Source organism: Camelina sativa, chromosome 10 (assembly GCF_030686135.1).
Source record: "Camelina sativa cultivar CO46 ecotype springtype chromosome 10, ASM3068613v1".
Classification (NCBI taxonomy): Eukaryota; Viridiplantae; Streptophyta; class Magnoliopsida; order Brassicales; family Brassicaceae; genus Camelina; species Camelina sativa.
Window position 1 is genome coordinate 10,699,180 of NC_141889.1, and position 109,104 is coordinate 10,808,283.

At 34.8% G+C, this 109,104-nt stretch overlaps 15 protein-coding genes, 4 long non-coding RNA genes, 2 other non-coding genes and 7 pseudogenes across 38 annotated transcripts; 14 read left to right on the plus strand and 14 right to left on the minus strand.

The window, feature by feature from the left end:
- Positions 1-1,474: 1,474 nt before the first annotated feature.
- On the plus strand, positions 1,475-3,467 carry LOC104718526 (NAC domain-containing protein 71-like). The gene is made up of 4 exons (XM_010436291.3): positions 1,475-2,126; positions 2,246-2,532; positions 2,646-2,870; positions 2,980-3,467. The coding sequence occupies exons 1-4, from the start codon at positions 1,964-1,966 to the stop codon at positions 3,172-3,174; spliced, it is 870 nt and encodes a 289-aa protein (XP_010434593.1). The 5' UTR covers positions 1,475-1,963; the 3' UTR covers positions 3,175-3,467.
- Positions 3,468-5,460: 1,993 nt separating this feature from the next.
- LOC147935973 (uncharacterized) lies at positions 5,461-7,169 on the minus strand. Its single transcript, XR_015569193.1, has 2 exons — positions 6,615-7,169; positions 5,461-6,513 (listed from the first exon to the last, which is right to left on the minus strand). It is a non-coding gene; the product is annotated as an uncharacterized LOC147935973 (long non-coding RNA).
- Positions 7,170-9,656: 2,487 nt separating this feature from the next.
- Positions 9,657-9,728, plus strand: TRNAC-GCA (transfer RNA cysteine (anticodon GCA)). Its single transcript has one exon. It is a non-coding gene; the product is annotated as a tRNA-Cys (tRNA).
- Positions 9,729-9,826: 98 nt separating this feature from the next.
- On the minus strand, positions 9,827-12,467 carry LOC104718527 (aluminum-activated malate transporter 12). Its single transcript, XM_010436292.3, has 6 exons — positions 12,027-12,467; positions 11,767-11,907; positions 11,324-11,596; positions 11,093-11,211; positions 10,846-10,989; positions 9,827-10,741 (listed from the first exon to the last, which is right to left on the minus strand). Exons 1-6 carry the CDS (start codon positions 12,304-12,306, stop codon positions 10,007-10,009), a joined length of 1,692 nt encoding a protein of 563 aa, XP_010434594.1. The 5' UTR covers positions 12,307-12,467; the 3' UTR covers positions 9,827-10,006.
- A 2,374-nt stretch (positions 12,468-14,841) lies between these two features.
- On the plus strand, positions 14,842-15,318 carry LOC104720269 (uncharacterized). The gene has a single exon (XM_010438202.1). The coding sequence runs from the start codon at positions 14,842-14,844 to the stop codon at positions 15,316-15,318; it is 477 nt and encodes a 158-aa protein (XP_010436504.1).
- A 247-nt stretch (positions 15,319-15,565) lies between these two features.
- On the minus strand, positions 15,566-18,467 carry LOC147935974 (uncharacterized; annotated as a pseudogene).
- A 1,230-nt stretch (positions 18,468-19,697) lies between these two features.
- LOC104718528 (uncharacterized) lies at positions 19,698-21,105 on the minus strand. Its single transcript, XM_010436294.2, has 2 exons — positions 20,725-21,105; positions 19,698-20,167 (listed from the first exon to the last, which is right to left on the minus strand). The coding sequence occupies exons 1-2, from the start codon at positions 20,956-20,958 to the stop codon at positions 19,922-19,924; spliced, it is 480 nt and encodes a 159-aa protein (XP_010434596.1). The 5' UTR covers positions 20,959-21,105; the 3' UTR covers positions 19,698-19,921.
- A 1,479-nt stretch (positions 21,106-22,584) lies between these two features.
- Positions 22,585-25,085, plus strand: LOC104718529 (AT-hook motif nuclear-localized protein 13). Its single transcript, XM_010436295.3, has 5 exons — positions 22,585-23,702; positions 23,813-23,868; positions 23,965-24,096; positions 24,188-24,349; positions 24,445-25,085. The coding sequence occupies exons 1-5, from the start codon at positions 23,051-23,053 to the stop codon at positions 24,763-24,765; spliced, it is 1,323 nt and encodes a 440-aa protein (XP_010434597.1). The 5' UTR covers positions 22,585-23,050; the 3' UTR covers positions 24,766-25,085.
- A 17-nt stretch (positions 25,086-25,102) lies between these two features.
- On the minus strand, positions 25,103-26,804 carry LOC104718530 (uncharacterized). Its single transcript, XM_010436296.3, has 3 exons — positions 25,790-26,804; positions 25,544-25,716; positions 25,103-25,440 (listed from the first exon to the last, which is right to left on the minus strand). The coding sequence occupies exons 1-3, from the start codon at positions 26,309-26,311 to the stop codon at positions 25,338-25,340; spliced, it is 798 nt and encodes a 265-aa protein (XP_010434598.2). The 5' UTR covers positions 26,312-26,804; the 3' UTR covers positions 25,103-25,337.
- Positions 26,805-28,107: 1,303 nt separating this feature from the next.
- On the plus strand, positions 28,108-29,553 carry LOC104718531 (RING-H2 finger protein ATL29). The gene has a single exon (XM_010436297.3). It carries the CDS (start codon positions 28,464-28,466, stop codon positions 29,337-29,339), a length of 876 nt encoding a protein of 291 aa, XP_010434599.2. The 5' UTR covers positions 28,108-28,463; the 3' UTR covers positions 29,340-29,553.
- Positions 29,554-30,423: 870 nt separating this feature from the next.
- On the minus strand, positions 30,424-32,425 carry LOC104718534 (uncharacterized). 2 transcript variants are annotated; one of them, XR_015569198.1, is made up of 6 exons: positions 32,075-32,425; positions 31,833-31,937; positions 31,265-31,605; positions 31,071-31,187; positions 30,788-30,982; positions 30,424-30,683 (listed from the first exon to the last, which is right to left on the minus strand). It is a non-coding gene; the product is annotated as an uncharacterized LOC104718534 (transcript). The 2 variants fall into 2 exon arrangements; XR_015569199.1 differs by having other exon boundaries at positions 30,424-30,707; positions 32,075-32,339.
- A 1,873-nt stretch (positions 32,426-34,298) lies between these two features.
- LOC109127006 (uncharacterized) lies at positions 34,299-35,356 on the plus strand. Its single transcript, XR_002033703.2, has 2 exons — positions 34,299-34,764; positions 34,986-35,356. It is a non-coding gene; the product is annotated as an uncharacterized LOC109127006 (long non-coding RNA).
- Positions 34,850-37,414, minus strand: LOC104718535 (uncharacterized; annotated as a pseudogene). The gene is made up of 7 exons (XR_015569194.1): positions 36,560-37,414; positions 36,188-36,470; positions 35,900-36,100; positions 35,622-35,795; positions 35,358-35,528; positions 35,162-35,283; positions 34,850-35,080 (listed from the first exon to the last, which is right to left on the minus strand). The product of XR_015569194.1 is annotated as an uncharacterized LOC104718535 (transcript).
- A 6,267-nt stretch (positions 37,415-43,681) lies between these two features.
- Positions 43,682-46,235, minus strand: LOC147935975 (uncharacterized; annotated as a pseudogene). The gene has a single exon (XR_015568234.1). The product of XR_015568234.1 is annotated as an uncharacterized LOC147935975 (transcript).
- A 954-nt stretch (positions 46,236-47,189) lies between these two features.
- On the minus strand, positions 47,190-47,823 carry LOC147935976 (uncharacterized). The gene is made up of 2 exons (XM_087468541.1): positions 47,724-47,823; positions 47,190-47,677 (listed from the first exon to the last, which is right to left on the minus strand). The coding sequence occupies exons 1-2, from the start codon at positions 47,821-47,823 to the stop codon at positions 47,190-47,192; spliced, it is 588 nt and encodes a 195-aa protein (XP_087324667.1).
- Positions 47,824-48,406: 583 nt separating this feature from the next.
- LOC104718536 (uncharacterized) lies at positions 48,407-49,385 on the minus strand. Of its 3 annotated transcripts, none has more exons than XR_015569201.1 (3): positions 49,223-49,385; positions 48,840-48,930; positions 48,407-48,703 (listed from the first exon to the last, which is right to left on the minus strand). It is a non-coding gene; the product is annotated as an uncharacterized LOC104718536 (long non-coding RNA). The 3 variants fall into 3 exon arrangements; XR_015569200.1 differs by having other exon boundaries at positions 49,153-49,351; XR_756394.3 differs by lacking the exon at positions 49,223-49,385 and having other exon boundaries at positions 48,840-48,978.
- Positions 49,386-51,796: 2,411 nt separating this feature from the next.
- Positions 51,797-53,133, minus strand: LOC147935977 (uncharacterized). Its single transcript, XR_015569202.1, has 5 exons — positions 53,010-53,133; positions 52,656-52,777; positions 52,486-52,557; positions 52,261-52,323; positions 51,797-52,155 (listed from the first exon to the last, which is right to left on the minus strand). It is a non-coding gene; the product is annotated as an uncharacterized LOC147935977 (long non-coding RNA).
- Positions 53,134-56,779: 3,646 nt separating this feature from the next.
- LOC104720272 (putative pentatricopeptide repeat-containing protein At4g17915 pseudogene) lies at positions 56,780-58,593 on the plus strand (annotated as a pseudogene). The gene has a single exon (XR_015569195.1). The product of XR_015569195.1 is annotated as a putative pentatricopeptide repeat-containing protein At4g17915 pseudogene (transcript).
- A 52-nt stretch (positions 58,594-58,645) lies between these two features.
- Positions 58,646-61,792, plus strand: LOC104718537 (uncharacterized protein At4g17910). Of its 4 annotated transcripts, none has more exons than XM_087470564.1 (16): positions 58,646-58,891; positions 58,988-59,051; positions 59,130-59,175; positions 59,368-59,504; positions 59,611-59,687; positions 59,798-59,859; positions 59,942-60,031; positions 60,153-60,226; positions 60,331-60,418; positions 60,510-60,636; positions 60,722-60,826; positions 60,906-61,029; positions 61,109-61,160; positions 61,236-61,280; positions 61,367-61,465; positions 61,552-61,792. In XM_087470564.1, the coding sequence occupies exons 7-16, from the start codon at positions 59,942-59,944 to the stop codon at positions 61,702-61,704; spliced, it is 957 nt and encodes a 318-aa protein (XP_087326690.1). In that variant the 5' UTR covers positions 58,646-58,891; positions 58,988-59,051; positions 59,130-59,175; positions 59,368-59,504; positions 59,611-59,687; positions 59,798-59,859; the 3' UTR covers positions 61,705-61,792. The 4 variants fall into 4 exon arrangements, with proteins under 4 accessions (XP_087326690.1, XP_010434602.1, XP_087326689.1 ...); XM_010436300.2 differs by having other exon boundaries at positions 58,739-58,891; positions 59,787-59,859; XM_087470563.1 differs by having other exon boundaries at positions 58,770-58,891; positions 59,611-59,696; positions 59,787-59,859.
- Positions 61,793-62,500: 708 nt separating this feature from the next.
- LOC104718538 (putative RING-H2 finger protein ATL53 pseudogene) lies at positions 62,501-63,877 on the plus strand (annotated as a pseudogene). The gene has a single exon (XR_015569197.1). The product of XR_015569197.1 is annotated as a putative RING-H2 finger protein ATL53 pseudogene (transcript).
- A 662-nt stretch (positions 63,878-64,539) lies between these two features.
- Positions 64,540-67,039, minus strand: LOC104718539 (protein RGF1 INDUCIBLE TRANSCRIPTION FACTOR 1). The gene is made up of 4 exons (XM_010436302.2): positions 66,774-67,039; positions 65,880-66,077; positions 65,571-65,789; positions 64,540-65,134 (listed from the first exon to the last, which is right to left on the minus strand). Exons 1-4 carry the CDS (start codon positions 66,834-66,836, stop codon positions 64,931-64,933), a joined length of 684 nt encoding a protein of 227 aa, XP_010434604.1. The 5' UTR covers positions 66,837-67,039; the 3' UTR covers positions 64,540-64,930.
- A 3,204-nt stretch (positions 67,040-70,243) lies between these two features.
- LOC104718541 (ubiquitin carboxyl-terminal hydrolase 20) lies at positions 70,244-73,278 on the minus strand. 2 transcript variants are annotated; one of them, XM_010436305.3, is made up of 8 exons: positions 72,724-73,278; positions 72,492-72,612; positions 72,310-72,420; positions 72,041-72,213; positions 71,619-71,948; positions 71,388-71,510; positions 70,781-71,291; positions 70,244-70,671 (listed from the first exon to the last, which is right to left on the minus strand). In XM_010436305.3, the coding sequence occupies exons 1-8, from the start codon at positions 73,276-73,278 to the stop codon at positions 70,448-70,450; spliced, it is 2,148 nt and encodes a 715-aa protein (XP_010434607.2). In that variant the 3' UTR covers positions 70,244-70,447. The 2 variants fall into 2 exon arrangements, with proteins under 2 accessions (XP_010434607.2, XP_010434606.2); XM_010436304.3 differs by having other exon boundaries at positions 70,244-70,680.
- On the minus strand, positions 72,880-76,937 carry LOC147935978 (putative ADP-ribosylation factor GTPase-activating protein AGD8). 2 transcript variants are annotated; one of them, XR_015569196.1, is made up of 8 exons: positions 76,452-76,720; positions 76,224-76,342; positions 75,617-76,052; positions 75,237-75,515; positions 75,028-75,153; positions 74,843-74,944; positions 74,591-74,753; positions 72,880-73,472 (listed from the first exon to the last, which is right to left on the minus strand). XR_015569196.1 is itself a non-coding variant. In XM_087470566.1 (7 exons), the coding sequence occupies exons 1-7, from the start codon at positions 76,524-76,526 to the stop codon at positions 74,646-74,648; spliced, it is 1,245 nt and encodes a 414-aa protein (XP_087326692.1). In that variant the 5' UTR covers positions 76,527-76,937; the 3' UTR covers positions 74,224-74,645. The 2 variants fall into 2 exon arrangements, 1 of the variants encoding a protein (XP_087326692.1); XM_087470566.1 differs by lacking the exon at positions 72,880-73,472 and having other exon boundaries at positions 74,224-74,753; positions 76,452-76,937.
- A 3,691-nt stretch (positions 76,938-80,628) lies between these two features.
- Positions 80,629-85,584, plus strand: LOC104720274 (uncharacterized). The gene is made up of 7 exons (XM_010438207.2): positions 80,629-82,129; positions 83,437-83,598; positions 83,887-84,311; positions 84,447-84,656; positions 85,007-85,099; positions 85,219-85,368; positions 85,480-85,584. Exons 1-7 carry the CDS (start codon positions 80,629-80,631, stop codon positions 85,582-85,584), a joined length of 2,646 nt encoding a protein of 881 aa, XP_010436509.2.
- Positions 85,585-85,660: 76 nt separating this feature from the next.
- LOC147935979 (uncharacterized) lies at positions 85,661-86,217 on the plus strand. Its single transcript, XM_087468542.1, has 2 exons — positions 85,661-85,719; positions 85,824-86,217. Exons 1-2 carry the CDS (start codon positions 85,661-85,663, stop codon positions 86,215-86,217), a joined length of 453 nt encoding a protein of 150 aa, XP_087324668.1.
- Positions 86,218-87,076: 859 nt separating this feature from the next.
- Positions 87,077-89,810, plus strand: LOC104718542 (transcription factor MYC4 pseudogene; annotated as a pseudogene). 5 transcript variants are annotated; one of them, XR_015569205.1, is made up of 3 exons: positions 87,077-89,207; positions 89,531-89,607; positions 89,668-89,810. The product of XR_015569205.1 is annotated as a transcription factor MYC4 pseudogene, transcript variant X3 (transcript). The 5 variants fall into 5 exon arrangements; XR_015569204.1 differs by having other exon boundaries at positions 89,682-89,810; XR_015569207.1 differs by having other exon boundaries at positions 87,077-89,201.
- Positions 89,811-98,988: 9,178 nt separating this feature from the next.
- LOC147935980 (defensin-like protein 159) lies at positions 98,989-99,512 on the plus strand. Its single transcript, XM_087470567.1, has 2 exons — positions 98,989-99,134; positions 99,234-99,512. The coding sequence occupies exons 1-2, from the start codon at positions 99,077-99,079 to the stop codon at positions 99,413-99,415; spliced, it is 240 nt and encodes a 79-aa protein (XP_087326693.1). The 5' UTR covers positions 98,989-99,076; the 3' UTR covers positions 99,416-99,512.
- Positions 99,513-105,067: 5,555 nt separating this feature from the next.
- LOC147935981 (uncharacterized) lies at positions 105,068-105,772 on the plus strand (annotated as a pseudogene).
- The last annotated feature ends 3,332 nt before the right edge of the window (positions 105,773-109,104 follow it).

The following is a 109,104-nucleotide window of genomic DNA, read 5'->3' on the forward strand; positions in this document are numbered from 1 at the left end:
TTAAGTTAACATTAAAACCAACCAAAAAAAAAAGATTAACTAAGTTGACAATGATCAACAAATCAACAAATATAGTTTTGCATATAGATGATTTAAAATATATACATATATACTTTTTTCGGATTCGTGGACTAGAAAAATACACTTGTTGGCAAAAATAAAAACACGCTGACCATTATGGTGGGTTGGCGTATTTTGATCATATCTATGATATTTATCTTATTAGTTTCGGTAGCTACATCCATATAGGATTAGAAACAGCAAAATTTTGTATAATGCAAATTTGACTACTGATATGAATTTAACCCCAGACATTAGTAATCAAACATATTCAAATATATATGGTACTTTTTGATATAGATAATATTTGTTCCTACATAGTGACATAGTGTAGTCAACATAGAAGATCCGTTATTCGTATTTCGTAGGCTTACTTTTTTGTTTTTCCTACCATATGACGTAGATATTTTCATGCTTTATCCCTTTTTCTTCATTTTTGTTGCCTTTGTCTTCTTCGTGTTCTCTTTTCTCCATTGTGTTCTCTTTAATATACTGTTAGGGGTCACGGTGACCGTTCCTAAAGTATCGGGGAATATTCTAGCTATCGTATAAATTACATGGTGCACTTTTCTTCGTGTATATAGAACTAACCTTAGATTTCCATCTCGTGAAGTCATCGTTTTTTTCTCCCTCCCAAAATGTTCCTTTTGTGTGTTTTTCTTGAATATTTCAGTTATTGGGTCTTACACAAATGGGAACTTAACTTTAAATTACAACTTTACATCTTAAACAATAACATATTTCCGGTAAAAAGGAAATAATAAACAAAAATTTCTTTACGTCAAAGTTGTGTTATCTCTTCTAATCCTCTATGTCTTATAAAAGTCGAAAGTGTGGTTACACTAATAAAAAGCTATTTTGTCTTACTCATGATGACAAGGACGAACATAATTACTTACAGTACCCCTTCAAAATAATCAAGAAAAAGTTTAGAATATAGAATGAAAAACGAAAAAAAAAAAAAAAGGAATTAGAACCGAGTATTTTTTTTACCTAAAACTAAAATATTTCCCGTTATATCAAAGAAATGAAAATAAAACGAAACAGAATTAAGGTTTATATCATTTCTACGATATACAGTGTACAAGATTGACATGCACATAAGCTTATCGAAAAATAAGCTTTGAATAAATTATACACAAGTTTTGATGTGTGAAGTGTGAACAAGTCAATATTAGCTTTGAGACCAGGTAGGTCCATATTCTTTTGGAATTTTGGGACTTCTTTAGGACAAGCAATGTCTTTATCCGCTTTCGGTGTGTCTCAGTTATTTTTGTCTTCTCAATATTAAACGGCACTATACAAATTATAGTATTATATAGTTTTCCCCTCTAAATATTAAATTGTTTCATGATACTATAACATATTTGACATATTATTAATTAATCTTCCCCACATAGTTTCGCAAACCTTTGTGCTATAAATATCAATCACCTCACAACCATTCAACACTCTACCAACCTTCTCTTCTCTTAAGCACTCTCCTAACTAACTAATTTACTCACTAATCACTTCTTTTTTTGTTTCTTATATAGTTAAATCTCCGGTTCAAAGTCAGAGAACCCTTTTCCTGAGCTTTTGACCCACAACAATTCTGCTTACTCCTCGTTATTTCCAAATTATTACCTTCATTTGGTGTCTATTGTTTTTTTTTAGGGGTTAAACATTTTGTTTTATTTTGCTTCGTTTTGTTATCATACGATCTCTTTCAGACAATGATCTTGTCACAAAAAGGATGCAATCAACGTGAGTTACAGCTTATTCTTGAGAACAAATTGAGTGTCGAAAAAAGTATCTATTTTTGGATTTTCCAAACAGTCGATAGATTTAGCCTCGGTACTTAGTTAATTATTTGCTCTCCCTCGAGACAACTCTCTTGTGTTGCAAGGAACAAGTGTGAATTATGCAAATGGGAAGTTCATCTTTACCTCCGGGATTTAGATTTCATCCAACTGACGAAGAGCTCATAGGCTACTACTTGAGTAGAAAAGTAGAAGGCCTTGAGATTGAGCTCGAAGTCATTCCTGTTATCGAGCTTTACAAATTTGATCCTTGGGAGTTACCAGGTACTTATAATGATTAAAAAACAATGTTTTGATTACCATAACTTAAGTCATATAATTATGTTTTAATGTTTTAATTTTAGATAACTTGTTTAATTTTTTTATCTTTGTTTTATTTTTAGATAAATCATTTCTTCCCAATAGGGATTTGGAATGGTTTTTTTTCTGCCCAAAAGACAAAAAGTATCAAAACGGTTCTCGAACCAATAGAGCTACAAAGGCGGGTTATTGGAAAGCAACCGGTAAAGACCGGAAAATAACTTGTAAATCCTCGCGTGGTATAATTGGATACCGGAAGACCTTAGTTTTCTATGAAGGTCGTGCCCCATTAGGAGACAGAACTAATTGGTTTATGCATGAATATCGTTTATGCGATGATGATCTTTCACAAAAATCACTAAATTGCAAGGTAAGAAATTATAGTTTTTTTTCCTTGTTTATCCAAGTACTTCATAATATTCTCATTTCAATTAATTAATGGAAAGAAACCTGCAAAACCATATATATATGTTTGAATTTCAGGGACCTTTTGTGATATGTCGCGTAACTAAGAAGAATGAACTCAAGACCAATTCAATAAGTTTGAAAAATAAAAGCGAACAAGATATTGGTTCGGGTTACTCTAGCCTAGCAACTTCTCCTTGTCGCGATGAAGCGTCACAGTTTCAATCGTTCAAGCCTTCTGCTACTACAAACGACTCTTCTAGCATTTGGGTTTCTCCTGATTTCATCCTTGATTCGTCTAAGGTACCATCTATTATCTAAACCAAAATAGTTTTGTATACACTAAATACTAGTAATGCACATGCTATAGTGGGCTGATTTGTGTTTTTGGTTTTGTGATCTATAATGATAGGATTATCTTCAGATTCAGGAGGTTGCTTCCGAGTACTTTCCCAACTACAATATTCCGGTCAACATGGCAAACAGCCACGTGGAATTTCCGGCGAGCTCTTCTTATTTTAATGTGGACCAGTACATTGATCAGCAAACATGGATAAATTATGAATATGACCAAACCGCTTCATTTGTTTACTCAAACCATTTTTAGGTACGAAGAAATGTTGGGTCTTTCTTAGGACAAAAACTCCTTTTAACGTCGTTGTCTTGGAAAAAGAACTAGTTGTGAGCGTTTATCACTATTTTATTTTGAAAAATTAATTATCTTAGTTTTTTTTTTTTAATTGTTGTTTGCTAATATAAGGATTCAGTATTATAAATTTCTTATTTGTATTTTTAATAGGATTATGTAACGTTATTGTACAGTCTTAATTGTTTTTTTATGTTCGGATGCCTTTGGTATGAATGTAGTATGATATATGCATATTTCATTATTTCTCTCAATCATTAATTGGACCAAAATATAACTTTTGATCAACTTTTGTGGAAGTGATAACAATCATTTGCATTTAAAATCCCAAAAATTTCTATAAAAGCAATCGTTTTGGGACCAATTCATATTTCAAAAGTTATGTAAATATGTGAGTTTAAAAATCCATAAAGATGTAAAGATGAAAAATTATCGAAAACTATGTATAAAGGGGTAAAAGTGACGCAGCAATTTGTTTAAAGATGTATTAAAGCCCAAAAGCGAAAAGAGTATATTTTCTCATTTGTTAAAGACCTTTAACGATATTCCTTTTTTTCGTGAGCTTACTATATATATCATTCTTCTTAAATTTACAAGAATAATTCATTCATTTAAAAATGATCTACGAAACAGTTTTAACGTTTATATATTTGGCAATTTTTACTAAATTGGTCCATAGCTCAGTGGTAGAGCAATTGAGTGCAGATCAATAGTTCACCAGTTGGAACCATGTTGGGTTCTTTTTTAAAAAAAAAAAGATATTATACTTAATTCCATAGTTCAAATTGTAAGACCAGAAGTATAAACGAAACTGAAAAGAAAAAAAATGGAATAATGGTACTATTGACAAGTTATTTTTTGTTCAAATAAACTAATTTATACTCCATCTCGTTTTTTAGTTGTCATTCTAGAATAAAAGTTTTGTTTTCTAATACTTGTCATTTTAAGTTTCCAATGCATATGTTTGATAAAAATACCAATTTTATTTCAACTATTTTAATGATTTGACCAATAAAAAAATTAGAAAATGTATTAAAGAAAGAGTATAATAAAACATTGATTTATTTTCTTAATTTGTCTATAAATCTCTAGAACAACAAAAAAAAAAAAAACGGAGGGAGTAGTATTTAAGATATACTCCATAAGAAAAGTATCCTCTTACGTTATTTAATGTAATGATTTTAAATAAGAAAAATAAATTTAAAAGCATCAATATAACTTACTTATTTTCGTTAATAGCAATTAACTTAGTTTACATAATAGACTAGGTAACATTCCTTTTATGAGAAAGGGATATGGTCATAAATATAGGTGTTTATGTTCAATGCACGTAATCTTTTCCTTAATTGTAGAATAAAATACTAGAAGGGTTTATATATATATATAAGAGACTAAAGAATTGGTCTACACACAAGAAGTTGCTTTGTTACAAAGGTAGGTTATTTTGTGAGATCTCTTCTTCTTCTTCTTCTGAGTTTGTTCTTCTTGGCATCGACCAAGGATGATGGAGTCTGTCGTCGAATTATTAAAGGAGCGCGGGAATGCTCCCGATGTTAACACCGCCGTAGCATGTTGGATGACTGCCTATGTCTTCATGGTTGTAGGAGGGCCGAGAACTCGGTCCTTCCCTTTCAGGAAATGGCATCTCAGGAATCGTATTGAAGATTGGCAAGCTGATGAATTCAAAGCCGCTGCATCAAATCACAAGTATGTCGTCTTTTTGTTCTTCCTCCTATGTGCAGCAACACATGCGATCAACTTAGTTCTGCCTAAAAACCAAAACGAGCCAAGCATTGTTGTGTTGAGGTTTGTGATCAAATTTTGCTGGTCCGTCGTCTCTAATGTGGTCCTCTACAAGATTCGTGTTATTTTACGTGGCAAACCCCCCCCCCCCCCCCCCCCCCCCCCCCCTTGGAAACGACCGTCAAGAGTAATTATCTTTGACGGACGGATCTTGTAGAATTCATGCTTTATGTTATCTCTTCTCAGTTTTTGATTAATTAAGATATTATTCTATCTAATCACGTACCTTTTGATGGGTCTCATATTCTCTATTTTTTTTTATAATAATAATGGGTTGTGTCATCTTCAGCTTTGTAATAAGGAATTTGAGCTGAAAACAAATGTTCAAACGAATAAAATGGGAAATACATTTATATAAATGGAATTAGACAGCAAAATCATAGAATTGGTACAGAAAATAATAACCAACTTTAGGTAATACTACTAGTTTTCAAGGAAACAATCGATAAAGAAATCTTCCATATATGTATTCCAAATAATATATAACAGCTGTTCGATACGAGATAACTGTAATGAAAAGTTGACCTTTTGTTCCAGTAATTGTCAGAGATTTTACAAGGCGAAAGGACAATAACATAGAGTATTTGTGTAGGAAGAAGGAAGCAGAGCATTTCTACTATCTCTGCATGTAGCTTGTCTTAGGCATCATCAAGCTGAAAAAACGGATGTACAAGTGTGTGATTACAAGAAGAGTCATGGAGTTTCAGGCTCCAATTACTCACCCTAGACTCGCGCAAGGAGCCAACACATAGATACAGTATTTGTGCAGGAAGAAGGAATTTTGAGAAGTCCATAACAACAAATTGGAATTTCTGAAGCAACATTGACAAATAGCAACTAGGTTCTCTACATTGAATCAGCCAACAAGCATGCTTAATATGTTCAAACTTGATTTTTCCTCTGTGAGTGGACTGGTTCTGCTTCATTAGAATCTTCTCTCCTCGTAAAGCCATGTTATTATATTTGAATGTCCAGAACTTAGAACATTTTCTCTGCTGTTGCATTTGCAGCTCATGACTATCACACAAAGTACACTGCTTATGCAAGCCGTCTCTTGTTCCTTTCGCAGCTGCAACTATATCTAGAAACCGTAGTTGTTCTGGTGCTGAATTTTGTGCCTCGAAACTGTTCTTGAACTTGAACATCCATGATTTCAAACCTTTCATCTTCTTTCTCTGTTTCAGCTTGTCTTTATCTAAAGACATTTTTTACAAAACATCTTGTGTGCAGAACAAGTTTTCGTGATGTTTCTCTCTTCCTGCAACCCTCTCAACATCACCATTAACATCAACCATCTTAATGATCTTGTGAATTAACTGTCTGTCTATCCACCTTTTCTCTATCTTCCAATACTGAACTCACTTTCCCCGGTTCAGAGTGTAAAGCATCAGAAACTAGTTCAGGTTGAGACTGATATTGATTCAATGATGCATCTCGATGATCCTCCAAGACTGAATTCCACTGTGTTTAAAGAAACGCTCAACACGAGCAACCCAACTGTACACACCAATTCCATCAAACACTGCCATTTCTACGTTTTTCATCAAGTTCTTAGGCCTAATATTGCTAAGGCAAGGTTCCGAGAGTGAGACATGTACCTGATTGTGACAATCTTGTGATTGCGACGACACAGACTGGCGTAATCCGCCCACTTCACGGACTGATCTCGAACCCTCATATCGTTACTCAAAGACTCAATCTTGCTGCTCTTGATTTTACAAAACCCCAATTCTCCACTCTCGCGTTCATTATATCTTGGGCAAATCGATCTTCCACCATGGCCGCAGATCTTCATAAACTCCTGTGAATCCCATAGAAAAGTGAAACCAACAACACAACACACACACAGAATCTCTAATCCACCGACCCCATCTTTTAGACCATCATCTCCTTGCTCCAAAAAAAAAAAGGTTTCATCTTTAAAATCAGAGAAATGCAGAATTTGGAGCAAACGTTGAGAAAAGAAACCATTCATTTCTTCGGTTTGAAACTAAAATTGACCAAGAAAAATGACGAACCCAACACTGAAACCTGAGTTCCGCCTTGAATCTGTCTGGCCCTTCAATTTCATTTCATACTCTTAAACCCAAGAAGTTTTTTTTTTTTTTTTTGCCGTGGGTCACATATACATATATTTTTTTAGTGTTTATTTTAAGGTCTCATGTTTTTTTTTTTTGTTTTTTAATAGTATCTAGATCGGATTCAAAATAAATGATTAAATTCCTATGTCCTTTGTTTTTTTCTTCTTCTATCTTTTCTTTGGATTTTGAGGATTCAAAAAAAAAATTAAAACATCCACGAACACATGCAACAACAATAACTAATGGCTAGATTTTAACCCGCGAGTACATATAATTTTTATTATTATTTATATTTATATTATATTTTTTTGTTAAATATTTGATGTTTTGCAAATAGAAGAATAACTAAATTTTTCGACCGTTTGTTTAGCTAAATATTTGTATTCATTTTTAACCCGTAATATATTTCATGACTATTTGTTTGTTATATTTAGTTTGTTTTGTTTAGTGTGAGACTTTATTTTGATTTTTAATTTTTTTATAACAAAAAAAAATAAGGGATCTAAATACATAATAAGTTATTTATATGCTATGATTAAGTCACATTATTCCTAATGATTTAATTATTTTACACAATTTTAGTTAAATCAACTTACTTTTATATGTCAAATATTCTAATATTAATATTGTTGACAAATAATAAAATGAGGATTTAACCCGTGTTAACACAAATTTAATGATAGTTAAATAATTCCAACAAGTCGTCTTTATAACCCATCTATTATATAGTATTTTGAACTTTTTTAATTTTACATATTCGTAATATTTTAAAATTTTATTAAGTTTATATATTAATTATAATATTTAAATAAATGTGAATCAAAGTTTTCCTTACGTTAAGAATCAAAACTCACAGGTTTTTTAAAACAAAATAGGAATCAAATTATTATTTTCTTGGTTTGCAAAAGATTCATAGATATAATATTTTCAATACTCAATAGAAGTTGTAGTTAAATATATCATATTTTGTGTTTCCATATTGATTTTGTTGTAATTTTTTAGTTGAAATAGAATGTAAAATATTTAGGAAAGAAAATCTGAAGTAATGTTATTTTTGGAAACTTTTGAAGGGTTAATGTTGTAAATAAAATTTTAAATAAACAAAACTAAAAGGACATAACAAAAATGTACTTTAAAAATGTTAATATAGGTAACCGTTTTTCATTATATATATATTCTTCAAGCCATAGTTACAACAGTACTTGCTGCATCATCATCCTAGAAGATGGTTCATTTTTTTACAAATAAACAAAACACACCCAAAATAAAATTAAAAAAAAAACAAGAAAATAAAATAAAGGAAGGTGAAAGATGATTATATATAGATGAGAGATCATCATTTTTCTATTTACAAATTATAATATTATAATAATATATAAATTATAACCTATGGCTTGGATGGATCACATGCACCTCACATGTATGGACCATAGACGCTGATCAGGAAACAAACCAGCTGTACCAGATTGATAAACCCGTTCATGTATGCAACCATCAGCGCTACGAAAACCACAACAGTTAGAGCTAGTACAACATCTTCAGACTCTCGCATCTACAACCGGGACCCTATCACTCTATACTGTCTAGTTATTCTAATATACTCCTAGATAGTATAAATACACTTTGTATCACAGTTTTTATTCATTAATGAGACTTATACTTTTACACCAAACTTCATACAAAATATAGAGAGGATACTTCTGTTTTACCTTTCTAAGAGTAGATTTTGGTTCTAAAGTAAAAGAGAGAATGGTGAGTTTTTGGTGAAATGAATTTGTTATGTCCGTACAATATTTATACTGAAAAATGAAATCGGCTGATTGGCAAATAGGTTTTTAGGTTTACTAAGAATAAATCTTAATGTAATCTTGCTAGTTAAGTAAAATTTGGTTTGTATATTTAAATATGCTAAACATCCGCATTACTCTTAATCATTTATCACATGATATATTTTAAGAATAAACTCTTAACCATATAAATTTTAACCAAAAAAAAAAAAAAACTCTTAACCATATGTTTATGCGACTTGGTAATATTTTGGGAAAACAAACATTATGTTAAGATCACAAAATATTAACAACTTACCAATTATATTAGAATTAAAAGTATAATTATAACGAATTAAAAGTTGTTTCCTTTGTTTTCCATAAATTGATTTAGAAGAAATATTTTAGAAATAAATTATTTTTGCCATTTTAGAAATATTTTAGTTAATTGTTATTTTGTCCAAACTTGTAGTGAATACTTTTTTAATTAGTTTAACATAAAGAGTAGAAAAATGTACTTCAAAAATGTTAATATAGATTTACAAAAAAAATAGAAGCAGACAAATGACTTTTTAAAGTTAATAGTTTTGTTCTTCATATGCACTCTTTTTTGTTCTGATTATTATTCTTACTAAAATTCAAAAAAAAACATTATTCTTACTAGGTTACGAGCCCTCCAATTAATATTGCGGACAAACTCATTTTTGGAAAATATTTATTACAGTAAATGATTTATGAAACTGTACTTAGTATATATATAAATACACCTAACAGTTTAGGGTAATATCAAATTGGGTCCATAGCTCAGTAGTAGAGCAATTGACTGCAGATCAATAGGTCACCCGTTCGAACCCGGTTGGGCCCTTCAAGTTTTTTTATTACACTTAATTCCATAATAAAAATTGACAGACCAGAATCGGTCTTATGAAGTTAATTTTTTGTCTTAAACAGAGACCTCTCAAGTTCACAAAATTGTTTTATTCAAGAAACTGAAATTAAGAAACAACTTAAAAATAATAATTTTCTTATTAGTAAATTCTGAAAACCGAATCATACCAAACCGGATCAAATCGATCCTTTTATACCGATCGGTTTAATCTAATCTATAAAAAACACTAAATTATATATATCGCCGTCGTTGCTTTATTCCGCGGCGCTGACACTGATCGTTACATTCGCCGGTTTTTCGCATCGGACATCTTCAGCCGTCGGATCTCTCGTGTTATCGTACTCCTTAAAACTTGCGATCCTCCCCAGTTCCTCGACTTCTTCGATCACATTATCAAGCCTCGCCACCATCTCCACCAGCAAGGACGCAAACGCCGCGAACGGCAAAGCCTCCGAGAATTTGAGGCTCTTCAACACCGCGATTTTGCTCAGCTGCGGCCGTAACATCCTCCTCTCTCCCGCCGCCGCCGCCATCTCAGAGCTGTTCTTGAACGATCTCCGGTACTCCATTAAAGCTGATGTGTCAGTTCTAAAGCTAGAGAGTGAAACGGCTCCGTTTTGGCCATGGCGTAAACCCGACTCTGTAACTTTACTACGTGTACCGGTTTCGTTAAAAGAAACGTCACCGTTTCGATCTTTTCCAATGCTGCTGATGTTGCGCTGCGAAACGGTACCGTTTGGGTGTTTGTTATTGGCGTGTTGTTGTTTATTGTTGTGGCGATGAAGGTTAGAGCCGAGGAAGAGTTTAGGCTGAGACTTGATGGCGGAGTTAAGATCCTGAAGTGCCACGTGAAGATGATCGGAGAGAATCTCCGGTGAACAGTGACGGTGGTTGGAGATGCTATCCGCGAGTTCCGTCAAAGCTTTGCATACTTCTCCGGCTAGTCTTACACAAGGATCTTTAAAAAGCGCGCGAACAGATCTTGGAGTCTTGAAAACATAATTAATTTTAACAAATATAGGAAAAATTAGTTTTCACTTATAAGTTCATACCAACAAAAATATTACATTGTTATTAATGTAATTAGCCTTACTTGAATCTCAGTTTGTAAGCAACCGTGAAGAGCAACAACAGTGTAACCAAATTGACGAAGAACAGCTCCAACTTTAACATATTGTCGACATGGGAATCTATGACAACGTAGACTGTGTCTTGGCTCCCAATTTGCGTATAATGCCTGAATTATCATTTTTAGTTTCGTATATTTATATCATTTACAAAAAAACAGATATCTTTGAAATATTTGATAATCATATAGACATATATATATAAATACTTACAAGTGTTTCATCAGTGGATTTAGAATCCAAAACAGCTTGATACCCTTCGTAGATTCTGTCTTTTGAATCTGATGTTTCTTTCTCTGTCTCTTTCTCCTCAAAGTACTCATTCACACATGCTACACACATATAATTATAAAAATATATCAACTATGTATAATTTGACTAGATGAATCTATTAATAATTTGATTGAGAAACACTAAAATGTTATATTTTCGGGAATTACATACCTTCTATAGAGCGAGAGAGGCCTTGGAGTTTACCAACGGTGGTCTTGTGTAGATCTTCACCAGACCAAATCGGAAAAACAAGAAGGCTCATGAAAAGACAGATCCCGCAACCAACGGCTATAGTGTAGAATCTATCATGTGCTATGGTTATCACACTATCTACTCGGTAGCTTGACACCGTTATAAGATTGAACGTCAAGAGAAATATCACAACACCGTAATCGTAGTTCTTCTTTATGTATGGTATAAATCTTATATATGTTGCAACCGCCCCTGAAATATTACAAAGAGAACATAGATTAGTCAGTAAATTTATTTTTATTATATAGATTTTGTATAAAGATGTCTCTATAAATTTAGAGATTATTTTATGGTTAGAGACTCCAATTTGGACAACAAGAAAGGCATTAAATGGGTACATATATTTTGGAAACTTTGTATACCAATGATAAAAACAGCAGTGCCAATGAAGATAGCTCGAAGGACTTTTCCGGAATCATTTGCTACAAACTCAATGAAAAATGCCAAAGATCCCGCGATAAGTGTCCCTAATCCTCTGTTAAGCCCTTTGCACAACGTTGCACCTAATTAAAGACTCAAGAAATTAATCAAAATGTTATTTTTAACAAACTAATTACATTACTATATATGTTTGATTTTAAATTGAATGTGTATATATAATGAAATATTTTGTTAAATTTACCGGCAGAGAACTCGAGGACGACGACAACGGTCATGACGGCCCAAATAGCATTGCTTCCAACGCCTTTGAAGAGAGGTTCCATAAGATATAACAAAGAGACAAGTGTCAAGGAAAGACCTACTTTAAGGGCATGTATCACTCTCCTCGGATCATCTTTTCCGACCCTCCAAAGCCTTTTGGGAATTTTCTTGATCTTCTCAGAAGGTTCTAAAACCATCCATTTCGTCTTGCTCAAACCTTCCTCCATCTCCACGCTCCCTACGTGAACCTTGTTGGACATTTTGATGAGGGAGAGAAAGTGGTTCTCTCTCTCTCACTCTCCTTGTTTTGTAATAAGAGTATACAAGAATAGAATGTGTTGTTAGTGTATTCTCTATATATAGCTCTTTGTGTATATATATATATATATATATGCATATGTATATAGAGTGATGGATCTATGGTTTGCGTATGCGATGCATTAACTATATAGCCGGCCAGAGGAAAACAAGTTAATACGTGTGATAGTGTTGGTTGAACTACGAGAATCTCTTTTAGGTTCGATTGGTAATTAAAAAGAATTACGTGTCGTGTGACTTACAAAATGGCGATTATATTAAGGGTGTAAATTTGATATTTTGTCATTTTTAAGATACATATATGAAAAGACTTTTAAAACTTTTTGAATGGTTTCGCTTAATGATTAATTTTTATATCTCACGTAATGTTATTCTTTCGAAGAGATTTTTATGATTTCACTGTTATATATAATTATTGTATTGGTAGTATAATTTGTAATCAAAATAGTAAATATACAAAACTCGTGATGTTTTATTTTATGTCTATATGTACATTGGCTTTTACATAATTACTTGTACAAAAATAATGTTCTCTTTTGGCCAGTGAGGAAAGATTAAATAAATGGGTTTCACATGACTTGCAATTATTGATGTTAATATTAAATTAAAGAGTACTTTTTTCTCTCGACTTCTCAAGGCCGAACAAAATAAGTCAAAAGTTATTGAAAAAGATATTAAACTAACAAACGTTCCATAATGATATTCGTTATAAACTTATAGATCCAATTAGTATCCTAAGAGATAACCATTCGTATAAATTATATACATGTGTCACCCAATTAGTACTAATATTGTTAAGGACCTATTGTTAAATAGATAGTTCCAACCCCTAGATCTTAGTCGAATACGTTGTACATCCTCGTAGATTATAAAATTCACAAGTGGGTACATACACTTTTAGTTACATCAATCTAACAAAATAAAATAAATAAGTATGAATCTGATTATGTAAGCGAGAATTGAGAATTAGTTATGGACGGACCAAGAATATATGAGGTATTATGTTAGGCTAAAAAGAGATCAGATATGTAAATCCCTTACTCGATTTTCTATTTTCAATAACACAATAAAAAGAGATTATACATATATTTTTCAATTACAATTTAGCGTTAAAACTCACACAAACAAACAAAAACAGCTTAAAGAACATAATATTTGTTTTTCTTGTTTTGTCATAAATGTTTTTGTAGAAATATTGTATAGTTGTGGTCTTGTGGAGAGATACATGTAAGAAAGTCAAAAACAAGTTTTCACTGTCTCAACTCTCAACTAAAGTTGACCTTTTGTATCTTCAAAGTCGTACCAACGTTGACACATAACACATGTATACCTTCTCTTTATTGCACGGGGACAATTTATTTTTATAAACTGTGTTTAAATTCACATTATATATGAATTAAAAGCCACGTTAACCCCTAAATATGAAACCACCATGTAAATTGATGACTTCGAACGACAAAACAAAAATCATTGAATGCTACGATACAATCTTTTTTTTTTCTTTTAATTAAGCAACAGATCTCGAACTGTCAGAAATATATTATAGAGATGATAGATTTTTGCATTGCGAGGATTAATTATTGCCACGTTTACTTGGTAAGATCAGTTTAAGAAACAAAACAGAAAAGATACACTAAATAGTAGTTTTTTCAGCTTTGGTTTGAGGAAATATTTGTTAATAATCGTACGTTCACGAAAAATATAACTCAAACCGTAATCTTCTGCCAAAAGAGAAATAAAAACGTGAACAATATTAATGATGACACGGGTTGAGACCTGAGAGTTGTGGTTTGATATACAGCTCATTTAAATGGACTTGTTGGAAGGGAAATAGTGTAATATTTTTCTTCTTCTATGTGGCTGGTTTAGTTTTAAACCTACGAATAGTTTTTGTAAATTTAAAAATACGATTTTACATAATGGATTTTAACTTCGTTTAACGCCGTAATCTAAGAAAACCAAATAGTATCTTGGGATATGTTATATGTATATAAGAATTAATTATTTATAAAATAATTGATTGTTGACAAAAAAAAAAGATTTATTTACGATTCTGGGTAAAAAATTTCATTCAACATCGAGTTTTGTGTTGGAATAAGATATCAGAAAAATCCAAGAATAGAAATAAAAAGGGAAAAATGCCAAAAAAAACCTCATATTATTTTTATTTGGAAGTTTAATATTCAATGGTTTTGCATTGGAATAAAAATGGCTCGTGTATTTCTTTTATGCTTTTTAAAACATCATGTTATATTGGTTTGTTAAATCAAACATCCGACTTAACAGATGTTAATTTGATTAACGGAATCTCTAAACCGAGTTAATTAAACCAAACACGTGGGTAATTGGGATTAAACGAAAGTCACTAGTGCCCTTAGTTACTTCTCCCAAATTGTTTTAAGATAATAAACCCTAAAAAACTAAATTTCCCAATTTGATTATCTTCTTCATCGCCTTCCTTCTTTATCCAACAACCAATGGATCGAGTGATGAGTCAAAATTCTGGGTCTGATGCAAATTCAGGGAGACATTGTGGGAGTCCTATCTGCCATTGTGGAAAAGCGACTATTGTTGTAAAATCGTGGACAAATGATAATCCAGGAAGAAGATTCTACAGATGTGCTGTTCATGGGTTCTTTGGTTGGGCAAATGAAGAGAAGCCGTATGGTTGGCAGAAGATTAGCTTATTAGAAGCAAGAGATGAGCTTCGTCATCAGAAAGATGAAATCAAACTGCTTAAAGAATCTCTAAAAGCCATGAATGAACATGGTCTGAGTGGTGCGACGACGACGATGCATACTGGATTAGTAAACAAATACGAGCAAGAGAAGAATCACCTTGAAAATGAAGTTATGACAGCTTCTGAGAGAGAGAAAATGCTCCGACAGTTCATCGTGCTGTCTTGGAGAGGGTTCATTGCAGTAATTGGAATGATACTAGGATTGGGAAAGTAGAAGGCTATTTTGGGTTGTAGTTGTTGTTTGTTATTGTTGTTTTCGTTTAGTCTGTTGTATGGTGAATCTCTGTTTGATGTTATTTGCAATGGATATTTCCTAAAAATCAGTACCATTGATCCAAAAGAACCGTTTAGTTTGAGAACATACAAGAATCCCACACCAAAAAAAACAAGGATCCCACCAAAAAACCATCCTAAAGACATCATCGTACCATCCTAATCAATCAGAACCTATAATACATGAGCTAGTTTTTTTTAGGTTGCCAAACATCAAAGACTTTATCAGTCCATGGAGACATAAAGAAAACATGAGGTTTTGGAGCTTCATCTTTGTCTTTGCCACGACCTTTACCACGAGCTCTTAGACGACCTTTGCCTTCACCATTTTTAGTTCCAGGAGGACGTCCACGAGCACGACCTCTACCAGCTGCTGGAGCACTTGAATGCTGAGGTTGTTCTATGGATTGACTTTGAGAAACAGTTGGAGTGGACTGGGTTTGAGCTTGCTGCCACCTCTTTGGTACATTGTGTATGCTCCATGGATCATAATTATCCTATGAAAACGCTAAAATGTCACAACCAGAAAGTTGTAATAAAAGAGAAAGAATCAATAACTATACTTACCAGTCGCTTTCTTGGTCTCCCTCTTTTGCGTGTAGGAGCTAGTTGTACAGCCGGATTTTTGCAAGTGCTTTTATTATGACCTGGTTGCTTGCAATTTGTATAAGTTACGGTTTGTCCTTCCCTTGTAGCCTTAGACGGATTGGTTGATGATTCACCTGGTTCCTTTATCCTAGCATACTTCTTAGGACGCCCACGCTTTTTTCTTTTGTCAAGTACTTCAATAGCTCCTTTATCTGTTCCAAGCCACAATCTTTCTCCATTCACAGGTTGAATGTTGTCTTTGTAGTTCGCTTGCCAAACAGTTGTCAGAAAATGTCTATCGACATAGCTACAGTGTAAAAAGGATGGTCAGTTTTCAGGTTAAACAATGTATGACTAGCTTCTGTGAATATCAAAACTTACTCTTCTGGATCACGATTATGCTCGGTTATGACATACATTGCATGGGGACAAGGTATTCCTATGAGATTCCATTGGTTGCAAGCACAACTCCTATGCAGAAGGTTGACCACAAAGCTACCACTTCCTTCTATCACCTTGTAGACATTCTCACTACTTTTGAGAACTGAACAGAACTTGGCATGTTTGTGATTGGCCTCAACGATTGCCATGATGTGAGGTGGGAACTTAGTTTGGCACTTCCCAGTATTATCACGTCTCTTCAAAATACGCTTCATTGCTTGTCTCCTAACATCCTCAAGCATATTTAAAACTGGCTTCTTCCTAGCATCTTTGATTGTTCTGTCGAAGCTCTCAGATAAATTATTGCAAACATCCTCACAACTAGAATGACCACTAAAGAAGGCTCTGCACCACGTCTTTGGTTCTGTTTTCAGCAAGTCATCATGTGCAGCTTCATCATAAGCTTTCAGAGCTCTCATGTTAAACCGGTAATCTCCTTCTACTGGATTATATGCAATTGCCCAGAAATAACCTTCATGGGAGTAGTCACCATGTGCCTTCTTCCAGTTCGCATATATGTGACGAGCACAATGCCTATGTTTTGCATTAGGAAGCAAGTCAGCAACAACATTAAGTAACCCCTTCTGCTTATCGGAAATCACAATCAACCCACTCCCCAACCCCAAATCTAAATCCTTCTTCAGATTATCAACAAACCACGCCCATGAGTCATTGTCTTCCACTCTAACTACTGCCCAAGCAATAGGATAGATTCTATTATCTGCATCTCTCCCAACAGCCGCTAGGATCTCGCCTTTTAGTTCCCATTTCAAGAATGACCCATCAAGTCCAATGATGGGTCGACAACAAGACTTCCAAGGCATCAAAACAAATGTAGAATTTGTCAAACTGTTGCTTACCATACGCTTGAGGGATGGTGACAATCGATGTTTGTGTATCCGGATTTGACCTCTTCAACTCAGCCTCATAATCCCAGAGTTTCGCAAATTGTTCTTTTTGGGTTTCTATCACCATATCTAATGCTATTCTTCTTGCCTTTTGACATATCCACTTAGCTACTGATAGTGTGTCCCTCATCATTATCTCATCTTTGATATCAGTCCACCTCAATCCTGGTCTTCGTCTTGCTTCATCTCTGAACATCCTCGCAATAACTCCTTGTTTCAACATCTTAGCTTTCCCACTCTGACCATGGTTATGAGTATTGACATAAGTTTGAATTATCGACTTACTTGTGCGCTTACGAGCTGAGCAGTATATCCTCCACTTGCAATTCTCATGGCTACATATAGCGGCCAGCTTTGATGAACCCCATCTACACAGCTTCACATCGTAGTTTGTCTTCAACACATACCGCAGAAGCTGATCCTTGAACTCTTCGCCATTGTGAAATTTCTGCAATAACCACATATAAGGTTCTTTATCCTTGGTGTATTTAGCTCTTGATGTCACCCTTTCCTCTTCATCAAATGCATCCCATTCATCGTCTGTGTCCATCACATGATCTGGACGCTCAGCATCAAAGCATTGCCTCTCAAATTCATCATCATTTCCATCTTCTTCCTCCACATCACATGCTGCTTCATTAACACATGCTGCTTCCACATCACATGCTGCTTCATCCCTACCCGCTGCTTCATCATCTTGTCTCCCATTGTTAATTTCTTCGAAAAAGACTGAAAACCGAGGATCATCATGCCTTCCTTCTTCTACTGGATCTATCCCATCATCTTGCTGAACTTGTTCCTCATTGGTTCTTTGTTCACCATGGTGATTGGGCTCAGCATCATCTTCTACTCCGTCTTACTCAGCTGCAACATCTTCACCAACACCGTCATTTGTAAGAGGGAATGGTTCTGATACAAAAACTCCATTGTCGATGTATATATCGACTTCACCACCAATAACAGCTTCACAACACAACTCCCTAATCCCACCATCTTTGTCTTTGTCAATTGATCTTGCTGAACTTATGTCCTCATGTGGAATCTTATACCAAACATCTTCGACTTCACCATACACTTCATTCTCTACGCAAAACTCGCTGAAGATAGATCATGTCAACAAATCGGGATCCACTAACATGTCTTTCGAATCTCCTCCTATGTAGTCGAATGATTGCTCATTGCTTGATACATCTCCTCTATAATGTATTTTGCACTTCAAACACTCGAAAGCACTACACAGAACATGAAAACATTCATGATTAGTACATACAAGCCCCTAAAAACAGAAATCGAATTGAAATCTATGAACCCTAAATTGATCTCGATTTCACCCACCCAATCAAAAATAATATAATCTATGAACGATTTCACCCACCCAATCGTTAACATCTGAATCTATGAACCCTAAAATCCCTAAGAATTGAAATCACCCCCAAAATTGCAATCGACGATAACCCAAAACCTAAAAACCTGAAATCGACATACCTCATCTCCGCGATACTCTCAGAATTCACGCCCAAAACACTGAACCCAATCAAGAGAAACAAACGCCTTCACTCATCACTCGATCCATAAGTTGTTCGAAGAAGAACCCACACGACGAAGAAGAAAAGAAATTGGGGAATTATGTTTTTAGGGTTTGAGCAAATCGATTTGGGGGAGATAACTAAAGGTATTATTGTCTTTCGATTAACACCAATTAACCACGTGCTTGGTTTAATTAATCCGGTTTAGAGATTCCGTTAATCAAATTAACGTCTGTTAAGTCGGATGCTTGATTCAACAAACTAATATAACATGATGTTTTAAAAAGCATCAAAGAAATATATGAAGCATTTTTATTCCAATACAAAACCATTGAATATTAAACTTCCAAATAAAAATAACATGAGATTTTTTTTGGCATTTTTCTCGAAATAAAAATACCAATCTCGTTGTAGTGAAATTATTTGTAGAGGTAATAGATCTTTCGATGCAACAGAACAGCTGTTCCCGTGTTGTTGGGTTTTTTGAGATTTCAGATTTCTCGTGTGTTATCCACGTGGCTCATGTGAGATCTCCACACGTGGCAGAAAATGGATAGTTGGAAGGGAAATGAAATTAGGCATTAGCAATACAAATATCAAAAAAGATGGGTTCATGATTAAACCAAAAAAACAAAAGGATTTGTTGTTCCATTGGAAGTTAGAACCATAATAAATACATGCGCTGAAAAATGACAATTCCAGGATCTCTCTTTATGCACTGGATTCATATAATTCATATGGAAACAAATGCTACCATTGTTGTTCCTTGTTCGCATGGTCAATGGAACCTTTGGCACTAGGCCTGTTCAAATGTTGTTGTCAAACTCTCGTTTCTCATAGTAGATATGAAGTACTAATTTTCTTATGGAGAGTTCCGATAAAAACAAATCAGATGAATCAAATCAGTTTGTACAGACTCGACAAGCCAACTTGGAATATAGTTCAAAGACACATACAGAGCTAACTGACCATTGCCCTTTTCTCGCCAATACGTCTGTTTTGCTTTCCTCTTTACACATTCAATCCCTAGTTGCTGATGAAACAGAAACCTGTCCTAAACCTCTCTGTGTTTCAGAATCATTCATACTATAAATAACCTCCCTTGATGTTCAATACACTGCTGGAGTTTCCCATCACAAGACACAACTAGTCTTCTTACTTTTGCAGGTTTCGTTTTGCGTTTAATTTGGAGTCTTGGGATATTCTTATTACAGTTATGATCATCATCTTCTGCGTTTGTCGGTTTGTCTCGGCCCTCTTCCAAAAACTCATCTGCAACATCTCCATCTTCATCAACCCTTAGCCGTTTTGTATACCATCTTAGTCCCTAATTCAACACAAGAGAGAGAGCTATAATAATATAAGTGTGTGACAGAAGCATTCATATCCAAGAAGACAATGCAAGCTCTTAACTGAGAAAACTTCACTACCAAGTACTAAATAGAGTGACCAATACAGCTAGAGAATCTGACATTAGAAATCAAGTAACAGCAAACCAGAGTAGTAACAATAAAAACAGAAGCGATACCAAGTCGTTGTCTAATGTCATAGAATAGTGAAATGTGAACGTGTTTAGTTTTGCTTCTATTACAATAGCCAGTGAAGGATAGATACCTATCTCAAAAGTTCAATTGGAGATTTGGGTTCTGAGCGAGCAATAATGCAATAATGCTAAAGCAGAAAGAGAGAATATCGAAATCAGTTTTGTAAACTATGCTAAAGAGAGTCAAGCTGAGAAATATGTAAAAACATGATCCATGTACATGAACATGGAACTTACTAATCAAGTTCAAAGCTACTCTATAGCTATAATTAGAATCCACAGTATAATAAAACAATCAACCACTAATATAGCAAGAGTTCCAGAAGTGAGAATGTTCAAACCTGAATACCACCGTCTCCGGCGGCGCAAGGATGAAGAAGAGGAGGAGCAAGATTGGAACTTTCAACAGAAACTTGAACTGGAACTCCAAATCCTTTCCTTGGTAGTCCAGTTTCACGAAATCTCGGCTGATTAACGTCACCGGAATCATTGATTCCAGTATCATCATCATCGTCATCTTTCAACACTTCCTGGCCAAATCCAAACACACCAGCCAACTTCTTAAAAAAACCCATTCTAATCAAAACTCTTGCACAAATCGGAACAAACTTGCTCTCTTTCTTTAGACCACAACTTCTACTTCTCCTCCATGCTTTTTCCCCAATCAGACCAGACAAAAGGATCCCAACAAATCTTCACACGAAACTGGAAAGAAAAATAAAAATGGGAACTTCACTATTTGGGCTAAATTAGTAAGAATTAAGCCCATTAAGAAAAGTCCACCAGCTTAGACGCTATTCCAAAAATATATAATAATGTTGGTTCTGTTTAGATTTGAGGGATTCAGGTATGATTGTGTTAGCTTAATGAAATAAGATCAACCGTTGGCTGATTTTGAACATGTTACAAATGCAACATTACAAGTTACAGTTGCTGTTGGTTGGCGAAGATAGGGCCTTTGTTTATAAATAATACAATGAGGTATGTTTCTGCTTTCTCAACGTTTTAAAACTTACCTGTGACTTCACCAAACCAATGTGCCTTCTTTGTTCTGTTCTTCTAAGATAATTTAGCAAGTTTCCAAAAACAAACCAAATCTACTCTAAAGTGCAGAAGTCGAATTGATCTCAACAATATAATGGGAGAATATAAATCTTGGAGAAGACCAGTACTGATCCAAAATGGAGTTTCAGGTCACTTGAACCATCCGTTAGTTAAACTCTAAAATCTAAAATACTTTTAAAAGCATTAATTCGTGGTCTCTGTCTCAACCTCTTTCTAGTTTCAGGTACCAATATGTTCACATCATCGGGTTTACGTGTCCGGTTTCTTAAGGTACGCGCATGGCGTAAACTTTTGATAACATGTGCTTTTTTTATTGCTTGTTTGTCTAATAAAGTCGATCACTTTAGTCGATAGCTAGACAACATAAAAAAGTTTTGTGCTTTCTGCTCACTGAATCATTGGTTATCCCCCAAAACCAAATACAGATCATCACATCTTTGAATTGGAGTCTGTATGAGACAAGATTGGATTATATAACACAGTCGAATGGGTTCGCTTTTAGATGCTAAATTGATTTCAGTATGACATTTAAAATTTTAAAATACTTATATTCCTTTAGACACAAAAAGAAGTTGGATATTTACACTTTTGTTAATATCAGTTTTGTATATTCTGTCTTAAAATTTTCGATTTGTGTTTCTATATCAGATAATATAATTTTGCTACATTATATTCCAACTGCAGTGGGTCTTTTTTTTTCTATCTATGTCGCATAGCATTTAAAAATTAGTAAGCTCAATATTTGTCACAATTAATTTGGGAATCTATCACATTTGTGATATTCTGAATTAATAGATTTTTCTTAAAAAGATGAGGCAAGAGAAGGACAAAATGGTCAAAATAAGCTGCTGTCATTTTCAAAGTAGTGATTGTTTTTATTTTAAGATCTGAGGATATACTTATACTTAAGAAAAAAAATCTGACACATCAAAGTACAAACCCCAAGTTGATTTTGATTTCCCAAACACACACTACAGTCAGACCCAAAATCTCTAGTTACATAGTAATTTATTATATATATCCTACATTATTCTCTTATTAATTCATGTGTATTTGTTTTTATTTTAAAATTGAAAAAAAAAACATTTATTAAAACAGAACTGGAGTCAAAAGGAGAACACCAAATCCAAAAGAGTACATTACATTACAACTAGAAAAAAGTATATAACTTATTCTCGATCCTCTTTAAATTCTCTCTATTCACACATTCATTCACATTTTAACAAAACCCTAACTAAATCATATCTTTAGATTTTCTTTTTTTTTGTTTTCCAATTAAATCTCCTGTAAACTGAAAACCCTAAACTAAAGATTTGTTACCTCCTCAATTACTTATATTAATTAATAATTCACTTTTAAAAAAAAAAATAATAATAATTAAATTAGACACTAACTAGATCGTCCCCTCTTCTCTCTCTCTCTCTGATGATGAAGAAAACTCAAGAAGAGATGAGAGAGAGAGTTGTTAGCTAGCTCACACGCTTTCGCTTAAAACTCAAAAACCTGCACTTTCTCGTCTCTTTTCTCGGCATTCGTAAAACAGAAAAAAAAAAATTTGGGTCTCTGAGAAAAACCACAAATCTTGAGTCTTTTCTTTCTCCAATGGATTCCAGAGAAATCCACCACCAACAACAACAGCAACAACACCAACAACAGCAGCAACATCTACAACAACAACAACCACCGCCAGGGATGTTAATGAGTCACCACAATTCCTACAATCGAAACCCTAACGCCGCCGCCGCCGCTGCTTTAATGGGTCACACCTCTACATCTCAAGCTATGCATCAGAGATCACCTTTCGGTGCTATCCCATCGCATCAACCTCATCCTCATCAACAGCATCAACATCAGCATCAGCATCAGCATCATTACCATCATCCTCAGCCACAGCAACAGATGGATCAGAAGACTCTTGATTCTCTTGGATTCGACGGATCGCCTTCCTCTGTTGCCGCTGCTCAACAGCATTCGATGAGATTTGGGATCGAGCAGCAACAACAGGTCAAGAAGAAACGTGGAAGACCTAGGAAGTATGCTGCTGATGGTGGTGGTGGGAATAACATTGCTCTTGGTTTGGCTCCTACTTCGCCTCTTCCTTCAGCTTCTAATTCATATGGTGGTGGTGGAAACGAAGGAGGAGCTGGTGGTGGTGGTGATAGTGGAGGAGCTAATGCTAACTCTTCCGATCCACCTGCTAAACGGAACAGGGGACGTCCTCCTGGCTCCGGTAAGAAGCAGCTCGACGCTTTAGGTATACTCGATCTATCTCTCTCTCTCTCTGTTTTCTCTGTTAAAATCAAAACCACTGTTTACAATTCTACTTAATGGGTTTTGTGTCTGTGTGTGTGTGTCTGTGAGCAGGAGGAACAGGAGGAGTTGGGTTTACACCTCATGTCATTGAAGTTAAAACTGGAGAGGTAATGTGTTGTGTTGTTGTAGTAAATCTTGAATGGATTTTGAGTAATTATGCCTGATTCTTTGGTTAAAGTTATGATCTTTCAAATCTATTCCAGGACATAGCTATGAAGGTATTGGCGTTTACGAACCAAGGGCCACGCGCAATCTGTATTCTCTCAGCTACAGGAGCTGTATCTAATGTGATGCTTCGTCAATCTACCAATCCTAGTGGATGTGTTAAGTTTGAGGTATAACACCTAATGTCCTTTGTGCATTACTTGCCTCTTGGCCTGATTTGAGCATCCAAGGGAGCTGGAATTTAATCTTGTGTTGTTGCAGGGCCGATATGAAATCATTTCTCTGTCAGGTTCTTTCTTGAATTCTGAGAGTAATGGTACTGTGACCAAAAGTGGTAACTTGAGTGTGTCGCTGGCTGGACAAGATGGCAGGATTGTGGGTGGAACTGTTGCTGGAATGCTAGTTGCTGGATCACAAGTCCAGGTTACTCAAATTCTTATCCTTTTATTTACACTCGAGTTAAAAAAATCACAAAAGTGTTTCAAGATACTGACTTTTGATTCGTGTTTTTTATAAAGGTCATTGTCGGAAGCTTTGTACCAGATGGAAAGAAGCAGAAACAAAGCGTAGGGCGTGCTCAGAATACTCCAGAGCCAGCTTCAGCACCAGCCAATATGTTGAGCTTTGGTGGTGGAGGACTGGGAAGCCCTGGATCTCAAGGACAACAACACTCGAGCGAGTCGTCAGAGGAAAACGAAAGCAATTCCCCGTTGCACCGTGGAAGCAACAACAACAACAATAGTCATGGGCTATTTGGAAACTCAACACCTCAATCGCTTCAACAAATGCCTATGACGATGTACCCGCTGTGGCCTGGGCCTGGCCAGAATCATCAATAAATAGATGGTTCCTTGAGTCGGATTGATGACCGGGTTTGCTTCTCTTTGTTCCTTTTGACACACATCTCTCCATCAGAATTATCTCTATAATGTAGATTGAGCTTTTCTTACTCTCTCTCATCTTCTTCTCCTTACCATTTCTCTTAAATTTAGCTTTTGTTTTAGATAAATAGAGAGAGGGACACATGTTAAGTAGGTTTCAAATTCAATCTTGTTTAGTTTGTTTCTCTTAGTAGTTTCTTTTGATTATGATGATCATAAAAAGACTTGCTCTTTTCTTCTATCATCGACGAATTATATCCACTTCAAGTTTTCAAAAATTCTACAAGATTCAAACTTATACAATGCTTTACAAAAGCTCTTTTATTCTTACAATCGGTTTTTCCTTCACATACATATATTTATTACTCTTGAGGTTGTTACAAGATAGTTGTAGTAAGTTAAACCAAAACAAAAGTTAGCAAAAAGACAGCGAAAATACACTAAAGGTTTAGATACTTTGATAACATATAATTTTAAGACTCCATTACTCTTCTTCATCCACTTGTTCGCGTTAGTCTCTGTGTTTCATTCTAAACTGCAGAAACCATAGCTGGTGATGCAGCCATCAGTTCCTCTTCATCATCATCATCCTCTGCCTCCCACATGAAATGTGCATACGATCCCAAAACCATACTGCAAAGTTACAACCATCACAAACCTTTTAGATTCTTAAGTAAGTTAGAGATTCAGTAAAAGTAATCAAAGAATCCAAATGAGTAGTATTATATATATTTACCAATCATCAGGAGAAGCATTAACAGCTTGATCAAAGTAGCATTGAGCTCTCTTCTCATCTCTGCTCGTTTCCCATATCAACTTACCATACATTGACAAAGCCTCACCATCACCTGGATTCGCCAGTATCGCTCTTCCATAATACTCTTGAGCTCTCTCTGCATCTTTCTCCACCTGTGAAAAGATTCAAATCCCAAATTTAAATAACAATCATAAACCTAAATCACCAATTCACAAAATGACTAACCTCGTACAAAAACTTGCCGTAGTTCATCAGAAGAAGCGAATTATTAGGATTCGATTTCAACATCTTTCGATAATAATCACCGATCTTGCTCTTATCTTCATAACCGCCTCCTCCTCCGTTTCCGTAACCGCCGTTAAAACCAGATCCACCACCACCACCGGAGATCAACGATCCCCAACCATCGGAAAACCTAATTTCTTCCTCCTCCGGTTCATCATCCTCCGGGATTTGCGACGGCGAAGGCTTAGATCCAACAGTCTTTAGCATTCTCTCGGATCTAATCACATCACTCTCCGATAACACCCTACGAATCCCAACGTTAGATTTAACCTCGATGGAGATCTTCCTTCCTCCTCCGGCGGCGAATCTCTCGCCGTTGCTGGATAATGACGACTCGACGGAGTTGTTCCTGGAGATGATAGGTGTCGTCGTCGTCGTCATGTTCTTCCGCGACGAGCCACCTGAAACAAACCGGTTATTAAGAACCGGCATCGAACCGGTTCTCATCAGTAGAGATTTCATCACAACTTGGATTTTTTTTTTTTGCTTCCTTTCTTCTTCTCCGATCTCTGAGAGTGATGATAATTAATATTCCAATTAATACTATTTATAACTTCATCTCTACCGTACGATCCTTTGACGTTGATCTCATATCCACCGTTGGATCAATTGACTTTCTTGCGCGCTATATATCTCTGTTTCGTGTGATACACTTAAAGTTGGCATTATCTCAGCCGTCCGATGCGATGACCGTCTAGGTGGGACGAATCAGCTACGAGCTTAGTCAACACATGTGCACGAGAAGAGCGTGATCGAACTGGTCTATGGTTGCCACGTGGTGGAGATGGTGGATTCAGTGAGTCTGTGTACTTGGGGTTGAGTCTAAGATCTATAGAACTACGAAAACACCCTTATCACCCATTGGCTACTTAATGAATACCATTGGCGGTCGCTTCTAGTATTGAAATTGTAATTTTGTACTAAAAAAAAAGGTTACATTACACATGTCAATATTATTAAATTTGTTGTAGAGTTATCACTACTATATTTCACTTTTGCATGTCTAATAAGCTTGGGATGTCTATAGTATCAATATTTTAATAATTGTGGAAGATCAAACACGATCACGCAAAATGACATTTCGTTTTCTTGTCTTTATTTGTGAGATTTGGAAGATTTGGATTCACTACCATTACAACTGGTGATTTTTTTCTGTTTTTGATAAGATAAGATAAGGTTTCTCAATATGTATAATTAAAAATATGTATATTTAGCTTTGTCGTTTTGTTTCACATTGTTAAAGCTTGTAAACTCACTAGCCACTTGACTTAACTAAGGATACTAAAATAACAAAAGGTCAAATTAAAGATTAGTGATTACCGATTTTACAAGAAAAAAAATGTAAACTATATTGGTATCTCCGGAACCTTCAATGGTCACTAAAATAACTTTGTGTGTTTTGTTGTTTAAAGAACCTGATCTGAGTTCCATAGTTGAAGTGGTTTTACAATATTAAATAGGCTTAGTAAGGAATGTTGGAGAATGAATGAGATCGAACACGCAACCATTGAAGGTACTCGATCAAATTAAATCCATAAAGACTACATCATTAAGTTTCAATTTTCTGATGAGGAGATCACCGTTGATGACATCAAGAAATTTATTCAACTGGATGAATTCTAGCTTCAAAGAGGAAGAAATAGGACTGCTACTGGAGAAACATGACTAAGAGAATGGGCTATTGAGTGAAATGGATTGGAATGATCGGTCATCGGTCTATAACATTTGAACAGGCAGTGTGAACCAAAGCCAGATGAAACCTGACCCGACAGACTATTTTGTGTCTAAAAAACACTTTAAATTGGACATACGAAACCTTCCAACGAATGTCAAAATTCTAACGCTTCAACATTTTACATTTTTAACAACTGTCTTTGCATGTCAGAATATGTGGTTTTCTTTCAAAACATATAATAAGAATAAAAGACACGATCTCTTTTACTCTATAGATATACTTTTACTCTATAAACGACTCAAAACAATACTGATCTTAGAAGCATAAAGTTACATAGTATGTATCAAAGCGTAGTGTGCTCTTGAACGTCAGTGCATGCCATTGTAATTTTTCCGCGATCTTTAGTTACGTAGTAACATTATTGTGCTGACTAAAGTTACACAACGAATTTTTCTCAAGGAAAGAAAAGCCATGAACCGAGAAACGTGCCATGGACCAAAAATCCTATATTTTGCTTGTTATAACGTGAGTATAGTTTATATAGATTAACAACTGACTATACTCTATGAACGAAGACTTGAATATAAAAAAATTACTATTTTTAAGGACTAAGTGGATTAGCGTAGAACAAATGTCACATACGACTCGTTCAAATGCATGGCATTGAGCAAACAAAACAAACAAACATAACAAAACCCAAAACACACTTTTTATTTTTAGTAACCAAAACTTCCTAACACTCTTTCTCTCACACCAAACACACAATTTTCCACACACTACCAAATAAAACTGAACTCTAAAATATCAATATAACGTAAATAACCTTAGGAAAAAAAATAAAAAATTTATCTGTCTCTAGCTTTCTTGATTTTTCTTTTTTTTGGTATTTTGGTATATGAGAAATCTCACGGCGGAGATAATCAGTCTCCGGCCACCGTAATGTCGACAGTAATACCTTCACCTCTGCCACCTTCACCTCCGCCACAACATTACGTTACACCTCCTCTAACGGTGATCCTCACCGTAATCCTCCTCGTCTTCTTCTTCATCGGTTTCTTCACTCTCTATTTCTGTAAGTGTTTCCTCGACTCAATGGTACAAGCTTGGCGTCTCCACCACGGTGGAGATACCGGATCGGCCGATAATCCCCTTCAGCCACCGGAAGCTCCACCGGTAAATCCTGGCCTCGACCTTCGGATCATAAACTCGTTTCCCACGTTTCCTTACTCCTCCGTCAAAGATCTCCGAGAAGAAAAATACGGCCTCGAATGCGCCATTTGTCTTCTTGAATTCGACGGAGATCACGTGCTACGTCTCTTGACAACATGCTACCACGTGTTCCACCAAGAATGCATCGATCTCTGGTTCGAATCTCACAGAACTTGCCCTGTTTGTCGCCGAGATCTTGATCCTCCTCCTCCACCGGAGAACCCAAAGCCTACCGTGGATGAGATGATCATCGATGTGATTCAAGAAACTAGCGACGACCAAGAAGACGTTCATCGTCGTCATCATCAGACAACAACACCGATTGATACTTGGCCGTCTTCAGGACAGAGCAGTAGCATTAAAAAGGAACAAAATTTGCCGGAGAAGTTCTCTAGATCGCATTCGACGGGACACTCGATAGTGAGAAACAAACCGGAGGAAGAAGATAAGTATACATTGAGATTACCGGAACATGTCAAGATTAAGGTCACGAGAGGACATAGCCAGACAGAGAGTTGTGTAACGTTCGCCGAACTTGTTAGAAACAGAGGATATGATCATCGCCGGTTTGGTGAAGTCTCCGCTCAAACACAATCTGAAAATTGAAGAAAACGGAATATATATACTTTTTTTTTTTTTAATTAGTTAAGTTTTTTTTCTTCTTGTTGTGGTATTGGTTATAAATATAGTAGGTTAGAATATTTATTTAACTTGAGAAGATGCTAATTAGTATTATTAGTGATTTTGTTTCCTCTTACTAGAGTTTAATAACAAAATTTTTTGGAGAAAAAAATGAGAAAGAATATCTTGTTCCTATTTATTTCTCTCTGGTACGATACTATGACAGCTTAAGTTTTAAATCTTGCATTTTACTTTTAGTAATTTCATATTTTATTTGATTCTAGTGCTAAAGTCACTACCTTATTTGTAATTCAATAGATTAAACCCTAAACGATTATATTATTATTCAAAACCAATTATTATTCTAAAATAAGAAAAGAAGATTACAGATTATTCAGAGACAAGAAAAGAAAGACTACAAAAATTTCTCTAAATTATTCAAAAAAAAGAAAAAACAACTAAAGAAAAAACCAATTATTGGGAGGTTTCAAAAAAAATTACATTGAAATTCGTATAATTTTCTAAAAACGCACTTGCAAAATAATATGAATTTGAACAATAATGTTTGAGTTTATATATAAAAAAGCAAATTATATATGAATTTATATTAACACTTGATTTTGTAAAAGTAACGTATAATATATGTGAAGTAAACAGTACTAAAATATGAGCAAATGTAAGATATTAAATCTTCGGAGCCTTTTAAATTACTTTCAATCATATTAATATTGAAACAAAACAAATTATAAAGAAATATGACCCCCTGGCGTAGCTAGAATTTTATATACAAACTTTCTCTACTCAAAACACACATTTATTGACAAGGTTGAGAGCGAGCTCATCTTCTAGAATGTAGAATCAAATCACATCGAAGATTTGTTTATTATTATCTTTATGCAAGTAAAACGATCGTGTCAGCATCATTTGGTTAATTTTACTGACAGGTTCTTAATAAAAATATAGTAGTAGGCTTATTATTAGTTACGCGACTTTGCTTTTTCTAACACATTTCTGGTTCTCGGTTGAAATTATGGTAAACGAAATAGCTCACACAACATCTTGTAAACTCTTTTATGTTTGTGCCTATTCAAAATATTTCCCTTTATTAAATGCAAACGTTTTTACAGGAATAGTGAACCTCGCTGTAGATACCATCTTTGCTTCTGACAGACTGACAGTAAACGCTTAATCTGCTATTGCAAGAATAGAATCAGGGTCCACTTCCGTCCCATATAGTTCATCCATTAAGGCCCACATATCCTGTTCGGTACTCCTAAGTATGTCTCCATATATGGGGAGAAAATAGATGTGGCATGGCATCACTGTGATCTGTTAGAAACAACCACACAAATACTATGTTTATCAGAACAATCAGGGTTAATTAAAAGATCTAAGAAACCAGATGAAGAGAGATGAATGTGGTAAAAACTTACTTGGTCACACACTTTGTGGACCCAGTCCCGACGGGTGGCAATAGGGATGCCATCAGCATCTTGTGCATGCAATTTCTGCTTTAACTCTGTCACTTCCTTTCGGAGGCCACAAACATCAGCTCCAAGTATTCCCCCAACGAGCTTATCCTTGATTTTGCCGACTTGGCTCAGTGATAACCACATGTCTTTATTCACCTGCCAGCATATGAAATCAAAGAGAGATCACAGGGATATCTAAAAAAGTGTTTGTCATGATAATATGGATGGAGGACAATCTACTTACCTCAAGGGTAGTTTTTGATGGAAGATTATCGGATATATTCTCATCTCCAAAAAACTGAGCAGAAGAAATGGACTTTGCGTTTGAGAACTTCTTTCTTGCTTCAACCGATTCTTCAACCTAGTAATCAAATTAGTTATATAGCAGATGACCGAAACTGTTTTGGAGTGTAAAACTAAAACACAAGGCTTACTTACTTGAACAAATAAAGAGCTGGAACTTGATGAAGGCTTTGGTGGAGCAACATGGCTAAGAACTTGTGCATCAGCACCACTTTGTCCTTGAGATCGCAAGTGGACATTAAAAGAAGAAGCAGGAATAACTTTGTCCGGCAGCTACAGGAGATGATGGTAGGGCAGCATTAATTTCTTCTGCAAGAATCTGCCTATACAAAGCAGCCGCTCTTGACGTGTACTTAGCCTCTATTTAGCCATCGTCCGTCCATCCATGTTGCTTGAAGAACACCTGAGCGCGGTTGTTGCCACCAAACATCATTGCCCTGAGCTGTTCAGGGCTCCATGAGTCTAAATTCGTTGACCTATACCAAAACCGAGAAAAAAATAGAAATACACAGTAGTATTTTAGTGTATGACAAGTTTCAAAACATTCTCTACTCAAATGGATCGGTATCTTGAATTAGTCTTTAATATCGATAAAACGAATCCGGTGGTGGTAAAGGAAAAGTCTACACTAACAGAACAACAAGTAGCCTCAAAAACAGAAGCAGAATTGGATTTGGATTTAAAGATTAATCCTTTAGTTTACCTGACGAAGCTGATATGAACACCGAGGCTCCGATGAATGGCTGAACAATCGATGCATAGGAAAATCCCGTATGTAACCGATGCCCATGTTTAAAACAAAGCATACCTACGAAATTGGCAATTAAAACGAAAACGAACATTTTTCAAATCGAAGATCTAACTGCCCCGCGCAATACGACTCTCAAAAAACGCATAAAGAAAAAACCCAGAAAATCAATTACAAAAACGAGAAACAATTCTTACCTTGTTCTCAGATTTTGCTTGCAATTTTCTGAAAACTATAGTTTTTGTCGGTAAAATTGTGAGAAGCCATCGTAGACGAAATTTAGGGTTTTGTTTTGTCAGAGACGAGAGAAACAAAGTATTGATCGATGACAAATCAGGAATTAATAGAGTGTTTGAGATATTTTTACTCTTCGTTCCGTTCGTTGTTGATTCGTTCTTCTATAGGTAAAGCTTTTCTCTTTTTTTTTTTTTTTTTTTTTTTTGTTTGGTAAAAAATTTGTTTGTTTTGATCGAGGATAACACATTATATTATAAATAAAAGTAATTTGTTTGTTTTAATTATCTTTATCCTTTTCTTATTAATTAAAACTAAATTATGATCCCCCTACCGATATTATTGCACACAACTCACTTTTAACCAGAAATTTGTAAGAAAAAATTTGTTTTTGTTTTTGTTTTTTTTAATGTATTAAATCATAGTCAATCTCCGAGTCAACTAGGTCTGAACATAAAAACCATATCCGCATATCCAATTCAGAATCCGACTCGAAAAACCAAATTCGGATTGGATACGATTTTTCCTATAAAACTCTATTGGATTCTATTTTCTAATATCCATCAGTTTGGGTTAGGATCAGGTAATACCCAATATCCGTTTGGGTACTCATCAAAACCAAACATATAAACATATTTATAATATTTAGCATTAATATATTATAATTCGATTACCCAAAATTATGATTATAAATTTTGAATATTTCAATTAGTTTTATACCTAAATAACAAAAATAATCAAAATATCTAAGATAATTTGTTACATAAGTTAAGATTTAGCTAAATTTGTTTAAATTTAATTAATTTTAAATATTTTTTTTGGATACCCGGTAGTTCGGATACTATTCGGGTTCTGAAATTTGTAACCCGAACAAAACCAAACCCATATATTAAAAAATATTCAATGAGTTCTATTTTTCTAAACTCGTTTACCCGAATCCGATTGGATATACACGAATACAAACGAGTTACCCGAATGCCCAGCCATAGAATCAACTTTGCCGTGTTTAATTGGATCCGAGAGTTCAGCAGGACTTAGGAAATGAAGAAAAAAATTCAACATGATCAAGTTTAGGTGTTTTTTTTTCTTTTCTTTTTCTATAAAGTTGCATATTATAAAGTTGTGTTTACCCGAATATTTTTATCATTTGAATATATATATCTCGGTTGTAAATGGGTTTTCAGAGTGAAACATATATATCTGTTTGAACTGTTTTCATTTTTTTTACATGACTCAAAATAATTTAAAATTTTAATTTCAACGGTTTTTACCGTTCTCTAAATTATTCTCAAACATTTATTTTCCATAAAGTAAAGAAATTCCTCAAATTCTTAATTTAACTAAAGATTTTTAGAAATGACGAATCTAATTAATGATTTTTAGTTAATTTTAAATACAAAAATTTAATGAAATGTAACGCCCGTGAACCCGAATCTTGGGTTTTTTATTTTGCTTTGAATTTTATAATAAAAAAATTTTTAATTCTGTTTTTAGATTTTGCTTTTTCTATATATATATATATATATATTTAAAGTAAGATCATAAGAAGACTTTATATATGAAGTTTCGAGGGATTTTATTGTTTCGTAAATTTGAAGGAATTTGGAAATCCATAGAAAAATCATGTGTTATTGGATTATGAATACTAGTTATTTTTTAGTTTATTTATTCTTGAATTTCAAAATTCATATATAATTTATATTGAATTTTAATAGATTTTGGATTGAAAATATTTATTTTAATCGATAAGAGAGCGTACTTGTTAGACCACATATTTTTCGAGAAAGCCAAGTTGATAAGATTTTATAAAATGCATGACCCAAATTTTTCCTTGAAGCTAAACTCATAACTTCATAAGTGTTGAAGTGAAAGTGTAATCTACTTCTTTATTCTTTAATCATGAGAAATAATAAAAGTCTGGATTCTTTTCGAGGTCTTATTGTTCTCAATTCATGTGAACCGGATAAAATCCCACTAACCGGACCTATTAGTTGAACCGGTCCTATTTTTTCTTAGTTTTTAAAACATGGAAATAAAAAAAAATCTCAAGTAAAAAGACGAAACTAACCCTATTTAATTGGTCAACCACAGAGATAGATAGATGCCTTTCCGATCATTATTATGAAACAAAAACGGTTGTGCTGATCTCACATGTTTTATAAATAAACAAATTAATTTATCTCATACACATCACAAAGAAGTTTGTGTTGATTAGAAGAGCCTCAAGATTGGTATCATCAATATCTAAGATTCTCCCAAGAGTTTATGCATATTTCAGGAACCAAAACGGATCTATGTTGTAGTCTTGTTTACCTCGGATAATTCAAAGAGTGATCTCTCTATCCGCTTAAGCTCCTTGGCAACATCGATCATCTTCGGTCTCTTCTCCAAACTTTTCTCGCAACATCTAAACGTTAGCTCAACAAACTTGTTGACCTGAGATCTTTCTGCCTCCTCAATGTCTCTTACTCCGACCTTCAATATGGTCTCGGTAAACTCACCTTTCTCTTGTAAGCCTCTTACATAGTTACGGATATCAATGAAAGCGCACATCAGATCGAGGAGCCATACCATGTCTTCCAATCAGAAGAACCATCATAATTCATAAAGATTCCAAAGCTATAAACATCAACATACTCTGTGAGAAATCCAGGTGACCATCCTTAGACCCATTTCCCAGCATCTCAGGCTTTAACTGTCGAGTAATCCTTCTATTAGCTTAATCTCTTTGGCCACCAAGATCATCTTTGGCCTGTCTTCATTCCTCTCCTCACAGCATCTCAGTGCCAGCTCAAGAAACATTTTCATCTGACTACGCCTCATGTCGTTCAAATCATTAATCCCAAATTCAACACTTTCTCCTCTCTCCTGCAGATCCTTCACAAAACCAAGAATGATGGAGGAACGTTTGAAACAGGAGAAGCCGCATAAGGGAAGCTAACTCCTGAAAACTTATGCTTTGACATGCTCTGATGAGAAAAAAAAAAAAAAAAAGTATAGTGAGTGCACAATATAAGCAGAGAAAGAAAATATGGATTTGATTTTGTTACCTCAGCGTTAAGCTCTTCTAGGACAGCTCCAGGGAGGCAGGGACATCATCAGGACAGAACTCTTCAGGTGTAAAGTTGCAGAGTATTCTTTTTATTAAGGGAAGACTTATCGATGGGCATACCTATGCATTAGTCAAGAAAGATGTTATGTGATCAAATATAGCTTAATAAAGAGTGATGGAGATATCAAACAAACCTCTTCTCTAATGGATTGCTCCATTAACATATCTTTAGGAAGCATAAGTAGATCGCTAAGTTCGTTTAGCAAACTGAATGATTTCTCGCTATCTATGGGATCATTTTCTTCTACTGAATCTCTAGTGTTTATAGAGAAGATTTCAGCGAGGCATCTTGACCAATTTCCAATCTAAAAAGCGAGAGATCACAACATTCAAGAACATTAGTACTTTCTCATGTTAAAGTGAATATAACGATCTGATTATGTTTCTTGATGTTGTACCGCGTTTTTAGGCTGAGCCCCGGATCCAAAACTTAAGTCTCCAGCAAGTATAGGCAGGACTTTAGAATCTAGGATAGGATCAGAGACAGGATCCGTGGGAATCTGATGCTCTGACTCACGCAGAATTGCATTGAACATGGCTACATCAATTCGAGCTATACACTTCTCCATCACCTGTTACATAGTATGGAGATAATGTATATAGAAGTTAAGATTCCAATAGCTTTTACATAGTTTATGTTATTGGCTTGGAACTATAAAATGAAGAATCTTAATACCATTTTAGCCAAGATGGGTAAGCAACCGCACTCGTTCCCTGCTCCACGCATTGGACGGAGGCGGGATAGAGAAACTTTGAAAGCGTTTTTCCATAGGCTGATTGAATAGTTTCCTTGTAAATGATCTCCCAAAACAGGTCTCATTAGTTTCTCATAAGTTTTACCGCCAATTTCCGGGGATTGCATGTGAGGAATGAAAACCTGAAAAAGGAGAACAGAGAACAAATTTCAAAGAAGGAACCTTTCTTAAAATTCCAATGAAGGAAGGAGGCTTTCTTGAAATTTCACCTGCCACCACACAGATTCAATGATTCTAGAGAAAATCCAGAATTCAACTTTCTCTAATGCAGCAGTGAAGGTTTCCGATTCTTGCCAGTCTTCGAAAACCGGCTTGAAACTATTTGACTGCTTAGTCCATTTGTTATTCTTCTTTCTAAGCTTCCCTAAACCAATATGTTCACTCCCATTTGATTTAGAGGTCTCTGTGAAGTGACTAGGAACGCTAGTTTTACCAAAAGCCTGCAAAATGACCTCTCTCAGAGCAATGATGTTCGATAACCAGAAGGTCAACCTAAAACGTAACAACCAAGAAAAACCTGAGAAGATCAAAGTACTAAAAAGCTGATACACTCATAATTTTTAAATTGTGTTTTTGTTTACCTCGAAACATCATTTCCGCAAGATTTAGCAGCTAAAATGAGACCAGCCAAGGAGTTTCTAGCGACGGTTGCTCGCTTTCCCTGACTCCAATGTTTACAAGCATGGATGTAAAGTCTAGAAATTCTTCGAGCAGGTGTGTGAAGCTTGTGAGCTGAGCTAGAGTAGTCTGGTACAACCGAGTAGAGTAAAATCTCAAGCGCTGCAAATTCTCTTAGCTCTTCTTCGAGTTTCTCAATTCTTGTCTCCAAATTCTCAATCTTTTGTTTCAATACTTCTTCATCCTCACTTTTTTCTTCAACATCATCACCTGCCTCGTTCTCACTTCCACCGCTAATGTCACCCGTTGAAGCATCTTCCCAATCTTCGACTCCTTTGTCATTTGCATTAGTAGTAGCATCAAACTCTTTGCTCTCTTCCTCATCATCATCATCAACTTTCACCAAATCACAAACAGAGCCATTTGCACTCTCTTCTTTCTTGGTTTTCTCTTCAATTATACTAGTCTCGGACTCTAGATAATGATCTGACTCCCCATTCGGGACATCTTCATCATCCTTATTTGATTGTGTAATTACATCATTTACTACTTCAGAGACTTTAGCTTCCTCCTTAGCATCCAAAGGCTTGAGCCTTTCTTGCCCTGAAATTTTTTAGCGCTGTTCATCTTTTCTAGCTTTTGATCTCTTTTCCCGTTCTTCGTAGACAGATTCGTCTGAACATTGTTGGCTGTTGTTCTTCCATTCATCATCAAATTGTTTTCAATTTTTCTCCAATCCGCAATAACAGTTATGTTACTAAACAACTCTCAAGTAACGCATGTAAAAAGAACAGCTGTGATCAATAGTCTGAAACAGAGGAAAAAGGACAAAAACTCAGTTGCGTATATTCCTGAAATCCAAGGCAAATATTAGGATATAAGAAGGAAAACGACAATATCGTCGGCACTTGTTATGATTTGTCTCAATCAACATCAACTTTCTCAATCAGTCTAAGAAGTTCTTTTATAGTATAATACCAACAAAAAGAGTTAAGCCCCACAGAAAGCAATCTCACAATTTTTTAGTTGCTAATGGAAATGAGTGCATTCACTCAAGACTCTCCCTTTAGAACACTATGATAATAGGCATGTTCGTTTCATCGACGCAGGCGGCTGCGGCAGCGGCAGCGACAGCGGTAAACACAACATTTTTAATCGCCGCATCTAATCAACGTTTAAAATGTGAAGATGCGTTTGCCGCAGCGTCACGCCGCAGGTACCTGCGGCAACCAAACGAACAATAATAGCTGCGGCTGCCGCAACCGCAGGTACTTGCGGCGATGAAACGAACATGCCCAATGTTATATACTGCAAAAGATCGAAACAGGGGAAAACTCCGTTTATTTTTTTTGTTTGGTTCCTCAAATGAGCTTTTTCTTTATCAGGAATCCAGGAAACCGTAAAAAAAAACCACTTTCTCGCTCTCTACGGCTCGTAAAAAAGAAAGATTTAAATGAGGGCATTAAAAAAAAAAAGGGATCGTTTACAGTACGGACCGTGAAGATCGGTCGTCGTGTATGATGCCGTTACATGTAAACCGGGGAAAGCTTTGTCGGTGGTTCAAGTCTTTACCGGGAGTTGCCGGTCAGATTGTACTCGTTTACTTTTTTTTAGTCAGAGTAAAAAGACGAAACTAACGGCAGTAGTAGTAGTTGATCGTCTCAACGAGGAAGGACTGACGAGTGACGATTGATACTTGGCCGTCTTCAGGACAGAGCAGTAGCATTAAAAAGGAACAAAATTTGCCGGAGAAGTTCTCTAGATCGCATTCGACAGGACACTCGATAGTGAGAAACAAACCGGAGGAAGAAGATAAAGTATACACTAGGGAGGTTTACGCGCGGTAATAAGATCTTATTAATAATAGTTTTGATACTTTATGATATGTTACTTTTCTGATTTAATATGTAAATAATTGACATATTTAAATATAATGTTTTATCTTTTTTGAAAACAGTTTACAATGTTTTATTTGATTGTCAAGAACTTTTTGTATTTGCATATATACATAAGGGTTTTCTTACTAAAGATAAATAATACTTTCAATGTAAAATATTAATTAAATCTTATAAATAAAGAATTAAACGGTAGTAAATAGATATTAAAATTCAATAAATAAATTTAAATTTTTTTTAAGCGTAAGCAATTTCCAAAATTTCAATATTATAATGTGTTATTTCAATTACAAAATAAAGATGAGAGTAATGCGAAGTTGGATTTCAAGTAGCGGGTAATACAAATATACAAAATTTTATAGACATTCAAAAAGACAAAAAAAACAAATGTTCAACGCCCCATTCTTTACATTTGAGTGCCTGAGCTTTAACATTGTTGCTTCATCACATGGTTTATGTAATAAAATACAACAAATTCATACCTGTAAATATATAAAGTGTTTTAAGAAATTTTACTTTAACATCATACAAAACTTGATTTAATATACATAATTACATCTTACATAGCCTGCTGATGCTCTAGTCCTTCGAACTCTGGTTTTATGAAGATTTCCGAAGAGGCCAAGGTGTTTTCAATACATGGTGCACCTATAGACATTTAGAATTTAAAGTGAATATATTGGTTACCTTATGATGATTATATCATAACTAATTTATGTTACATACCTTCATATTCTCTCACCCTCATAAACCGCATTACACAGAACACATGTTCGGATTTGTATATGAGATGGCACCCGCTTGATTGCCATATGGACATGAATTGAGAAGCATAGTTGTCTTTGAGACGACACTTCACAGTCTCATTCCTACATGTTTATCAAATCAATACAAATCTTAACAGAGACAATTTTAAAACGTAATTGTCCTAAAGGTAGAGTAAATATCTTTTACCTGCCATTCAACAACATGAGAACAACTTCATTACTATCAATGACACTCGCAAGCCTTCTTTTATCTTCCACATCCATTATACACCCACAAACATCTAATTTGGGAAAAATACAGAATTTAGGTTCCCAGAGTATTGTTAATCTATTTTTGGTAAAGTTTAAGTCGTACTTTTCTATGAGAGGGACCAATATACAAAGTTTCAAAAATCCTAAAAAGAATCTAGTTTTTCGAACACAAAGATACGAATTAACTATACTGACGGATTGTACCAAAACAATATAAAATCAATTAAAGAAATACTGAGCAAAGTCTGTTTGAGAGGGCATGAGCAAGGAGACGGAGGCTGCTGATGGCCGAACTAAGGATAACCCGCCATGTGGACTTTAGTCTTACCAAACTGATCGAGGTACTTGAGGAATCGATCACGTGCGCTCCGCTACACCGTGACAAGGCAAGAGGAGGCTTGTGGTTCTTGAGGTACTGCAAAAACGTGTTCCAGTCTCGTCGCTTCTGTGACTCGTAGCTGGTGGCGAAGAGACGAAAGATGGACCTGAGTCATAAAACAAAAAAATAATCAAAATATATAAAATAATTTGTTACATAATTCAAGATTTAGCTAAATTTGTTTAAATTTAATTAATTCAATATTTTTTTTCGGGTATCTTGTAGTTTGGGTATTAATAGGGTTTTGAAATTTGTAACCCGAACCAAACCAAACCCATATATTAAAAAATACCCAATAGGTTCTATTTTTCTAAACTCGTTTACCCAACTCCGATTGGATATACCCGAACCCAAACGAGTTACCCGAATGCCCAGCCATAAACTCAACTTTGCCGTGTTTAATTGGATCCTAGAGGTCAGCGGGACTTAGGAAATGGAGAAAAAAATTCAACATGATTAAGTTTAGGTGTTTTTTCTTTTTTTCGTTCTTTTCTTTTTCTACAAAGTTGTGTTTATCCAAATATTTGTATCATTTGAAATATATATACTTTTTGAACTGTTTTCATTTTTTTTACATGACTCAAAATAATTTAAAATTTTAATTTCAACGGTTTTTACCACTTTCTCTAAATTATTCTCAAACATTCATTTTCCATAAAGTAAAGAAATTCCTCAAATTCTTAATTTAACTAAAGAATTTTGGAAATGACGAATCTAATTAATAACTTTTAGTTAATTTTAAATACAAAAATTAAATGAAATGTAACGTCCGTGAACCCAAATCTCGGTTTTGAGATGTGCATCGATCAATGCAAGGTACGCTTTTTCGGGACAACTTAAGTGAAACACTCGTTTTGGTTGCGTTTACCCTATGGCTTGTATATAAACTCGGCGTTTTAGAGTTGGTTTTAATCTTTCGTCGTTTCTGAAACGTGAGAAGAAGCATTTTCTTTCTATAAAGTTCATGTGAGCGTTCTTGAGGAGTTCTAAACCGTTTTTGGAAATATCTGACCCTGTGAGTGGAGATCTAAGGCTGAGGACGTGAGAGGAACTTGCTAGGAGGCTATTTTCGTAGGTTTTAGAATCAGTTTCGTATTTCTTAAAGGTGTGTGCGTGATAATGACTAATCTAAGCGATTAGATGTGTATTTGGTGTGATTTTGGTTGTTGATTGCCTGCGTGCTTGCTTGTGAGTGTTTCACGAAATAGAATATCTTATTAAAGTATTTCATTTTTTGACAACATTTAAAATTAAATGCCTTTCTTTGACCCTTTCGGTTGAGGGTGGATGCAGCTTCCCTTCCCAATGTCTTTTCAGGCTATCGCTGTTTCGTTGATGGATCTTGGAAAGCGGGCGATATTTTTGCAGGCGTAGGATGGTTCTGCACCCAGCTCCATGATCCAGCGCCACGCATGGGAGCTTCTAATTTCCGGCGGAGCCTTTCACCCTTGCATGCTGAAGTCGAAGCTTTAGACATTACCATGATTTTGACATATGTGAGGTTACTAATCTGAGATCTTGACATGTGTAAAATTTAATATTTAATAGGGGACTTAAGATTACAATAAAAAAAAATATCGTATTGTGACACGTGTCAGTTTTAACGATCAGAGATCAAAGTTAAAAATTCACCAGATCGTGACACATGTCAGTTTTAACGATTAAATATCAAAGTTTAGATATTACCATGATTTTGACATGTGTCAAGTTACTAATCTGAGATCTTGACATGTGTAAAAGTTAATATTTAATAGGGGATTTAAGATTACGATAAAAAAATATTGTATTAAATAATATTAATATTACTAATTTTGATATGTGATTTTTGATCGTTAAAATTGACATGTGTCACGATCTTATGAGTTACTAACTTGGATATTTAATCGTTAAAACTGACACATGTCACGATCTGGTGAATTTTTAACTTTGATCTCTGATCGTTAAAATTAACACGTGTCACGATATGGTGAGTTATTAACTTTAAGAACAAAGCTTTATATAATAAGATAACATATCAACATATATTAGATATATATTCAATTTATTCACTAAAAAATACATAATCGCATATTTAAAATTCACTACATAATACATCTTTTGAACCATAGTACACAAATGTAAGCTCTAAAAATAATAATTAACTACAAAAAGAGATGTTATTAATTAATGTTACTAATTTGACTAACATTTTTTAATTATAAGATACTGCAATAAATAAATAGGTATTAAATTTGTAAAAGCTAAACTGGAAAAAGAAAAATAAATAGAACTAAAGCATATAGTTTTAATTTTGAGTCTTTTAGAAAAATAGAATAAGGAAAAAGAATATCGTAGTTAAAAAATGACTAACAAGGAAGGGACTAAAACAAAATAACAAATATAAAGGAAAAAATAGTTGATACAAGGATTCAAACTCTTGACCAAGGATGTTAATTTAGATACTCAATTGCCAACTAAGCTATCAATTTTATATGCTATTATTACTAACTAATCTACAAAAAAATAGAATAGGGCATTTGTTCCACCTACTCTAAGGGTAGATCCGCCCTTGATTGGTGGGTTGCTCAAATTTGGAAAAGTTAAAGTGGCATGTTCACTGTTCTTTAGTTTAGCCGTGAAAGGAGTAAAGATTTGATCTACAAATCTACAACATTATGATCTATGAATTATGCAAAACGAGTTTGATTGCAAAAGGTGAGATGGTGGTTTCAAAGTTAATCCAAGAAAAATACTCTCCACACAGTTGCACATACAACTTCTTGATAAGATCCTATCTAAGAGAAGATAACATATCTACATCAAAAAAACCATACAAAATTGATGATAAGGAAGATAAAGTCAACATGAAAATTGGGAAAATATATGAATTGACAAACTTGATCGCGTGAGAGATTCACTTCATTTCAAAATACGCATAATAGAACTGAACATTACTTGCACTGTCCTTTTATAATTGGTACTTGCATTGTTAGCATCTATCTTAACAAGGAGATGGAGACATTCTAAAAGACTGAGTGAGTTCTGGTTTAGAATGTGAGTTACCTTTCCTTTCTTTCTTTATTTTTCTAATCGAGATTGGTTTTGTTCTCTGTCAAGTGAGCTTAAAAACTTTGAATGGATTGATTTTATATTCGACTTATTTGGTGTTGGTGAGATAAAATGCGAATTCAAATGACATTCGTAGAATTTCTCATATAATATTGGATATATGAACCATAAACACTAAAAGTTAAAAAAAAAAATCAGTCAAATATAAAAGATTGAAATTATATCATAAATTTATTTTCGTATCAAATAGTAATCTTCATTTTGTATTTTAAATGATGATAGGTATCACAAATAAACGGTAAGAAAATATGTCTCTCTTATATATTTTTAATTTTTTTTTCCTTCCAATAATTTTATTAACGATTAGAGCTAAGATCAATGTTTACAGACTGTTGTAAAAAATTTGGACAGAAACTAAAGACCTCCTATGGGGCTGGGTATACAACAATTGTTTTTGCTAGAATATCTACGCAGGTGTTCTGTTCTCGATGGCGAAATGAGAAAGTCATCGATGTAAACATATGGCGCCATTGTTTGATCGTATCGAGGTAGTGTTGTAGCCTGTGGTTATGTCCGTCTTGGTTGAGTATGTAAATGCGGATAAGGCAATAATAAAGTGCAAAAAGTAAAGAACACAAGAACTTTGTTAACGAGGTTCGGTTTTTTCTACTCCCTGGGACCACATCCAGATTTCGATTCCACTAAAACAAGAAAGCAAATACAACCTATCCGCAAATGCGTAAATCAAGCACAACCCTCTTACTTCACCGCTCCGTTCTATAACATGAAATCTTAAGGATAATTCTCTACCCTTAACTAGACTAACACCAAGCCTAGATTTAAACCAAGATAACCTAACATTGGGCTAAACTCCCCCTGAGCCTAGACTTCAGATCTTCAACTCTCTTGAGCAACCTCCACACACACGTCACACCGACGAACAAATAAGCTTGAACAACACAACCACCAAACCACGAAACTAAGCCGCACACCAACAGAAAGCTCTCTAGGGTTCTAACCTTTATGCCTCAGCTCTCTTGCTTCTCTAGGACGTGCCCAACACCTCCTTATATACCCCCCAATACTTCCTAATCACCATAGGAGAAGATTTCCAAATTCCATAAGAAAAATACTTTTTCCTTTTTGCTTTTTTCCTTTTCCTTGTAAAACTATAATTTAATCAACCAAAGAAATAGTATTTTTCCTCTTCAATTCATCCTCAAACCGTCCTTCAATAATGCCTTCTCAAATCTTCTAGAAACTTCTCAGCCACATAAAACAACAGCAATCATGTATCACGTCTTGTATCACACAGACACTACTTCAGATATCCAATACATCTTCATTCTCCCCCTTTTTGACTATGGTTGTGAACTCATCAGTCCAAACTCCTAAACAACATCACCAAACACATATTTATTCTCCCCCTGAATGAGTCACAACATGGTCAAAACTAACTGGAAAATTCTCCCCGCTTTGCAAAACGCGGTTGATAGCCTAGTACACCACCTCCATAGAACTCATCTTTTCTAACCCAAATCTTGTTGCGCCTTAGACCTCCATGATTAAACTCTCAAATGAATCTGAAACAATTCCTCTTAATATGTCCTTGAACTCCACAATGATAACATGTAAGACCACACAACCTTACATCAAAAACATTCTCCATGCGGCTCCTCTCTCTCAACAATCTGAAACATTTTGGCATAATATGCCCAACAACACCACAATGATGACAAACAGGTCGAAACATTTTTCTAGGTGCACTCTACAATGCAGAAATTTTTGTACCACGTTTTTCACAAATACCGTCTCTGAAGTAGCCTCTGTAGCAGTCTCTGAAGTACGCTTTGAAGCCGACGTGATTTTTCCACTTGAAACAAACACCGAATCCAATTTTGAAACTTTTCCTTCATATCCAAGGTCACACTTATCTGTCTTGCCAATACTCAAAATATGATCCAGCTTCTCTATATCATTATTAAGCATCCTCAAATTCTTTTGAGTTTCTTCAAGTTGCACTTTAGCTTGTAAAGCTTCTTCTCCCTTCTCTGTTGCATGTTTCTCTACTTCAACGACTTTAGCCTCTAACACGAGCTTCTCCTTAATCAAAACTGAATTTTCATCAACTAACTTAAGCCAATGTGCATACAACTTCTCATAACTCTTACCAAGTTCTTCATATCTCATATCCTCTCCATCACTATCACTATTAGATTCATGTTCAGATGCAGTTGCAGGTTTTGCTACAGATTCAGAAGCAGTTGCAGACACTGATGCAGAACTATCTTCAAAAGTTGTAAACGCAACAAAATTCTTCAGTTCTTCTTCTTCATCTGAATAAGTTTCAGAATCACTAGTAACAACATTCATAGCCTTTTTTCTTATGCTTCTGTAGATTGGCACAATCAGACCGTACATGACCATATCCTTTGCATTCAAAACATTGAACATTCTTTGATGAAGTCTTCATCTCTTCACCCATTCTATTTTTCTTCTCTTCACCCTTACGCTTCAAAAATTTAGCAAATTGTCTTGATAACATAGCCATTGAATCTTCACAAGATGATACCTTAAGAGCTACTCCAATGTCAACTTCCTTCTTTATTGCTTCCTTAACAACATCATCTTTCTTCTTTACTCCTTCAGCTTCATATGCTTTGCTTAATTCAAAAGCTTTAAGAATCCCAACAAACTCATCAAAAGCCATCTCATCTAAATTATGAGCTTCTTCAACTGCATAAATTTTTGACTCAAATTTTGCAGGCAATGACCGCTTCAACTTCTTCACAAGCTTTTTGTCTTTGTACTGCTTTCCAAGAGCAAAAGCCTCATTAGAAATATCACATAACTTAGCACTGAACTCAGCCACAATTTCTTTTTCTTCCATCCTTAGATTCTCAAATTGTGAAGCCAACATATCCAGCTTTGTTCTCTTAACACTTGAAGTACTTTCAAACATATTCTCCAATGACTTCCACGCTTTCTGAGCTGATACACATTGAGAAATCAACTTGAAGTGGCTTGAATCAATAGCATTGTAAATCGCAGTCTTGGCTGTAGAATTACAACTTGATAGCTTTTTCTCTGCAGCAGTCCACTTATCTCTTGGCTTAAGACACTCAACTCCTTTATCATCCACGAATTTAGGGGGCTCCCAACCAAGCTCAATCGAATTCCAGCAATCTTCATCAAGGTTACTAATAAACGCTTGCATACGAACCTTCCAATATCCATAATTCGATGAATCAAGCAACGGTGGTCTTGTCATAGACGTGCCTTCTCTGTATGAAGTCATCACAACTGATTCAAAGCTCTGTCTTACTTCCTTAATTACCCTCACCCTTGATCTACCCGAAACTAGACTGAATCTCTTCGAGAACCCACTCTGATACCACTTGTAAATGTGGATGAGGCAATAATAAAGTGCAGAAAGTAAAGAAGACAAGAACTTTGTTAACGAGGTTCGGTTTTTCTTACTCTCCGGGACCACGTCCACATTTCGATTCCACTAGAACAATAAAGCAAATACAACCTATCCGCAAACGCGTAAATCAAGCACAACCCTCTTAATTCACCGCTCCATTCTATAACATGAAATCTTAAGAATAATTCTCTACCCTTAACTATACTAACACCAAGCCTAGATTTAAACCAAGATAACCTAACCTTGGGCTAAACTCCCCCTGAGCCTAGACTTCAGATCTTCAACTCTCTTGAGCAGCCTTCACACACACGTCACACCGACGAACAAATAAGCTTGAACAACACAAACACCAAACCGCGAAACTAAGCCGCACACCAACAGAAAGTTCTCTAGGGTTCTAACCTTTATGCCTCAGCTCTCTTGCTTCTCTAGGACGTGCCCAACACCTCCTTATATACCCCCAATACTTACTAATCACCATAGGAGAAGATTTCCAAATTCCATAAGAAAAAAGACTTTTTCCTTTTTGCTATTTTCCTTTTCCTTGTAAAACTCCAATTTAATCAACCAAAGAAATAGTAGTTTTCCTCTTCAATTCATCCTCAAACCGTCCTTCAATAATGGCTTCTCAAATCTTCTAGAAACTTCTCAGCCACATAAAACAACATCAATCATGTATCACGTCTTGTATCACACATACACTACTTCAGATATCCAATACATCTTCAGAGTAAACGTGTGATATTTAATTTATCACCTTCAAAAATCACCGACCTGTAGCCTAGACCCCAACTTCATTGTATAGCCCATAAGAGACTTGAGCATTCAGATTCTTCTGAAGTACTCCATGCCACAGTGTAGCACATGACCATTTGAGTTTCTGATTATCCACCCAAGACCTGAGACCTTGTCTCTGTCATGGTGTGAGGCATCATAATTGCATTTAATCCTCCTTGATTGTGGTTTGGTCCACCGTGAAATTTGCATGATAGAGCTTCCTTTGTGTGGTTGGACTTCATGCATAGATGTATGAGTTAACCAATCCTCTGCATCTGTTAAAGCTTGAGTGATGATTTTGGTCACCGTGATGTTCTTTTTATTGAAAACAAGATCATTTCTTCCCTTCCAGATTCTCCATAGCAACCAAAAAGGTAAGGAACGAAACATAGTATCCATAGTTGTGTCTTTAAAGAGTACAATAAGATCCAACAACTTACCTTCTAAAGATTTCCTTGGGTCACATAGTTGATCTGTTGGAAAGCCCGCCTTTCTCCAAACCATAGCAGCATAAGGGCATGAAAACAACATATGATCTGTTGTTTATATTGTTGAACAACATCTTGTACAGTATGGATTTACCTTTATGTTTCGTCTGAGCAAATTTTCGCCCACTCCAATTGCCCTTGATGCCACCTGCCATAGGAAATGCTTTATCTTTGTTGTTATTGGTAGTTGCCATATACCGGCAGCCAGTGCAGGTGAAGTTGCTAATGGTGGTTTTGGACCAGGTACGTCACTTGTACTGTGTAGTGATGTCCAATATCCAGACTTAACCGTATAATTTCCATCTTTTGTATAACTTCATAGATAGTTATCTGGAACTAGCGTTGTATGGAGGAAAACTTTGTGAATCAAATATCGATCTTCAGGAATCACTATAGAGTATAGAGTGAATTTTGTCTTCATTCCATTGGTGAGTTATTGGATCAATAATGTCTTCTACTAGAAGATTAGTATCCGACATTGGTAGTGTATGGGGAGCACGTGGAGGCAAAGTTGGTAACCATAGATCAGTATCAAGTACGGTGGTGCGGCCATCTCCTATTTTAATTTGGATTCCTTTTTGTAAAAGCCCACATCCAAACAGTAACGAACTCCACCCATATGATGTTTTATTCCTCTTTTTGTGCTGTAAAAATGCTTTCATCTCGAAAGTATCTTGCTTTTAGGAGTCGGAATAAAAGACAGTGAGGCTGTTAGACTAATTTCCACATTTGATTTGCTAAGACTATCTCCATTGGTTGGTCACTAAACAAAGTTGCTTAATTGAAAATGTTGAGTTAAGAATTTCATTAAGAAACTTTCAAATTTATGTGTCCAATGGTTGATCCTAAACTTGGGTTGATCCTAAACTATTACAATTACATGTATGCAAGTATGTCTTTTCTTCTCTTCTTCATCTTCTTATTGGAATCTTCTTGTTATTAGTTTCATCAAATTCTCTGCTTCTACATGAAGCCTTTACCGTGGAGACTTTCATGAAGAAGTTTCCATTGCCAGATTGTATCTTGCCTCTTGTTGGTTTTAGCAGACATTGATGATGGACACTTCCTGGTTTCCTGAGAATCCAATGGAGCATGAGGCAATTGCTCAGTTTACTCAATGGAGCAGAGATGAGTTGAATGAATTTTGGCAATCCAAGTCTTGGGATTCATGATATGAGCAAGGAATGGGCATTACATATAAGTTCCTCACCTCTGAATGTCAAACACATATTCAACAAGAAGAGTGTATCCGAGTGCAGAAGCATCATCACTTTGCAAAGAACCTTGAATACCTCTACCATCTGTTGCAAGTTCTCCAATTAAACTCACCAAAAACAGAGAAATGAATCAAAATCAAGCAAACTCATTAAAAAAAAGTACTCAACGAATCAACCGCAAACCATTTAACCATTAAATTATCCAATTCTTAAGCTGCTAACAACCGTAAACCATAAATTTGCTAACATCAATGCCCAATTGAAAGAACCCTAAGTTTACTAAAATCAATTCCCAAATCAGAAAACCTTCATTTCAAACGAACAATGATAGCTTAGACAGAGAGAAGAGAAGAGCAGAGAACGAATATCTTCTGACTTTGTAATCAACGCCAACACTGAAGCCAGAGAAATCATCGACTGAATCGACGGAGAGTTTTTGTCGTGAGCACAGAGAGAAATAATCGAGAGAGGAGAGATGAAGAATAAATAAAAAATAAAAAATCTTAGCCAATCAGAAACGGACACGTTATAGTTAAGATACAACTCTAAAACCTTTACATCGATGGTTAAGTTTTGATTGTTTTTTTCATTTTTTTAATTACTTTTAATGCTCAAAGTTTCTACAAAATCTATTAAGCCACCACCAATGGAGATGCCCTAAAAACTCTTGGTTGAACAGATGAAGGTCACGAAACCCGAGTCCACCTTCCTTTTTTGACATATAATGATACAATTAAATCTAATGAAAATAAATTATGGTGTATTTGGTTGTGAATGAATTTTAATATGTAATGATACAAGTAATTTTAATAAACATAGATAATATAAATCTTAAGATTGAAGACTTTTGAAGTTGAACCTTGACATATCATTACATATTAAAAATAATAAAATTCAAGGTTTGATACGTAATGATACAATTACTTTAATAAAAATATATGTCTCTCTCTTAATGTTTTTTATTTATTTTAAAAAGATATATGTCGAAATAATAGAGAATATATATACTAAATATATTTGATTGGAATTTAGCATAAAAAAATGTTTTCAATAGTTTAGCATAAATTTTGCAATTTCACATACAAATTAGTGGGTATTGCAATCATTTATACTATAAAGCACAAGTCACTTCATCAATCAAATATTGCCATATAGATTTCTATTTCATAATTTAAGTAATTAACAAAAAAAAATAAAAGTAAATAAGACAAACTGTTAGACAACTTCTGAAAGAAAAAACCAATATCTAATTTACCGTAAAAACCAATATCTAATTAGTACATTTTAGTTTTAAAAAATATAAACTTTTGCTATAAATCCCTTAATACTCTAACATACCTCATGATTATTTTTATTAAATAAGATTCCACAAAAATATTCTAAATTTATGATTTATTAATTATTTAATCTCCAAATTAATTAATTATTATAAAAATTATTAGTTACAAAACTATGAATAAATTACATGTTAAATCATATGTTTCTTTCCAGAAAAGGACACGCTTAATGCTAAAAAGAAGGAAAAACAAAAGAAAAGGGGAAAAGAAGAGCACGATATTCATTTCAAAACTAAAAAAAATTAATTGAACATTTTCCCAAAAAATAACCTCAGTTGGAAAATAAATAAATAATAATAATACAAAAACAAAAATAACTACCATATAACATACTCCCTCTGTATCAAAATAGATGATTTTTTAGGAGTTTCACACAAATTAAGAAAAGCATTGAATGTTTAGGTATAAATGTATTTTTATTTATAAAAATATATTTTCATAACTATCAACCAATAGTAATTCATTAAAATTTAAATTCTCAATCAATGATTCTTGAAAACTACAATTTCTTAGCATTAATTGGTAAAAATTACAGAAAATCAATCTTTGTGATACACATTTTTTTTCTAGAAAATCATCTATTATGAGACAAAGGGAATAATATCTTACGAGAAATTAACAACTCCTAATTTAAAGCTTTCTTGAAAAAATGCATATAAACAAGTCGTTAATTTGTATATTTAAAAACTCCTAATTTAACTCCAACACGATAATGAAAAAAAAATATTTTCGTGATCTTTCTTAACTTCCGCACTATTTCTCTAAACTGACATGTTTCAGACTTAAACTTCTATAGTTCTATAAATACTCGCAATTATATACGTCGTAGAGTCTTTTCTTGCGTTAGAATTTAGTTGAGAAACTCACAATACGATGAAACGGACGCCGACGTCAACAATCTAGCCACCCATTTCGGTACATCGAGACTCATCGCTAACGCTATCAACCCAAGACTTGCGTCATACACATTCTCGAACCGTCTCCAACCAGAAGCTTCTATTGTTCCCTGAAACCATCTTCAAGCAAGAGGTGAGACTCTATTTTGCTAAACACTATTATTTCGTTGTGATGCTCTATTTTTCGTTCTTCTTTCCTCTGTATATAACTCAGTCCTCATTTCTTTTTAATGAAGTATTACATTTTTTAGAAAAACCTTCGGATGATTTAGTTTGTTACGTAGTATGTAATTTACGTGAGTTACTTACATTCTAACTATTATCTCAACATTTTCATTTTCTACATTTACTTTTACTAGGTTGGAGCCCGCGCTACGCAGTGGGTTAGTTTTTATTATATATTTCATGATTTGTTTTAAACAAATTTTTTTGTATGAATGTAAAATTATTTTCAATTAATAAACTGTTTTTACAACAAATGCAGATAGTAGAAAATTTAGTGGAGAAAACCAAAACAATTTAAAAGTTTGTGTCATTACACATAGAAACCTATTATCGCAGGCCAGCTTCAAAAGCGGCAATGCAAAACTGCAACATTGTGCTGAACCTGTTTTTCTCGAATTCCTAATTTAATATGTTGTTTAGAATCTTTTGATAATTACAATGCTAATTCTCTTTTTTGGTTATTATTATCTATATCATCATATGATACTTGAGTTTTTTATTTCATAAATTTTGGTATTTGAATATATTTTAAATTTTATTACCTCAAAGATAAGTTTTTGTTTCTTTGAAGTTACATGGATTGATCAAGGCAAGGTGATGATTGATTTATTTTCTTTAAAATGTTGCTTGGAAGAACTTGATCATAAGTTTGTAATTGACTGATAAGCCTCGAGGTAATATAACTTAACACGATATGTTTTTACAATTCAACATAATCTAAATAAATACCTTGAAAACGATGTTGAATTTACTGCTCGATATCTAAATAATCAGAACCATCCAAGTGCTTGCAGAGGACGTCGATTGGCTTCAGTCGACCTTCACGTAATCTGATCTTTGACCTCACCTTGCTTTGATCGAAATGGAATTGTAGATCAAGGAGATATATCAAGCATCATACACCAAACAAATCTAAAAGAGGAACTAATTGCAAAAACAAAGACACGCAGTTATACCTCTTCCTCTTTATTCTCCGAGTCATGGAACTCAGCTCGAGCACGTTCTCTAGCTAATAATGCCTGCATACAATTAAACAATGTTAAGTCAGTAGATATACAATATGGATCAAATAAGAGAGATGATAGGGTGAATATGAAATTCAGTCATATACATCTCTTTGTACCAAACGATTTTGTGAAAACGTCAGGGATCTGGTTATTATAACATGAGACATAATTTACCATTTCTTCTGTATGTCGAGCTTTCTCCACTGCTCTCTCTTCTCTCCTCCTCTGAACATTTTCTACCTTTGTCTGCGCATTGAACCGAAGTGCTTAAGACATAAACCTTTTATACCTCCTTGTCTTCTCTTTTCAGCATTGACTGAAAATATTTCCAGCCGTACCCATACCTAGATTCAGGAATTGAAATCCATTCCCAATAGTGAGGAGTATCTCCCCATGCGATTGAGAAACCATTCATCGTAGATAACATGATACACCTCTTCCCACTCCCTTCCTCTAACCATATGCTCTTTCATATACGAAAAAAAAAAATCCCAAACAAGCAGAGAGAATCAGTATCAGAACTACATAGAAACACACAAATTGTTCCCAGAAAATAGCAGAAACATTCTCAGATAAGCTTGTGATCACATTCTTATTGACATAATTATCTACGAAAATTGCAATTTAAAGGCAAGATACAGTTTATTATCCTCAAATCCTATAAACAGCGCGAAATTGATGAATTTACACACAATTACCTCTTCGCCATCGTCGATGAGAAGATTCAGAGAACATATAGAGTTTCTTCTTTGATGAGAAAACTCGCGACGGAGAAATCAGAGATTCGTACTCCGCCGGAATGAACTTCTCCCATACGATATCTGTGAACCCGCGTGAAGCTTTCTTAATCGATTTCTAATATATATATGTGTGAACGCAAAATAAATTTAAAAGAAGAAGAAGAAATCGAGTACTACACTACCACTGATATCAAATCGAGAGAAAGAAGAAGAAGTCGATGATTGAAAGAAGAAGACAATTATGTGGCCGTAAAAAAAAAACTGATGTGTATTAATTGTTTTAATTTGATTGGCTACTCATTTTATCTAATGTGTCAACACCAATATGAAAGTTAAACCTGAGGTGTTACACTGTAAAAAACGCATCCAAGTTTTATTGTATTAACTAGGTTTTGAATTTGATATATTTTGATAAAAATTATATATGATTAATGATGTTAATGAAATATTATCTTATATATGATTGGTGACTTCATATATCCTAAACCCTTTTTTTGACTACCAGAAATACAAAATAATTTTATAATAATGAATTTATCTCATTTTTCATATTTAATTAATCGCTATCACCTATGTTTTCGTGTTTTTTATTTAATGTCTTTTTATTCTTCATATTCTTTCTTGTCATTTTCATTGTCAAATTTTATGGTAATTGTCATCGTTACTTTTACCGTTCGGTTCTTCGCTATATTCTTCTTCTTGTTCTTCCTCGTTAACTTCTTCACATTCTTTCACTGAAAAACATTTTTTTTAGACTACCACACAACTTGTTAACTAATCAAATTTCAAGACCAAAATCATTTCTTTTCTTATAAAAATTATGTAATTCATGAAGACCAGCATAGTTAACACATGCACCCAATTATTGATAATTTCATCCATATACTTATTTGATTTTAGATCCACACGTATTGAAACTTCTCAAACTAAAATCCCTACTTGCAGAGAAAGTAATATGAACACATGTATGGTTAAAACAATATTTGTGCTTTTTCGTCGATCCTTCTTCTTTAAACTCAAATAACATCAAATCAAGGTCTTGCGACCTCAATTCTTCTTTCTTAGACTTAAAAAAAAAATTACTGCAAAAGTATCAAATCATCTGTAAAGTCATACACAAAAACATGTTTTATAGGTCATAAGAGATATAAAGCATAAACGGAGATAAGTAAGATATTAAAAAGTTTGATATATAATATTTAGTAATTTTTAAACTTTTAAATTTTTAATAGAGATTAAATATTTTAAATATTTCCAACTTTAAATGTAGTTTAAATATTTGTAATATTTTATTTTTTTAGAGTTAAATTTTAATGACACTTTAACTTTTTATAGAGTTTAAATAGTTATAATATCTTAACATTTTTATGGAGGTATTTATAATATTTCTAAACATTCTATAATAAATATTTAAACCTTTAAAATTTTTAATTTGCTAAAATAAATCAAATAAAACTTTTAAATTTGGAAACCCGATAAATAAGCATAAATCAAGCAAACCTGATAAATTTATAGTTAGAAACACATTAGTTTTATTTATAATGGTTCTCAGCCATTGTCTAAAATTTTCTTGCCGATGTGCGACGTTGTACATATTTCTTTTATTTCTATAGATTTTAATTTTTTTTCTAAATTTTTTTAATAATATAGATTGCTACTATATTTCCAAAAATGTTATTAGTGAAATATTTAATTCTTATTGGTTTTTCTAAATCCTATATGAACACTTTTAGGAGTTTATAGCTTCAACTTTTAAGGGGCATTCTCAAAAATGCCCCTTTTTCCATACCATTTTTTAAAAATACTTCTTTGTGTTGATCATTTTTAAAACTACCCTTCTTTATGTACAAAATGACCAAATTACCATTTTTTGAGTGACAGCAAGTAAATACAGTCATCAAAATCGAAAATATTTTCCCGCCAAAAATAAAAAATTTCCCGCCAAAAATTATTTTTTCCTCGCCAAAATCGAAAAATTTTGCCGTCAAAAATTATTTTTTTCCCGCCAAAAAACAAATTTTCCCGCCAAAATCGAAAGTTTTTCCCGCCAAAATTTTTGAAATTTATACCATATAAAAACATTGTAAACTCTTTTAAAAAACTTTGAAAAGTGTTTACAATGTGTTTAAAAACCTTTTCAAAACCTTGTAAACGCTTTTAAAAACCTTATAAATGTTTTTAAAAAGATTTTAAATGTGTTTACAAGGTGTTAACTTTTTAAAAACCTTTTAAAAACCTTATAAAAACCTTGTAAAACGTTTACAAGTTGTTTAAAAACATTGTAAAAGCGTTTACAAGGTGTTTAAAAACTTTTTAAAAACCTTGTAAAAGCGTTTACAAGGTGTTTAAAAAACCTTTTAAAACTCTTTAAAAATCTTGTAAAAGCCTTTACAAGGTGTTTATAATGGTTTTATAAGGTTTCTCCTTATAAAACCTTTTAAAAACCTTGTAAATTTTTTTCGAAAAATTTTGGCGGGAAAATATGTTGGAAATTTTTTTGCCGTTAAAAATTTGTTTTTCTTTTTATTGATTAAAATATTTTTCATCTAAGGGTAAAATGGTCATTAAAAATTAATAGAGGGCAAAAATAAAAATGGCCAAAAAGGGGTATTTTTGAAAAATGGTATATCAAAAAGGGTATTTTTAACAAATTCACAACTTTTTATTAGTATAGATATAATATCTTAAAATTTCTATGGAGGTTAAGTAATTGTAATATTTTAAATCATTCTATGAAGTTTAAATATTTTTAATATTTAAACCTTTTAAAAGTTTCAATATTTATATCTTATTTTAAACTATTAAAATTTTAAAATTATAATATTTAAGAACTTTTAAAATTTTTAAATATTATAATATTTTTTTTTGAAACTTTTTAAAGTTTTAGTGTTATCAACTAAATATCATATCAAACCGAATTAAAACTTTTAAACTTGGACGCCTGATAAATCAAACTTTTCTGCTTATTCGTTGTTGGAAACATATTAATCTTATTTATACTGATTCTGAACCATTGTCTAAAACTTTTATAGCCGATGTGAGATATTGTACATAGTTCATTTATTTCCATAAATTTAAAAAAAAAAATTTTTCTAAAAAATTCTGGAAATTTAAAAAATGTTAATGAAAGAAATATCAAATCCTGATTGGTCGTTTAAAAAATATCGTAATATAGAAATTCTGAAAATTTAAAAAATGTTAATTAGTGACATATTGAATTCCGATTGGATATTTTAAATCCTAGGTAGACAACCTTAGGAGCTTATAGCTTCTCCTTTTTAGTAGTATAGATTTAACTTTTAATTGACTATAAACTTTTATTTTATAGTTTTTATAGTTACTAGTTACTACTACGTTTGCTTTTAGTAACATAAAAAAATGCAATTATTCAACCAAATTATATTATAAAGTACTTAAAAAATTAATTTACTTTTAGTAGTAACATCAAAATTTGCTAATATATATTCAACCAAATAATATTGTAAATTACTATTACTTTTTCCAATTATTGATTAGTTATATATTGTTTTATGAAAAATAATAATTCTGTGTGTATGTACGGAGCAAATACTAGTATAAGTATAAACATTGAAATTGAAGACTGCTCCTAAACCCTTACCAAAAAAAAAAAAAAAGATTGTTCTTGAACCCAAGTGTCTTGCTTTTGCAGGTCTTGGATTTGTTGGTTTATGTGATGTGGCAATATTTTAAATTTGGGACTTACTTTGATTGAAACAAAAAAGTAGGAGTTTCTTATGCAATATTATAAACTTAGAAGTTGAAGACTGTTCTTGTAGAACCCCTCTCAGATGCTGCAATGCAGAAAGCACAAAAATTTTAGATTTTTCCGATGCCCATCACATTCTTCGCCGAGATCTGAATCTAAATTATCGAACTTTCTCCAATTCTTTCGTTTGTTTATCAAATCCAAATGCCACGAATTCATCTGCAAATCTTGCTTCTTCTTCTTCTTCTTCTACCATTCTTCTATGTTTGTTCGGATTAATCCGATAGAATGGTTCGTGGGTTGGTGAATTTCACCGGACTATCAACGAGGCTATTAAACATTTGCGTTGATTCGCTCTGCAAGTTTCGGAAACTGAAGAAAGCCGAGTCTTTAATCATAGACGGAATCAGATTAGGTGTGCCCCCTGATGTCGTCACTTACAACACATTAATCAGTGGGTATTGTCGATTCGTTGGTATAGAAGAAGCTTACGCCGTGACTCGTCGGATGAGAGACGCAGGGATTAGACCAGACGTCGCTACGTATAATTCTTTAATAGCTGGAGCAGCTAGACAGCTGATGCTAGATCGTGTCCTCTACCTGTTCGACGAAATGCTTGAATGGGGTATATATCCTGATGTGTGGAGTTACAATACTTTGATGTGTTGTTATTTTAAGTTAGGGAAACAGGAAGAAGCGTTTAGGGTTCTTTATAAGGATCTTCAGCTCGCTGGGCTAAGTCCTGGTCCTGATACTTACAATGTTCTCCTTGATGCTCTATGCAAGTGTGGGTATATAGACAATGCTCTTGAGCTTTTTAAAGAGATGCAGAGTAAGTTTAAACCTGAGCTTATGACTTATAACATTCTTATCAACGGGCTTTGTAAAGCCAGGAGGGTCGGTACTGCGAAATGGATGCTAACAGAGCTCAGGAGATCAGGTTACACTCCGAATGCTGTTACATACACAACGATACTAAAGTTATATTTCAAGACTAGGAGGATTCGAAGAGGGCTTCAGTTGTTCTTAGAGATGAAGAGAGAAGGTTATACATATGACGGGTACGCGTATTTCGCGGTTGTTAGCGCTTTGATTAAGACAGGAAGAACGAAAGAGGCGTATGAGTATATGCAAGAGCTAGTTAGGAAAGGTAGGAGACATGACATTGTTTCGTACAACACATTGTTGAATCTGTATTTTAAAAACGGGAATTTGGATGCGGTTGATGATTTGTTAGGAGAGATAGAGAGGAAAGGAATGAAAGCGGATGAGTATACGCACACCATTATAGTCAATGGTTTGTTGAGGACAGGACAGACGAGAAGAGCTAAACAGCATTTTGTAAGTATGGGAGAGATGGGGATTGGATTGAATCTTGTGACTTGTAACTGTTTGGTTGATGGATTGTGTAAAGCGGGTCACGTGGATCGAGCGATGAGATATTTTGAGTCGATGGAAGTGAAAGATGAGTATAGTTACACTTCTGTTGTGCATAATCTCTGTAAAGACATGAGGTTTGTTTGTGCTTCAAAGCTGCTATTGTCGTGTTACAATAAAGGTATTAAGATTCCGACATCAGCGAGACGAGCCGTTTTGTCGGGTTTACGGATGTCCGGGTGTTATGGTGAAGCGAGGAAAGCCAAGGCTGAAATGAAGCTGACTCCGGTTGGGAATTCTTGACGATCTTCTTTACACCACAAGTTTTGAAGTGAAAAAGTGTAATGTACTTTGTGTGTATCATGAAATAGAATAACAGTTTTGATTGAACCGACGGGACCTATTAATTGAACCGGACGGTTCGTGATTAAAGCGAAATTAAAATCTGTATAGTATTTGTCTTGGAAGTCTTGATTCTTTTACATTCGTGGGCTTTATTATTATTGTCTCTATTTCATGTGAACCGGATAAAATCCTACTAACCGGACATATTAGTTGAACCGGCCGGTTCGTGATTCGAGCCAAATTAAAATCTTCTTCTTCACATAGTAGTTGTAGTTTGATGAACGAGGAAAAGGGACTGACGAAAGTTTTGATCTTTAATCTCTGAGTTTTTGTTTTTGATGGATTCTCTTCCAAAACAGACTACGAATCCAAACAAGTATCTCAAAGAAGAGTAAAGCTTCTCTCTTTTTGTCTACTCGAGTTTTGAAAATTTGTGATTCCTCCTCCTCTGTTTATTGGGTTTTTGTTGGAATTGACTTTGGTGCAGATTTGTAAGCAATCTTGATGGATCTTCAATTCTGGAAATCGCAGCACTTTTGACCATTGTCCCTGTAAGTGTATTTCCTTTTGGACCCGTTTCTTCGATTTTGCTCAGTTTCTTATTGATTGATTGACGTTTCTGGTTTCAGCTCTTGGTTCTTTTGCGTTACTCCATTGGCCTTCACTGCAAAATTGGTTCGTTATCTTAATCTATTTCATCTTCTTAGTAAACAAATCTGGTCATAGAATTTCGAAAAATGTCTGCTTTTTTTGCAATAGGAATCATCATTGAGGTGTAAAGATGTTAGTGCATAGTGATTTTTTGAAGTTGAGTGATGTTTATCTTAGTTCGATTAGTCTAAAGATGTTGTTACATGTTTGTTATAGATGATAATGGTGGTAAAGCCGTTTCATCGAAGAAAAACGACGATGAGGTTGTTGTTTCAAGAAATTGGAAGGCTTATACTTATGCCATATCCTTGGACTTCATCTTCATTGTCTTCCCCATGCTCCTGTTTTTCACCGTATGTTCCTTTCAAACTTTTTTTCCACTTTTTGTTTTGTGAGCACATTTGACTAGCCAATTGCCACATTTGATGCTTTCTTTATAATCATCGAAACTGATTACAGGTTCTATCAGAATGGGTCTATCATGGAACAGTATTGTTATCTTTGTTGTTGCTGATTCTTTCTGTGAGATCCAAAAGGTAGAACTTGTAAGTCATGGCATTTTTCGTTATTTTTTAAGACACACAATGTGTTAGTTACGGGTTTTGACTTAAGCTAAATGAAGCTTTTTAAACTAGATCTTCTTCAGGGGTGCAGAGTGAACAGTCTCTCTCGTTGAGAGCAAGCGTATCTTCTTATAGAGTTGCTCTGGTATACAACATTGCTTTAGTTTTACTTTAAGCCAACTCTGCTTTTATCTTTCCATCTACTCTGAAAGATTTTCCATTTGCAGATGCTTATTACATGCTTGTGTATCTTGGGGGTTGACTTTACTATCTTTCCGAGGAGGTACGCCAAGACAGAGACTTACGGTACTAGCTTGGTATGCTTGAAATGTCAAACCTCATTGTCCTTTAGGCTCTAAACTAATATGAGATTTGTTCATCCTATTGTGATTAGTAACTTTGTATCTGTCTTGATATTACAATATGAAATGCAAACAGATGGATCTTGGGGTCGGCTCTTTTGTTTTAGCAAATGCTATTGTTTCTCGGCAAGCTAGAGACGTGTCACCAGGGTGAGTGATTCTCCTTAGCACCCCATTATCCTTTTTCGAAATGCTTTGTTATTACTTCAGTATTATGCGAACTTGGTCCAATTTTTTTACTTGCATTGCTTCAGAAACTGGATAACTGGAATTAAAGCAACTGCTCCACTGTTATTACTCGGGTTTATTCGTCTCTGGACTACTTCAGGTGTAGATTATCAGGTAAATAAACGTTCCATGATTCCTCTTTATTATGCCTTGATGCTTATCACTTTACAGAGTCTAACCATTGTTGGTTCTAAACTATATGAAGGTCCACGTAACAGAATATGGAGTACACTGGAATTTCTTTTTCACACTTGCAGCCATATCTATTCTCACATCATTTGTTAACATACCAGCTAAGTACTGTGGAATCCTAGGTTTCGCTGTTCTTGCAGGTACAGTCCAATTTTACTTCCTTTTCTCTCTTAATTACAAGATAGTGAAACCTAACTAGCTTCTTCAACTTCCATTGGTTCTCAGGATACCAAACTTGGTTGGTTAGTGGACTAAACACATATTTGCTTTCTGACGAAAGAGGAAGTGACATTATCAGCAAAAACAAGGAAGGAGTATTTAGCATTCTTGGTAAGGTTTGATTTGATTTGATTTGGTTTACTTACTACTCTCTTTTGATTCTTCCGCATCTAACTTTCTTTTGATTCAGGTTACTGGGGCATGTACCTCCTTGGCGTTCACTTAGGCTATCGTCTCTTTTACGCAAAACATTCAAATATTCGCAGCACCACGAGCTCAGTCGCTAGAGTCTTTCTCGTTTCTCTTCTCTTATGGTAAAAGCAAGCGGTAATAGAACATTCAATCTCATTATGATAAGATATTCATGGGTATATATATGTATGTTTGTCTCAGGATTGTGACTATACTTCTTGACAACTACGTTGAGAGGATTTCTCGTCGAACGGTAATGATACTCACTTAAAACTGAAAAAGCATTTTAGGCGACAGTCTTGATTGAAACCATTTCTACCTTCTGCAGTGCAACATGCCTTACGTTACTTGGGCGCTCGCGCAAGATCTTCAGGTCTCTTTATAGTTCAGAATTGATCATAATGATGAAGACTTTGTCTTCTGACTTGAGATTTGATTCGTCTTTGCTTTTATTTTCAGGCGCTGGGGATATTTATGCTGTCTAGTTATATACCTATGAACAAACTTTCATCACTTGAAGAAGCAATTGACCAAAATCTATTAGCTACCTTTCTGCTTGTAAGTCTCTTATCCACTGATTTCTCCACAATCCTTATCAATCTTGATCCTCTTTAAACTGATTTCACTTGTCTCGTTGTTTACAGGCAAACCTTGGTACAGGAATGGTGAACCTCACTATAGATACCATCTTTGCTTCTCCATTCTCTTCTCTTCTGATACTAACCGTTTACGCCTTTGCTTTATCTGCTATAATCGGAACCGTTCATTTTTCCGGGTTCCGGTTAAAGTTCTGGTAAATTAGTAACTCACGACATCTTGTAAACTTGACATTATTTTTGGATTCAGATCTGATTGTGTGGCATATGAGCAGAGAAGTTAAAGACAGTCTTGTGAAGTCTGATTTTTTCTTCTGTGCATGAAACTTTTGCCGTGATGAGTTTTTTTTCATTACAGAGTGACTTTTGATGATAAGACTGACTTGTTCACCAACGACGACCAGAAATCTTTTTATCACCTGTTGACATATCATCAAATCAATCCAAACATCATAAGGATATCACAAGAAGTGTTTGACATGATCAACTTACCAATAACTCCTCAAGTGTAGTTTTTGATTCAAGATCAGCCGATTTGTTGATCCCTAAAAAAAAGTGAGCAGAAGATATAGACTTTGCGTTTGAGAGCTTCTTTGTTGCTCCATCCGTTTCTGTAACTGGACCAATGTTGTCACTTAAACACTCGGGCTTACTTGAACTTTCTTGGGGAATTGTTTCTTGTTGCATATCAATTCAAGGTATATATCAAACTATCAATGAGGATAGTAACCGAAGTTATAAACTACACCATTGCGGTCGATGCTCAGCTTTGCAAACAGCCCAAACCAAAGAAGCTTTTGGTCAAACTCGGGTAGGTTGGACTTTTTATTTATGTTAATGTAATGTTTAAAACTTTAAATCAACACTATTACAGATCTTTCAAATAGAAATATATGACATCAAAATCAAAGCTAACCATATTAACGTACCACATTCAATATCTTAGTCAACAAGCCAATTATATCATCAAAAGAAAAAGAAAAAAGAAGCTAAAGAACAAAGTTAAAGTCACATTAAAAGAACAAAAAAGTATGGGAGTACCCAAAGAAACAAAGCAAAACTTCTCATATACCACAAGCATCTCTATTCTATATTATAAGATATGAAATTTAGTACCTTCCACATCTATAAACCTCATTTCATAACACATATATAAACAAAATTCGTACCTTCTTTATGCTACGATGTGGATGATCACATTTATAAGAATGATCATTGTTTGATTTGTCCCTCAAGGATATAATTTCCTCTTCTTCTTTTTTTTTTTTTCCATCTTTCATGGAGTCCGATCCAAATCCTAATGCTTGGACTCAGTATATAAATCCAAGAGACTGTACTCAAGGCTTATGTTCCACATTTTGCCCTCAATGGTGTAGTTACATCAAATTCTCTCCACCACCAATATCTTATGAACAATTCCTAAACGACGGCGTTTCATCAAACGATTCAAACCCCAACCTCTCCCCTCTTGTTATTGCCATTATTGGAATATTTGTAACTGCCTTTCTCTTGGCAACTTACTACACTCTTGTCTCAAAGTACTGCGCCAACGACACCAACAATGAAGCTGCCTCGGAAACCGGAAGATCAGATCTCATTCTTGATGTTAACTCGTCGGAAAATGGAGACCAAGACGATCCTTTTGCTCACGAGTCGTCAAACACCGGTTTAGACGATGCTGTCATTAAAAAGATTGGATTCTTCAAGTTAAAGAAGCATCAAAATGGGTTCAAGATCAACGGTACTGATTGTTCAATATGTCTTGGAGAGTTCAACGAAGACGAGAGCTTAAGGTTGTTGCCTAAATGCAACCACACTTTCCACGTCGTTTGTATCGACCGGTGGCTCAAGTCTCACTCAAACTGTCCACTTTGTCGGGCTAAGATCATCGTCCCTACCACTCAACAACCCGATCATCGTGTTGTGGTGATGAATCTTGATCAGTTTACAAGCAATGAAGGAAATGTAGTCGTTGTTGATCATCGGGAAGTGGTTAGTGTTGCGATTAGTTCTCATCATCCACGTCGGTTCTCGGCCGCGGATATTGTTATGCGGATAAGCAGAGACGGAGAAGAGGATCAAGAGGGAAATAATGATCTTGAAAGTGGAAACAGAGTGAAGCATGTAGACTTGAAAAGATCATTCTCAAGTGGTGGATTGGTTCTTGGGACACAAGGAAGGACTAGATCATATCTCTAAACATACTTCCCCTTACTCTGATTAGTTTCCTTTACATTATATTTTTTTGGGGGTCGGGGTGGGCATATGAAAGTATGAAACATATTTTATTGTATTTACACTTTGAGAAATTTTTACATACATACATATAAATATAATGGATACAAACATCATCATCTTAGTTTAAAGGTTTTAAGTTTCTGTGTCTTTATATAGTTTTTGGTTTTTTAGAGAATTTAAATCATCACATACAATTGAATTTAATTTTATTACAGTTTATGTATTTACTATTGATTAAACTTGATATGTTTTTTTTTTAATTGGATCTCATCGAGTACATTAGATGGTTTTCTTTTGATGCGTTAGTTCAAGTATTTTGTTCTCCGAATTTAATTGGTTTTATAGAGACTACAGCATTAAACATTATAAACTTGAAACTAATCAATTTTCTTTTTGAAGTAACATTTTTATTTTGGTTCGTTCCATATAATTATACTGCTAATTGATAACTTGAAGCAAAACTCTTTGAGAGTGGACATATATTCCAAAGTCCCAAATGGTTCCCTTCTCAAGAAAAGTTAAAAGAGAAAGCAAATATGACCTTCCCTACCAAATTGCTTTCCAACACAATGTCCCATGAGAATTAATATCCCAATTTACACCGAATAAAATTAAATTTATTATCACAACACCAATTATATTTAAAGTTCGCTCCATTTATTCAGCTAAGGACCATATGTTATTATTTGGCAGAGCCAAAAATAAAAAAAAAAATCTTTATTCCAACTTTTTTAAGTCCAAACACTTTGAAATGAATCGTTCATTCAGCCTAATATTTTCTTGAAATTGCAAAAAAAATTAACAAAGGTAGGAAATCTCATTATTTATTAAATTATTCCAGATCCTGCACCTAACCAAACCAAATTTACACCATGCATACATAAAATGAAAAACCAAAAACTAATTTTGTTTTTATTCCCACTAAAACCCCTATATTTCCCTTTCTACCCTTTTTGCATCACAATATACAAAACAAGCACATTACAATTTTCACATATTTCCCATATTAGTAGGACAAAACCTAACTTAATACCTTTTTTCAAATGCTAACACAAGCAAAAGACCATTTCTTTGGTATATGAGAAAAGATAAGAGACAACAAGTCTCTGTATTAGCTACCTTTGCGTGTAAATCTTCTAGATGAAAAAACTGGCATTAATGGCAAAAGCTTCGTTTATTTAATCGGTTCTTATCCCATCGGTGATCGATGAGGTATTCCCTTTCTTCGCTTGGCGATTCTGCAGTTGCTAGATGTAGTAAGTGGAGGTGTTGATGGGCTGAAACTCTGGAGATTTGTAATGTTCTTCCCAATCCCAATGCTGCTACTTGAATCCTCTGTTTCCATCAGAAGGTTCTCCCTTCCCTTTTGGAATCCTCTAGTTGTTCCAGCAATCTTTATTTCATTTCCCAAAAACATAGAGAAAAGTAACTTTATCAGAAAATGATTCCAAGAAAAGATATGTTTCGATCTTTTTCTAGAAGACGATTAAAACAAGAAAAGTTAGGTGAAACTGTTAAAACATATACTATCAGATTTCAGGATGACCAATTTCAAAAGTTTTGCTTTTTTTAGGTGAAACTGTTAAAACATATACTATCAGATTTCAGGATGACCAATTTCAAAAGTTTTGCTTTTTTTCTTCCTGCGGTTAAATGGGAATTGAATTTACCAAAAAATGCAAGCAAATGTTAGGTGAAACTGTACAAGACCTGATTTGCTATATGAAACGTGTAAAGAGGGGGAAATAAGAGTATCAACCTTATAAATCAAAGTTTCTTTCTATTTGATTCAATAAAAAAATGAAAAGTTGGTAGTATTGGAAATGTACCTTGCAGCCAAGAGAGCAGAAGCGGAAGCTATCATCGACGAGGCTACGATAGCAAACCTTGCAGGTATTGGTTACACCTTTCCCTGGCCTAGGCTGAGGCCTCTCGTTCAAGAAGACGACTTTAGCACTATTAATCACATATGTTTGGATCCCGGCTATATCAAGATACTTTTGTATCTCATTCACCCTTATAACATCATGATAAGAAGATCTCCTTATCTGCCAAAACCAATCAAGAGTTCAAGACAATCTCAAAACCTCGCAAGAGACACAAGTATTATACAACAATTCAAGATCAAGACCATTTACCTGAATGGTGCGATGATCTTTGTGATGAGCAAGACAAAGAGAGCAAAGAGGGCCATTTGTACAGTCTAAGCAATACATATTGCATTCACTCTTATGAGAGTCTCCATGAAACTTGCAATGAACAAAGAATTGCTCTTTAAGCAAAGGTTTAAGCCATGGAGGCCACCTGTTGTCTTCCTCCTCCGGTCCACCAGCTCCCTATAACAACCAATACAAAAAAGATTATTCAATTTTCACAATCTATTTCATAAACCATCATTACCATTTGGTATAATATACCTCAAAAGAACATTTAGACATTGCTCTTAAACCACCATTAAAAACTTCATAAAACTCTTATTCTTTGGAATTGATCTTGTGATAGAAGTTTGAAATTTGATTCTGTTCCATTTTTAAAAAAGTTGTATGAAAAAGGAATCGTATTAAAAACCCCAGAAATGTTCCAGATTCGTGCTTCACTATTTCACTGGATTTGAGAGGGTTTAAAAGTATAAAAATTTCGAATATAATTGAAGAAAAAAAGCATATTGTACCAATTCGTGACACCAAATAAAGTAAAATTAACTAACGGAATCGAGCTTGAGAGAGAATAAAAATGAGCCATTGTTCTGATTCTTCAAAAAATAAAAATCAAAAATCAAATCTTTTTTTTTGTGTTAGGTACACGAAACGAAACAGAGCAGTTCAATGAAGAACCATTTTGAATTCAAACAGACAAAGATTACTACTTTTTCGCCATTTTCAAGACTTTGAGTTTCAAATTCAATCAAAAAACCCAAACCCAGAAGAAAAAATCGATAAATGAGAAACCATTACACATTTGAAGAACAGAGAAGAAGTAAAAAAAAAAAACAGAGAAATTTAAAAAGGAAGGGTATTGTTATAAAGTAGTACCATGATTCTCCTGTTCTTAGGCTTGAATTCACGGATGGTGTTCTCTTGATCCTCGATCGCCATTTCGTAATTGCACAAAGAAGAAGAAGAAAAAAGAGAGTCTTTTTTTCGAGTCAGCTTCAAACTTTTTTCTATAGAGAGAGAGAGAGATGATTTCTTGCAGAGAAGGTTCAAAAGAGAAAGAGAGAGAGAGAGAGAGAGAGAGAGAGTGAGTCTCTCTTATCTTAGCAAAGTCGACCAACCCAAACCTCTTTCCTCTTCTCTTCAATTATATTCTCAAAATTTATATTTTATAATTCTTTTTAAATTTTTTTATTTTGTTATAAATATCTTTAATTTTTTTAATTTTTTGGACATAACTATCTTAAAGTAGTAGATAGCTAATATAATTGTTTCCATTACAAATAGTTTTAGAAGTGTATTCAAACCATGATTTTGGAGAATTTGATGGAATTTAGAGGGTGTATTCAAACCATAATTTTGGAGAATTTGAAGGAATTTAGTAAATTTAGAATTTTGATAGATTTTAGGGAAGTTCATATGATTTTCTGTAAAATTCTTTCAAATTCCACCTAAAACTATGAGATTTGGATTTCTGTATTTTTAACTAAACAAATCCTCCAGAATCCTAAAAATTATTAAAATCCTAATCCACAAAATTGTTTTGAATAACAGTGGATTTTAAATTAGATTTTTAAATCATTAGTTCAGTGGATTTTAATGGATTTTAAAGTAGATTTTTAAATCATCAGTTCAGTAACAGTGAATTTTAATAGACTTTTTAAAATTCATGATTGAATAACATAGAATTTGTAAATTTCACGCAAATCACTTAAAATGCCAAATTGAATATACCCCTGTTAGAACATAACATTATTGTTTTGTTGGGTGTTTTACATACACATTGCATTTATGTTTAAATAAATATTTTTTTGCCTATGTTATTAATATGGAATTTTGTATATCTTTAGCATATGTATATTATTATTATTTTTGGTTAGGAAAGTGTAAGTTTTTCGTGTTTGATATTATATTAAGAAGCCAAGTGGAGAAAACTATTGCTTTGCTCCATTATTGTAGTTTTGACATCTCATCCTCTATCCCTTTAGAATCCCCCCATTATATATGTTCTTGTTCTTCTTTGTTTCTTCCATCAAGCATCAGGTGGTCTCTCTATTATTTTGTATATATTTTTTTTACCTATTTTGCTTATTCAAATTTTAAGAATTACTAGAAAATTGCTATAGATATGTGTATGTATTATACACTAAGTTATCTCATGTAATTTCTAAGGTTAGATAATTTATCCCATCTCCAAACACAAACTAACCCAAACGTTTTCAAATAACTTGACTGCTGAAAATAAAATATAATATAATGGCAAAATTGTTGAACTAAATTTTGGTTTATATAAGAAATTTTGTTTATATATACGAAAATATGTGAATGTGTGTGTATATGCACGCGCATGTAATTCTATTATATGTGTGCATAAGAATGAGTTGGAACAAGTGTGAATCGCACTTTACTTTGTTCTTATTATTGGTGTATGTTTGTATATAATAAGAAGATGGATGATATCAATAATAATTAGATTCCATTTTGTTATTAGCTTTTAAAGCGAGCAATAAGCGGAGACAAGCTCATGAATTGGACATAATAACCTAATCCATCTGTGCTTGTTTCATAACTTTTTTCTTATTAATTATTGTACTTAAAAATAAAGAGGAAACTAATGCAGAAACTTAGGTCAAAAGATGGGTGATTAATTATAACAATAAGACACCCTTTTTGTTTAGTATTATTTAGTGCTTGCGTTTGGTTGTTGTTCTGATTTAATTAGGTAAATTAACATCGCAAAGTCAGTACTAACTATTCCAATATGCATCACTTGAAAGGGAAATTGCATTTTAAACTCATGTCCTTTTGATTAGACAATCATCTATATACAGAGAATTTAATCCATTGTTTATACCAAACTTTTGTATTGAATCGTTGTCATGTCTCGTCTGAAATGAATGTACAATTAGTTTTGCTAAACGAATATGAAATTCAAAATTTGCCGAACATTACTAGATTTATCTCCTTTTTTTTTTTTTTTGTTCTATATCCGATTAGGTAAAACGTGGAATTCATTTGATTAAAATTCATCTATATAAGAAGAGTCTAGTCATTGAAAAATCTTCCGTGTTTCATGCAGATATAGAATTTGTTGATAAATCATTTGTTTGTTACTCTATGTATGAACCCTATAATGTAATTTGTTGAAATGCCTATAATAAAATAAAGGAATGACGACAAGGAAATAATTTTTTTAAAAGGATACATATAATATGCATTCTATAGAGACGTCATATGAAAATAACAGCTTTTTATTCATTTGTCATGCATGGGTAGATGGAGGAAGATGCCAATTGTTTTTTTTTAATTTTAAAATAGAAAATATGAAACATATACTGTATTTGATACAAAACTGAAAGTATTTAGTAAGTTGGAAGTATAAAGTCTTTAATTTGATGATAAGTTAGTATCTTTGTGAAAATTTGTGCAGTCATTTAAATAGAAACACACCACAAGTCTTTTATGTATTTTTATTGTCCATTGACTTTGAAAAAATACGCCACTTGACTTTGATTTTCCCAATCCTTGAATTTGTGTTTCGTTTTTTACATTTTTTTTTGGTTACAAAATATTGGAGTAATATATTTTCGTTTATCACATTTTGATCTCTATATCTTACATACTTTAGTTCAGATTACATACACTTGTGTTCAATATTCATGTTAACTTTTGTTTAACTCATGACAAAATTGTGAGGAAAAATCGTTTTATAAGTAAACATGTATAAACACGAGTTATTTTCCTTGAAGTTAAAACTAAAATACTGAAAATAAAAATAAATTAAATTGAAGGGGTTTGGTTAGTCAAAATTGAAGCTCTTTGGACACGGCACGCCATATCTGACCCGGTGGAGTGGACCATCTTCTTCTTATCATCCTTTTCCTTTGCTTGTTCTTCTTTCATTAAATTCATTCTTTTAATATAAAATTCTAGCAATTATATACTAAAATTTATCAACCATAAAAACGAAACAAAGAGTAGACTCAGTCGAAGATCATATTCATAGATTAGTTTCTTCGAGGACATTCGATAACACACTTTAGTATTTCTGTCCAATTTTAAAAAGAAAAAATGTCACATGTGTATTATCCTAGCTTACTCCACTAATCTTCAAATTTTAAACTCTATATAATGTATATGATGTCATAGACTCATACTTCACTAATCTTAATACTTTTACTGACAACTTTGTCGGTTATCATTTCAGTTAAATCATTGATTCTTCACATTTGCATTTACTTTTTTCCGTCGAAGTCAAGTGATCGAACTTTTACCAATTCAACCAAAGATAGTCCTCTAATAAAGTATACGAGAGGATCCAACCCATTAACAAAATCTATAAAACTTAATTAGATTCTGAATCCTTGCTTCTTATCATTAAAAACCAAGTCAACACCAGAGTAGCATAACTACTACTATGCAGTATGCACAAAACCGAAAACGAATTAAGCCTGATTTAAGTCTCTAATCAAAAGTCATTACCCCCATCTTTAGAACACCTAGAAGCTAATAAGCGATCAAGAAAGTCAACAAGATACCTCTCCCTCTCCCTCTCATGTTGTTTTCAATTTTTTGGGTGGAGAACCAGTTGTTGTAGAAACCGATTGATCCAACAAATCTCTAGCACGAGGTGAAGGTTTCTTCATGAGGTCTCCATTAACAGATTCTGCTTCCTTGGAAACTGCAACGTCACTTATTAATAACGGCTGCTTCCAAGGCTTTTCTTGGTTCTGTGCGGTTTCTTCCATTTGCTTGAGCTGCATTCGAAAAGTTCCTTCTGCAGAATCTCAACACACACACATACACATACACCAAGTAAGTAGTAGACTCCCCAAGTTAACATTGATACGAAGAAAACATATCTTCCTGTTATAAGAGAATAGTACCTTGGTGTTTTTGGAATGAGTCCTGATCTTCAACCATCAGCAGAGGGAAAAAATCATCACCAGTGGTAGCTCTTTCAATGGCTAAACAAGTATTGGGTTCTTTTTCACTCCCTGGAACGTAAGGATCATCAGTATCAAGAGGGTCCATAAGCTCTGGCATAGAAGAATCCTCGTCACTAGAAGACTCAGCAGATAGAAACACATCTTCGTTTAGCTCGTTAGAGAGGGATACAAAATCTTCTTCTGTCTTGCCATGTTGGTTAGACACTCCCGCTGAGTCGCAGGGTTTGCTGGATTTATCGACATTCTCATAACTGATCTCTGATAAACACTCCCCGTTAGAAGAATCAAGCACAGACTTCGGCGAAGAATTCGGTAAACTCGCTTCAAGCAATGGAAGCAATGGCTGCATCTGTTCAGCGATGCTAGAAAACCATGGAGTTCCTTCCCGTGCATAAAAAAGAATGTATGAATCCTGTGACAGTACACTATCTTCATCGATTCTGGTAACCTGCCGAAGTTTGTCAAAAACACAAGGAGGAAAAGTTCATTTACGGAAACTATCTATTGAACCACCCAAATCAACTGGATTTACTTAAAATATCACCTTCACGTCATCAAATTGATGCCATATCTTGGGAGCAGACCTCACATAGGACAAGTAATGTCCATAAGTTACTGAATACCCGAGATGCTCCACAAGAGCGTAAAGATGGTATTTTGTAGGAACCTGAAGAAGAAGAAATAAAGGAAGTGTGTTTCAAAGTGTGCAGACATATACAAACTTTGAGTAAATGAAAGGGGAGATAAGAGACATTTCACTGCAAGTTTCACGTACATCGTTTTCCTCTTTATCCCTCATATATGGCTGTAAGTCTAACTCCAATGGGATCTTGACATGCTTGAAGATCTTCTCCATATAAAATCCATTGTTCTTGAATCTCTTCAGATGAAATGTGACAACTAGAGGAAGCTTATCAAGCAAGAGTTGCTTCTCCTTTGAGACTTTTTCATTACAGTTATCACATGTCAATTGCTCGTCAAGTTTTTCCACACGGGTAAAGGATTCTAGTGCACTCTCCAGGGTATCCATATCTTCAATTTCCAAACTCAACCCAACAGACTTTTCAAATGTATCAGAGATGGAGTTGCAGTTGCAGCAACGGAGCTGAGACCAGAAATACGCACATGTTTACCGAAACTAATACTGAAAATAGCTTTGACACGTGACCAAATGTATAGTTTGAGTGAACTTCTTACCCCACTGATGAGACGACCTCCAAAGACCTGGTCAACAAAGTTGGCATCTTGAGAAGAGACATAGCTGCGGTAACTTGTTCGATCCAAACAACATCTCTCCAACTTATCCAAAAATGCTTGCAGAAACTCATGAGCGTCTTCTTGCTGATAACGCTGGAAGTCAGGCGAAAAATCTGTGGCAGCTAAGGATACAAAAGAAAACTATGCCATCCAAAGAAACAATTGATAAAGTTAATGACGGAAATGAAACAAATTCAATAAAAGGATGCAATTAAGATGGTGAAGAAAATAATCCGGAGCCATTGGAATTCTTTCAGGCCTCAGTGCAAAATCAATGTGAGTTCGAAGAGCCCTTATAACACAGAAGAACTCATTACCACCTACAAAAATTCAAAGATAATTATTCATTACATAAGGCAACATAAACAAACAAAAAGCTACTACGTCTTACAGTTACAGGGATCTTGATATTTGTATGAACGAAGGCCCTCGATAAGTGGCACAGTGTGAGTGAAACACTGCAAAACCGAATTAAAGAAACAAGTGTTCCCTAAGTTCCAAAGCCCAGCTCCCTAAACAAAAAAAAAATGTCAAATTCGTAATCAGAGATCAAAACTGAAAACAAATGCAGCAACCAAAAAAAAATTAAAAATAAAAATAAAAAATAAAAAATCAGAACATACAACACCAGTGACGGGCTCATCGATCTTCAGAGGTCTTTGCATGAACCCAGACAACAAAGGCTCGCTACATTCCTTCTTAGAGTTGGAGTTGTTATCATCATCATCACTTCCAAAGCCAGGAGAGACATTAGGCGTCCAAGGTTGGCTATTATTCTCCCGGTGATCATCAGACGAGGACCCGTCCCACATAACATCGTCCAAATCGTCAAGAGTTTGCGAATTACCCCCAATTCGAACCTGTGACTCTAGCAGGCGTTGAGTCCCGTTGCCGATCTCATCGTAATCGAAATTGATCGGAGAAGGAACGAATTGGGTTTCGTCGGAAGAAGACGAAGAGGTATACTCATCGAAGTTCGGAGGCGAATCACGATCTCGATCGGGAGACGTAAGAGCTAATGACTGAACATTAACAACATCAGCATCAGTCGACGGGATTTGCGGCGAAGGCGAAGGTGAAGGCGAGTCCTCAATCTCGTCTAGGGTTTCGATCGAGTTGGGGATTAACGGAGTACGAGAGAGAATCGAAGAAGAAACGTCGGAATTAGCCACCAACATCGTCTTCAAGGGTTCGATTTCAACCAAAATTAGGGTTTCGTCAATTTGGAGGATGAAAAGTCGAGATTCCGATGCAACTTTGATTAGAGAGAGATCGGCGGAAGAAGGAAGAGACTTAGGAGAGGATTTGAATTGGGAGGGAAAATCGAATCGCCATGATTTTTAGGGTTTTATAAATCTCTCTCTCTCTCTCTCTGCAAAAATAAAGAAGACAAATCGTGAGGCGTAAAACTGTAAAGTGTGTTTATGTGATAGATACAGATATGCTTCCAGATACGGTAAATTTGTTTTTTCCCTTAGGGTCGGTGGTCAACATTGAGGTTTTTTTTTTAAAAATAATCTAAATTATAAATAATTCTCCTATATATGCGTTATTCTATATAATCCAATGTTTTTTAATTCAGCTTTTTTAATTCAAAATATTTTTGTGAATAATTTGCTCAGTCAAGTCAACCATGGTGATTTAAAACTGTATTTGGTATGATATCTACTTCTTTATAAGGCAAATCAAAGTTTATGAATAAGAACAATAGAATCAAACGGAAAGTAATCTTACTAATTTGATAAAAAAAAATAAAAAAAAACTAAAAAGTCAGAAATATTTTTCTCTTTTTATACCCCAAAAATGTACTAAGAAATATTTTTCACATACATTTAATAAATGTGCAAAATCATGAACATATTAATAAAAGTTTGGCAGAGCCATTGTACCCTACTAATATTTTCAAAACACATTGTATCATGACAATTAAGGCCTTGAATGGCAAGTAATTCTACTATAGTTTTTGGATTTTGTTTTTCAAAAACCAATTTTTTCTCCATTCAAGATTTTACATTAAATAGATTTCCTAAAAAATAGGAAAACTAGTTTTTAGCTTTTCTTTACAAATATTAACAAAAACTAGAATCCACATAATTACAGATTTTAGGGAAAACTTACGATTCTTTTTATTTTTTTTATGTTTCTTTATGTAATTATTTTAAAAATAACTTTCTTACAAAAAACTAAAATCTCAAAAATCAAAAACCAAAAACTAAAAACCCAAATCTATAATCTAAAAGCCATTTAAAAACCATCTTCCATTCATGGCCTAAATTTGATTTTAAATCCACTTTTTTCTGCAAACAAACAAAAGATTAATAAAGTCTATAACATATTCCAGTGTATATTATAATAGATCCATATTGTAGATTGATAACAAGTAACAACAAGAGCCACGTCTCAATATTCCCAAACAAAAAAGAAGCTCTATAAAAAACAGAGAAACGTGAACCTCATTGGAAGTTTCTGACAAAGCTTTTTTCTCTTTACCTTTTTTTTTCTCGGTAAAAACAAAAACATGTGAGAGAGCTTGTGTTCTTCTTTCTCACAGCATTCTGTCTTGAATATCACTGAAGATACCGGAAGCTAAAGTTCCAAGCTTCTTCTTTGTTTCACCTGCTATGTTCACCAGCGACGATATGTCTTGTTGCGCCTGATCAAACATTTGAAATCGAACATTTCATGAACTGGTTAACATATGAGGAAGAAGAAGGGGTTTAGGAGTATGTATGGATCTTGTACCTGGAAAGAAAGCCGGTTAATGAGATCGCTAGCAGTTATATCAATATTGGAATCATCTTGGTCGTGACCGTAAAAATCAGCGCTTGAGATAGATGCTGAACCCTGTAAATTACCACAATCGCATTAGAATCGAACGATGAGAATGATGTCCTATGAAATTGTGGGGAAAGTTTCTTAGTACTTACTGCAAACTTCTGAAGAGTAGCTTTTGATTCCATATCAGCATTTTTGTTCTGATCCCCAAAGTACTGTGCTGAAGAAATGGACTTTGCGTTTGTGAACTTCTTTCTTGCTTCATCCGATTCTTCAACCTAGTGATAAAAAAAAATGGCTTAGCATATGACCAGAATATACCAATTTACTATTTTTTTCTTTCTGAAAACCGCAGCTTTACTTGAGATTTTGACGAGTTGGAGCTTGATTTCTTGGGGAAAGAACTGTCCATTCCAAAATCTGAAAAGAAACCTGACGACTTTGGTGGAGCAACATGGTTAAGCACTTGAGTACCAACACCACCACTTTTTCCTCCAGATTGGAAGTCGTCATTGTACTCAAACCGAGATGCAAACGATGAACCAGCTGATGATTTGCTTTCCCCGTTGTTAGTTATAGACACAGCAGAAATAACCGGTGCAACTTCTTCTGGTTTCTGCTCATAAAGATTGTCCTTTGGCTACATTTTATCAGAAAAAAAAAACAGAGTCAGATCTTTTAATGTAGAAACAAGAGAAAATCAAAAAGTCATTACTCCAAAAAAAACAACCCAAGACATACCTTAGTAGTAAGCTTCCTTGCACCAAGACCACCAGTTTTTCCTGTCCTTTTAGCACCAATAGGTTTCTTAAACGTACTAGGCACAACTGTATTAGAAGCTTTAGGAGAAGAAGTGGCACTGACAGCTTCATGTTTAGGAGGAGGCAACTCTTCCTTGACAGAAAAAGAAGAAACCCCATTAGATGCTCCCGGTAGCTGAGAAGTAGCAGCAACAGGAGACGAAGGTAAGCCAGAACTAGTTTCTTCAGACATGGCTTTAGCAACTTCTTTAGCAAGAATCTGCCTATACAAAACAGCAGCTCTTGAAGTGTACTTAGCCTCAATTTTACCACCATCAGTCCATCCATGTTGCTTAAAGAACACCTGAGCACGGTTGTTCCCACCAAACATCATCGTCCTGAGCTGCTCAGGGCTCCATGAATCTAAATTCGTTGATCTACACAAAAACCCGAGAAGATTTACAAATCTTTAGACCGCAATGTGACATTATTATTCAACGTATTAGAACTATAATGCCTTTAATAAAAAAGCTCAAACCTTAGCTAAAATTAACAACTCTGAGCTAGAACAATGCCTGAAGAATCGAATCAGATTAAGATTATATTACCTGACGAAACTGATATGAACACCGAGATTACGATGAGTAGCTGAACAATCGATACAGAGAAAAATCCCATATGTAACGGATGCCCAAGTTGGATTCTTCGCACTACAATCGAAACATACCTAAATTTTGCCAAATTCAAAAACCAAAATCGAAGATCTAGTCAAACAACACTCAGATCTAAGAAAAACACAATCAAATTCATAAGAAAAGCAATTTCGATTTATTTACCTTGTTCTCAGATTTTGATTTGAGTTTTCTGAAAACAATGTTTTTGTCGGTAAGATTGTCAGCAGAGGAAGCCATTGTAGATCAAAATTTGGAAGTTTTTTTTTTTACAACGAAGAATCAAAAAAATGTGAAGAGGTGAAACACCTCTCCCCTCGAATGATGAATTTGAAAGAAATGAAGATTTTTTTTTTTTTTTTTAATTCTATTTTGAAATATTTTTGTTAGGTTTATTTATTTCCTCTTTCTTCTTTCAATCAAATCTGTAAACCGAAAAAAAGAAAAACACCAGTAACATTGATGGAAACATTTGATCTGACTAAAGTGACGATATTACCCTTGCATAACTCGAAAATTTTACGAGAGTGGCAATTTTTAAGAAACGATACGTAGTTCGTAATTCCGTTTCCGAAGCAACACAACATGGATGGTGTTGTTGGTAAACTGATGAAACGCTTATCATTTTCACCTTTTCTTCAACTTCAATTCAAAGATTTGTTTCCAACACTTTTTCACCTTTTAAAATATAATTTGTTTCTTATATATTTTTCATCTTAATATTACATTTATCATATAGTTTACTAATTTGTAGTACATAGTTTTTTTTTCTTTCTTTGATTATCTGAGTTAACATCTATTAGTAAATTAATAAGTTTTTTTTTAAAATATTTTTAACGTTAAATTTCTAGTTACAGTAAAACCTCTATAAATTAATAATGTTGGGACCAAGACATTTTATTAATTTATAGTGATATTAATTTATAGATATATTTTAATTGTTTTTTTTAAATTATGAATTGGAACAGTTATAGCAAAATAAGATTAAACTTTCGGATGTTATAAATTTTATGGTTTAGGAATTGAACTTGTAATATTTATAAAGCATTATTGACAATAAATTACAAATACTATAAACAAATTGACTTATACACATGACATACATAAATTCAAATTTATGAATAATAATAATATTAATTCTCATATTTTAATAATCTGTCTAATTATCAAATTGTAAATGATGCATATCTAAAAATTAAAACTTTAAAATTTAATTATTTGTATGACATGTTATAAAATATTTTAGAGATATCATTATAGTTTGAAAATACAACATTACAAATGTTCTATAGAAATGAGTTTTAGGAGAAACATACACTATTATATCAGTATATATATATATATATATAAAAATTTACATGATTATTAATTTATGATTTTATTGGGACCATATTTTACATTGAGATTTCAAAAAAAATATTATCTTATTATCTTATCGAATATTGTTAATTTTTACACTGGCCCGACTTGGGACCATCAAAATTTATTAATTTATAGTGATTATTAATTTATAGAGTATTAATTTATAGAGGTTTTACTGTATATGTCTCACACATATTATATGCTCGATGTTTTGGCTATTCTTGTTGTATCACATTGAGCAAATCTTTATAAAAATATTTTAAATGCTTTTTAAAAAAAAATGTTTAAAATAGCAATACAATATCATGAAGTGAAAATATATAAATTAATTATATCTTGCTGATTTAAGACTAAAATACAAACAATGCCATCTCCGAAATGTATTTTGTGTTTTCTACATGTACATATATAGCTGCATTCCAAACAAAACTTGAATATACCGTAACTGTTTCTTTTTTTTAGTGTCCCAATTAGTGGCTATCAAAAACCGATTTCTAACTATTACATTCAAGAAGCATATACTCAAGAAGCAACTATCAACCTTTATACATTAGTCGACAAATCAGACGAAACTAAACAAACATAACATATAAACAAGTTTATAAGGGTTGATGGATGCTTTTTCAGGTTTCTTCAAATCTTCACCATTTAGAATAAGGATGATCTCGAAGCATTCAAAATTAATCTCTTATTCCCTATCAAATCCACTTCAGCCCTTTATTTTAAACTACTTAGCATTATTAAGTCTTTATCACTACCAACTATTATTCTTACATAATCTCTTGAATATTTTTGTGATTCAACTTTGAGTAGTCTTTTCGTTAACTTATCCATAACCCGCTTTGAAACTATCGAAACCTTTGAAATCTTACATTTTGTTTAATTCATGTATTCATCATCATTCCATAATAAAGCTTAACCTCCGAGTTTTGTCATTCGGTTCATCATAAGAAATCTATATCCCAGTAAGAAATCTAGTTTGCCACTATGCGGCCCAGTTTTATCCCAGTATAAGTAGTAAAGCCCAGCTTAACATTGTTTTATGCGATTCCAAAATGTGTCACTGTACGACAGAACACACTATAGCTTCGTCCGATATGCACAGAGAGACCAACATTTTTGGGCATTTGCTCTCATACTGACAAAAGAACGAATCTATGAAATCTGACCAATTAAAACAAAAACAAGAGACCCACCCGACATAATGTGATATTTTGTGAGGTCGTATAATTTTCATAATAATAGAAAAAAAAATCTAATTATCTTTTCTTTAATCACGAAACTTTTGCCTTTATGCTCTCGCGTCTCTCTTCACCTTTTGATATATCGAAATCATCAATGTCTTTTCTTGTTGTTCATCATTCATAAAAGTTGTGTTCAACAACGATGCCAACAAAACTATGTTTTTATTAAAAAATAACAGAAGAGAAACGTTTAAGTACTAGTACTTGACTTAAATCTTATAGTTTTTGTGTATATATTGAACTACTTTGTTTTGCCTACAAGAACCAAATAATCTAACAACTCACTTCTTATATATATAAAAAAATTGTTAAAAACTCCAAGGAATTAAAATGATAGTATTTGCTTGCAAGAATTAAATGATGGACTAATACACAAGAAAAAATAAAGCAGACATTGACACCAACACTAAAACTGAGGGAGACAAGATAATTATTTTAAGTGATAAATCATTTTCATTCTTTAATTGTTCGTAATTATCACCATTATATATAAAAAGGACAAGGTTGATTAAAAATGTGATATGATTTCTTCTCTTTTTCCATATATTAGTCATTAGGGTGGATTTGTGTAATAACCAAACAAAAAAAAAGTAAGAATATAACCAATTAATCAGAAAAATTAGGAGATTAACCATTGCCCAATGAAAAATGACCAAAAGGGCAGTTTAGTGACAATAGAGAATGGTGGTGGTTGGTGGCCGGAGGAGGGATCCGGCGGTGGTCCGAAGGCCGGTCCGGCGGCGAAGGGTCCGGAGGTGGTGCTCCGGTGGTGGTAGTCCAGCGGTAGTCCAACGGTGAAGAAGTCCGGCGGAGGTTGTCCGGCGGTGTACCGGCGGCGGTTCTCCGGCGGTGTACCCGGTGGCGGTGGTCTGACGGCGGAGGTACTCATGCAGTGGTCCGACGGAGGTTTTTCGGTGGAGTCCCGGCGGAGGTTTTTCGGCGGTGTTCTGGCGGAGTCTTGGCGGCGGTGATCCGGTGGACAAAGATGATGGTGATGGTGGTGGGGGTGGTTGTTAGGAGGTAGAGAGCGGAGGATGATAGTGTTAAATAAAGGGTAAAATAGTATATATTGTGAATAAAAATCTATTTCTAAAAGGAGAAACGACGACGACGACGGCGAATGAAATCGAGGGTTGATCAGGGGTTATGGTTGACGATGGTAGGTGGAGCGAGGGGCTTGTGTGGCTTCTGAAGGGTCATTGTGGTTGGGGACAGATCGGAAGTCTGTCTTTGTTTTTGAATGGGGTAGCTCCATTGTCTCAATGCTCAGGTTGTAATAGGGGAAAACTGTTGCAGTCGGATTTATAGGATATGATTCGATTCGATTTGGGCTTAATCGTATGGGATATTCGATGGATCTGTTTCAGGACTGAGGGATTCATTTCAGATCATGTTTGGGTACGGAGGGTATCAAATTTGGTGATTTTGCGGGAGGTCATAATGACTGCGATTTGATGGTGCCCTTATGGAAGGTTTCACATAACTCTGCTATGGCTTATGGGATCAAGGATTGATAGGATTTCGCAGATTGAGTGTATTTTTGGGATGTTTTTGATCGGTATATTTTCTCTACGGATTCGGAGGTCCATGGTTGGTATATGGGTATATATTTGGAGATTGGGGTTTATTCGTTTCATCTTTTGCTCACTGCTTAGCATATTTTCTGGTTAAATCGCTGTGTTTTGCGGTGTTCTGCGGTGGAACGTGTTAGCTTGGTGGTGTTTGTGCGGTTCCTTATGGCTCAGTCATCGTTTCTCAAGGGTAAGGCTCCTCTGGTGCGTACGGAAACAGTCAAGACTTCCAATACGGTCTTGGCTCAACGGATCCATCAATTCTCTCTTATCCTTATTGGGAGATTGATGAATCCATCGGTTCAAAGGGTGGAGTCCTTGGTGTCTACTTTACCAAAGATTTGGAAGCTTGAAGATAGTGTTGTGGGAGCAGATCTTGGTCAAAACACTTTTCAATTCAACTTTGCAGAAGAGGCGGACCTGCAAGGCGTTTTACAGAATGGACATTACCATTTTGATGGTTGGATGATTTCCTTGGTTAAATGGGAGCCAATCATCTCTCCAACCTATCCTTCAGCTATTAATTTCTGGGTGAAAGTGGCTGGTATCCCAATGCATCTTTGGGAGATTGCTACCTTGGAGGCCATTGGCAAGAAAATAGGTACTATTCGTGAAATTGATGAAGAATCTGGGAGTATTTGTGTTACCGTTAATGGTTTTAACCCTCTTCTTTTTAAGTTGGTTGTGCCTTTTGATTCTGGGGATGAATTTATAGTTTCACTTGAGTATGAGAAGCTGTTGGGCCTATGCGACAACTATTTTCGGCTTACACATGATTCGAGAAGCTGTCCGGAGTTAAATAACGTTGTTGGGGTTCAGGGGTTTGAAAACCAAGCAGATAAGAGAGGGGCTCAGCGACAACATGGGATGGTAAAACAAGGGGTGTATCATAATGAAAGTGGATGGGAGAAGCCTAGTAAATTTGCTAAGCGAGCTCTTGATTTTCAATCATATGAGGCGCCTGTTGTGGCTGGTAGCTCCGGTTCTAATCAACAAAATCGTCATCAGGGATCGGGTTGGGATCTGAAGAAGCTGTATGGTACTACGGAGGTGGGTCATATGGGTGCAAAGCGTGGAGGACAGGCGGTTCTTATTGAGTACACAAGCCAGACTCCTCCATTTCATCTTAATAGGAAGGGTTCAGGATCGGTATGGCCAAAGCCTCTTTACAAAGCCAAACAAGTTCTTAAGGATAAGTCGGTGAAGGAGACACTTGGGGTTGGTACCGTAGTTTCGGTTCTTGATGAGCCTCGACCTGATGCAGAGATGGTGGTGTCCCCTCAACTCAAGTCTGTTAAGGATTCAGCAGGCTCTGATTTTGAGGAAGCCACTGATGACCTCCTTGAAGATGGTGAGTTCTTGGATGGTAGTCTCCAAGGGGATGGTCACGCTGTAATAGAGCAGAATACGACACCTTTGGTGAATGATTCGGTTGTGTCTGATTCAACTGAGGTGGATATGCAAGGTATCTCTTTACCCTCTATACATAATGCTTTGGATGTGAGTGTTGTAAGTTCTGCTTTGCGTAATGTTGAGTTAGGTTCGAATGGTGGAGATCGCTTGAGACTTCCCAGCTCTCGGGTTAAGAAAGTGTTTAAAAAACCTGTATTATCTCTCGCATCTCCTGGAAAACGTTTGCTTGCTAAAGCTCTATCTAAACCTGCAGGTGAGGTTCACAAACAAAAAGTGATGGGAAATTAGGGGACCAAGTTCATGGTTGACAAACCTCCGGGTGGGGGACAACCGGTTAGGAAAGGGATGGTGGCTCTCCCGAAACCATCGGCTCAAACGTGAAGGTCTTGAGTTGCTACTGTCAGGGCATTGGGGCGGACCTGACCGAGGAGTACTTGGGAGATTTGTGGAAAAAGTATCATCCAGATATTATATTATTATCAGAAACAAAAAATGTATTTCTTATTTTAAAAAGTTTCAGAATAAGTTTGGTTATGATAAGTTGTTTATTGTTGAACCATGTGGGTCTCGGGGCGGTTTAGCTCTTTTTTATAAGAATGAATTAAAACTTTCTATTTTATATGAAAGTGATCGGTTAATTGATGTTCAAACATTTTCCGGCCAACAAATGATTTTTCTGTGTTTTGTTTATGGGGATCCCGTCCCTCAACATAGACATAAGGTTTGGGAAAAATTAATTGATATTGGTTCTTTTCGAATTGATCCGTGGTTTATGATAGGGGATTTTAATGAACTTACTGGGAACCATGAGAAATGAGGCGGGGCGTTAAGATCAGTATCTTCTTTTGTACCTTTTAATTCTGTGATCCGACATTGCGGTATGTTAGAATTTCCCTGCTATGGTGAGCAATTGTCTTGGCGAGGTAATAGACGGAACAATCAGATAGTCCGTTGTCGCTTAGACCGGGCGTTAGCTAATGAGGATTGGCATTGTTTTTTTCCCCACTCAAAGGTCGACTACTTATTTTCGTTTTGATAAGCGTTGGTTAGGTAAGGATGGACTATCTGGTGCGGTGGAGTCTGGGTGGAACCGCACAAAAAATTTCTGGACACCGGTATTTGTGGATAAGTTAAAGAACTGTCGTAATTCCATTTCTTGGTGGCGGAAGAACAATGTTTCTCATGTGCCGGCCATCATTTCATCTTTGAAGGCGGCCTTGCAGGAGACAAAGATGGACGACTCGATTTCGTAGGACGAAATTCGGAGTATAGAAAGGAAGCTGAAGGAGGCCTATAGGGATGAGGAGTTATATTGGCAGCAGAAAAGCAGGAAGTTCTGGTTACGGGTTGGTGATAAAAATATAAAGTTTTTCCATGCTTCCACGAAACAGCGATGAGCAAGAAATAGGATTGCTGGTTTATTTGGTCCAAATGATGTCTGGACTGAATCGCTTTCTTGTATGGAGGATATTGCATCAACAGATTTTACAGATCTTTTCAAAAGGTCGAATGTGAGGGGAGTCTCAGAATTGCTCTAAGAAGTCCCTACACTGATTACAGGTTATATGAACAGATCCTTAACGAGGGATATCACGGAATCAAGCTTTTTTGCTATGCATCCCGAGAAATCTCCGGGTCCCGATGGGATGACAGCATTGTTTTTCCAACGCTTCTGGTCCTCTCTAAAAGGAGATTTGGTCGCTTTGGTTAAGGACTTCTTTCGTATGTATCGCTTCGATCCGCGTTTAAACAAGACAAACATTTGTCTAATTCCAAAAAAAGAAAGGCCTCAACGGATGACAGAATTTAGACCGATTAGTCTTTGTAATGTGAGTTATAAGATTATCTCAAAGGTCATGTGCTTTTGGCTCAAGCGGGTTCTCCCTTCACTGATGTCTGAAACCCAATCGGCGTTCGTCTCTGGTCGGCTAATTACAGATAATATCCTTGTTGCTCAGGAGATGTTTCATGGTTTAAATACAAATCCTTGATGTAAATCCGATTATCTAGCATTTAAGACGGATATGAGCAAAGCTTATGACCGTGTGAAATGGGACTTCTTAGAAGCGGTTATGGTCAAGATGGGTTTTGATAGGAAATGGATCTCTTGGATCATGTGGTGTGTATCTTCGGTCTCCTATCAAGTCCTTCTTAATGGACAGCCTCGGGGCTTAATCAAGCCTCAGAGGGGTTTACGTCAGGGGGATCCTTTATCTCCTTATTTGTTCATAATATGTACGGAGGTTTTAATCGCCAATATTAAAAAGGCTGAAAGAGAAAGTAGAATTACAAGCATCAAGTTAGCCCGGGACTGTCCCACTGTTTCACATTTGTTGTTTGCAGATGATAGTCTGTTTTTCTGTAGAGCAAAGACGGCAGAATGTACTACGGTTATGGAAATTATAAGGAACTACGGTGAAGCTTCGGGTCAAGAGGTGAATCTGGAGAAATCCTTTATTATGTTTGGAAAAAAAGTTTCACCTGAAAGCAGGATTCAACTAAAATCTGTAATGGGTATTTCCAAAGAAGGTGGTATGGGCTCGTATTTGGGTATTCCCTAAAATCTTCAGGGTTCGAGAACTAAGATTTTTAGTTATGTCAATGATCGTTTGGACGATCGAGTGAATGGCTGGTCTGCAAAGTATTTATCGAAAGGTGGAAAGGAAGTTATGATTAAGTCGGTCGCGTTGGCTCTTCCAACGCGACCGACTTATGGAAATTATAAGGAACTTCGGGGATGCTTCGGGTCAAGAGGTGAATCTGGAGAAATCCTTTATTATGTACTACGGTTATGGAAATTATAAGGAACTACGGGGAAGCTTTGGGTCAAGAGGTGAATCTGGAGAAATCATTTATTATGTTTGGAAAAAAAGTTTCACCTGAAAGCAGGATTCAACTAAAATCTGTAATGGGTATTTCCAAAGAAGGTGGTATGGGCTCGTAATTGGGTATTCCTTAAAATCGTCAGAGTTCGAGAACTAAGGTTTTTAGTTATGTTAATGATCGTTTGGACGATCGAGTGAATGGCTAGTCTGCAAAGTATTTATCGAAAGGTGGAAAGGAAGTTATGATTAAGTCGGTCGCGTTGGCTCTTCCAACCCATGTCATGTCTTGTTATAAACTACCGCAGGAGGTAACGTCTAAGCTTACGAGTGCTATTTCACGGTTCTGGTGGAAGTCTAACGATAAAGCACGAGGATTGCACTGGGTCGCCTGGGATAAGGTGTGTAAGGACAAGTCCGAAGGCGGCTTGGGCTTTCGTACATTAGAACACTTATTGATGCAATGCTGGCTAAACAATATTGGCGGTTAATTCATTACCCAGATTCTCTAATGGCCTAGGTCATGCGAGGTAGATACTTTCGGAATAAACATCCTTTACATGCCAAGAAGCCTTACTCCCCCTCGTTTGCTTGGAGGAGTATTTACTCTACTCAAGGCTTGGTGAAACATGGTGCAAGGTGGGCGATAGGTTCAGGTTATCATGTTTCGGTATGGCGGGACCCCTAGATACTAGATAATCAGCCAAGACCGGCTAATGGTAGAGGCCGATTGTTACATCCAAATTTAATGGTAAATCATTTGATTAATCCTATTACTAAGGAGTGGCATATGCCAATTCTTGAGGAGTTTATGGACCCGACAGACATTCAGATTATCCAAGCTATGGAGATCAGCAAAGTCTACAAACCAGATAAGCTGATTTGACATTATACTAAGTCAGGAAAATATTCGGTCAAGACGGGTTATCGGCTAGCACGTGAATTAATTACGGAGGTTGAATATGGGCCGTCTTGTACGTCCCTTAGGGCATAAGCTTGGAAACTGGAGGTTCCCTCGAAGGTTCAACATTTCTTCTAGCAGATTGCTTCTGGTTCCCTTCCAATGATGGAACGATTTGCTCATCGGGGTGTTCGGTGTGATACCCTATGTAAACGCTGTGATAGGGAGGTGGAGACTATCAATCACGCACTATTTGAGTGTTCTCATTCCCGTCGGATTTGGGATTTATCTTCTGTTGACTTAACTTTTGGGGACTTTCCCTCTGATTCCATATACACGAATCTAGATTTTCTATATTGGCGGGTGTCATCCCAGGTGGATGCTCCGAATATACGTTTTCGTTTACCATGGATTGTTTGGTCAATTTGGAAAGATAGGAACAAAAAAGTTTCTGAGGGATCTGAGGCAGAACCAAGCGAGGTTATTAATCAGGCGGACAATGACAGATTGTTATGGGATGAGACTAAGACCTTCTACTCGGCTGCCCTAGAACCCCTGCCTGCGAAGTCTCGGGATCCTTCCCCCCGGTGCCAGGTTGATGGTTCTTGGAAAGCGTGAGATCCTCTAGTCGGTTTGGGTTGGTGGTTCTGTATTAGTGAGGATACCACACAACTACTGGGAGCACGGAGTCAACGTTGCAGTCCTTCCCCTCTACATTCAGAGCTTCAGGCTTTGATTTGGGCGATGGATTCCTTACTGACGGCGGGGGTTGATTGTCAGAGCTTTGAGACGGATTGCGCAGAATTAATGGCGATGGTGCAGTCTTCTGATGAATGGCCCGCTTTCTCCAACCTTTTGGACGACTTCAACGTACTCCGGCTATCCTTCCCATCCTTCCAGCTGTCAAGGATTCCACGGATGTCGAACATTCAAGCAGATTGTCTGGCTCGTTCTTCGAGATCTTTATTTTCTGAGACTTCTTTTGTAAACTCTTATCCTCCGGTTTGGGCAACCAATCTTAGAGTTATTTTCTAGATTAATGTTTGGTTGAAAAAAAAATAGTATATATTGTAGATTATATAGTCTGTATAATATTTATATGGTTAGTGTAGTTAGATATTTAATTTTTGTTTTTTTCATAGTTACTTTTGCCAATTTCTCTAGTTATTATTTTTAAAGAAATAAATATACACATCTATATATATATATATATATATATATATATATATTTCAAAATGTCTTCTTTTCTCAATCAAGCTACCTATTTTCACCACAAAAAATGGTCAAGAATCAAGTTATGTATATACCCAAAAGACTGAATAGAATCATTTTTTTTTAACTGTAATAAACATTTACTTACCCCACTTAGAAATTAATTCTTTAGTTAAAAAAAAAATCTCTTACTATATAGACAGATATATTACTTTAATTTATGTTATCTTGAAATAATCATTTAGAGCCTCAATGAAAATACCACTCACCTCTCAAGAAATTATTACTAACATTTAGTGAAAAACAAATTATTTACAGTTTTTTAAAAATTTTATTTTATTACAAAAGGTTATAAATATACTGTATACAGATTCCTTTTTCCCCAACAATCATCAAACCAAACTAAAGGAAACCAACTTTTTATTTTTATCACTCTTTGTCTCTTGTAAAAACCCATCGGAGTGTTATGTCTCCGACGATTGTTCAGTTAACCGATTACCATATCGACCAATCAACAGACGCTACAACAAATCTCTGGTCAACTGAAGACGATGCGTCAGTGATGGAAGCTTTCATCGGCGGCTCTGATCATTCTTCTCTGTTTCCTCCACTTCCTCCTCCTCCTCTTGCTCCTCCGGCCCTTTCTCAGGTCAACGAAGATACTCTACAACAACGACTCCAAGCTTTAATCGAAGGAGCAAACGAGAGCTGGACTTACGCTGTGTTCTGGCAATTATCTTACGATTTCGCCGGAGAAGACGTCGAAGAAGGAGGAGTAGGAGGAGGAGGACTAACCAACAACAACACGGCGTTGTTAGGTTGGGGAGATGGTTATTACAAAGGAGAAGAAGAGAAATCTAGGAAGAAGAAAACGAAACCAGCTAGTGCAGCTGAGCAAGAGCATCGTAAGAGAGTGGTTAGAGAGCTCAACGCTTTGATCTCCGGAGGAGGAGGAGAAGTAGTTAACAATGGCGGCTCTGATGAAGCAGGAGATGAAGAAGTTACAGATACTGAATGGTTCTTCTTGGTTTCGATGACACAGAGCTTTATCAACGGTACTGGTTTACCTGGTCAAGCGTTCTCGAGTTCGAACACAATTTGGCTATCTGGATCTAACGCGTTAGCTGGATCGAGTTGTGAGAGAGCTCGTCAAGGTCAGATTTATGGGTTACAGACAATGGTGTGTGTACCATGTGAGAACGGCGTCGTTGAGCTTGGTTCGTCTGAGATTATACATCAAAGCTCAGATCTTGTTGATAAAGTTGACACCTTTTTCAACTTTAACAATGGCGGTGGTGGTGGTTGTGAATCTGGTTCTTGGGCGTTTAATTTGAATCCAGATCAAGGAGAGAATGATCCGCGTTTGTGGATTAGTGAACCTGGAGTTGAATTGGGTCTTGTAGCTCCTGTGATCATCAATACTGGTAACAACTCAACGTCTAACTCTGATTCTCAACCAATTTCGAAGCTTTGCAATGGTGGAAGCTCTGTTGAAAACCCTAAACCTCAAGTTACGAAATCATGTGAGATGGTGAGTGTCAAGAACGGGGTTGAGAATGGCTTCTCCTCTGGTCAAAGCCGGTTTATGGGAGAAGATAGTAGTAACAAGAAGAGGTCTCCGGTTTCGAATAACGAAGAAGGAATGCTTTCATTCACCTCTGTTTCTGTTCTACCACGTCCTGCGAAATCAGGGGACTCGAATCACTCTGATCTTGAAGCTTCGGTGGTTAAAGAAGCTGAGAGTAACAGAACTGTGGTCGAACCGGAGAAGAAACCGAGGAAACGAGGGAGGAAACCGGCTAATGGAAGAGAAGAGCCTTTGAATCATGTTGAGGCAGAGAGACAGAGAAGAGAGAAGCTGAATCAGAGATTCTACTCTTTAAGAGCTGTGGTTCCTAATGTCTCTAAGATGGATAAAGCTTCTCTCTTAGGAGATGCTATTTCGTATATCAATGAGCTTAAGTCTAAGCTGCTGAAGGCTGAGTCTGATAAAGAAGAGTTGCAAAAGCAGATTGATGGGATGAGTAAAGAGGCGGCAAATGGGAAAAGTTCGGTTAAAGAACGGAATCAAGAACCGGGTGTGTCGGTTGAGATGGAGGTTGATGTGAAGATCATTGGTTGGGATGCGATGATAAGGGTTCAATGCAGTAAGAGGAATCATCCTGGTGCTAAATTCATGGAAGCACTCAAGGAACTTGATTTGGAAGTGAATCACGCGAGTTTATCAGTAGTGAATGATCTTATGATCCAACAAGCGACTGTGAAAATGGGGAATGAGTTCTTTACGCAAGATCAGCTTAAGGTTGCTCTAATGGAGAAAGTCGGAGAATGCTCATGAATAGCATCTTAAGAAGTGTTCTCTTTGTGATTGTAGTGTGCAACTATATTATGTAAGGGTAATTTTGCTGCACCCACTTGTTGTTGTTGTTGATTGCTTGTAAGATAGGGTTATTTAGTTTAGTATAGTTTCATGGTTATTATTAGTAGCTATGCTCTTAGTTTGTGTTTTATGGTTTCAGTAGAGATAAATGCATGGCCAATGGGTAAGTCTTTGGTTGTTGGTGTATGTATTATGTATATATTATGAATAAGGCTATCGTTAGAAAACAAATGGGATTGAAGTTGAAGGTTTTTTTTTTTTTTTCTTTTGTCATTTAAGTAAAAGTTTGAGCTTTCACTTTCAAGTGAGTTTTTTTTGTGGTTCTATGGTTTTGTGAAGGTTTGTGTTCATCTCAGCCACATAAGGACAAGTCTATGGGAATAGTTTGGCACCAAACGAGGCATCTAATTTGTTAGGTAAGAATATACCCCTTTCTTGTTCAATAAAGATTATTTACACCAATCACATCCATCAAGAGATTCCAATGTAGGGCATTGGGACCTCAAGATTAATGTGGATGTAACACGATCATTATTGTTCTAAATAGTATTTTGAACACGATGTACACGTAAGACTTTCAAAAATATGGAGTCATATATATATATGCAGCTCGTATAAATCTGTTGGTGTCACGTTTAAGATTACCATTTTGTGGTATTAATCATGATGCAAAGGCTAAATGGATATCTGGATATCGACAGAAGAAGTGAAACCACTAGCTTAAATAGGACCAGTTGCATAATTCATACACATGAGGTCCAAAATTGTTAGATCAAAATGTAAAAAAAAAAAGTTACAAAAAAGGTTTTAGGTAGGGAAAGCGAGGTTATGTGTTGTCTATAAAATGGTGGAGACATGTGTGGACGATTATTAAAGCGGTTTTTTCTGCAACATATATAATTGTGTTTTTTTCCTTTCTAGCAATAATCTCCTCGGAAATGTGTGTGAAGTGAGTGAGTGACGACAGTACGAACTGCCAATAGAAGGTGTGATTGAAAACAAGAAAACATCATGCACTTCCAAATAATAACGCAAAATATGGTGATTTTTCGGAGTAAACATCTCAGAAGCCCCTAAAACAATTTGACAAATCTCCTATTTCCCTCTCTATTTTTCGTACCTTCATCTTTTTTAATAAGAGATGGTGAGACGAATTTAGCCTTACAATTTCATTGATTTAGATTAAATTTTTTAAATAAAAAAACAAACTCAGCTCTCTTTCGACCCGAGAGAAACCCGACCTGTTACTCACCTCTCAACCCAGCCGCCGGCGATTCTTCCGATGTCGGAGCTCCTATTGCTGTCGTTATTCACCAATTCGAGTTGAATCAAGTTGTTCGTCGGAGCTCTCTTTCGACCCGAGAAACCCGACCTAGTTACTCACCTCTCAACCCAGCTGCCGGCGATTCTTCCATCGTCGGAGCTCCTACTGCTGTCGTTCTTCACCAACTCGAGTTGAATCAAGTTGTTCTTCAAAATGCAGGTGCGTTACTTCACATTAGAGTAACTTTTGGTTGAATTTGTTTTTGATTTGTAAATTTAGAAATTCAATTGGATTTAGATCGAAGAAAGCTTAGCACATTGGGTGTTTTACAAAGGTTTATGGGTCGATTGAGCCATCTATTAGATAAGAAAATGATTTGGCTTTCGATTTCAGTGAATTAAGGAGATTAGAACTCGTTTACCGTTCGATTCAATTTTGAATGGAGAGAGAGAAGGTGAAACTGGTAATACTGGTATATTTAGTAAAACTAGTAAAATTAGTTGTAGTACTAATTATGATTTTTTTATATTGGTTGGTTTGGCAGGATATAATATGCGAGAACGTCAGCCTACATTTTAAATGTGAAGGTCGCATGTATAGTATAATGTTCAAGAGGAATATAACATTGTTGATGTTAAAAGCAAGGATACAGAGGAAGCTTGGGTTTGTTGAAAGTAACGTTCAGTTGCAGCTGAGCTACAAGCCACTACTGGTAGAAACATTGGAGCATTGTGAGCTTAATGATGATGAGGATGTTAATGTTTATCTAGACTCCGTTAATTATGAGAAGCGAAGATGTATGTTGTTTGTGAATGTCATCCATTCCGAGCCTCAGCCTGAGCAAGTTCCCATAGTGCCCAGTGTGGACTAAAGTTCTGTTGGTATGAACTTTGAAAACCAACATCCGAAGGATGGTGAAATCGGACCTAACGCCATTGTTGTCTACGTAGGCAAAGAAAAGGCTGTAGAGGGTGATTCTAATAAAGAGGTCGAAGTTGAATCACATGATGAAGGTGATGAATATACTGAGCCACGGCCTATTGTAGAACCGTGTAAGTATATTGAACCATGGGATGACGGTTTGGATCTAACTAAACTTCAAGAATTTCCAAACAAGAAGATATTGCAAGATGTGGTGGATAGAGCTTCATTCGCTAACTGTTTTAGTTTTGAAATAGAAAAGTCGGACAAGGTGCGTTATGTGGTCAAATGTCCTAACGAAGGATGTAACTGAGGTTTACGAGGTGGTAGGATTCAAGGTACATATATTTTCTCGATTAGAAGGCACAACAAGATGCATACATGCTCTCGGGCTAGTCAAAGTTCAAGCAACAATAAGAGACAAGGCACTCCACAATTAGTTGATTCTCTTTTACATGGTGATTATCTAGGGCAAATGGAAACTCCACCTCCGAAAATTATCATGGATCTTGTCAAGACAAAATTAGGTGTTGATATATCATATTCCACGGCTCTGAGAGGGAAAAAACAAGTTGTTACTGATTTGAAAGGTAGCCCAGATGAAAGCTACAAGATACTGCGATGTTATCTGCACATGTTAGAGAAGGTTAATCATGGTACAAGATCATATGTGCATTGCAATGAGAATAATAAATTCATGTACTTGTTCATAGCTTTGGGAGCTAGCGTTGAAGGATTTAAAGTCATGAGGAAAGTTATAACTATGGATGCAACTTTTCTAAAGAATGGATATAAGGGTGTTCTTGTTTTTTGCGTCGGCTCAAGATCCTAACCGTCACCATTATCCCTTGGCGTTTGGTGTTCTTGATGGTGAGAATGATGCAAGTTGGAATTGGTTTTTGGAGATGTCGAAAACCGTTGTTGGGGATTCTTCTAAAATAGTATTTATGACTAACAGAAATACAAGTCTCATAAAAGCCATAGCTAATGTGTATCCTCTGGCTCATCATGGTTTTTGTATATGGCATTTATCCCAAAATGTGAAATGTTATGCTAGTAACGTCAACAAAGACGTTGTTGCATGGAGATTCATGGAGTGTAGTAGGTTTTACACAGTGGCTGAGTTCAACATTGCTTACGCTTCTTTTACGACAAGATATCCTTTTGCTGCCAAGTATCTTGAAGAATCTACCCAGAAAGAAAGATGGGCAAGATGTGTTTTTCCAGGAGATATATACAACCTAGACACAAGCAACTGTGTTCAATCGATGAACAACGTATTTAAAGATGCAGGGAGGTACTCCTTGATACTCATGCTTGATGCAAAACTTAAAAAATTCTCTGAATGGTTTAATGAACATCGAAAAGATGCTGTGTCTGGATCAGTCGCAAATAAATTGGTGCCTTTAGTGGAGAACTACTTACATGATTTATGGGCAACTGCTGCGAAACTGAAGGTGACAGAGCTAAATGGTTTCAAAATTGAATACAATGTCATTGACAGTGACGGAAAGTCTTATTTGGTGAAGTTGCGATTGAGAAGTTGCAGTTGCAGGTTTTTCGATATACAAAAATATCCTTGTGTGCATGCATTGGTGTCTTTCATTACATTCCAAAAATATTGAGGTAAGGATATCGAGTTACATGAGTTGTGTTCTAAGTATTATTGGACGGAGCTGTGGGTAACTGCATATTGCAGGACAATTTATTTAGTACCTGATAAGTCTCGATGGGATGTCCTAGATGAAGTCCAATATATGCAGATCATTCCTCCGGATCGGAAAATAAAAGGGGGAAGAAAGATAACAAAAAGGTATGCATCTGCTGGGGAAACACGACCAAAAACTCGACCTAGGACGCAGAATAAAAGGCGCCGGAGACAAAGACTCCAATGGTTGTTATTTGGAGATTCTTGTAATGTTCATGTTTGATTCATCTCTTCATTTATCAATTGTTTTTGGTTTGACTAATCTCTACTTTTTATAGCATAACTCCCGCTTGAAACTTAATTTGAAGTCTATTAATGTTTTCTTCTTTCAAAATATGTGTATATAAGAGAGTAGAACTGGCACAACTAAGATAAATCTGGTAAAAATGGTAAAATTATTACTACTGAAAATAATAAAATTGGTACTACCTAATACCAGTGTTGACAATACATATTGGATAAATGTTCTACATAGGTTTCTACTATAAATGAATAATTTTCCAAAATATACTAATTTTAATTTATTTATGAAAGAATCTCAACAAGTGTTTCCTTACACTTTTAATGTCACTTTGTAAATAATAACCATGTAAGCATGAAAAAGTTATAGACTTATAAGTTTTAACTTATGAAGTACCAAAAAGCTTGTAATTGTATGTTAGTTAAGTTTAATCAACTGTAAAACTAAAAAAAGTAATGCTAAGGTTTAGTATAACTAATAAAACTGAGAAATCTCTAAAGTACAACTATGTGCAAGTTTAGTCCAACTGCATTAATCGGTAAAATTGTGTGTGAACACGCAGTGTGAACGCACACATCTTTTACACGTGGCCAGAATTCCGTTTTTTCTTTCTTCACCACAGCCCCGAAGATTTTTCTCAACTCAATCACTCTCATCTGTTGTCTTCTCTCTCCTCATTCTCATCCATTCATTCATTTTCTTTGAAACTGAAAGTCTTCTCTTCTCTCATCTTGAAAGTCAAATTCTAGATCTATAATTGCTCTCCTTCTCAAACTATGGAACAATTTGAGGCCGACCCATACTATGCTGATCAGAAGAGGGCGAGGAAGTTAGTAGCGTTGCGAGAAGCCATAGCCGATGGTGATTTGGGCATGCCTCTAATATGCCCATGTGGCGAACGAATCGTCGAAGAGATCTCTGAAACAGAAACAGAGAAAAGGAGATGGTTTACTTGCATTAAGTATAAGGTAAATTAAACTAAATCAAGTACAATTGAGAGATCTGAGTATGATGTCTGTTCGTTGATATATTTTGCTGGATGATGGATTGCACATGCGGAAAATTTGGGCTGATGCAATTGAAGAAGAAACCCAAAGCTTAAGGAAGGATGTTGATAACCATTGGGAGAGATTGAAGGAATTCGACCCCCATCATACTCAGATCTATAATTTGCAGATGCAGCTTAAGGAGAAGAGTGACGAGATTGCCAAACTAAGAGAGGAGGTGGCGTTGCTTTCCACTCGAGTCGATCTCCTGGATAGATTGTGTTTCGATTGATATTATCTGAGTCGATCTTCTACGTTGGTTTAAAACTTGTTGAATCAGTTTCTGTTTCTTATCTTTTATATGAATTCTCTTGTTGAATCAGTTTCTTATCTTTTATGTGACTTCTCTTGTTGAATCATGTTCTATATTTTTCTATGAATTCTCTAGTTTTGTTTAGTTTTAGGTAGTTTTACCAAAAATACGAATGACAAATCCAATAAAATAAAGTAGTTTTACATAGTTTTACTAGTAATACCAATCGGAAATCCTTAAGAAAACAACATAGTATTACATAATTTTACTAGTAATACCAATCCCAAATCCAACAAAATAACGAAGTTTTACATAGTTTTACTAGTACTACGATGACAAATCAAAGAATATAACATAGTTTTACTACTTCTTAGACCTTTTTCTCTTCGTCCCTCTTCCTCCTTCTTGCGAGCTACTCGGTTGCTCATCATCTACATGCGCCTGACATGAAACCAAATATTGTTAACACCTTCTAGTATTACCAAGTATTACTATAATATTACGAAGTATTACCTTTGATTTCTCTTGCTCTTACAGAAATACTTCCAACGTTTCGATCCTTTTTTCAAGCCCATCAATCTTCGCCGAAATGTTATCGAACTGGGTTTTCATATCCTGCTTCATGGTCCTTAGAAGATCCCCCAACACAATAGTATCTTCTCTTGGTTATTCATTGGCGTACAGAAGATCCACATCTACTGTGTACATCTCCTCCAAAAGTACAGGTAGTCCTCTACGAAGGCGTCACATCCAACTGGCAACTACGACATCATGGGTATCGTCTTCCTCAGCTTCTTCCATGATTAAATCGAGATGAGGAATTTCTTCATCAATATGAGGGATCACACTAGCAATTGCCTGTGTAAACGACCTACTTTAGATACATTACAAACCAATTTATTCAAATGATTATTAATTTCAATTGTTAGGATAACTAACCGTTGTTGTACCAAGTGTATCACCTATATGCTTTAGAGGAAAAACTTTATGACCGGTACTCTTAAATTTTCTCTTGCACATCCTAGGACAACTTTTATCCATCTCAGGAATTTCGTCAACGTAAGTGTTCCCCAAAATTGGAACTGCCTCAAATAGTAAAAACTACACAACAAAAAAAAAAACTAAAATCAGCTTCACTTATAAAAAATATCAACAATGAAAAGACTTCAAATTTTAAACTAACTAACCTCCAATGGAATACAGAAACCTGGAACAGGCCAAAACGCATCCTCTTTATGAACGACCCCTTTAAAATGCCCATTGTATGGGAAATCTCTTCTAGCATGTTATCGAATGATAATCTCCCCCAAGGAAAAAACACACAAAAATATAGATCATTCACTGCTCTTACAACAAAATCATCGATCCCCTCAACATCTTTCCCCGAGTCTTTTGTATGGCCTACAATGATGCTTCCTAAAAATTAGAGAACAGCCATCTTCAACCTATCACGAGTACGACCTGGTTGCATTACCTTTAGCTTTTCCCTCACATCTTGAAGTCTAACCTTTTTTTTTCGTAAAAAATACTTCCTTCGAAACTCGTTACTGCCAGCTTCCTTGTAATTAAGTGGATAGCACCGACAATTTAATTCACATATCAACGCGTGTTCTCTCAGACCATAATGGATTGGAACACCATTCACAACAAACCATACTTCCTTCTTTTTTTCAATTTCTATCGTTCGAAGTAAGAGCAACCACATTCCCATAAGCTTGTGGTTTGGGTCCCTTGGCATGTGCGAAAATGTGCTTGAATTGTGGATGTTTCTCAAACCAATCCCTCTCAAAACTAGTCAGTGGATGCTCTAATTTATCAAGCATTGTCAAAGTTTCAGAAATATGACACCTTGTCGATAGCTTGATTTTCTTGTTGTACTGACTAGGCTTGAAGTACATTCCTAAAGGTTGCATCGCTTCTGTTTCCTCCTCCGATTCCTGCAACTATATCAGTTTTACATGAGTTATACCAGTTATTCACCAACTAGTTGTACCAGTTCTACTAGTTCTACACCACCTAGTTTTACCAGTTCTACTAGTTCTACACCCAATAGTTGCACCAGTTCTACTAGTTCTACTAGATCGATTTCAAATTCCAATTCAATTCTGAACTACACAGACTAGTTGTACTTACACTTGCATCGTTGTGCTCCTCGTGCTCCCTCTCACTTTCGCTTGTACTCCTTCTCGAGTTACCTGCCGAGTTCGAACTTCCCTCCTTATCTTCTTCTTCTTCTTCTCCTTCATCTTCTTTTTCTTCCCCTTCTTCTCCTTCAACGTCTTTTTCTTCCTCTTCTTCACCTTCTTCTCCTTCATCGTTTTCTTCTTCCCCTTCATCGTTTTCTTCTTCCTCTTCATCATTTCCTTCTTCCCCTTCATCGTTTCCTTCTTCTTCTCCATCGCTTGATTCCACAGAAGTAGATCTCTCGTTATCTCCTCCTTCTTCATCATCTTCTTCTCGATTACTTGATTCCGGAGTACCGGATTTTGCTTTCTCTCCTTCTTTCGCATTTTCTCCTTCGACCACCGGATTGGGTTCCTCTGAAACTCGAGTTTCACTTTCTTCCGCCACCGTAGTCAAAGCTCTCTCTCATCCTACTATCGCCAGACTCAAACCCGACACACCTACTTCTTGCGAATCGGATTTTGCTTTCGAACCACCATCTCCTTGTGAGATCTTCTTTTCTTTCAAATGATCACTCCTCCTCACACGACCCCCCCCCCCCCTTGTTTTCACCATCTTCTTACTCGATTTTTGGTTGATTGAAAGAAAACGAGAAAACCCTAGTTCTATAGTTTCACCCAAATCGATTCGAGTTTCCCGAAGAAAGAGAAGAATGACGAGAGAGAGCGGTTTTAAACATAAATTTTACAGTTTTTGTTTTTAAAAAGATACCGATTCAGTTTTTCGGGTTTTAGATCCGATTTTGTTTGGTTGGGTGGATACTACCCAGGTGTTCTTTGTAAATATCTTAGTTTTCTTTGGACAATAATGTAAAACACTCATTTTTCGATTTAAAAAAAAATAAAAAAAATAGTTAAAAAAAGAGAAGGACTTTTGAGATTGTCAGAAATGTTTTAGGGAGTTCTGAGATGAAACTCGTTTTTTCGGGGTACATTATTGCCAAATAAAAACAAAGAACCAAAGAGCTAGGACCTATAGTACACATTCATGTGTTTTCTTGTCTTTCCTTACAACTAATCCTAAGAATCAGCCACTTATAATTAGTATATATCAGCCGATTTGGTTAATAGATAATAATATTCTCACAAGAATTGGATTTGGCATTTGGGAAGAGCAAGAAGGTCGTTGGTGATTTGCAGTTTCTTGTCGACATCATCTATTGCAGCATCAATATCCACTTCGATCACTTGAAGACAATCCATCTGGCACAAGAAACTGTTCAGTTGTCTCAATTCATTACCACTTCCTCTATAGCCATAATTCTCTAGCACCTTCACTACATTCTCATTGATTCAGACACCGTCACTACATTCTCATATATACAATTATAAGGCAGTATACCTAGATGTGCAAGTAACAACAAAACAAGTAAAATGTACCTTGAGGACAAGAGTTTCTAGCTTTGGTCATAACTCATAATTATAAGCATATTCCAAAGTTGTTGTCGTTTCCATCTTCTTGTCTCGAAAGAGGGTTTGACAAGGGTTTCAAACCGAGGAAAACTTACTTCCCGTTCATCTTTCCAATAAGGCAATAATCACTGAGTCTATACATTACCTGCAACACAACCTAGTGGTCATGAACATGGTTTTCATCAGACAAGAGAGAAGGGAATGCAAAGATTTCCTTAATCGCTATGTAGAAAAACTAAATGATTTAATTTTGGAAAACTAAATGATTTAATCTCCTCATTCTTTATAACTAATGTCTAAATGATTTAATTTTGGAAAACCTTGGAGATTTCAATAATTTATTGTTATTCTATATTCTTCACGATGAGGACGATATATTTCTCCATGAAAACTATGTTTATGCTCGTTCTATTTCCACATATAGAAGAAAACTATAAATAATGAAATACAAAGAGGTAAATTTTGTTGGTTTACTACCTAAATTGGTTACTAAACCATTTGAATCCGAAGAGGCAAATTACGTTTGAATAAAACGCCAAGAGAGTAAGCATTTCAAAGCTCCGGACCAGATCATCATTCTTGAAATTAAACCGGCAACCAAGTAATTGCTCACTGTTTGTAACTTCTCGGCTTGTGACCAGTTATTTCTACGTACATTCTGTAACTTCTCGGCTTTTCGGTTTTTTTTTGTTGAAATAGTCAAACAAGTTACTTCTTATAAATGCTTTGGAGTTAGATGATACTTCACAAAGAAATAGGTACCTAGGCACCACCAGTATACAAAACAAGCTTTTCAGTATCGCCTCTCTAGTTTTACAGAACATCGGTGACTTCGTTTAGTTGTAATATATTGATCATGGCCAGGTTATCATGTTCTTATTTACTTGTACTCATGCTTGTGTTCTCGTTTTCAGGTAATTTCATATGTATTCCATTTCTAAGGCATCTAAAATATATAAATATGTATATGATGATTATGTTTGTGATCATCACACAATGTTTTACTTTTGTAGTTTTTTTAATTGTTGAAAGAGCTGAGGGAAAGCGATGTCATTGGACGATTGACAAAGAAATGCCATGTGATCTTGTCGATTGCCGTTTAAGCTGCTTTACTGGTTACAATGGAGTTGGCAAATGTTTTGACGATCGTAATGTTAGAGGACGTTACAATTGTGGTTGTCTATTTAATTGTTAAAAGGAGTTTTATTAACATAACTAGGACAGAGACTTCCGCGATGTCGTGGGGAAGTATTTCAAAACAAATTAAATTAAATTTCAAATTTAGAAATATATATTATAAAATCATTTGAAAATATATGCTAAATAATAAAATTAATAATTATCCCAAATAATAAAATTATTAATTATCTCAAATAATAAAATTATTAATTATCTCAAAAAAAGAAAATAATAAGGAGGGCTAAAACTTCATAAATATTAAACATATATAACTGTGAGTTTAAAAACATACAACCATAAAAATAAAAACTTATAATAAAAAAATAATTTGGTAAAAAGATTCATCTCTAGTCAAAAATTATTAAATGAAAAGTCATAATGAATCGAGATAATTCTACTTATATCGAAACAAATTATTCAATAATTTGTATGTATTATAAGTATAAGATATTGTATGAAAATTTATTATAAAGAATATCAAACCAACCATTATAATAAATAAATGCAATTTTAGGATGAAATAATTTTAAAAATAAAAACATCTTGAGTGAAAAAATTTTAATCAATAATTATAATAAAAATACACAAATTCTAATAATAAAAGATGAAAAAGTTAAATCTTAAAAAACACATACTTTACGAAAAGTTACGATAAATATATACAATTTTAGGTTACATAACTAAAGTTGATTAAAATTTTATATTAGTATAATCGTTTCTAAAATCTTTATTTAGATTATAGAATAATGTTGGATATTTAATATTAAAATTCATATTATTTAGATTCAGCATGAAACGAAAAAATTTGTGTCACCGAAAAATGATTCATTAATTTATTAGTTATCTAAGAAGAGACAAATATATAAATATATATATAGTTCAAAATACATAAACATTTAGATAAACATAACTCTTGGAACAAAAAGTTGTAAATAAGATATGGTGAAAACTGAAAAGACATAACCCTACACAATGAACAGAATTAACCGTATGATTTTCTTTTATAGTAAAAAACACAACTCTACAATGAACAGACGCAACCCTATGATTTTTTTTTTAAAAAAAGAAAAATATTATTTAATAAAAACGTACGATGAAAAACACAACTGTTACTGATATTTATTCATATTATTATTATACAGATTTTTATTATAAAAGACACAATTTTACAATAAACAGACGCAACTATATGATTTTTCTCAAAATAAATATATTATAAAGACATTTTATAGTAAAAGTGTAACAACCCGTCCCGTGGACCCCACTAGCCTCACTGCTAGCTGCCCCAACAGACCGTCCGTCAGCGGATCCCACTAGCCTCACTGCTAGCCGCTCCAACGGACCCCACTAGCCTTACTGCTAGTCGCTCCAACGAACCCCAAACTGGCCCTGCAGGGCATCGATCCTAACCCATTACTGTGGCAAATGGAACTACTCATCCAAATCCACAGTAGGTTATTGGTGCGCGAGGCGTTCCTCGAACCCTGGTCCTCACCCTTTAACAACCTTCCCACATGACAAGTTGCCACCAATTGACGGTCCGTTGGGGCAGCTAGCAGTGAGGCTAGTGGGATCCACGGGATGGGTGGTTACAATAAAAATAGATTTTTATGTAACAACCCGTCCCGCGAACCCCACTAGCCTCACTGCTAGTTGCCCCCATAGGCCCAAAGCTGGCCCCACTAGCCTCACTGCTAGCCGTCCCAACGGACCCCAAGCTGGCCCTGCAGGGCATCGATCTTAACCCATCAATTAGTGGCAACTTGTCATGTAGGAAGGTTGATAAAGGGTGAGGACCAAAGTTCGAAGAACGTCTGACGCACCAGTAAGCTACTGGTGGATTTGGATGTCCACAGTTATGAGTTAGGATCGATGCAATGCACAGCCAGCTTGGGGTCCATTGGGACGACTAGCAGTGAGACTAGTGGGGTCCGCGGACGGTCCGTTGGGGCAGCTAGCAGTGAGGTTAGTGGGGTCCACGGGACGGGTTGTTACAAAAAGACACAACTCTACAATGAACAGATACTACTTTATTATTTAAAAAAAAATAAATAAAAAAATTATTTAACGAAAATCTTCTCCTTTTGTAGTGAAGTTACAAATCAGAATCATTACTTTTCTTCGAACAGTTGAAATTTTATCTAGAAAAGAATATTTCCAAAGGATTTATGTCACGTTTACTACAATTAATGCGTCTAACACAAATGAACAATACACAAGATAGTCATATAGCTTGAGGATATCATTTCAAATATGGACTTTGTAGTAATGTTAATGCATCATCCAATTCCGAAGTGTGCAACCCATATAAACTGATTTTAAATAGAAAGACTCCTTATTACCATATTCATATGTCAAATCTAAAAACTCACTATATGATCGATTTAACTTTTAGAAAATATTTTTAGGTATTTTCACTAAATTTTATGGGGAATTTTGTCAAAATGCCACATTGTCAAAAAAACTTTTACCCAATGCCATTTTTCTTTTTTCTTTTTGAAACTGCCACATTTCAACTTTATGGTATTTGTATGATTACAAAACTAACCCTGAACAATAACTGAAATAACAAAAAAGAAAGGAAGCAAACATTAAATGCGACGTTAAATGCGACATTAAATGTTTTTCGTGGTGGACAACTTAAAATTGGATGGACAAGTTTAAACTGGAAACAAATTTGTCCATCGAAAAATCAGAGCGTGAGAATCAGTAGACCAACAATTGGATTAGGTCGTGGACAAAATTGGAGATGATAATAGTGGATTCCTATGAAATGTTGTCCACTGAGTATTAAAGTTGTCTACAAAAACTCCTCACAAGTCAAAAATGAGGAAAAAGATCGGAAAAGAAGCCAAAATTGTGGTCCATTAAAAAATGTTGTCTACCAAAAATTAAAGTTGTCCATCAAAAATTTAAGTTGTACGTTGATGATTAAAGTTGTCCATGAAATTAAAATTTGGTCCATGAGCCGGAAAATACTCCGATTCAGATTTGAGATCTGATATGTTTTTGTGACTCTGCCATCAATATGATTTAACACATCGGCGACATGTTTAATATCGACAAGATTTTCGACGAAAGAGTGTGTGAAAAGAGTTCAGACTTATGTGACAAATCTGATTAAGATTCTTCTCTCGTTGTAGAAAAGAGAAAGATATATACTTTGCTGGAAGTGAGGACGATTTGTTGAGGTGATGGAAGTGAGATGTTGAAGAACAGATTGGAGATAGTAACATAATTGTAGTTTTCTTAAGAACAAAAAAGAAGGAGAAGATGAATGAGAAAAGAGAAAGAAAAAAAACACATAAGATGAAAGAGTTTTGTAGTTTATATTTCTCTTTCCTCTAACCATTTACAAAAGAAAAAGTGATATAATCTGTCCAAAAATAGTCAAGGAGCGTAAGATTCCAAAATCATGTGATCTTTGTTTCAAGGGTAGCTCAGTCATTTTGAATCCAATTAAAACAGTGTATGGCATTTTCAAAAAGAATAATTATTTGTGGCATTCTCGGGAAAAAAAATACTGTACATGACATTTTATTTAATTAACTCAATTTTATATTTAAAATTAACTAAAAGTTGTAAATTAGATTCACCATTCCAAAAATATGTTGTTAAATCAAGAATTGGAGAAATTTTTTACTTTTAAAAGAATAAGAGAATAACTTAGAAAGTTATAAAAACCGTTGAGATTAAAATTTTATATTATTTTGTATCTTGGCAAAAAAAATGAAACTAGTTCAAACAGACAAATATATATATATATATATATATATATTTCAAAAGATACGAATACTCGAATAATCACAACTCTACAATGAACAGCTACAACTTTTCGTGAAACATACAATTGAAATTTTCTACAAAGGTTTTTGGAAAATTATCCAAAATGTACGATTGAAAAACACACAACTTTTGGTGGAATTTATTCGGATTGCTATTATATATAGATTGTGGTGACAGTGTGATACTAAAATTAAATTTACCACTTTTTAATAGATATGAATAAATTTGAGATATCTCCATCCTTTCTTATGATTGAATGATTTGCTAGAAAAAAATTTCCGACATTCGAGTCACCTTATTTAATTTGTTTTATTTTGGGTCATGCTCTCTTTCATAGATATACTAGATTAGCTATCAATGTACATTGTCAAAAACATGTGTTCTTAGTTAACCTGCATGTGTTTGAGAACATTGTATTTTGTAATAGTCACATTATCAATCGTAAAAGATTATTTCAGATCAGAATTAGTTACCAAATGCGCATTTAGCAATGAATTATGAGAGGTTTGATATGTACACTTTTTAGTGGCAAATATTTTAACAATAGACAGAGTTACGAGAAAAAAGCCTTAAAAACTGTCATTTATTTTTTATTTGAACGTTTAATACCTTGTCTTATTTTATTGAAAAAAAAGTTTATTTAATTTTTTCATAAAAAATCTTGGTAGTTATATTGGAGAATTCATATCAACGAGTTAACAGCCGTCAACAGACGTTACAAAATTTCTGACGGAATTAAATTCTAACCTCCGTCGTTTTAACCTTTATATACCAACAGTTTTGAATAATTTTTAATATATGTTGTTGTGACATCGGGGCTGTTCGTTTGGTTACCGCACGTTCATGCGGCTGCGGTAGACGCAAGTATTGTTGTTCGTTATGTAGTCGCAAGTACCTGCGTCAAAACGCAGCGACAAACGCAGCGTCTTGCGACGAAAATATTTAGACGTTAGTTTAATTCAGCGTCTACGACTAAAATGCAGCGTTATATATGGTATATGACAAAAATAACCTTATTATTTTTGAGAAATCACAGATAAACCTAACCCTAAAGCTTCATCTTCTTCGCGACAAAGCTCTTTGTTCTTTCCAGTCTCTCTTCACGGCGAAGCTCCTTCTCTGTCTCTCTTCACGGCGAAGCTCAGCCAAGCTCGGCCTTAGCTTCTTCTTTTACGACAAAGCTCCGATCTGCTCTATCTCTCTCCAGTCTCCATATCTCTCTCCCAATCTGTGAGTTTCTTCGTCTCTCTCTAATTCCTTCTCCATCTCCATGTATATTGGTTTTTTGCTTCACTTAATTTGGGATTTGAATTGTTGGGTTAGCATGATAAGGGTTAAGATTCATTGGGTTAGCATGATTTAGTTCACTTTCACTAAAATTAATCGATACCCAGTAGGTTAAGATTCAATGGGTTAGCAATATAAGGGTTTCTTCTTTCTCTCTCTTTGACTTTACTTGGGTTAATGTTATTGGCAATGGCTGATGTGTGTGTATTGGTCTGATATGAATCCATTCCTTTGCTGCTACTACTCGTTTATTGCAATGGTAACTACGGTTCGTTTTTTTGTTTGTTGCTACTACTCGTTTTTTTGTTGCTACTATTCGTTTATTGCAATGGTAACTACGGTTCGTTTTTTTTGTTTTTGTTTATTGCTGATGTGTGTGTATTGGTCTGATATGAATCCATTCCTTTGCTGCTACTACTCGTTTTTTTGTTCGTTATTAGTTAGTCGAGACTCATCATCTCTGTTTATGTGTGTGATATGTATGTATGTGATATGTATGTATGTGATATGTATGTATGTGATATGTGTGTATGTGATATGTTTAGCACTTGTTTAACACTTGTTTGTTTGGCTTTTGATGATTTCTCAGGTTAAAACTCAAGTGTTTTGAGAAAGAAGATGTCTAAAGATGTAAGTGTTTTGGCTTTTGTCTTAGTGTTTGGTTTGGATCTTAGTGGTTGTGGTTTCATATTTTTTTATGCATTGTTTTAGAGTTGGACGGATGATGAAACTCGATTATTTTTTCAACTTTATGCGGATGAGAGAAAAAAAGGAAATAGAACAAGTGTAGGAATGAATCAAACTGGGAAAGATACCATCATGAAGAAGTTTGAAGAGAAATTTAAGAGGGGATTTAACAAATGGATCCCTCATTTTAAGAATAAGTATGATTCGTGTAAGAAAAAGTACGCCACCTTTAGAACGTTAACTCATAATAGGCCTGAGGCTCGGTATGATGATATGGGAAGGCTGGAGATGTCAGATGATTGGTGGAAGCAACGGATAGAGGTACTTGCTTGTGCTATATATGCTTGTTCTTTTGATCACAGTCTCTTCTTAATGTAGTTACTCTGCCTAAGTTTAGTAGTATATAACACTCCTTTGTTTATGCTTTATAGGAATGGCCTGCAGCAAGAAAATTTAGAAGCAAAATGATTGCTAATATGGATGTGTTTGAAGAAGAATTCCGTTTGGTAGTAGTTACTGGAGCTGAGGATGGAGCGCTCAAACTGGAGAAGCTAGTTTAAATTCTATAGTGGATGGAGATGATGAAGATGAAGTTGATTCTTTACCTTATTAGAAATTTTTACTTATATTTTTATGACTTCGGCTATTCTTTTTGTTTATGATTCAAATTTATAAAAATAAGATAAGAATTGAGTGTAAAATTGCCGCAGCGTCAGCAAAACGAACACAAAACCTGCGGTTGCGGTAGCGGCAACGACAACGTTAATAAAACGAACAGAATATGTGCGACAGCGGTAGCGTCAGCCGTAGAGATAGCAGCGACTAAACGAACAACAACATGCGGTAATGTTTGACGTTGTCGCTGCCGCTGCCGCCTGCGACGACGAAACGAACAGGACCATCTTCATGTAATCCGGGTTTGATGCCCACCATATGCCAATTTTCTAATACTTTTTATTTTTTAACTTTCCTTCCTTCTTCGCAGAAAATCCTAGCGTCGCCAGCCCTGACCACATCTTCTTCGACATTGGTTGAGAGTCCATCATGAGCCTCTTCACTCTTCTTCCTTCTTCACAAAATCCACTCTTTTAGGGTTTTCAATTTCTCTCTTCTCTTCTTTAGCCATGGATATGACTATTTGTGTTGCTAGAAGAACCCGTTCGAAAACTGATTCTTACTTGAATTCGATTATGCGTGATGCTTGTTCACCATCTCTCAGGAATAAGAAACGGCGGCGAAGAGGCTGTGGGACGGGAGATGCAAATGTCGACCAATGGCAGAGAAAATGTGGTCTGGTTTTAAAAAATAAGTGTTTCCTGGGATTTGAACATGAGTTTGAGGATTAATCAGAGTTCACCCATCACCAGCAGACCACGGTAATAAAATAATTTATTTCTAACCAAATGGTATATAAACTATAAAGCATGTGATGTTAAGATTTAACACCATTAAAATTTGGTAACGTCTGTTGATTGTTGTTAACTCAATGATACGAATTCACCAACCGTTATATAAACTAAAGTTTTTTATGACAAAATTAAATAAATCTAAATAAAAAATAAATGGCTGTTTTTAGGCTTTTTCCAAAGTTATATATATATATATGTATATATATCCTACCATAATAGTATAGGCACACATTCTAATGGAGTATTATAAAGATTTCAAGGCGATCGAATATCCCTCTTTGGTTTGCTAACTTTTCTTACCAATTAATCTTTGTTACATTGTTGTCTGTGTCAAATACTTTTCCTTCTTTCATTTTTAATTTGATGCTCCAAAGTGAGTGCGGATTTGGAAATTTTTGTACCGATCCATCACTCTTCATTTTGTATATATGTACTCCTATATATATTAATTGAATGACACCAATTTTGCTAGAAACTTATGCTTTCTAGAATTTTTGTTTATGAAAAAAAAGCTAGGGTTTCCTAGAACCTAAAACCCAAAGAAAACTAAAGAAAAAAAAAAACAATATTACTAAATGACTATAGATCTAAAACAAAATTAAGAGAGCATTTGTCAGATTTTTTTTCGGAAAATAACATTTTCAAAGACTAGAAAAATTAGAAAATGTCTTCAAACAAAAGACAAAAGATGCCAGGACGTATTATTATTTGTAAAAAGAACATGTCATATTAAAAGAAATGCATATCATTTGATGAAACAATGCGAATTTAACATTTAATGTTTGTAATATTAAATTCGCAATGTTTGTAACATTTACTGTTTTTAATGCATGTTTTTAAATGTTTGTAACATTCTAATTTTAACATGTAATCTAAATAAATAACATATAATATAAGAAAGCAACGTGTTAAAAAAAAAGATTTTTTGATATAAAATTAGCATGTTACAAACAAATAGCATGCATTAAAAAAACATGACGACAGAGATTCTAAGAGAGATTAAAATTGAAAAAATGAGAAAGAGAATAAGACAAAACCTTATAATGTTGTTACCCCTTAGAACAAAAATAGTGGAGACGAAAGTTAGTTTGTTAAATTCTTATTGAATCCATAGTCATTTGGTATATATACTAATCAATGAATTAAAGCCCAAACAAAGCTGTAACTATATACATGTGTAAATAATTAGCATGCAACATGGGCTGTTCAAACATAAAGCATATAACAAAGGTGTAATTATTTAAAATGATATAGTTAGAATTCATTGAATCAATCAAATATAGGTTCAATTTTTGCGAGTGCTTCTTCTTCCGCAGTACAAAAAAAAAAGGTGGTTTTACATCATTTATATTTTATATTTTGCATCACTTAAGTAAATGATTTACATTTTGTTGATGCAAATTATTTGCATCAACTGAAATAAATATTTGCTTCAGTTATTAAAATTGATGTTCATTTACATCACAGTCATCACTTCTAAAAAATATTGCAAGTCTTATATCATTTTTACTAAATTGATATAAAATATTTGCATCATTTATCAAAACTAATGTTAAATATTTATATCATTTCAGAAAACTAATGTTGAAATCAATATTATAATAAATTATATGAAAATAATTTTTCTTTAATATAATATTTAATTTTTTATATTTCAATCATATTTATTTATATATTTATTTCATAATTTACTTATATTATTTGCACTGTATTTATGATGGGACCCACACAAATAGTTGTTATCCCATTAAAGATGTACGACTAAGTGAGAGAATATATAGGAGCAATATTGAGAACTTTTTTTTGATACAGTCGATGTGGGATATAGGTTATTCTGCTTTTTTTTCTTTTCTTTTGTGTGTTGTCAATTTGAATTTTAGTTTTAGCCGATTAAAAAGAACATATTTTTCTTTTTTAAAATTTATTTTAGTTCAATTAATATATTAATTTGACATATAATTTTACTAGCATCATTTTAAAAATGATGTAAATTTTGGATCATTTTTCTAAGTGATGTTAATATAAATTAATAAATACATCAATTATTAAGTGAAGTAAAATTATATACTTTGTGTCAGTATTCTGAAAGTGATGTAAATGATTTATATTTGCTTCAATTATAACTAGATTCGGACCCGCACGTACGTGCGGAATTGATTTCAAAAACTAAGTTTACTGTAATGTATATGCAATATATTATATACGTGCAAGGTAATACTTGTAAACGTATTTTTTTAGGAATCTTAGTAACATTCATAATGTGAATTTGTACCAGTTTAGTAATCGATTTGTTTTTAATTCAGTTTATACAAAGAGAATAATCAGATTTATTTTTGTTATAAGTAAACACAACTACAACAACAACAACAAAAAAAGAGAGAAAAAGGTGGTATGTCTATTCCGAGATAGAAAACATGTCTCGTCCCATATATGTCTTGTTTTCTCGTTCATAACTGTGGTTTAAATAATAATCTATCAATTTTAAATTGTATATTTTAGTCCAATAAGTAAAAAAAAAAATAGGTAAGAAATTTGG

Bases quoted from the DNA above. Each gene is read 5' to 3' on its own strand.
- LOC104718526 (XM_010436291.3), top strand. From the start codon at position 1,964: ATGCAAATGGGAAGTTCATCTTTACCTCCGGGATTTAGATTTCATCCA. The intron at 2,127-2,245 runs GTACTTATAATG...TTTTATTTTTAG, and splicing joins TGATCCTTGGGAGTTACCAG to ATAAATCATTTCTTCCCAAT. The intron at 2,533-2,645 runs GTAAGAAATTAT...TTTGAATTTCAG, and splicing joins AAAAATCACTAAATTGCAAG to GGACCTTTTGTGATATGTCG.
- LOC104718527 (XM_010436292.3), bottom strand. From the start codon at position 12,306: ATGTCCAACAAGGTTCACGTAGGGAGCGTGGAGATGGAGGAAGGTTTG. The intron at 11,212-11,323 runs GTATGTAATTCC...ATATGTGTGTAG, and splicing joins CCTCTCTCGCTCTATAGAAG to CATGTGTGAATGAGTACTTT. The intron at 10,990-11,092 runs GTAAGTATTTAT...ATGATAATTCAG, and splicing joins AATCCACTGATGAAACACTT to GCATTATACGCAAATTGGGA.
- LOC104720269 (XM_010438202.1), top strand. From the start codon at position 14,842: ATGGATCGAGTGATGAGTCAAAATTCTGGGTCTGATGCAAATTCAGGG.
- LOC104718528 (XM_010436294.2), bottom strand. From the start codon at position 20,958: ATGGGTTTTTTTAAGAAGTTGGCTGGTGTGTTTGGATTTGGCCAGGAA. The intron at 20,168-20,724 runs GTTTGAACATTC...GTGTTGAATTAG, and splicing joins CCGGAGACGGTGGTATTCAG to GGACTAAGATGGTATACAAA.
- LOC104718529 (XM_010436295.3), top strand. From the start codon at position 23,051: ATGGATTCCAGAGAAATCCACCACCAACAACAACAGCAACAACACCAA. The intron at 23,869-23,964 runs GTAATGTGTTGT...AATCTATTCCAG, and splicing joins TTGAAGTTAAAACTGGAGAG to GACATAGCTATGAAGGTATT. The intron at 24,350-24,444 runs GTTACTCAAATT...TTTTTTATAAAG, and splicing joins TTGCTGGATCACAAGTCCAG to GTCATTGTCGGAAGCTTTGT.
- LOC104718530 (XM_010436296.3), bottom strand. From the start codon at position 26,311: ATGAAATCTCTACTGATGAGAACCGGTTCGATGCCGGTTCTTAATAAC. The intron at 25,717-25,789 runs GTTAGTCATTTT...ATCTTTTCACAG, and splicing joins ACGGCAAGTTTTTGTACGAG to GTGGAGAAAGATGCAGAGAG. The intron at 25,441-25,543 runs GTAAATATATAT...GTAACTTTGCAG, and splicing joins AATGCTTCTCCTGATGATTG to TATGGTTTTGGGATCGTATG.
- LOC104718531 (XM_010436297.3), top strand. From the start codon at position 28,464: ATGTCGACAGTAATACCTTCACCTCTGCCACCTTCACCTCCGCCACAA.
- LOC147935976 (XM_087468541.1), bottom strand. From the start codon at position 47,823: ATGGCAACTACCAATAACAACAAAGATAAAGCATTTCCTATGGCAGGT. The intron at 47,678-47,723 runs GTAAATCCATAC...TATAAACAACAG, and splicing joins TGCTCAGACGAAACATAAAG to ATCATATGTTGTTTTCATGC.
- LOC104718537 (XM_010436300.2), top strand. From the start codon at position 58,839: ATGGATTCTCTTCCAAAACAGACTACGAATCCAAACAAGTATCTCAAA. The intron at 59,860-59,941 runs GTATACAACATT...TTCCATTTGCAG, and splicing joins CTTCTTATAGAGTTGCTCTG to ATGCTTATTACATGCTTGTG. The intron at 60,227-60,330 runs GTGAGTGATTCT...GCATTGCTTCAG, and splicing joins GCTAGAGACGTGTCACCAGG to AAACTGGATAACTGGAATTA.
- LOC104718539 (XM_010436302.2), bottom strand. From the start codon at position 66,836: ATGGCGATCGAGGATCAAGAGAACACCATCCGTGAATTCAAGCCTAAG. The intron at 65,790-65,879 runs GTAAATGGTCTT...TGGTTTTGGCAG, and splicing joins AAGATCATCGCACCATTCAG to ATAAGGAGATCTTCTTATCA. The intron at 65,135-65,570 runs GTACATTTCCAA...AATGAAATAAAG, and splicing joins TCTGCTCTCTTGGCTGCAAG to ATTGCTGGAACAACTAGAGG.
- LOC104718541 (XM_010436304.3), bottom strand. From the start codon at position 73,278: ATGTTGGTGGCTAATTCCGACGTTTCTTCTTCGATTCTCTCTCGTACT. The intron at 71,949-72,040 runs GTAAGAAGTTCA...TTCTGGTCTCAG, and splicing joins GAGGTCGTCTCATCAGTGGG to CTCCGTTGCTGCAACTGCAA. The intron at 70,681-70,780 runs GTACTATTCTCT...GTGTGTGTTGAG, and splicing joins CTCATTCCAAAAACACCAAG to ATTCTGCAGAAGGAACTTTT.
- LOC147935978 (XM_087470566.1), bottom strand. From the start codon at position 76,526: ATGGCTTCCTCTGCTGACAATCTTACCGACAAAAACATTGTTTTCAGA. The intron at 76,053-76,223 runs GTAATATAATCT...GTTTTTGTGTAG, and splicing joins GTTCATATCAGTTTCGTCAG to ATCAACGAATTTAGATTCAT. The intron at 74,754-74,842 runs GTACAAGATCCA...ATGTTTGATCAG, and splicing joins TTAACCGGCTTTCTTTCCAG to GCGCAACAAGACATATCGTC.
- LOC104720274 (XM_010438207.2), top strand. From the start codon at position 80,629: ATGGCTCAGTCATCGTTTCTCAAGGGTAAGGCTCCTCTGGTGCGTACG. The intron at 85,100-85,218 runs GTGTGTAAGGAC...CTAATGGCCTAG, and splicing joins ACTGGGTCGCCTGGGATAAG to GTCATGCGAGGTAGATACTT. The intron at 85,369-85,479 runs GTATGGCGGGAC...CCTATTACTAAG, and splicing joins GTTCAGGTTATCATGTTTCG to GAGTGGCATATGCCAATTCT.
- LOC147935979 (XM_087468542.1), top strand. From the start codon at position 85,661: ATGGGCCGTCTTGTACGTCCCTTAGGGCATAAGCTTGGAAACTGGAGG. The intron at 85,720-85,823 runs GTTCAACATTTC...ACGCTGTGATAG, and splicing joins AACTGGAGGTTCCCTCGAAG to GGAGGTGGAGACTATCAATC.
- LOC147935980 (XM_087470567.1), top strand. From the start codon at position 99,077: ATGGCCAGGTTATCATGTTCTTATTTACTTGTACTCATGCTTGTGTTC. The intron at 99,135-99,233 runs GTAATTTCATAT...TTACTTTTGTAG, and splicing joins GCTTGTGTTCTCGTTTTCAG to TTTTTTTAATTGTTGAAAGA.